Source organism: Balaenoptera ricei, chromosome 8 (assembly GCF_028023285.1).
Source record: "Balaenoptera ricei isolate mBalRic1 chromosome 8, mBalRic1.hap2, whole genome shotgun sequence".
NCBI lineage: Eukaryota > Metazoa > Chordata > Mammalia > Artiodactyla > Balaenopteridae > Balaenoptera > Balaenoptera ricei.
This window is the reverse complement of record NC_082646.1, coordinates 42192730-42336908: the sequence shown is the minus strand read 5'-3', so window position 1 is coordinate 42336908 and position 144179 is coordinate 42192730. Positions and strand designations below refer to the sequence as shown.

Sequence of the window (144179 nt, the reverse complement as noted above, 5' to 3'; positions counted from 1 at the left end):
ATAGCATTTCGGAAATGAGAGAATTTTAACCAAAGTTTGGTTAACAGCATTTTGTCCCTATTGATCAGTGAGGTCAAACAGTTCATCTAATCATTTTTGAGGCCAAGAATGGGAATTTGGAATGTCTATGTCTGGCCTTGTCATAGGGTAACAAGGGGGGTTCCCCTGAGCCTTATCTAAGTCATATAGGGAAGGGTAGGTCTTTGCAGTAAACCATTTGCCAGAACACAAAGGGTGAGGAGATTTCTTAACCTTCCCTGCTTTCCAGGATCATAGGGCTCAGGTCAAATTCAACATCATCACTTCCACTCGCATCCCTCCTGCTTCCAACATGGGGCTGCTGCCAGGGAAGCCAATCCCCCTTGTTTTGCCTCTGCAGCCCAGGCAAGATGGGGAGGAAGAGGGGAAAGGAAAGGAAAAATAAGAAGAAGAGAAAATGTTTATTGAGCACTTGTAGGTGTCAGGAGTGTCCTAAATGCTTTCTCCATGTTATCTCATAAATTCCTCTTTAGCCTGCTCTGGCTCTGTACCATCCCATTCCCCAACCCCTCACCTCTGGGCCATGAACTCAAGTTGCCCCTCACCACTTGGGATCTACTTGCTGTTCACTTGTTTCACTGTATTACTATTATTTATAAATAATTTCTAGACTGCAGGCTGAGTGACCCATACACTTTTGCCAGTTCCTGCACTTTCCATTTTTTATCTATAAAAACCAAGACTGGAGAAGTGAACATTGTGTTGGGTTTATAGAATCTCCGATTTTCTATTTCTCAGGTGGCCATAAACCATTTGGGAACAGGCTATGCAAAGTCTCAAGTCCATCTCAGAGGAGGGAAATTTCACAGAAATTGTACATATCCGGCCCTTGGCATGAAAGAATCTTCTGCAACTTTCTATCAAGACTACTTCTCTCCGATCAAATACAACTTCCTCCCATCCCATAGAAAACCCAAGAGGCCAGCAGGGAGATTTCTGATATTGTTACAGGGAAGAGCGAAATCAGACTCCATGTTAGATCTGTTTCTTTTGCTTTAACCTTTGCTTCCCGTTGCTTTTGTTCACTAAAAGGATACTGTCTATACACAATCGCCTGCCTCAGGGAACCCTTCCCCCCTGCCTGAATGTTAAACCAAAGTGCCTTTGTTCAGGGAAACATCCTGACCCTGCCCACCTGTGGATGGTTACAAGAAAGAAGAAATTAACACATCCCCTCCCCGAGGCTGGCCGTTCCAGGAGATATTTGTAAAACTTATGGGCTTTTTACTTTACTTCCTCCTCCCCCTCTCTGTTCTATCAGAGAAACTGGCATCCAACCCCTGATAAGATGGTTTTTTTAGAGATATTAGTCTTCCATCTTCTCGGTCTCCTGGCTTTCCAAATAAGTCCTATTCCTAGCCTCCACACACCTTGTCTCCTGATTTATTGGCCTGTCGTGCAGCGAGCAGAGCGAGCTTGGACACGGTAACAACATGTGGCTGCTTGAGGAGTTTCTTAGCTTCTTTCCACAGCTTTCTAGAAACTCCTTGATATTCAAATGACTTCTCTGCTTCTCCAACCATTCCCAACTTTCTGGCACTCACCGTAGTACAGGTGTTCTCCGCTATCTGAAAGTACAGCGTTCCTATGAAACATTTTGTAAGCCGAAATAGTGTAAAGCAAAGAAACAATTACCTGGGGATACATCTTGCTACCACATGCGCAAAATCAATGGAGATAAAGCGTGGATGTTCACAGACACAGTTCAAAGCTATGGCGGCTCGATGCTGAGAATGTGGTTCCTGGGAAAGGAGTTTGGCGGTGTTGCTTTTGCTCCTGGCATGTGTGCTGCCTCTATTAAGACTCCCTGAAAACAAATGTTGAATGCTATTTTCAATTTTTGCCTTTTTTTTTTTTTTTTTTTTTTTGTAGAAACGAAAATCCTCTGTTGACTGAAAAAGATGCATGATGCAAAAGTTGAGAATTATGTTTTCTTTGGTGGATTTTCTGAGGACTTGAGCCCAGAAGACAGCCTCTCAGATTGCTCTGAGGGACTGCTCTGAAGAGATAAGGGAGAAGCCAGGATATACAGGAGTTTTTGCAACAAAATCCAGGCAACTAGAACATCAAAAGATTACTGTTAATTGAAGAAAATCAGATATCTCAAGTTAATGAATTTAGCACTTTTCTATGTATGGGAAGATGCAAGAGTCTGGGCTCATTGAAATCATTTCTTTGACATGCACCTTAACTATCTCGGGCCAGTATCCTGCTTTTCTCCATCTGGAGGGGGTGCACAGTTGGGGGCTGCTGCAGTGGGCTGCTGGCTTGATGGCTGCAACATCCTCTGTTTACTTATATGGCAGGTGACATTTTTCATTCACATCTTGGATTTCTTTCGGTTAGTGAAAACAGGTTGTAGTGAAGCAGTGCTTAGTGAACTTGTGAAAAGCAGGGGGTTCCTCTATCTAAAGTTCCACCTATTCAACAAAGGAAACAATTTCCTATCAGGAGGGCCATAAAACACTGCAGATTAAGAGGAAATACAGAATGTAACAAAGGAAGGTAACTACATAAACAAAGTAGTTAAGAGCTGTTTGGCCTTGGGGAAAATGCGACTCACCAGATTTGCCAAATCACTCATTAGAATACAGGACACCAGTGGAGAGTAAGCATATTCTAATTTTTTGCTTTGTTTTTTTTTTTTGTTTTAGGGCAGTAAAAACCTACTGTGCTGGGAAATAGGCTTCTGTAAAGATAAACGCTCAGCCTCCAGAGAGTAGTACACATTAACAAAGGCATTATCATACCCATTTTGTGAATGAGGTTACAAGCCTGGGAGCTCAGTCAAGGTTGCAGAGCCCAGAAGTGATAAAGCCTGAATTCAAACCAGTCTGACCTCAAAGAGGATGCAAAGTGCCCATGGACCCCCCCAGCCCTTCTTCCCCTGAAGCTGTGCATTCCTGGAAGGCAGGACTATATGTAATGGTTATCTGTGCACCTCACACAGTGCTTTATGCCTTATCAGCCTTCAATAAGTATTTAGAATTCCAGACTTATAGGAACCTGGTATCAGTTAGCAAGGGGTTCAAATGCATAGAACAGAAAATCCAACTAACCGTGCTCAGATAAATAGGGGCTTGTTTTGCTCACATGACAATGTTTTGCTCTCAGGGAAGTAGGTGGCTGGCTTAGATTCAGCGGTTTAGGCCAGCACTTCTGAGATTCTCTTGGCCTTTTCAAAAGGGTGTTGGGTTAGCCTACATGTAGTATCAGCCACAGGCTTTAGAGGGCATGTGGTCCTAAACCTTCACTTTAGAGATAAGAGAGATTGAAGCCCAGAGAGGTTAAGTGACTTGCCCAAGATTTCACGGCTAAGTTACCAGGACAAGGTTTAAACCCAAACCCCCTAAACCATAGTCTTTTCTGCTCCTAAGACTTGATCCTCCTGGGATCTTTCTCTCTACCAGAACTAACTTGATAATTGATTTTGAATTGGTCTTTGATCACTCACCTCCTCTCCAGGTTGACAGACTGAGCTGTCAATGACTTACTCCCAAGTAGTGGTCATAATTGTAGAAATTACAGTTCCTGCATCATGCAGAGTGAGGAGAGATGGTTTGGAGGCCAGAGTTGGCAGTGTCTCCTCAGTCACATAAAAAATTGGTGACTCACTTGGGATATCCAACTACTGAACTTCTGGTCAACCTTCTAAACCCAACTGTGCTCTGATGAAGAATTTGTCTGTCTTTGTCCAGGAATTCCTGGGATTTCCTGAATGATAGGAATGCCTTTGTTATGCTAATGAGGTGATTCCCCAGTGGACCCCTTAGATAGCTTCAGGATGGGCTGATCACCAGAGAGTCCAGCTCCATGATTAGAGGCTTGGAACTTTAGGCCAGACTGACCTCCAGGGATGGGAGGGGCCTGGAGATTGCATGGCCAATGATGTAATCGATCCTGCCTATATAATGAAATGAAACTTCAATAAAAACTCTGAACACTGAAGCTCAGTGGATCTTCATAGCTGGTGAACACATCCATATGCCAGTAGGGTGGACGCCACAGGGAGAGGGCACAGAAGCCCTGCATCCCTCCCATACCTCACTCTAGGTGTATCTATAATAATAAAACTGTAATCTTAAGTAGAGTGCTTTCCTAAGTTCTGTGAGTCTTTCTAGTGATTTATCCCACCCGAGGGAGTTACGGGAACCCCTGAATTTGTAGCCAGGCAGTCAGAAGTACAGATGGCCTGGGGGCCCCTGGAACGTGTGGCTGACATCTCAAGTGAGAATAGCCTTGTGGAGGAGTTTGCCCTGAACCTGTGTGGTCTGTGCTAACTCTGGGTAGGTAGTGTAGGACCTGAATTGCAGTACACCCAGTTGGTGTTAGGCAAGTAGGAGTGGAAATGGAATACCAACTCAGATTTACCCCTTCTTGGATGCCTTTCCCTCTCTGGAGAAAATAACTCCTCCCCCTTCTGTGCTAGCTCAAAATACACTGTAGAGTGATATATTTATGTACTTTTAAATCTCCTCAACTAGAAAGAAAAAGATTCAACCTTATCAGTTTTACTTGTGTTTCCACAGTGCTTGGCAAATATAGGTGCTCAGTCCATATTTAACGAGCTCATGGATAAATAGGTGGATGTGTGACCCTTCTGTTCCGTGCTCCCATCTCTCTGCCCTTAGTTTCCACCTGATGCCTTCCTTCTGCTTCACTCTTTCTTGCACAGACCAGGGTAATTGCTCCACTCTACCATAGCAGCTCTTTTTTTTTTTTTTTTCTGCTGAAGAACAGAGGCTCCCTGCTACCCAGGAGTTTTAATTTGTGTGTGTCTCTCGGCTCTGTATCCTAATGAGAAATGACTGGTAGGACATGAGAGCTGAATAGCTGATGAGTTCACAGGTTCTAAGCATCTCTCAGGCACTGTTCCCTATTGTTGTATTTTCCCCCCAAAATGGAATGGCACTGTTTATAATGAGATCAGATACCCTAGGGAGCAAGTGCCACCACTGAAATACCTGTGGCATGATAAGAAATAATTAAGTATGTATATACTATTCACACAGAGCCACCCTCACTCCATCCTTGCTGCTCTACGGCTCCCTTGCTATCTTTGACAAGGCACACGCCTCTCTGTGAAGCATGAAGTCTCCTCAATCCATATCTGAGAAGGCAGGGCATCTAAGCCCTGTTCAGATGTTTCTACTTTCAACCCCTCCAAGGTTTGGGGAGAGGAGCATGAGTTGGGAGGACACTTCCTCCTCCTCCTTTTACACCTTCTTCTCCTCCTTCCTCTTTTTCTCCTCCTCTTCCTCCTCCTTCTTTTTCTTCTCCTCCTTCTTTTTCTCCTTCTCCTTCTCCTTCTTCTTCTTCTCCCTCTCCCTCTTCTTCCTCGTTTCTCACTCTCTCTCCCTTTCATCTTCCCAGCACCCCAGGGGCTTTCTCCTTCCTTTTCCCGTGTGGAAGGAGCTCCCTTTTACATCATATTTTCCTTCTCCCTTGCTTGGTGGTCTTCTTCTAGGTGGTATTTACAACCCTTTTCTCTGAGGCAGTATGTCTCATGGCCTAATTCTAATGTCTTAAGGTTTGTTGGGGGTGCAGAAACACAGCAGTATTTGTAAAATATTACCTGTGCTACATAGACATCTGACCCACACTTATTCCCAATTACCCTGTGCTAGGCACTCAAGAGAAGTCTAACTTCCTTCCACAGGCAGCAACCAAGTTAACGGGAGAGACAGACAAGCACAGAAGCAATTGTGATTTAAAAAAAGGGCTGGAGGAAGACCAGGGCTCTGTGCTTTCACAGAAGAGGGGATCTTAACCTAGACTAGGCAGTCAGGATGTGGGGATGTGGTCCTCAGCTGATACTTGAAAGACAGAGTGGAGTTAAAAAAGAATTTCTTGGTAAATAAAGGGTGGATGGACTCCCAGGCAGGAGGATCTGGCTGTGCAAAGGTCCAGAACACATAGGAAGTTCAAGTTAGTAGCTCAGCCCAGCAGGAGTTGAGGCGGAAAGAGAGGACAGGTGAGGCTACATGGGTAGGTAGACTTTTGCAGGCAATGGGGGCCTTTAAGGAGTTTCAATCTGGAGATGACAGGCTCAGCTGAGTCACCTTAACCCATGGCACGAAGAATTAATTGAAGGGGACCCGACCAGCACGTGCAGACTTGTTCGGAGACCACTGGGTTAACCAGGATGAGGCAAACAAGGTGCAAAGGTTGCAAAACTTAAGAAGGTACTCACTCTCAGGGCTGTGCAAGGGCCTCCTTAAACTTTGTGACCTCAGCACGTCACTTGGCTTACCCTAGTCCAAGCTCTGGTGGCAAATATGGGCTCATGCATTAATAACTGATCATTTACGTGGTCACTGAGACATTTGCTTTTGTAAAAGGAACCCTACAGCTAGACGAGTATTTACTAAAAATGAAATTCTAATGTGCCCAGCTCACGATAGCACACGTAAACATGCCCAGGAGTGTGACAAAAAGAGCTCGTTCTTTTCTCCTGTGGTGCACCAAGTGGGTGTGACTGCTCAGGAGGGGGTTCTTGGGAGACGGTCATAACAATGGAGGAGAAGGGGCTGTTCTTTCTTGTAATGTGGAAGCAAGTTTATCAGAAAGGACACGGTGGCTCCTCAGTGTAGGAGTAGCTTAGTTTTAAGAGCCAAAGTCATGCTGAGGAGGGCAGTGTCTAAGCCCCTTGGTGCCCACAGGGTGCTCCAAGGCAATGGCCTTCAAACTCGTTTAGTGTGATGCCCCCTAAATAAACCAATCACAAACCAAAACAAAAGCCTCAAGGATGGGAACACATCGGAATGAAGAATGGAAAGAATAAATCCGTGCAATGTAGTTGTAAAATTAAGTGAGAGAGTGAGTGGGAGGTCCTGGTAGCATATGGTACCAGCCACAGTCTTTGCTCCACCGCTGTCAATTCATTGCACCCTTCCTCTCTGAGCTCTGTAGGGCACCTTACAGATAATAATGGCAGCTGCCATTTATTGAACAATTACAACAGGGCAAGCACTTTACATGCATTGTTTCATCCTTTTAAATGGCCCATTTTACAGGTCATACAGTTGAGGTTCAGAGAAGTTAATTTAGTTGCCCAAGAGCACACATGGCTGATATGGATTCAAGCCCTGGTTTGTCAAACCCCAGCAGAGCCACGACATTAACCAGCACACCCTCCTGCCCCTCTTGGCTTCAGAGTCACAGGATGAGACAAATACCCAGCAGAGGACTCTTCACTGAGCCCTACTTCCCAGACAAGTACCTCTGAGGAGAGAGATGTCTCGGCCTTCTTGAGGAAACAATTCCATGTCTTAAAGCCTCACCCTGGGACTGCCCCAAGAACTTCTCTCTTCCATCAAAACCTAGTTGCTTCTTGCTGTAATTTCAACTCATGGACTCTTATTTAGTTTATTCAAAAAGACTTAGAAGGGCTTCCCTGGTGGCGCAGTGGTTGAGAGTCTGCCTGCTGATGCGAGGGACGCGGGTTCGAGCCCTGGTCTGGGAAGATCCCACATGCCGCGGAGCAACTGGGCCCGTGAGCCACAATTACTGAGCCTGCGCGTCTGGAGCCTGTGCTCCGCAACGGGAGAGGCCGCGATGGTGAGAGGCTGGCGCACCGCGATGAAGAGTGGTCCCCGCTTGCCGCGGCTGGAGAGGGCCCTCGCACAGAGGCGAAGACCCAGCACAGTCATAAATAAATAAATAAACAAATACTTAAAAAAAAAAAAAAAGACTTAGAAGAAAATGAAATTACAGTGCTATTTCAAAATACTGATGTCGCCATCATTCATCAGAAACAGCTTCGCCTTTCCTTGACTCCTTGGCAGCAATGATTCATTCATTATTTTCAAGATCATGCTCCAGCTCATGAAAATAAAATTGCCGGGGGGAGCAAAATAAAAATTATTCATTGCCAAGGGACTGAGGCTCAAAACTATTTTTCCTTGAATAGAATTCGGGGGGGTGGGGGGACGAGATAAAAATCTAGCATGCTCTCCAAGCTATTGTTTTCCTCTCTTTGTACTTTCTTTTCTAACTGCTATACTTTTTTTTTCTCATGCTGAAGTTTGAGAGCAACCTTGCATCTTGCACATCCACAGATATGCCTATTTCTAGCAACATATGGTTCCAATGACAAATATTCACCAAACAACATATACTGAACTTTGATTATTTTCCTTCAAAAGAAGAAAAAACAAGCTGTTCAGGTCTCATTGACATAAGACAGCAATCCTTGACAGTTTCAAGGGCTACTCCCAAGACTTTGACAAAACCCTCAGAATGACCTTTATGAAAATGTTTATACTGGCACCTAACTGCCCTCCAAATTACAGTTTAGTCAAGTCATATGTTTCCTAGATACAACCTCACAATCTAAGTTAGTTAAGTTTTCATTTTTCACTGAAGTTTTAACTTCTACTTAACAAACAAATTGGACACTCACTGAAAGTGCCATAAAATCTCCTTTTATCTTTTTTTTTTTTCTGTATGGATTTGTCCTGTTCACATTAAAGACTTGAGTCCTGGGAATTCCCTGGAGGTCCAGTGGTTAGGGCTCCGTGCTTCCACTGCAGGGGGCACGGGTTCAATCCCTGGGTGGGGAACTAAGATCCCATAAGCTGCGTGGTGCAGCCAAAAAAAAAGAAAAAAGAAAAAAAAAAAAAGACTTGAGTCCTAAAGGGGGGAGGGATAAATTGAGAGATTGGGATTGACATATACACACTACTACATATAAAATAAATAACTAATAAGGACCTACTGTATAGCACAGAGAACTCTACTCAATGCTCTGTAATAACCTATATGGGAAAAGAATCTTAAAAAGAGTGGATATATGTATATATATAACTGATTCACTTTGCTGTACAGCAGAAAGTAACACAACATCGTAAATCAGCTATACTCCAATAAAAATTAAAAAAAAAAAAAAACAAGACTTGAGTCCTTCCTAACCTGTCCCTCTTTAAAGTAACCTGAATGTCTAATCTCTGGACCATCACAATTACTTTCTCTTAGATGTAAGTGTAGGAAGCTACTTCAGTCATTTTTCATGGTGAGTCACCAAGATAAATGGTATAAAGGTAATAGAACAAGGAAGGAAAATTTCAGCAAATTATTTATAATGATATTTGTTAGGGACTGAATTGTGTCCTCCTAAATTCATATCAACATATGAAGCCCTAAGCCCCAGTGTGACTATATTTGGAAACAGGGCATTTAAGGACATAATTAAGGTTAAGTGAGGTCACGAGGGCAGAGCCCTAAGGCAATAGGCCTGGTGTCCCTATAAGGGAGGACAAGATACCAGAGGTCTCTCTGGCTCTCCACTCCCACCTAGTCTGTACAGAAGAAGGGCCATGTGAGGACACAGTGGGAAGGTGCCATTTGCAAGCCAGGAAGAGGGGCCTCTCTAGAAACCAACCCTGATGGCACCTTCATCTTGGACTTGCAGCCTCCACAACTGTCAGAAAGTAAACTTCTGATGTTTAATCCACCCAGTCTGTGGTAGTTTATTGGATTTATTTTCTGTGGCAGCCCTAGCAAACTAATATGATACCCCCTAGATAGATTTAAAATGATTATTTAACCAACAAAAGTAGGAATCGGTAAGGGTCTGGGACAGAGTCCAAGAGAAGTAAAGAAGTGGTAGATTGCAAGTGAACTAATTACTCTTTTTTTTTTTTTTTAATATTCTTTATTTATTTGGCTGCGTCGGGTCTTAGTTGCGGCACGCGAGATCTTTGTTGCGGTGCGCGGGCTTCTCTCTAGTTGTGGTGTGTGGGCTCAGTAGTTGCAGCACACAGACTCTAGTTGTGGCGCGTGGGCTCTAGAGCACGTGGGCTCAGTAGCTATGGTGTGCAGGCTCAGTTGCTCCGTGGCATGTGGGATCTTAGTTCCCTGACCAGGGATCAAACCCGTGTCCCCTGCATTGGAAGGAGGACTCTTAACCACTGGACCACCAAGGAAGTCCCAATTACTCATGTTTTATAGCAAGGAATCAATAGATATTGGAGAGAATTGTTAATTCAAGAAAGGGGAATTTAAAATACATTATTCAAAGTTAAAAAGGTGAACCATTTAAGAATGCTTTAGGCTTCAAAATAGGAAATCTGACTGCTGTAGTTTGAAGCAATAGAGTTGTTTCTCCCCTCCAGCTCCATCACCCATAACAAGCAGTGCAGGTGTAAACAGCTGCTGGCATTGGCTCAGAAATACCCACTGTCAGGGCCAACATCACTGCAGTTCTCTCGGCCTTTTCTTCATGGTCACAAATTGGATGTTGCAGCTCTGGGCATTAATTCCTCATTCTAGGCAGGAATAAAAAGTAAGGGAGAAGGTATAGCACCAGAAGACTAGCTTATATTTTTGGCCATAGCAGTCATAACCTGGTCACTCCTAGCTGCAAGGGATAAGGGGAAATGGTATTCTGTTAACCTTACCTACACGTCTGTTACTGAGATGGTTCAATGTACCTGCTTCTAAGGTGTGAGACAATGTATAAAGGTAGTTGGTCCAGAGACTTTTGTTCCTATTTTTATATTTTCCATGTCCAGTAATTTTTAAAACTGTAAACATAATATTGAAAAACTTTGAAGGATGAAAAAAATTCATGCCTCATACTTGTAAGTTACTACACATCATGGACTTCTGGGGTCCTTAGTGAGTTGTTGAAACCACAGATTTAACTCACTGACTGCCAAGAATCTATTTGATGTGGGGCTTCCTCGGGTAGCTCCAAATTCATTTAGCAGCCCCAAGAGTCTCATAGATAGATATTTAAGGCCCAAGTCAGCTACCTCATTGGGCTATCTACTCCAGGTCTTCAAGATGCTACCAGGTAATTCTTGGCAAGACCCACAGCTGCACAGAATAGTGATCAAAAGCATGACCACTGCAGCTAGAAACACCTGGGTCTAACAGCCAGTAAAAACTTCTTACCAACTGTGTGGACAAATCACTTCAGCCTCACTTTTCTGAGTCTCTGTTTCCTCATTTATAAAAGAGGGCTAGTAACACTTCGCTGTATAGTGTTTGCAGTGAGAATGCACTACCGTATTTCTAGCACTTAAAGTGCCTATATCAATAAATACTTGAATAATTTCTGAATGTTTTCATTTGTCTATAAAATTGCAATTTCCCTCAGAATTCTCATTTGAAATGTGCACATCATTTTCTGTTTATGGTGACTCTTAAGTAAGCTTTTAACTTGAAGTTGACTAAATTGCACACCATCCCTCAAGTAGTTAATGCATAATAGAAGCTGAGTTTTTAAAAATACGTTAAAAGACATCCTTATGCGAAGTGAATTATTGGGCTTTTGTTGAAAATGTGTGACCGGGTTTATGTAAGATGTTCCATGCCTACTACCAACACATAGGAATGTTGCTTAAAACTAAGAAATGAAAAAAATCTAAATTCCATAAATAAGGAGTAAATGAACAGATAAACTGGTAAGTAGGAGTTGATTTAGAACTGCCCACAGGGACATCAAGATTGAATGTACATTTTACGGGGACTTCCCTGGTGGTCCGGTGGTAAAGAATCTGCCTTTCAATGCAGGGGACGCTGGTTCGATCCCTGGTTGGGGAACTAAGATCCCACATGTCTCGGGGCAACTAAGCCTGCGTCACAACTAGAGAGAAGCCCGCGCACCACAACTACTGAGCCCGTGTGCCTCAATGAGAGAGCCCGCGTGCCCAAACTACAGAGCCCACGCACCCTGGAGTCTGCGCTCCACGGTCTGCAACTACAGAGAGAAAACCCACATGCCGCAACTAGAGAGAAGTCTGCATGCCGCAACAAAGAGCCTGCACGCCATAAGGAAAGATCCCGCATGCCGCAACTAAGACCCGACGCAACCAAAAAATAAATAAAAGTAAAAGAAAAAGATTGAATATACATTTTAAATGCTGAGGTTGTATTGCCTTTGTGAATATGAAGGCCGCATTCATGGAGCAGGGGAGGGGGTGGCTCAGGGCTGGAACTTTCTGCCTAAAGCTGCAAGCCTATAAGTGGCTGCTATCAGGTTGAATGGTAGAAGTGGAAATAGAATACTGATTGGCCAGGGGAAGTGTGCTATAGAAGTTTCCCACTTATGGACCATGGGTGGAAAATAGAGTTACAAGAAATTAGAAATCTAACCCAGCTCTATACCTGGATATGGGGCCACATTCATACTGCTCTTGGGGTATGGAAAGCCTAGGCTGAGAAACAACCTTAGAAACTCATTCAGACTGGCTATGGCAGTAATAGCTTGCTTAGATTAATCTTTCTTAGCAACAACTAAAAATCTGGGAAAATATTTTGAAACATCTATATGAAAGCATTGGAAAGGGACAAAAAGCATGTACAAACTGGACAAGGGTCCACTCTTAAAATACAACAATTACAAATGATGTGATTTGGAAACTTGAGGCGTTTTGTCTGCAGAAATTCCCCAATATGCAGGAAGCTTGGGGTGGCAGAAAGCCAGAGCCTTACTCCTTGAGATAGCACAAGACAAAGCTCAGAGCTTGTGGAGTGGCTGGAAAGCTAGGGGGAGAAACTGTGGAGAAGAAGCTGCAGAAGGCGTGAGCCACAAAATCTTAATATAAACTGAGCCCAAATTCTTGGCAGACCACTAAACTGTACATGTGTTAGGGAGGCCCCAGAGAACTCAGCTGATAAGCAGTGGGTGGGAGTTGGGGGGATTGAGAAAAGATTTCAGCTGCTGCCCACCACAGGGTATATCAAGTTAACTGCCTGCTAGACCAAAATAAGAAAAATAATATCCTTCAGAAAAACATAAAATCAGAGTCTTTTCAACATAGCATCGTGGTATCCAGTGTGCAATCAATCTAAAATCAATAGGAATGCAAAGAAACAGAAAAATGTAACCCATATGCTAGAGAAAAATCAGGCAATAGAAACCAGTTCTGAGATGACCTAGATGTTCCAATTAGCAGACAAGGAACTTTGAAGCCACCATTATTATAATTACTCAATTATTTTATAAGAAAATATACTCAAAATGAATAAACATATTGATAATCTCAGCAAACAAATAGAAATTATAAAAAAACAATCAAAAGGAGAAGGATGGGATATATGTACTGGTGGTATAAAAAGTTCAGGCAATTGCTCTTGAAGATAAAAATTATTAAAATGGGACTAAATTGTTTAAAACAACTTCTGCTCTACAAAAGATAATGTCAAGAGAATAAGAAGACAAGCCACAGACTGGGAGAAAATATTTGAAAAAAACATCTGATAAAGGACTGTTAAAACTCTTAAAACTCAACAATGAGAAAACAAAAAACCCGATTAAAAAATGGGCCAAAGACCTCAACAGACACCTTACTGAAGAAGATATGCAGATGGAAAATAAGCATATGAAAAGATGCTCCAAATCATTTGTCATCAGGGAAATGCAAATCCAAGCAACAATGAGAGTCACCACTACACACCTATTTGGATGGCCAAAATCAGGAAGTGACAATTTTAAAACTGGAAAAGACAACATCTGAAATCCATGCTCACCAGTTCTATTCACTATTGTACAGGAAAATCTAGTTAGTACAATAAGACAAGGAAAAGATATAAAAGTTATATATATTAGAAAGAAGTAAAACTGTCTTTTTTTGCAGATGACATGATCATGTACATAGACAATTCTAAAGCATCTAATATATATATATATATTCACATATACACACACACACATATATAAATATCTACTAGAATGAATTACTGATTTAGCATGGTTGCAGGATGAGACTTCAGTTTTAAAAAAATTGTTTTCTATAGCCTGGATCTGCAAGAGGGAACAAGAAGTTCTAAAGTGATGACCTAACAAATACCCTTAGGGCCTGGGAGAGGTAAGGAAATTTAATAAAACAAAAATTTAGGTGAGAAAAAGCGCATCAGCAAAACTTTGTATAATAAGGGAGAGAAGAGATTTCAGCTCGCCCCAGAAAGAAAACCAAGCCTCTGGCTGATAAAATTACTTTGAGTGTGTAAGATCTAAACACGCATATAGCATTTTTGAGGCTCAGCGCTAGACAGAGCTTTCTTTGAAGTGACTATGTCTGGGTTGAGTACCTGTGCTCTGTCAAGGCTAGAAGCCTCTGATTCCTAGAATCTCTGATTCTTATGTTACATAAGAAGTTGTTAAAGTTGGACTCTTCTGGTTTTAGTTTCACCGAGGAACCAATTCTATGGCTATCAGATGGATGCCAAAGTGAATGTGAGACAGAGCTCAAACCATACCTCCTCTTCTTGAATCCCTCAGCTAAATCAAGGATATAGAAATGACTTGGATTCGAAGAGGGGGAGAAATTTCCAGAAAAACATTATTTGAAGAGAGCTGTTGCCTATTAGTTCCCCTCCACCCCCCACCCCTGCTTCAGATGGGAAGTGTGAGATTTTACTTTCTTCATCTCAAGCCTAATGAAGGAGCTTCCCTGAGAGCCTGATATGTGTCCTCTGGAGTCTGGGGATACTGTGGACACGTGTCTGACTTGGGTCCAGGCAATCACGGAAAGCAGGATAAGGAATGACTTTACCTCATTGCTTTGGTAGTGTAGCCAACAGAAGGCTGCCATGCTAGAATAGCCTGCATTGCTCTAATGTATAGAAAAAGGATGTCCAAGTGTTTTTCTGTGAACAAACATGAATCACATGGGAGAAAGACAGTGGAGCTGGAGCTATGAGGAAGGGCATGAACAACAGCATGTGAACCAGAGGCTGAGGGCAGAGTGTTCCAGGGAATCAAATGCATCTCCTTTGTTTTGAGGATTGTGGTTGATGGGTGGGGCCCTTGGAAGGTCTCTGCAGAGACCTTGAGAGCACCTACAAGAAAAAGTTGGCTCTAACCATCTGCCCATACCAGAGAGGATGAAGTCACCCCATCAAGGTAGGACTCTTATCTCTCCTCACTACTATACATGCACACTTTTACTTACACAGTTAAGTAAAAGGATAGCAGATGGTGGCAGCCAGGTTTCTCACTGTTGGAGTGGGAGTTTACAACGCAAGGGATATACACAAGGAGAGGCCAATGATCCATCTGGCAATGGACTAAAGTTGGAGATATCAGTATGAACTCATGTCTACCTTAATACAGGTATAGATAGTTACATATACAAATATTTATAGATATGCGTACATATACAAGGTTAGTATACATGTGTTTATTTCCTCACTCTTCTAACTGAGAGGTCCTGGAAGGTCTAAAGACACTCCAGTAACAATGGGCACCCCTAGCACCCAGAGCTTGGTTTCTAATACCATTCTCCAAAAAAATGAACCAGAATACTTGGAGAATTAGCTGATTCTAAGCCTGGGGCAGGAAATAAACAAGATGATCCTAGTATATCTTATAGTAACAGAAAGTAAGGAAGTACTTTAAAAAAGACCCACATTGATGGGGGTATATCAAGTGGATACAGGAGCCAACTGAAAGAGTTTCCAATGGCCAAAACTGGAACAATTTGGGAAGCAACATAAATAAGGTAGTAATAGATTGCAACCAACCTGAAGTATACAATAAATATCCATGAGTCCATGATGTTAACAAATGAGTGAATAAATAAATAAATGGGAAAGGAGAGACAGATCTCCTGCAAAGCAGAATTCCAAATAATTTATGCAGCTACTTCATCTTCAAGGAGGTAGAGCATAACTCCTCTCCTTAAGTGTGGTCTGTACATGGTGACTTCCTTCCAAAGAGTAAAGTATAAAAAGGGGTGGTGGAGGGGGGGGACATGAGAAACAGTACCTCAGCCTGGTGATCAAGTTTAATGCCAATAGTGATACAATTCATGTTCTTAATATGTACCTCTGATATGATATGATGAAAATAGCACCTTACCTCCTTCCCCAAACCCCAGTCTAATCATGAGAAAAACATCACACAAATCTCAGTTGAGGAACATTCTTCAAAAGACCTGACCAGTACTCCTCAAAGTCAAAAACAAGGAAATCATCATCAAAAAACAAGGAAAGTCTATGAAACTGTCACAGTCTAGAGGAGACTAAGAAGACATGATGACTATAATGTGCTATCCTGAGTGGGATCCTGTAACAGACAAGGCACATTAGGTAAAAATTAAGGAAATTTGAATAAAGTATGAACTTTAGTCAATAACAATGTATCAATATTAGTTCATTACTTGTGATACATCTACCATACTAATATAGGATGTTTCTAATAGGGGAAACCAGGTGTGGAGTAGAAGAGGATTCTCTGTACTCTTTTCACAATTTTTCTGTAAATCTAAAACTATTTTAAAAGATAAAAGCTTATTTTTAAAAGGCATAGAGACTTTCCAAACTTTCATCTAAAGATAGGGGATTATTATATCAATGAATGCATTTTAAAATTATGATGGAATCAAAAAATAAAGTTTGATTAAACCACAACGAAGCAATTCATCTGAAATTCAGGGGCCCCCAACAGAGGCAAATGCTAACCCATTCCTCAGGATAATGCATACACCTGGCATTTCCACAGTACTTCTCCAGAAAACAACTTCTGCTAAATATGGGCTCCTAGGCAAAAATCACACAACACAACACATGTCAAGCCTCTTCAAGACCCAGCCCTACTACCTCCTATTTGACTATAGATCCCAGGGGGCCATAAGGGGCCACTGACATCATCAAACCCAGAGGAAATATTTCATGCCAAACAAATTGCATGATTTAAATAATTGAAATCTACAAATTATTGTAGATTTCCTAAGGAAATCCACCCTCATAAAAGAGAGTTAGCAGGTACAACAAACAGGAAGATTTGCAGCCAAGGAACTACAGATATTAGCTCAATCTCTGACAGACTTTGCCATAAGAATCACTAACCTGTTCAAAAAGATAAAGGGAAGACTAGTGTCCACAATACTAAGAGAAGACATTAAGAGAAAAGTGCAGATATATCTCAAAAAGGAGTATGTAGTCACACTAGGAATAAGAGTCGTTTAAATTTTTAAAAATACAATAAATACTTGACTAGATTCAGCTAAAGAGAAATGGTGAATTAAAAGATCTCTGGAAAGCATATAGGATGGAAAACAGAGATAAGGAGATGAAAAGTATGAAAGGCAAACTAAGAATCAAAGAGGATCTAATAAGAAGTTCTAATGAATGGCAAGCAAGAGTTACAGGGTGAGAAAAAGAGAAAATGGGGATAGATAATATTTAATATGATATTGCCAGGTAATTTTTCAGAACTGAAAAAAAGACATAAATCCTTATGGTGAAAGATTAGACAGTTCTAAATAGAATAAATAAAAACAAATATACATCCAGATACTTAGTAGCAAAAGTTCAAAAAACATCAAAGATAAAAATCTTTAAAGCTACCCACAAAGAAAAGACATTCTAACAGAAAACTCCTTATCACTAACAATATATGTCAGAAACAGTAGAATAATATCCTCAAAGTGTTGAGGGAAAATATGTCAACCTGCTATTCTTTATACAGCTGAACTATCATTTCAGAATGATAATAAAGTAATTTTTAGACTTTCAAAGACCAAGAGAGATTACTTCCTATGGATCTTTGTTACATGAGCTACATCAGGCTGGTTCATTTTGACATCCACTCCAACTGCTTTCTTATACTACAGAGCCTGGAATGCTTTTTTAAGAATTACATATGCCATAACGTTTGCAATTAGCAATCTTCATGTGACCCAGGTTCTGGAAAGCAGATACACAGATACCTGAAAGGCAGAAGTGAACTATGTGAAGGTCAAAGAGCTCTTCCAGTGATTTAAACTAGCTAGAGTGGGTTATGTTTTCTGTAACAAAGAACATTGATTAATAAAAAATTTGTAAACAAGGTCCTACTATATATCACAGGGAACTATATTCAATATCCTGTGATAAACCATAATGGAAAAGAATATGAAAAAGAAAAAAAATATATATGTATGACTTAGTCACTTTGCTGTACAGCAGAAATTAACATAACACTGTAAATCAACTATACTTCAATAAATTTTTTTAAATGCTTGAATCAAAAAAAAATTTGTTCCAGAAATGGTGGCAGGCTACAGACTTTCAAGGGAATGGGAATCCAGAATTCATTATCTCGTTTCATAGGTTTGAAGGCAATGAGGATTGGTTTAGCATCACAGGAAGAGGCTCAGGTGTTCCAGAGCATGCTTTGGATGAGCAGTCACTTAAATCAGCAATCCCCAACCTTTTTGGCACCAGGGACCAGTTTCGTGGAAGACAATTTTTCCACGGACCAGGGCGGGTAGGGGCGGGGAGGGATGGTTTCGGGATGATTCAAGGGCATTACATTTATTGTGCACTTTATTTCTATTATTATTACATTGTAATATATAATGAAATAATTATACAGCTCACCATAATGCTGACAGGAGGCAGAATGTGAGCAATGGGGAGCAGCTGTAAATACAGATGAAGCTTCCCTCGTTCACCTGCCGCTCACCTCCTGCTGTGTGGCCCGGTTCCTAACAGGCCACAGACCGGTGGTCCATGGCCCGGGGATTGGGGACCACTGACTTAAGTGATCCACCATAGTCACTTGGAATGAATTGCCTATGGAAGGCAAAGCTTTGGTGGCCACGGTGATTGACCATTTTAGTGGACATAAGAAATAGACAAGTTGTGAGATGGGATGGCTGCTTCTAACTCAGCTATAATAGTTTTAAAAAGAAAATGACGGGCTGAAGATTTTACATCAGAGAATGAGGGCTAGTCCATGCTTGCCCTAAAAGAATTTCCTATATCTCAAAACTGCAGAGCTCGTGTAGCTAATTCAGTGGTTAATCAGACATAGGTTGAACATAAGTTGAATTCAATATAGGTTGAATTCACAGCCTCATTTGTTCTCTAACGTGAAAGTTAAGGCATTTACGGGGGAAAGGCAGCACCCGAAATTGGAATAGGAATGTTTGTGGGGGATTAAGATGACTCCAATAACCCCAAACTTCACTGAGCCTCTCTTGCATGAAGAAGCAGTTCCTCCTCTCCATCTGATGAGGCTGGTCCCCCCTGCTTACAGACCGGTACTAACCTCATCAGAGGATTCCTTGAAATGAAATGTCAAGCCTCTTCAAGACCCAGCCCTACTACCTCCTATTTGCCTGTAGATCCTAGGGGGCCATAAGGGGCCACTGACATCATCAAACCCAGAGGAAATATTTCATGCCAAACAAATTGCATGATTTAAATAATTGAAATCTACAAATACATAGGTAACATATGTGAGAGTGATTATCAGAGTGCTAGAAGAGGGAGGGAGGAATAAAAATGTAGATTAGGCTGAGTTTATCAACATGGGAACACACACCAGAGATTCTAGAGTCAGTGGATTAAGCTTGGGCTACTGAGAATGGCTTTTTGTTTTTCATGTGCAACTTACATTCTTTTTTTTTAAATTGTGGTTAAAATACATATAACATAGTATTTACCACCTTAACTATTTTTAAGTATACAGTTAGGTCGTGTTAAATACATTTATATTGTTGTACAACCAACCTCCAGAACTTTTTTCCATCTTGCAAAACTGAAACTCTGTACCTGTTAAACAACTCCACATTCTCTCCTCTTCCCAGCCTCTGGTTACCTCCTTTGCCCTTTCTGTCTCTATGAATTTGACTACTCTGTATAGCTTATAGAAGTGAAATCATACATGATTTGTCTTTTTGTTACTGGCTTATTTCACAGAGCATAATGTCCTCAAGTTTCATCCATGTTGTAGCATGTGGCAGAATTTCCTTCCTTTTTAAGGCTGAATAATATTTCTTTTTGTGTATATACCACATTTTGTTTACTATTCATCAATTGATGGACACTTGGGTTGCTTCTACCTTTTGGCTCTTGTGAAAAATGCTGCTATGAACATGGATGTACAAATATCTCTTTGAAACCCTGCTTTCAATTCCTTTGGGTGTAAAACGAGAAGTGGAAATGCTGGATCATATGGCATTCTATTTTTAATTTTTTGAGGAATTGCCATACTGTTTTCCACAAAACTGTTCCATTTTACATTCCCACCAACCATGTCCAATGGTTACAATATCCCCACATTCTCACCAACACTGTTTTTCATTTTGTTTTGTTTGATAGTAGCCATCCTAATGGGTGTGCAGTGGTATCTCATTGTGATTTTGATTTGCATTTTCCTCATGATAAATGATGTTGAAAATCTTTTCATATGCTTTTTGGCCATTTGTATATCTTCTTTGGAGTAATGTCTGTTCAAGTCCTTTGCCCATTTTTAAATTGGATTTTGTTGTTATTGTTGTGGTTGAGTTGTGGAAGTTCTTTGTATATTCTGGATATTAATGCCTTATCAAATATATGATTTGCAAGTATTTTTCCATTCTAAAGGTTGCATTTTTACTCTGTTGTTTCCTTTGATACACAGAAATTTTTAATTTTGATATAGTCTAATTTATCTATTTTGTCATCTGTGCTTTTGGTGCCAAATCCAAGAAATCATTGCCAAATCCAATGTTGTGAAGATTTTTTTCCCCTATGTTTTCTTCTAAGAGTTTTATAGCTTTAGCTCTTTAGGTAATTGATCCATTTTGCATTGATTTTTGCATATTGTATGAGGAAAGGGTCCAACTTCTTTCTTTTGCATATGGATATCCAGTTTTCTAAACACCATAAGTTGAAAAGATTCCTTTCCTTCTTCGGTCTTGGCACCCTGGTCGAAAATCGCTTGACCATATATGTGAGGGTTTATTCTATTCCACTGATCTATATGACTATCTTTATGCCAGTATCACAGTTTTTTTGATTTCTGTAACTTTATAATAAGTTTTAAAATCAGGAAGTGTGAGAGCTCCAAAACTGTTCTTATTTTTCAAGATAATTTTAGCTATTTGGAGTCTGGAGAATGGTTTTAATTGTTTGCTAGGTTTCTATTGTCTCTGGGCTCCATAGTGTTCTATGCCGAAAGAATTTGAGATATTATAAAGCATAAGTTAGAAAGGGTAAAGCAAAGACTGTGAGAGATGGTAATATTGAAGTGGATTTGGCAGGTGTGACCCATGCATTCACCCCTAAATATGTCCTCTGAGAGGGCCCAGACCTATCCTTGACATAGAGAAACACAACAGCCAGGGAAATGCAGGCATATGTAAAAGTGCTAGAGTGGATTTCTTCCATGCATCAGAAATGAATATGAGGATGTTAATTCTGAAATGGGCTTCCTGATTCCAGTGAGGTTCATGGGATTGGATTCTGGGGTGGCAGAAGCCACGTAGTAGCACCCACTCTTAGTGGCACAGAAAGTATGGTTACTATAACAATCAGCAGGGTCAGCTCATTAATCAATTATCTGGCCCTTCTCCAAAGGGGCTTATGCAATGGCCAGTGTACACATTTGGAGATAACTGGACACTGGCTTTTGGGTCATACCAATTCTTAGACATGAAAAAAGACATTGTGGTTCATAGATGAGAGTGGGGACTTGCGGAGGTCAGTGATAAATGGAATTGTGGCTTATGTCCCACTCATACCGGGTCCATGAGTTTATTCTGTGGCTAAATCCTGAGTTCCTAACAAACAGTCAGAGTACTTAGCAACTGGCAGAATCAACACACGAGGACAGTTACAGCGGTGTCAGTGGAAGCACCTGAAGCTCCTCCTCCCAGTGAAAATATAAGCTCAAAGCAGTATCACCTCCCTGGGGGAATCACACAGGTTGGTGTCAATATTAAATACTTGACAGGTGCAGAAGTAGTGATTCTTTTGTTTTTTTTAAAGAGACTTATTCTTTTTTAAACATTTTTTAAATTTTTGCCTGCTTTGGGTCTTCATTGCTGCACGTGGGCTTTCTCTAGTTGCGGCAAACAGGGGTTACTCTCCATTGCATTGCTCGGGCTTCTCATTGCAGTGGCTTCTCTTGTTGTGGAGCACGGGCTCTAGGTGCGTGGGCTTCAGTAGTTGGGGCATGTGGGCTCAGTAGTTGTGGCACATGGGCTTAGTTGCTCCGCGGCATGTGGGATCTTCCCGGACCAGGGCTCGAACCCCTGTCCCCTGCACTGGCCGGCAGATTCTTAACCAGTGTGCCACCAGGGAAATCCCAAAAGTAGTGATTCTTATTACAGTCTTTAGACTCACCTCTTTGGCCTCTACCTAAGGTAGGTAACCTTGGGTTGCATGCATAGAATCAGAAAAGCATCCAATTTCTCAGCAGAAGTGCAAGAAGGTAGGCGAGCAATGCTGGTTGGCAGAATAATGGCCTCCCAAGGACGGCCGTCTCCTAATCCCAGAACCTGTGAACATATTCAGGCAAAGGAGAATGAAGGTTGCAGATGGAATTGGGGCTGCTAATCAGCTGACTTTAAGATGGGACAGTATCCTGTATTACTCAGGTGGACCAGTGTAATCACAAGGGTCCTGAAAGTGGAGGGGAGACACAGAAGAAGAGATGGAGAAACGAAGCTAAAGAAGGTCAGAGAGATGCCATGTTGCTGCCTTTGAAGCTGGAGGAAAGGGGCCATGAGCCGAGGAATATGGGTGGCTTCTGGAAGCTGGAAAAGGTAAGGAAACGGATCAGACCCAGAGCCTACAGAAAGGAATGCAGCCTTCCTGACGCCTTAATTTTGGCCCCATGAGACCTGTGTCAGACTTCTGACCTTCCTACGGAAGTGTAAGATAACACGTTTGTGCTGTTTAACCCACTAAGGCGGTCATAATTTGTCATGGCAGCAACAGAAAACTAATAAAAATGCCTTCAAAATTCCGAGAGAAAGTGATTTTCAATCTATTACCCTATATTCAGTCAGATGCCGTTCTAATTACATGTGAATTAAAAACATCTCGGGACATACAAAGGTCTCAAAAGAAATTTTTCTTTTCTTGGGCAATGCCTGGAAGATGTGCTCTTCCAAAGTAAGGAGTAAACGAAGAAAGAGGAAGAAACGGATCTAGGAAACTGGAAGATCTAACCGCTAGGGAGAGGAGAAGGGGAGTCCTGGGAAAGCAGGTCCTCTGCTGACATAGAGATATGTAAACATAGAGATCAGCTAGCCAAGGAGAAGCAGCTCAGATGGCCCAGGAGGTGTGGGAGAGGGGTACTGGCAGACCAGGATGTGTGTGGTCACCTCACAAAGGGGTTTTAACTATTTTGAAATATTGGGACAGAATTAGTGATTGTGATATAGAAAACAAAAGCAAAGAAATAGTGGCAAGTTTTAAATCCAAAAACAAAAGATTGTTTTTAAAAAGGAAATATAATTGTCATATCCTACTTGTCTCAGCTGTGAACTCTATTTGCATTTTCTAATAATACAAATATAGATGTAACTAGATTGGAAGGATTCAGGGAAGAAAAGTAAAGGCTTGGACCTCTAGGTTCCATTTCTGTTGGCTTACTGCTTGTTTGTGTATAGACTGCAGAAGCACAGAATTGGATGAATTATAATCCTTGGCTTATGGCACACTCTTAATGTTGGTCCATCTGCTTTTAGCTATTTGGTTAGTTATGTGATTCATGATTTTTAATCAAGTTGTAAGAACCCACTGCTCAAAACGAAAGCTAGAACCTTGACAGTTATTTACAGCCAAGTGGTTCTGTAACAGGGAAAAGCCAAATCAGACGACATGTTGGATCTGTTTCTTTTGCTTTAACCTTTGCTTCCCGTTGCTTTTGTTCACTAAAAGGATACTGTCTATACACAATGGCCTGCCCCAGGGAACGCTGCCCCTCTGCTTGAATGTCAAACCAAAGTGCCTTTGTTCAGGGAAACATCCTGGCCCTGCCCACCTGTGAATGGCTGCAAGAAAGAAGAAATTAACACATCCCCTCCCCCGAGGCTGGCCATTCCAGGGGATATTTGCAAAAAGTATGGCCTTTTTTACTTTACTTCCTCATCTCCTCCCCCTCTCTGTGCTATAAAAGAAGCTGGCATCCAAATCCCGATAAGATGGTTATTTTGAGACTTTAGTCCCGCCATCTTCTCGGTCTGCCAGCTTTCCAAATAAAGTCGTATTCCTTGCCTCAGCACTTTGTCTCCCGATTCATTGGTGTCTGTCGTAGGGCGAGCAGAGCGAGCTTGGACGCGGTAACAGTTCCCATCGCCCTACGTGCCAACCCCTACCCCTTCTCCACCTGAGGTAATCAACATCCTGAACCCTGTGTTCATGATTCCTTTGCCTTCCTCATATTGACGCTGAGCAACTTAAATTCATGACCAGTCTGAAGACAGGGTCCCTGCTAGGTTAAAAATAGGAAGCAAGGAGGAACTGTTAACATCAAGCACTTTGTCACCACGAAGCAGCAAATAGCTTATTCTCAGCAAGAGAGGCTCTAAAACCTGAACCCCAGGGCTTTCTCACATTAACTATCACTGGCTATTCTTTTCCCCAAATGCCTCCAGCATTGCATGCATTGTATTTGTTCTTTGCCTAACCACGCCTTGAAAAGAGAGAGAATGGCAGGGGCGAGGCGCCGGGGTGAGGGTGTGGGGAGGGTACACAGAGATGCCAAAGCAAGATGCTGACGACCTGATCCCACAGCACTGGGAGCATCTTCTACCGTCTTCGGGCAACACTCTAGGACAAGCATGCTTCCCCAGTGGATGCTGCAAGACCCCCAGTCTTTCCTGGCCCCAGGCACTCTGGCATAGCTTCCATCACCCTAGGGGCCCTGGAGGCACATCCCAACCAGCTTGGAGCAGTGAGGGTTTAGCCAAGTTCTGCCTGTGCTGTCTGGGGACCCTGAGGCCCTGGGCAGCTGTGAGACAGCTGTTAACCTTGGCACCCTGACATAGTTGGTCAAGCAGGGCACTGGCCACTCAGGCATCGCTAACAGCTTGTTGGGAAGACGCTTCTAGCCAGAGGTGAGCCCACAAGGCAGCATGAGATTCTACTTGTTCTAGAAGCATGGGTTCACTGACCATGGAGCTGCAAGGGGTCCTGGAACCCATGGAGTCAAGCATTTCCCTAAGCATGTAACTCAAGCACTGGTTTGGGGACAGTTAACAGGTTTTACCCCCAAAAGTGCCCCATAATCAAGGAAATTCATAGAACATCAGATTAAAAACAAATTAAGGTTCTTTCCTACAAGGCTTCTCAGAACGTAATCTCAAGATTAGGCTTTGGGATCTCTACCTGAGCCTCAGTTTCTTCATCTGCAGTGTAGAAATAATAACGCCCACCTTGGAGAAATACTGAGGGAGAATGAGCTCACGGGCTCAGAGACATTTAGCGCAGTGTCTCACATAGGAGGTGTCAGCAAATCCTAGTTCGCCTCTTTTCTCCATCGCCTTTCATTTTCTTTCAAATGTTCCCCTAGGCACAGTAAATTCCCTACTGTGTAATTATTTAACATTGATTTCCTGGGCTCTGGATGGCATCAGGGTAATTATGTATGCAGTGGAGGTGTTACCGAAGCAGGTCTGTCTGCCCACCACTCAAAAATCAATATGAGAGAGAGAGAGAGAGAGGGAGAGAGCCAACTGTTGGTAGAAAGGAAAGTTGCTTTTAATCAGAATGCTGGCAATCTGGGGGAGATAGTAGACTCAATGTCCCCAGAAACCACCTCCAAAGAGTCTGCTTGGCCATGAAAGATTTAAAGGGAAAAAGGGAAGTAACCTCAGTTAATCATTGAGATTAGGGGTCAGAGTCGTGGACATTCCCCACTGTGTGCAGGCTTGTCGACTCCTTGTGATCTTCCTCTAGATGTTCTCTTGTTCACGAGGTTACTGAAGGGGAAGCTAGGGAAGACATCACCTATCACATACGGTTGTCAAGACAATGAAATGAGATAATGCATGTGAAGTGCATCACGTGCAGGTACACGTGAAACACTCCATATTCTAGTCAGTCGTAGACACAGGAATGACAGCCACTGTACATCAAATAGACAAAATAAACTAATATCGTAAATTAAAAAAAAAAAAAAAAGAGATCTGGTCATCTGTTAATTACTTGTTCTTCACTTCTACTTCTTTGATCTACAAAAAGAACCAACACGTTAGGCAAGGTACCGTGTGATCCAAAGATGTGAAAGCTGTGCTTGGGCCAGAGATGAGTAGAGCATGCGGATGCCTGGCTTAAGAGTTAGTTACAATATAGCTTTGCTAAAGTGACAAGAAAAGGGGCTTCCTGTTGAGGGCGGTTTCCTGCAAAGAGCCGCTTATAGAGGCTCCTACCCAGCTTAGCTGGTCGGACAAGGGGAGCCCAGGTCCAGGGGGGGGGCAGAAACCCTGTGAACAGGAACGTGGTACCCACTGCACCCTGCGCGTGGGAGCGGCAGCTTCGCCTCCTCCTGAATCACCAAGGAACAGATGGAGTCCCGGCTTAAATCACTCAGCACAGATTCATTTCACAGATTTCACAAAAGAGGGAACTCGGTAGCCAGCTCAGTGGAAGAAGGCACTAACCGGAGGTTTTCAACTGGCTATTTACCCGCTCAGTGTTTGTGTTTGCTCAGCTGTAAAATGTAGAGGTGAGGGCCGAGGCTCTCCACGCTCTCTTCATCTAATCTTTGTGGATCCCCATTTTAAAGGTCATCAACTGTGGCCTAATCACAAGTCCAGGAAGCACAGGCCACACACCCACTATGTATTTTATTGAGACTGGAGCAGTTTACAGTAAAGTCCTCATGACAGCACAGTGGAAAGGTTCAAGTTTTACACATGTCACATTCACAAACACAAATCACTTCTGCTCTGAGGCACACAGGGAACGTGGGGTGGGGGGAGACAGGGAGCTGACAGGAGACCCAGACTTAATGAGCCATCAGTGGGGAGGGTCTTCCACCAGAGAAGAGCCTTCTCTGTGACTTGGCAGAATTTCTAGATGCCCTCAGAGAGGAAGGAACAAAGTGAAGCCTTCCCCATGATTTCAGAGCAGGACAAATTTTCTATAACCCTGTCGCCTGTTCTCTTTCTGGTTCAAAGAATTTCCATGGCAGCATTAAGAGACAATACACACAGGCCTGGGAGCCACTTGGTCTGAAAAAAATCCACCTGGGGATCCCTATGGGCTTAAAAGGCTCTCTCTGTTCCATGAAAGTCACTTTTCTATCCACTGTTCAGAATATTATTTTTTAAACTTTACGTCTTGAAAATTTTCAAACATCCTCGTAAATAGAGAGATTAGGAACCCCCATGGTTCCTTACAGAGAAGCGGATGATATGACCAAGTTCAGGTTCAATTAACAGCCAAGAGATCTAAGTGAACCTTGGACAAACCCCTTCTCCCTGAGCCTCAGTTTCCCTCTTAGTTCCATGGCCATGCTTTGTTTCAGGATCTCTCTGGTGCTAGAAAGAAACCTCAAACCACTGTGAGAGCGGCAATTGTTTAGGGCTGGTGAATGAAGCTCTCTTCTGCCTGATGCGTCTCTCTTCTGGATGACACAGTGAGTCACTCAGGGCCAGATGGAAGGTGATGAAAACACTCATTGTCTCTGGAATGAGATTTCTCTGGCAAGTTGAGTCACTAAGGACCATCGCGATGCCGTAGGGTTTGATAAGTGACACGTGAGCCGCCAGAGTGATGTTGACAGTGAGTCGTCTTGTGGGAATTGGCATGAAGAAGCCTTATTATTCAGATGACACGGAGGAGAAATGGCTTGACTAGACAGCTTGGGAGGATGAGGTGTCTAAGCATGGCTATTTCCAGCATGTTGGAAAGCCTGCTCCTTCATCTCCTGCAAAAGCAGGGCAGTATTTCACCACCTCTTGTTCTGTGTGCTTGCAGGAGAGGAGAAATTATGCCTCCTGGATGAGTTTTATTCCCGGTTCATCACAATGGCCGCCATCCGAGGAGAGGTCCTTCAGCCAGGCCCTTGCCACCACTGGCTGCAGGACGAAGGCAGTCTGTCCGCTCTGGGACAGTGTTCCCCTTGGGCTCCTCTCCCACCTCATCTTCGAACTCTTCTGATGGACACTATTCCCGGGAGAGGGGTTCAGGAGTTCTCGACTATGCCCAGTTTCTTGCTTACTTCTAAATGGAAAAGTGTAATTCAGCATGAAATGAAAATCATAGGCACACACACACACACACACACACACACACACACACACACACGGAAAGAAGCTGCAAAGAAAGCCACAGTATTTTGACAGGAATTATCAGAAGTTGGTGGGAGAAGGGGGTGATTTTTATTTTCTTCTTTGTGCTTTTCTGAATGTTCCAAAGTTTCAATAATAGTTTTTCTTTGTTTTAAGGAAACTCAGTAATTCCTCTTTCTTTTAAGGAACCCAGTCGGTCTTTTCTTGTCACGTGGTGGGCCGCCACAGAACCGGGACTCAGCCTGCTCCAGCGACTTCAGAGAGAGAGGCATACACACCTCCACGCCGGCTCTGGCTCGCTGACCTTTCACCGGCCGATGGACCTTTCTCAAGCAGAGCTGGGTATCTGGGTCAGCCACTCCGCACGTCTGACTCAAGGGTCCTTCATGGGTGCTCAGTGGTGGGAGGGCCGTAAGGCAGCTGCCGACAGGTGTAGGCAGTTGACTGACTCAGTCCCCACGGGGGCTGAAGCTGTCCTGGGTCCCCTGGCTGCTCAGGGAACCAGCATGTCTCAGACAGGAATTCACAAACACGTGTCGAGCTGGGAGTTGTCTTTTTGTTTTCCCATCTGACGGGTCGAGGAGCCTAGGCACTCAAACGTCCTTGGGCTTCTTCAGGAAGTGCTTCCAGCATGTGAAGGGGTGTGAGGACAGGCTGTTTTCCAGGCTTTGTCCTCAGGCCCTTTCCCAGCCTCATCTGGAGACAGAGCCCCGCCCCCCCCCGCCCCTTCCTGCCCTTCTCCTCTAGGTCACTCTGCCACCATAGGCTCCACGGACGACAGGTCTGTCTTCCCAGACTGGAGCTGGGAGGAGGGCAGGAGGCTGTTGGCTAGTGGAGCCCTGAGGCCGCTGCTTTTCTCTGTCCAAGCCACCCTGAAGGAGGGGACCGGGGAGGGTGGCCGCTCCTCCTGAGGCTTGGGCGACCTTTGGCACATGCGCAGTAACGCCTTCAGCTCGACCCTGAAGTTCTCGTTGAGCCAGCAGTAGATGAAGGGGTTGTAACAGGTGCTGCTCATGGCGATCCAGTGGAAGGCAAAGTAGAGGGCATTGCTGGTGTGGATGACCTTGCTGGACAGGAGGAGGACGTAGCAGTTGAGGGGGAACCAGCAGAGGGCGAAGAGGACCACCACCAGCATCAGCATCTTGATGGTTTTCTTCTTCTTGCGCCGCAGGGCCAGGTATTGCTCCGTGGTCACATCCCCGATGGTGTTGCACAGCCACAGCTTCTTGGCCACGCGGGCGTAGGCCACGGAGATGATGAGGAGGGGGAGAATGTAAAGCAGGATGAACGTGGCCAAGTCCAGGTACTTCCAGAAGAGGTCGGCTGGCTCAGGGAAGTCTGGCAGGCACAGGGAGCGGGCAGTGTCCTCACTGGGGGCAGGGGAGAGAGAGACAGAGAGGGAGAGGGATAGATAGAGAAGGAGGGTGTGAAATTAACGTGGAAAAGCCCCATCCCAGGAACCACTGGCCTCTCCCTCCACTGGGCTCCTGGTACATCCGTCTGTTACAGCACATGTGATGAGCAGCCTAATTATCTGATTACATTTTCAGGTCTCCCACTAGGCTGGGCGTTCGATATAGGTAAGAAATACACCTAGGGCTTCCCTGGTGGCGCAGTGGTTGAGAGTCTGCCTGCCAATGCAGGGGACACGGGTTCGAGCCCTGGTCTGGGAAGATCCCACATGCCGTGGAGCAACTAAGCCCATGAGCCACAACTACTGAGCCTGCGTGTCTGGAGCCTGTGCTCTGCCACGCGAGAGGCCACGATAGTGAGAGGCCCGTGCACCGCGATGAAGAGTGGCTCCCGCTCGCCGCAACTGGAGAAAGCCCTCGCACAGAAACGAAGACCCAACACAGCCAAAAAAAATTAATTAATTAATTAATTAATTAATTAAAAAAAAAAAAAAGAAATACACCTAAGTGTCCATCAACAAATGAATGGATAAAGAAGATGTGGTACATATATACAATGGAATATTACTTAGCCATAAAAAAAATGAAATAATGCCATTTGCAGCACAGATGGACCTAGAGATTATCATACTAAGTGAAGAAAGCCAGGCAGAGAAAGACAAATATCATATGATATTGCTTACACGTAGAATCTAAAAAAAATGATGCAAACGAACTTATATACAAAATAGAAATAGACCCGCAGACATAGAAAACATACTTATGGTTACCAAAGGGGAAAGGTCGGGGGGAGGGATAAACTGGGAGTTTGGGATAACATATACACACTACAATATATAAAATAGATAACCAACAGGAATCTGAAAAAGAATTTATATATATATATATATATACACACACACACACTCATATATATATATAACTGAATCACTTCGCTGTACACCTGAAACTAACACAACATTGTAAATCAACTGTACTTCAATTTTTAAAAAAGAGAAATACACCTAGATCACTCTGTGTCCCCTTTACTTTGTATTATTCCTAGCCCAGAATACACACCCAATAAATATTTGTTCAATGAATGAATGCAACACTGGTGTTCCTAGTCTTAGAATTAACTCATCCTGGGAGCATGATGAATTCAGGAAATCTTGGAATTTCCCATTGTACTACCTACTCCCATTCCAGAGGGGATCCAAGGAATGGGGCAAAGAAATGGGTCTTGAGAATGTGAGTGGCAATGCCTGAACTCATACACCTTCAGCTACTCAGACAAAAAGTACTTATTTTCTATGGAATGTAGCCAGTCCTCTTCAAATTTTTTAGGGACGTCTGTGTATGTTGGAGAACCCAGAGCTGGTGGGTTAAGAATATGCAGATTATGATCTGCTGAATGAGGTGGCAGGGAGCTCCCTCAGGAGCTCAGGAGCTCAAAACCCAGGGGCCATTTTGACTGAAGGCGCAGTTTCAATACACTCACACAAAGGAAGTCACAAGACTATTACTTACATCCCAGAATGGGGGCACTATGAGCCAGGAGAAGGGCAGTCCTCCCTCCCAGGTCACAGGTGAGCAGGAGAGAGAGAGAGAGAGCAGGGTAGCAAGCACCTGTTACTTATAAGGTGGTTGGGGCAGAGGTCACTAATTTTTCACAAGTGGTCATTTTAAAAGATGCCCCGGGAAAAGCAAGGCAGGAACTTGTGGCTGGAATCCTAAGCTCGTGTCTTTATCTAAATGTCCAGACTCTGGGTGCGAGCAGGGTTTTCGTACTGTAAAATCTCTGAGCAGCAACTCAAAATTGCTACTTTTTTTTTTCCATCATACCATGTAGCTTGTTGATCTTGTTATACGTGCAGGTGGCCATCACTAGTGAAAGAAAGAAAACTCTCTTCGCTTTTGTTAGCAGAAAAAAGAAATAGCCTTCCATATATGAAGGCAGTTGGGGAGTCTGACTGCTGGGAAGGGGTGGGTATGTGATTCATTCAATAGCTTAGAATTCGGGGACAGACACTTTATAACTTAGTTGAAATTGGCCTTCAGAGCTTGTTCTCTGGACCCCGCTTATGTCACAGGAGTGTATGTAAATGTATGTCTCAGGTGAGGCAGCACATGGTAAGACCTGCCAGCAGTGCACCCCCTAGATCCCCTTTACTGGTCTGGAGAACCAGGCCCCCAGCTCCGGTCTACCCGACCAGACACAGCTGTCAGCCGTGATCTTCTAGGGGCCTAGGACTACCCTAAGGCCACTGAAGATACTTCCCACAGATCCATTATGAGCCAGAAGTGGCCAGGTATCTCCATTTTCCCCAGGAAGGCCTGGAATATGAAAGCCCAGCTCCCTTGGCTCAAAGCGGGCAAACTCTGTGTTACCAGTGTGCTCCAGAGCTCCCTCAGCAAACCACACCTTCCCTTGGTCTCTCCTCATTTGCTGTCCAGCTTCTCCACTGCCTTACCCATTACCCCGGGAGCACTTTCTTAAAAATCACAGGCACATGTACCTTCTTTTATCTCAGGATCTGTTTCTATGGAACTTCAGCTGAAACAACAATGAACTGATGAAGATCACTCTAAGTTCATTCATTCATTCAGAAACTATGTACAGAGAGCTCGTGATGTGAAGACGGTAATATAGATGCTAGGGACGCCAAGATGGCAAAATCAGAAATGGGGCCAGCTCTCCCCAACCTCACAGTCTAACAGGGGAGATCACCTTTAACTAACTAGCAGCACACACGAGTGCTTAAATTTCAAGACACTGAGTGCTTTCCATTCTGTGAGAGCACAGGACAAAGCATATGATAAATGGGAGGTGATGGGGAGGGGGGTAGAGCATCCTGCCTGAGACACTTAGAGATATACATGTTTGTTTGCAGGTTGTGCGAGGGAATTTAAACACCACCGTTTTAAACAGGGCCTGGGTGATTCTGAATCTCAGTCTGGGTTAGTACCTGTCCCCAGTGGCAGAAGCCGATTGCTATTGCCTTGACCTTACAGACAAAGGAACAGAGACTAAAGAGAAAGCTAAAAGTGCTACGAAGAAAAGACGAGAAAAAGCAGAAAAAGTGCAGAGGATACGCACGGGCCTGGAAGCAACAGGATGGGAAGGAGACAGAGAGAACGGCTCAGTGCAGCAGGTACTGGTAACTCTGAGATTCAGAGGGGGCTCAGATTTCCCTCTGTCAAGGTTCTCCGGATCCCCAGGCTGCTCCCCACTAGTTCTTCTCACCTGTACTTGAAGGTAAATAATTTCTGGCAGATAGCGTGTGGAAGTGAAAAGAACGTCGCCATGGTCCAGATGACTGCGATGTAGATGACACCTTTTGTGATTGAGATCCGGGGTTTTAACGGATGCATGATGACCTGGAAGACAAGCAAACTGGGCATCACTGGCTGAAGACAGTTTGAAGCAACTAAGAAATCCAGACGACGCAGCTCACTTGTCACAATGAGGCAGGTAGGTCCTACATAGAGTCAAGCACCCCTTAACTCATGATCGAGCCCCTGAGCTGCATCACCCCACCGTCCAGCCCATGGGGGTACAGAGAGGGTGTCATCTGGACTCAGAGACTCCAGGCAGTTCAAATGCCCCTTGCAGGACTTCCCTGGTGGCGCAGTGGTTAAGAATCCGCCTGCCAATGCAGGGGACACGGGTTCGAGCTCTGGTCCGGGAAGATCCCACGTGCCGCGGAGCAACGAAACCCGTGCGCCACAACTACTGAGCCTGTGCTCTAGAGCCCACAAGCCACAACTACTGAGCCCGAGAGCCACAACTACTGAAGCCTGCACACCTAGAGCCCGTGCTCCGCAACAAGAGAAGCCACCGCAATGAGAAGCCCGCGCACCGCAATGAAGAGAAGCCCCTGCTTGCCGCAACTAGAGAAAGCCCGCACACAGCAACAAAGACCCAATGCAGCCAAGAATTAATTAATTAATTAATTTTAAAAAATGCCTCTTGCAGGTCATGGGTGGCAGAAGCCGGGTGCAGTGAGAGGATGGGGGAGCGGTGAAGGGGGAGGTCTGTTCCCACGACACCCACAGCGAGGCTGGCACAGGAGCAGCCGTGGCACCTCGGGATCTCATCTCATCTGCCCATGATTCCATATCCTTTAAGTTACAAAGGGCTCCGAGGGGTCTGAGGGCGACACACGTCGGGAGGAGACTCTCACTACTTATCATGGGAAGCTGCACTGACCTTTATTTGGGGGTTCACCACATCGTCTCTGAAAGCCATTTCTAAAATTGCAGAGGGGCCCAGCTTTCCCAAGACCCAAATTAAACCATTGTTAGAGGCTTTGGGCTGAAAAGCATCTTGGAATTGATTGCTACTGTATGCCAATCAATTCTCCTAAAAGGTTTAAATAAACACTTGGGAATTTAACAGCATCCTCATTTTAAGATTAGAATCATTATTCCTTTTTTTTTTAAATTGAAGTATAGTTGATGTATAATGTATAAATTGCAGGTGTACAATATAGTGATTCACAATTTTTAAAGGTTATACTCCATTTATAGTTATTTTAAAATATTGGCTATATTCCCCATGTTGGACAACATATTCTTGTAGCTTATTTTATACCTATAGTTTGTACCTCTTAATCTCCTACCCCTATATGGCCCCTTCCCCATTCCCTCCCCACTGGTAACCACTAGTTTGTTCTCCATATCTGTGGGTCTCCTTCTTTTTTGTTATATTCACTAGTTTGTTGTATTTTTTTAGATTCCACATATAATTGGTAGCACACAGTATTTGTCTTTCTCCGGCTGATTTATTTCATTTAGTATAATGCCTTCCAAATCCATCCATGGCAAAATTTCATTCCTTTTTATGGCTGAGTAGTATTCCATTATACATAGATACCACATCTTCTTTATCTATTCATCTGTTGATGAACACTTAGGTTGCAAGATTAGAATCATTATTTCTTGAAAAAGCCATTTGGGGATAGGTGAGTCGGGTCAGAAAGAGAGGTCATAAAGAGCTGCCGTTGTCTCAGGATGCCATCCCAGGACACACTGGACATTCTGCTGTGTCCTCCCAAGTCTTCTCCCAATTTTTTAATGTTTTATGGGAGGAATGGGCTAGGCTTTAGAAGCTGCCCAGCACATCTCCATTCTGGACTTTGCCATCCTTGCCCCTCACATGCCATCATGGTTCAGGTTGATAAAAGGAGTGGAAGCCTCAGTCAGAGGCCCTGGACACTTGAAGAACCTGTAGACTCTGGGACGGGATCCCATGTGTGGGTATATGTCACAGCAATGTGGCCAATGTGGGTAAGACTTGCCCCCCTGCTCCTCGGACCTGCCTTTGGCCCAAGGGTCAGCCCTCAGTTAGCTGTGTTAAATGCGGTGGGTATAGTCCAAGTAAAGGTGATCCAGAGTCCCTCTTGTTGAATTAGGGGAGAAGGTTAAGAAAAGGCAGGAAATATTTGTATGCAACCTTTTCACACTTTGCACCAAAACATCTGTAACATAAATGCCAAAATGACGGCATTTCAGGGTTAAAGAGATCTCAAAGTTTGCCAAGTCCAATTCCCCATTAGAGGCATGAATGTCCTCTAAAACAGCCCTATCAAGTGCTCATCCAAGCCTTGCTTAAATATGGCTGGTGACATGAAACTCACCTCCCCAGGTAGCTTTGTCCACCTTCAGACACTTCTATTAGAAAACTCTTCCTCATATTGAGCTGCATCTTTGAGTCTGTATCTTAGAAGCTTCCTATCCCTTGGTCATTGTTGTACCTCTTGGAGCTACTTAGAATAAATTCTCTCTTTGTCCTGGTGGCCCTTACGATACCAGCCTTGTAGGTGCCCTTGCGTCTTCTCAGAGCAGACTAGTGATCTTCTAGAGATCCGAGCATGAGCCTGGAGCCGGACAGACCTCAGTCCTATTCCTACCTTCATCAATCACCAGGCATGTGATCTTGGGCAAGCTATGCATGCCCTTTCCTGAGCCTGCACACCTTGACTCAGCAGAGACCCAGTGTACAACAATGGTTCACTGAGTCAGCATGAGCGAGGCGCCTGTGTGAAGCCGCCCTCCTCCAGGATGGGCACCCTCAGGTCCTCTCCAGCTCCCTTCACCATATCGACCCATGTGAATCTGACGGAGCAGGACAGCAAGCTGGGCCTCCCTACCCCACCCGACACCTGCGCCTGCCACCTGCCCGCCCCCCTCCAGCTTGTTTACCTCTTCCACAACCTGGGTCCAGAAATATCCATCTCATCTCCCAGCCAGCAGCCTTGCCTCGGACCTGCATTTGCCGCTCTCTTTTCATCTGTGATTTTCCAGATCTGCTTTTCAACCCCCCAAAACAAACTCATTCAGCTCTGACACACAAAATGCCAGCAGTGAGTCTTCACTGGAGCAACACACGTGGAATAATGTTTTGCAGCCCCTAGCACAAAGGGGGCTATATGCCTATTTTAGCCCCAATTTTAGGGGCTATATGCCTAATTTAATGCTCATAGTGGTCAATAAGAAGACAAATATGCTCATTGAAAAATGGGCTAAAACCCTGCCTTCAGCCCCCTGGAAAGCAAAGCCGGGGAGGGAAGGACAGGACATCGTGGGGGTGGGTGCCCTCACCTGGTGGCGGTCCACGGCGATGGCTGTCAGCGTCAGGGCTGAGACGTGCAGGGAACAGTACTGGGCGAAGCGGCTGACGTGGCACATGCCTTTCCCGAACACCCACGTGCTGTTCACAAAGCGGACCTGGAGACGAGCCCACAAACATCAGGAGACAGACAGGCCTTGACACTGACACCCGCTCCCTGTGGTCTCTGAGGAGCATCCCACAGGAGCCTTCTCCCCCTCCTCCTTCTTCCTCTGCACTGCAGGACTGTGGGTCACACATGCTTTTCTCCAGCATGACTCATTCTCTCTCATTCAGTTCAACAAACCCTGACCCTGCTGTTATGGCTGGGCCCTGTTCAGTGCCAGGACAGCGTGGGAAGGACATGGGCTCTGGAGTTAGATTTCCCACCTCTAATCTTTTCTAGCTGTGTGACCTTGGGCAAGGTAGGTAACCTCTCTGAACCTCAGTTTACTCATTTACAAAAAAAAAAAAAAAGGCTTAAAAATCTCTACCTTGTATCTTATTGTAGGGATCAACTTTAAAAAAAAAAAAAATGGCTACAGGGACTTCCCTGGTGGCGCAGTGGTTAAGAATCCACCTGCCAATGCAGGGGACACGGGTTCGAGCCCTGGTCCGGGAAGATCCCACATGCCGCGGAGCAACTAAGCCCGTGTGCCACAACTACTGAGCCTGCGCTCTAGAGCCGGTGCTGTGCAACAAAGAGAAGCCACCGCAATGAGAAGCCTGCGCACGGCAACAAAGAGTAGCCCCCGCTCGCCGCAACTAGAGAAAGCCCGCACACAGCAACGAAGACCCAACGCAGCCAAAAAAAAAAAAAAAACACTACTTAATAAAAAATAAGTAAGTAAATAAAACATTAAAAAATAAAATAATTTTTAAAAGGCTACAAAGTGTGGAACACGTCTGGCAGATTGCTAGAAAGATATGATTAGAAATAAATAGTAGCCATTTTTTATGGTAATAGTAAAATTCATTTTTGGCTCATATGAGTTCAGACTCATGGAGGAGACGCATCTGAAGAGTCACAACACAGCACGTGGGCTGTGCTCTGGAACCCTAGCTAAGCAGGCCTGCGACACGTCATCTGGGAAGGAGTCCCAGGGGCCTGCAGAGGTGGGAGCAGGGACCAGGGTCTGGGCAGGGAGAGAAGACAAGCTCCCAGGGCATGTGGGGTCCAGGGAGCAAGCCTAGGCTTCACCCCACATCCTCCATGGCTATTTGCTCACTCACTCAGCTCCTGAGCTCTTGTGAGTAATGCCCCACGCCCGAGAGAGATCAGGCCTTGATTCTGATCAAGGAGCTTCCAATGTGGGCAGAGGAGGACTCAGGTATCTCAGATGCAAGACAGAAAGTAGTCAGTGCCCTACAGAAGGCCCAGACAAAGGGCCACCAGGTGGGGTGGGAGTGTGCTGAGGCAGAGAGAACGAGAGAAGACACCAAAAGAAATAGAGCAGGTCAGCTCGAGAGGAAGAATATTGCATAGTGATTTATAGCAGAGTATTTGCCAGTGATAGCTGCCACCTTGGGCAAGGCACTTAGGCCCAATGAGCCTCACTTTCCTCATCTGTAAAATGGGGCTAACCCTTGTTCACATGATTGTTATGAAACTCAAACACATGTAAAGCAGATAACACAGGTAAAGCAGATAACACAGGTAAAGCAGGTACGACAGTGCCTAGTACATAGCAAGTACTTAACACTATTAACTGCCATTATTGTAACATACTAGACATTTGAGATGAACGTTAAAGAATAGGTAGGATTTGCCCATGGGGAGATAAGAACAAAGGGCTTGGCACTAGGTCAGAAATCCCAGGACCTGTTTGGGGAACAAGGGTTGGAACTGTTTGGCTGGAGTGTGTGGATGAGAGTCATGAGGGACAAGTCTGGTCTGATCATGAACCTGGGACAGCAGACCATGGACACTACTCTCTTTGGAAATAGGCAGGGAGGAGCAGCCCAATAACATTACAGAGCAGGAAATCCTTAGCCACTCCTACTTCTCACCTCCCACAATCAATGAATCACCAAAGCCAACCAGTGCTACCTCGAAGGGTTTTCAAATCCATTCCCTCTTCTTCAGTCGCAAGGCCCTGGCCCGAGTGGAATCCCCCATCATCTCACACCTGGTCCATAATGGCCTCCAGGCAGCTTTCCTTGTCCTCTAGTCTGTCCCCCTGTAATTCAGCCTTCACGTTGCTGACAGCATTTTCTTAATCAGAAATCAGATGCCTGCTTAGAATCATCATGCCTTTCAAGAGACAGCCAGATGCCTGACGAGCACCCAGGCCCGCTCGCAGCCCTGCCCCGGCCTTTCCTTCTGGCCACCTCTGCTTCCCCCTGCCCTGCTGGCTCCTCCGCTGGCCTTCTTGCCTCCGCTGCTCCAGCTACAGTGAACCGCTCAGCGTTCCCTCAACACACCGTGAACTTGGACACCCTTGCCTTTGTTCTCCCGGGTCCCTCTGTCTGCGATGAACGTTCATCTAGGCCTGGGAAATGCCTACTTATCCTGGCCCCTTCGAAATGCCACGTGCCCTGAAAAGTCTCCTTTGACCCTCTCGTGGGACTCTGGCAGGTCAAAGTAAACGATCGCCTTCTCCAGGCTCCACCACATTCTGTGTACGGCTCTGCTATGGGAGTTGTGAATAACTGTTCGCTTTTCTCTCAATGACCAGAGCTGGACTTCATGCCGATGTAGAGTATAAAGTGGACAGAAAGGGAGACCAGGGAGGAAGGATATTGTCAGCAACCAGCCCAAGGGCAGGACATCTTACCCGTTCAAGGAGCCTGGCTGAGGGCTTAGAAGACCCGCCCCTGGTTGCAAAAGCCTTGGAAGCTCTGACAGGAATTTGGATTGGGGTAGTTGCATGGATCCGGTTGAAGGCCAAGCTGCTTTGGATCAACCGGGAGCGGGGACTGGGTTCTCAGGACCCTGACATCCCCTCTCCTGCAGGAGATCCTCCGGGTAGGGGCTGTCAGCTCTCAGCTGCAGCCTGGCCTCCCTCCCCACCTGCCCTGTGTCTGCCACAGATCCAGCCATGCCTCCTGCTCTGGGCAGCAGCAGAGGGCCATGCCCTGGGGCCTCCCAGTTCCCATCCTGGGTGGCCGAGTCCAACCCCAGCACTGCAGATTGTCAAGTCAGAAGCCAAGGGGAATCCAGGAGGAGCCAGAGATGCATTGTCCTGTGCTTTAAGGCAGCAGGGCGGGGGGGGGGGGTGGTTATCTGGAAGTCCCTTTGTCCTTGGCTAGTGCCCAGAACATCCTGAGTGACCAGGAATCTGTTAAATGTAGGCAGGAAGGAGAGCAGGAGAAGTCCATGGTTTGGATTAGTGGTCCAAGGGTGCCCTGCCCCCTAGGTCCCAGTTGAGTGGCTTAGTGGACAGACCTCTGGCTGCACTTGAGTCAGGGGAAGTAATTCTCATCCTGGCTCTGCCAGTTACTAGCCAAGTGACCTTGGACAAGGCATTGAACCTCTCTGTGCCTTAGTTTCCTTATCTGCAAAATATAAGTGAAGTTCTCATAAGTGAGGACGAGAGAAAATGTAGTTTTTAAACATAAGGGTTGGAAGGACGTTCACACAGGTGGATAGGCTTGTGGGAGTTCACCCTCTTCTTTTTGCTTGTCTGTTATGTCTGGTAAAGTGTGTGTGTGTGTGTGTGTGTGTGTGTGTGTGTGTGTAAGAAAGAGAAAGAGATAGAAAGAGATATGAACAGATATGGTTTGGTAATAACTCAAGTATCAACAAGATTATTCCAGAAATTGGAAAAATGTAACTCATGCTGCAGAAATACAAGGTGTATAACTGTCATGATGATTACTTGGTCATAGCCCTCCCAGTCTCAATCATCCATGAGCACCACAGTCCCAAGTCACGGAGGGAGAGAAGTGACACCACTAAGGCCCAGCAGTCAGGGCTCGGTGGAGGCTGTGGGAGCGAGAAGGGGGGCTCACCCACCACCCTTGTGTGAATGCCCCCAGGCTGCCCCAGCTCTGAGGCCCAAGCCCACCTCACCCTCATCTCTTTCACAACACAGTCTTCACACACAGACTTCGCTGTCAAACCACAGAAGGCAAATGCAATTTAAATAAGTGGTTTAGGAAAATTCACTCATGGTTCCATTAACAACTAGCAACTGTTTGATATTTCAGCTGGGTGCAAAGCAGCACCCCATGCTGGGGGCATTTAATGGGCTGTACTGGGGGGGGGGGAGGGGGGGAGTTGACCTAACGATCTATGCTGGAATTTCAAGGGGCTTTGATTTACTGCTCCATCATCAAGCAGGTTCATGCTCAGTGACATTGAACAGGAAATGGTCATTTGTTCACAGCTGGCTGCAGACACTCGAATCATTGACCCCAATGCCATCAGCTTCAGAAGCGCTGGCTTAGAAGATGATGAGAGAGAGACAGAGACAGAGAAAGACAGAGTCGCAGAGAGGAAAAGAAGATGAAGACACCGAGAGATAGAGAAGAGAGACAGACCCCCGAGAGACAGACAGGCAGAAAGACAAACAAAGAATGACAGAGACAGACGCACTAAGAGCCAGACCAACAGAGGAGAGTGAGAAATGAGAAATGAGAGATGGGAGGGCAAGAGAGAGGGGACCAAGAAAGATGAAGACAGGAGGCCAGGCACAAGAGGGGGACCGGCAGGGAAATGAGGAGAGAAATCGGGTGGAGAGAGGGAGAAGGACGCAGAGAGAGACAGAAACGGGAACAAGAGAGACATCGAGACAGCAAGAGAGAGGACGACAGAGAGAGGAGAGAGCGGAGCGCCAGCCCAGCCCTCGCGGTCTCACCAAAGTGAAGGGGGTGTTGAGGAGAGTGATCATTATGTCGGCGACGGCCAGGTTGACGATGAAGAGGCTGGTGGCCGAGTGCATCCGCTGGTTCTTGAAGATGACATGACAGACCAGGACGTTGCCAAAGAGCGAGAAGATGATGATGAAGGAGTAAGCCATGATGAGCAGGGCTTTCACCGTGGGGTTCTGGGACTCGGCCCCGTAGCGCCTCCGGCCCACGAAGTTCTGCCAGTCGGAGAAGGTATAGTTGTTCCAGGAGAAGAAGTGCGAGGCGTTGGGCCCCACCACGGCCGCCTCCGGGCTCTGCTCGTCCGCGGCTCGCGCCACTGCGAGGAGGCAGAGCAACACGCACCGAGGGATCATCTTTGCAGGAGCCTCCGCGCCCGGGACGGGACGGGACGGGGCGGGGCGGGCGGGACGTCCCGCCAGGCCGCGCACGTGCGCTCGGGCGCGCGGAGAGGAGCGCGCGGGGCTGTGTGCGCAGGGACTCCCGGCCTCGCAGCGCCCGGCCGGCGCCCACTCCCCGCCGGCCTCCCGCCCGCGATCGGCGCGCTCCGGGTCGCCGGCCGCACTTTTGTGTCTCCGCTGCGCCCCCCGGCTGCGGGCGAGCGAGTGCCTCTGCCTATCGGGCGGCGCGGCGTCTCTCCGGGCGACCGTGACGCGCTCCGGCTCGGCGGGCTTCCCCACCCCCGGCCCCAGCCCGCTCACGCTCTAGAAATAAAACTCCAGCCAGGCGTCAGGGCTGTTTCCCTAAAAACACTCATCCGCCTGCTTTCTGCTTAAGCCTCGCCATCGGAAAGGGAGCGGGCGGAAGGCGCCCCGGGGCGGTTGGGGTTTCGGGGGGCGCGCGGCAGGGACTGGGGCCGCCCCCTCCAGGCAACCCCTTGTTCCGCGCGGGGCTACTCTGGTCCAGTCTGAGCGTCAGGCTTGGCAGGTTTCAGGTTGAGGTGGGTCACTGGGGCCTGGCAGTTCTGGCACAAGGTGAACAACGCAATCGATGTAGGCTTTCTCCAAGCGCCTTCAATGATCAGACTTCAGATGTCCTGGGAGGCTGGCCAGGTTTTGTTTCCTTCCCTTCACTAAGACTCAATGTGTGTGTGTGTTGCGGGGGCGGGGGGGGGGGCGGTGCGGCGGGTTGGAGGGGGTGGCTTAGTTTTTCAAGGAAACACTTCAAAGCAGTTCTCCTGACGTCATCCAAGAATCAAAGGAGATCAATAGCTCTGTGCCCACTTCCTGGGTAACTGAGTTTTCTGCCCTGGGAGTTTTTGAAGCTATATCTGTAAGGGGTGTTACCCATGTTGTTTTCTGTTCCCCACCTACTCCTCCAGGAAATCTTGATATCTTGCTGACCTGTTCTTTCACTCCCCCCTGTGAAGTCTCTCCCAGTCACCCCTGGTCCACCATCCACCTCACCCGATCCCATTGAATCAGAGTCAAATTCCAGTTTTATCACATCCTAGCTGTGAAATCCTGAGCAAGTTATTTAACTTTTCTGGCCCTGGTGGAAAGTTTTCCTTTTCCTGTACGTGAGGTTTTCAGAGACCCGGGTAGGGTCTCTATGCACTCAAGAGTCTCTATGAATCAAGCCCAGGTACCTTCTGAGGTGTCCACTTGGTTCAGGAGAAATCCTGCACCTTGTCCCACCTAAACCCTGGAGAACAGACCCCCCACACACACCAAAGTCCTCTTTTCTCACTGGGCCTTGAGGGGAAGCCTAGCCACCTTTCACTTTGGAAATTTTCCAGGAAAGTTAGACATCAGCTTCTGTACCCCGTTGAGCTCCAGGGACACAGGTCAATAAGCAATTAGAAAATGGTTTGATAAGTGTCACCATACTAAAGTACAAGGTGCACTTATCTAGGTGAGAAGGAATCAGGGAAGTCTTCCCAGAGAAAGTGACACTTCAGCTCAGTCCTAAGGGACCAGCAAGAGACATTAGGTCACAGAGGAGGAGGCAGAGGGAGGAAGATGGAGAATTCCATAAGGAGGGAATCATGGCGCGTGCAAAGATACCGAGATGAATGTGAGTATAGCTCATTCGACAACTACAGGAGTGGAAAGAGCTAGAGCGTGTTACGCAAAGAGCTATCAACTGAAGAAAAACGTACACCCTAGAAGTTGCCAGTTATGTTTTATTCAGGGACCACACTGAAGATTATAGCCCAGGAGATAGCCTCTCAGATTGCTCTGAGGAACTGTTCCAGAGAGGTAAGGGAGGATCCAGGATATAGAGGAGTTTTTGTTAAAATAAAAACAAACACCAAAAGATGACTGATAATCAAAAAAAACACACAGCTCAAGTTAACGAATTTAGTGTTTTTCTATGTATGGGAAGATGCAAGAGTCTGGGCTCATTGAAATCATTCCTTTGACATACATCTTAACTAGCTAGGGCCAGTGTCCTCTTTTTCTCCATCCTGAATTCTCCTCAGGGCGCACTCTGGTTGGTTTGCAGTGGCAGATGGCTTGATGGCGGGCAACAGTCTTTGTTTGCTGAAATGGCAGGCAACACATGTTTTTTTTGTTCAAAGAGCTGAGTGGAGAGAGAGGGCTAGAGAGGTAGACAGGAGCCCAGACAAGAAGTGTCCCATACGTTTTGAAATCCTCATCAAGATCTGAATGATTTCCAGAGAGCAACAGGAATTCACAGAAGGGCTACAAGTAGAGACTGAGAAGATCAGATCTGCATTTTAGAAAGAACAGTCTAGCAACGGGAGAATAGAGGTGCTGGGGCTTGAGGCAGGAGGTTTGAAGGCCGTTCAAGTGATCCAGGAGCAGAGGGGAGACTTGGATCCAGGTGTCGACAACGGGAGGAGCAGGGTTGACAGAGATTGGAGGGAGGAAGCCAGGATGATTGCCAAGTTCTCGGTGTGTTCGAAGTCAAACACTAAAAAACACCAAAGATCCTCCTTGGACCTCAGCCCCTCCCAGAGCTTTTAGCCTACCTTTCTCCATTATCAGAAGTTCAAAGACGTCCCCTCTTGTCTCCAGTTCATCACCTTACATTCCTTCGTTAAACAACTGTGTCTGGGAGGAGAAGGTGATGAGCAGATGTCCTTCGATTCTACTGATGGACCTGGTGGGTCTCACAGAATCATGTGGTTGGAATAGGGGATGATGGGACTGATCCTAGGAGAAGGGACAGGGGTGCCAGGCACATGAAATAATAGATATTTAGCTACAGGAAAGAAACCAAGATACTGCCTGTGAACATGTAACTCAAGACATTGGGATGCTCCATCAAGATGACTTGGTAGCATCTCAGGGAGGCAAGGCTCGAATGTGATGGTGATTTAGAAAACGGAACCCTTGTTAGTTGAATTAATCCCAGTGTTGAGAAAGAATGTATGGGCAGAAGAGGGCTACTCAGCACCAAGCACAGAGAAAGAAACCCAGGGTAAGCAGTGTCCTTCCGAGCTCTGTCATCTGAGTACCCTGCTTGGTGCTCTGGACAGCACACTAATCTGGAGCACCTCATGCCTTCACGTTGATTTCCTGCTCACCATGCCCACCTTGTAGGTGTGAGGGCATTTGTGCCAGGGGCTTGAAACCCTCTCTCTGAAAGACGAGGTGACATATTTTAGTTCTCACCTTTCCACAGAAGTAAATCCTGAGCCAAAGTTGCCAGTGCAAGGGATTATTGGGGAAGTGAAAGCAAACATGAGTAGGGAAAGAGGAAAAGTGAGACAAGGAAGGGAAGGTGGCTGACAAAGAATGTACTGTCAGACCAGCTACTACTGTGGGCGACTGAGCTTAATCCTGCTGGGAAAGCCAGTATAAAGCATACACGTCAGCTGTCCAAGCCAGGTGAGGGAGCTGGGGTATCTACATACCACCTCCTGTCAATCACTGGTTGAAGGCTGCTCCTAGGGAGGTGGTAATTCTCCTACACTTCCTGCTTGCCAAGTAGGTAGCTGAAGGGGGCTCCAGAGGCCAGAGAAGGCCCTCAGATTGCAGGTGGAAGTTGGACTGGTGTGCCCTGAAGGGGTCGGGGGTACTCACAATATACAAGGGTAGGTATAGATTCTAGAATCACTTCTTCTTCCTCTTCTCCAGGCATTCGGCTCTCTGCTCAGCCAGGCCTGGGCCTCCTGAGTTTCCAGCCAAGCAGCACCATCCTCGACTTACCCTGAACTGCTGGAACAGCCTAGTGCTTAATGAAAGAACATCTCTCACCCCTCACCCCCTCACATTAAGACTAATTTATTAAGAGAAGTTCCTTCCTCAGAGGCTTTATCAGTTCTGTAGCATTACTACTGCAGTAACTAAAGAGATTTGGGAAGACACAGAGCTTCCGGAATGAAGCAGCTCCTTCTTTTGTGCCTTCTGAATAGAACCAAAGACACTGTGTATAGTCAGTATGTGCTGTTGGGGAGAAAAAATTTTCTTCTACCCAGTTAGGTTCTTTTGGCTGGCCTGGTAACTAAATTAACAAAAGACAGATTAACAAAAGAAAAACAAATTTAATTACATACGTATGGGGTCCCAACAGACAGTGAGAGGCTCCCTGAAAGTCAGGCAGTTGAGTCTGAGATGCCATATTCTGAACTAAGAAGAAGGCAGTAGGGGTCTGGGGCTTCAAAGGGAAGGAAGACAATTCACAGGAAAATGGGAAGAGCCAATGTCTGGTAAACAAATGTTTGCCATACCATGCAGAGACAGTGGAACAGAGAGGATTTTGAACAGATAGGTCCTGCTGGATTCCCCCAGCTTTCCACGTGTAGCCCACACTCTCTGTAGTTATCTCTGGTGATAGTTCTCTTCCTGGACCAGACCCTCTGTCTAAATTCGTTTAGGCAGTTAAGGGGGAGGTAAAACAACAGTAACAACAACAGCTCTTCCTGAATCTTTTGGGCCTTAATTGACTTCAGCTCAAACTAGTCCATAAGCCAAAGTGGCATATTTCAGGGATGCTCATTCTGAACCCCTTCAGTGCCAAATAGTAATTATATTTCTGTCCCTAATAATAGTCATACATGTTAAAGAAACCAGAGAGCAGAGTTTAGTGTTTAACTCTTTCAAACGGACTTGAAACAAAAAATAAAAATAGCAAATCATCTCACGACTATTTTTAATAAAAACTAGACAAAGAATTATAGAATAACAATATCACACAGAGGTCTTAGAAAGGTGTTTCTGAGAGTCTCACCACACCAAGATTGCTGGCACCACAAGCAATTGCTCACTGAACACCAATATTGTTTCCTGAAAAGCCCTACTTGATTTAAAAAGTCGCCACTCCCACAGTCCTTCTCTGGTGACAATCACAGTGGCAGAGGGAAAGAAAGGGCACATAGCACCATTGCCAGTACATGACAGTCACACAGAGTTTGTTTTAATGGCAAAAGTTGGATGTCATCTTTCTTGAGCTACAAATGAACCAAGTAGAACTAAAATATAAGCTATGGCTGAAGATAGTCTCAAATGGAATAAAAACATAAAGCATGTGGGCAGGTCATTAGTTTCCAGGAATTGGTTGGCTGGAATTCGTTTCCAAGTTCCAGGACACTGGAGCCATGGGGTAAAATGGTATATTTAGGATAAGTAAAAGGAAGTACACACAAGCAACTTACAGTTTGTGGTCCAATTTTTTTGTAAGTTGCTTGAACTCTGCACTTTTACATAGGAATCTTTATAAATGGTAGCATGGGTATTGGACCAACTCATAACAGCCCATTTAACCCATGATGTAGATAAATAGTAGCATTTGTTGTAACCACCACAGGACTGCTCGTTAGTGTTGGTGATCTAGGGTGCCATCCTTCACTATCTGCTCCTCTTGAATTAAATGTCCCTCTGGGTGATCTCAGCCGTCTCTACTGGTTGAACCATCATCACTCACCAATCACTCCAAATTGTACCTCTACTTACTACCTCTTTGAACGCTCCAGATCAACATTATATATTCAACTTTTGGTTGGACATTTCCACCTGGAATACTTAAAATTCAACCAGCTACAAACTAAACTCACCATATCCCACTCTTCCCTCATTTTCTTATATTAGCCCCTTTTCTTGTTCACCCGTTTGCTAGGGTTAGAATCTTGGGGTCTTGTCACAGCGCAGCAATTTTATGGTGCTATCTATTTGAAGATGCTCTTATTTCTCTGTCTAGAGTCATCCCCTCTCCCACCCCCCAGGCCAGAAAGGCTCCTCTTCCTTCTTCAAGACCCAGCACAATTGCTGTCTCTCCTGTGAAGATTCACAGACTCCCTTGGCGGCCACGATCCTAGAACAAGCAGAGTCAATGCCCCCAAATCTTCTCATTTAAAACTGCTCCCAGGGGAGGGGGAAGGGTAAGCTGGGACGAAGTCAGAGAGTGGCATGGACATATATACACTACCAAATGTAAAATAGATAGCTGGTGGGAAGCAGCAGCATAGCACAGGGAGATCAGCTCAGTGCTTTGTGCCCACCTAGAGGGGTGGGATCGGGAGGGTGGGAGGGAGACACAAGATGGAGGAGATATGGGGATATATGTATATGTATAGCTGATTCACTTTGTTATAAAGCAGAAACTAACACACCATTGTAAAGCAATTATACTCCAATAAAGATGTTAAAAAAAATTTTTTTAATGATTTCAGTGACACACAAAAAATAAACTAGCAAAAATCTGATTGAAAAAAATAAATAAATAAATAAAACTGCTCCCATACCATGTGATCTGTCCTCTGACGTTACCTTTCCCTTGTGGTAGTCAGTTTGCAATTTATCTGTCTTTCCAAATAAACTGTCAGCTCTTCCAGGCTAAGGTTGATCTTGTTCATATCTTCTTACCTCCTAGAGCCTAGCCCAGTACCCAGACAGGGGAAATGGGCGGGACTGTGACAGAGGCTTTGAACATGGAATTAGACAACCCAGGATGCAAATCTTAATTTTTCTGAATACTCCTTTTTCTATCTAGTAAGGTCCAGGGACATATCTACATTTTAATCATTTAAAATTATACAAACTGCATCCTCTAAACTCAATGTAAAATCTACCTTCTGAGAAAATAACTGTATTTTCTGATTCTATTGCTGGTTAACCACTTAAAATGATTTCTTCAGTAAATCTCTGAGGAGCCAAAGAGAAGAAAATATAGTTCTTCTATGGGTAGAGCCATGGAACTAACGTTACAAGGAGATTTTCTGTAATCCTACAGGTTGAGTCATATTTCTTAGCCCCAGCTCTAATTCTATGCTCTTAATTGCTCTTGAGCTATTTTTTCCTCCTTCTCTTTTATTTCTGCTGTGTGCTTTGTTTCAAATCAGATCCTCAGAAAGTGAAAGAGGATAATTAAGCATGACATTTAAGCCATTTGATTAATATTGCATTTTATAGAGGGAGGAATGATGATTAGTGTTTTTTTTTAATAGCAATACCAAATAAAAATTTTGTTAATGCTATTTCTAGAAAGCATCACCAGATCTGCAACTCATTTTCGCAGGATATAAGCAATAGCTTTCACTGATCTGACACTCTTTTGAAAAATGCTTCCGTAAGACTTTTTTTTTTTTTTTTTTTGAATTACCAATTGAAGCCATTGGTTTTGAGTGCCAGAATAAAAAAAGCCACCTTTTCTCATATTAATTTTACCCTGACTTCTATTTTATAAAGTTCATGCTATAATAAAGGCCAATTACAGTAAAAAATTCAGCTTGCAGGCAAGGGAACCAAGGAAGGTTGTGGTGTTTGAAATATGATGATCATACTTCTCTGAGGAAGAAAATACTATTTGCAGTGGAGCAAACATGTAAGATTGGAATGTAAAGGTCAAATCCTGGCCTACCAGTCAGACTATTTTAAAAAATCACATTAGGAATATCATAAAAGCCTGAAATTAAGGGCAGAGTAATAATATCTAATCTAAATTGTGTGAGGAAAAAGACCATACCATTTATACTATACCAAAAGTTTAATTGCTAAGTGAAAGATCTTAGCAGCAAGTGACTTCTGGGTCTGACGGTTCATCCTGAGCTTACCTCTACCTCAGCCTTTTCTATACGATGTAACTGTCTCCACCAGCTTCTCCTATTAGACTGAACTTCCTTCAGTGCGGGCACTCTGCTCTTTTCATATTTTAAACCAAACCTAGCATAGTGCCTGGCACAGAGCAGGCTCTTTCTAAATACCTAATGAATGTATATATGAAAACATCAATAGAATGTTTTTAAAGACAAAAAATTCCAAAACACTTATAGAACTAAAGCAGAGCTGTTAATTTGACCGTCACTCCTTGACAATGGAAATATCTCTCATAAACACAACTGCCTGTGTCCTGCAGAAACATAGGGTATAAATGACAAAACCAGCTGATTTATTTCCTCTCCAACAACCTCCTTTACACATAACCAAAAACTACCACCCAGGTCACATGGGCTCAGATGGCTAATCAGACCAATGACCCATCTCCAACAGTGACAAGAGTAAGGGACCTGTTAGAGGTAAAGATTGACTGTTTTCTTCAGTACATTACTTTTTTCTTTTTTCTGAGTATAAATGGTATTCGTAAAATAATACAAAAGAACATAAATAAGAAAATAAAAATCACCATAATCCTGCTATTAACATTTTGGTGTGTTTCCTTTACATTTTTTACATAGTTGAAATGAAATTTTATCAGTTTTGTGTCCTGATTACATCATTCTGAGAGCATTTTCCATGTCACTAAATTTTTCTCAAAAACATCCCTTTTAACGGCTGTATATTTTGTCTCATGGCATATTTTTCACTGTAATAAATAACGCTTGATGGAATCATCTTTTATTATAAATATCTTAAGGCTTTTTATATAGAAATATGATATAATAAACTTAAATGTAACCATCACCCAGCTTCAATCTATTTCTCCTCTCCTGGTCCAGTTTATTTTGGAGCAAATTCCAGACATTATAGCATTATGTCATTTAATTTGATATATTAAATAATATATAATTGTATATATACTCTCTCTATATTTACATATATTATTATAAATTATAATAATATGTATTGTTAGAGTATATTATATAGAGTATATTATATATATATATATACTCATTTTTTATTATCAAATATTCAAGCTGTTGTACAAGCATACCTCATTTTATTGCATTTCGCTTATTGCACTTTGCAGATACTGTGTTTTTTACAAATTAAAGGTTTGTAGCAACGCTGTGTCAAGCAAGTCTATCGGCGCCGTTTTTCCAGTAGCAATTGCTCACTTTCTGTCTCTGTGTTACATTTTGGTAACTCTCAACAACAACATTCCAAACTTTTTCATTGTTATTACACTTGTTATGGTGATCTGTGATCAGTGATCTTTGATGTTACTATTGCCATTGTTTTGGGGTGCTACAAACCATGCCCACATAAGATGGCAAACTTTATTGATAAACATGCATGTTCTGACTGCTCCACCAACCAGCTGTTCCCCATCTCTCTCCCTCTCCTCAGGCCTCCTTATTCCCTGAGATACAACAATACTGAAATTAGGCCAATTAATAACCCTACAGTGGCCTCTAAGTGTTCAAGTGCAGGGAAGAGTCACACGTCTTTCTTTAAATTAAAAGCTAGAAATAATTAAGCTTAGTGAGGGAGACATGTTGAAAGCCGAGACAGGCTGAAAGCTAGGCCTCCTGCACCAAACTGTTAGCTAAGTGGTGACTGCAAAGGAAAAGTTCTTGAAGGAAATTAAAAGTGCTATTCCAGTGAACACACAGATGATAAGAGAAACAGCCTATTGCTGATATGGAGAACGTTTTCGTGGTCTGGATAGAAGATCAAACCAGCTCCCACATTCTCTTACGCCAAAGCCTAATCCAGAGCAAGGCCTAACTCTTTTCAGTTCTCTGAAGGCTGAGAGAGGTGAGGAAGCTGTAGAAGAAAAGTTTGATAGCAGAGGTTGGTTCATGAGGTTTAAGGAAAGAAGTCATCTCCATAATATAAAAGTACAGGGTGAAGCAGCAAGTGCTGATGTAGAAGCTGCAGCAAGTTATCCAGAAGATCTAGCTAAGATAATTACTGAAGGCGGCTCCACTAAATAGCAGATTTTCAATGTAGATGAAACAGCCTAATATTGGAAAAAGATGCCATCTAGGGCTTTCATAGCTAGAGAGGAAAAGTCAATGCTTGGCTTCAAAGCTTCAAAGGACAGGCTGACTCTCTGTTAGGTGCTAATGTAGCTGGTGACTTGAAGGTGAAGCCAGTGCTCATTTACCATTCCAAAAATCCTAGAGCCCTTAAGAATTATGCTAAATCTACTCTGCCTGTGCTCTAGAAATGGAAGAACAAGGCCTGGCTGACAGCACATTTGTTTACAACATGGTTTACTGAATGTTTTAAGCCCACTGTTGAGACCTACTGCTTAGAAAAAACGATTACTGCTCATTGACAATGCACCTGGCCACCCAAGAGCTCTGATGAAGATGTACAAAGAGATTAGTGTTGTTTTCATGTTGCTAACACAACATCCATTCTGCAGCCCATGGATCAAGGAGTAATTTTGACTTTCAAGTCTTATTACTTAAGAAACACATTTTGTAAAACTACAGCTGCCATAGATAGTGATTCCTCTGATGGATCTGGGCAAAGTCAATTGAAAACCTTCTGGAAAGGATACACCATCCTAGATGCCATTGAGAACATTCATGATGCATGGGAAGAAGCCAAAATATCAACATTAACAGGAGTTTGGAAGAAGTTGGTTCCAACCTTCATGGATGACTTTGAAGGATTCAGGACTTCGGTGGCAGATGTAACCACAGATGTGTTGGAAAGAGCAAGACAACTAGAAGTGAAGCCTGAAGATGTGACTGAACTGCTGCAATCTCATGATACAACTTTAACAGAAGCAATGGATAGTTGCTTCCTATGGGTGAGCAAAGAAAGTGCTTTGAGATGGAATCTACTTCCGGTGAAGATGCTGGAAAGATTGTTGAAATGACAACAAAGGATTTAGAATATTAAATCAGCTTAGCTGATAAAGCAGCATCAGGGTTTGAGAGGATTGACTCTAATTTTGAAAGAAGTTCTATGTGGGCTAAATGCTATCAAACAGTATTGCATGCTAAAGAGAAATTGTTCCTGAAAGGAAGAGTCAATTGATGGGGCAAAATTCATTGTCGTCTTATTTTAAGAAATTACCACAGTCACCCCACCCTTCTGCAACCACCACCTGATCAGTCAGCAGCCTTCAACATCGAGGCAAGACCCTCCACCAGAAAAAAGATTAATGACTTGCTGAAGGCGCAGATGATGGTTAGCATTTTTTAACAATAAAGTATTTTAAAACGAAGGAATGTACTCTTTTTCAGACATAATGCTATTGCACACTTAATAGACCATAGTATAGTGTAAACATAACTTTTACATGGACTGGGAAAACAAAAAATTCATGTGACTCACTTTATTATGATATTGGTTTTATTGCAGTGGTCTGGAGCTGAATCTGCAATATTTCTGAGGTATGTCTGTACATAAATCTTTGATCACATTTCTGAGTCTCTCCTTGGGGTAGAATGCAAAAAATGGAATTCCAGGTAAAGATGAAAACTCTTTAAGGCTTATGATAATTTTGCCAGATTGCTTTGCAGAAAAGATATATCCATTCATACTCCCACGAGCAACATGAGAACACCACTTCCCTGTACCCTAACCAACACCCAGTCATTGAATTGATTTTTTGAAATGCATTCTGAAAGAATCCTCTTCATCCAGAAGCTAATGGTGAGATCTTTGGAGTCAGTCAAGGTTGAGATTCAATCCTCAGCCTGTGTAGCCATGTGACATGTGAGCCAGTCTCTGAACATCTGTTTCTTCATTCAGTCGGTAACAATAACTACCACACAGAGTTTTGTGGTGATTAGATGTAATGTTTATAAAGTGCTTAGCACAGTCTTGGCAAACAGAGTTCAATAAATGGTATATGTATTTTAGACTAAATGTCCCATGAGGTCATGTCTATTGTGGGTTGTTGTTATTTGGGTTTTCTTTGCTTTTTGTTTTTGTTTTTTGTTTTTTGCCTTTGCTCAGTGTCGAATGAGTGAGGGCTCCAGAGTAGGAAGGGTGGGGAGTGCAGCCCTGATGGGTCTCTTATCAGGCTCTCTGATGGCAGGAGACAGACGACCTTGATCTTGCGGAGCCCTCATGCTCTCCACCTCACTCTGGCCCTGATCAAGCCTGCAGTTGTTCACCCACTGATTCTGGAGGCTGTTCATCAGCAGATTCAGAGCAACAAGTTCCTCATTGTACGAATGACAGAATTTCTGTGGAGAAGGGAAGATTGCCAGAAGTTTTACCAAGAACGTGGAGGGCATTTTTTCTCTCAGCAGTTGGTGGAGTTCATGGCCAGTGGGCCAATCTGAGCCTAAATCCTCCCCCACAAGGATGGCATCCAGATCTGGAGGACCCAGAGGGATCGGACCCACCAGAGTGTTTCGAGCATGCCACGTGGCCCCAGATTCAATTCGTGGGAGTTTTGGCCTCACCAACACCTGTAACACAACCCATGGCTCAGACTGTGGTTTCAGCCAGTAGAGAGATTGCAGCCTTTTCCCCTGACTTCAGTGAACAGTGCTGGTATGAGGAAGAGGAGCCCTAGCTGCGCTACAGTCCAGAGGAGGCCTGTCTGTCTGTGAAGACTGGTGGCATTACCCAGCCTTTTCTCGCAGACTTCTGGTCCAGAGCATTCTCCTAGGACCAGGGAGGCCTGGGGCTCATTGCACCATCTCTGCTGGCCACTACCACCTGCGTAAGGGCCTAGCTCCTCGCTGCCGTCTCTTCTAGAATCTAACTCTCTATCTGCCTCTTCTCTGGAATGTTCATGGGTGGTTCAGAGGAATAATGGCTCCTCCTTTTTCTGAGAACTATTCATCCGTTTTCAAGGAGGAGCTTTCCTAATTGACTTGCCTGAAAAACGCAGTGGCTCTGTATTAGCAATATTTGGTCTATTTTCCTTAATGAAAGTCAGTGTTCTACTGAATCCTCAAGGCTGGGAGAACTACTCTAGGTGTTATCTCTCTATCCTTAACTGGAGTAATTAAACCTGTTCTGAAGCCAAAAAAAAAAAAAAAAAAATCGCATGAATGAAAAGCTTCTATTTCAATAGTTAAAAATGATATGTCCCTTAAGTTAATTTAATTACTAATAAAGTCCTGGGCTTAGTAGCTATTTGCATTTCCAGTCTGTCATTTTAAAATTCATGTCCTCTGGCCATTCAACAAGGGAATTTGTAGGTTTTTACCAAGTGTTTAAAATATGACCCACACTTTATGTCCAAAAAGTTCACGTCTAAGAATTTATCTTAAAGAAACAAAGCAGCTATATTCACAAATACATATACATTTACTATATTAATTATATATATATATTTTTTTTCTTTGTGCTGTTTAGTACTTTTTAGATTTCCTATAGTTTTTTTTAATAATCAGAGAAAAAATAATAAATATGATTTGGAGAAAAAACCCCCAAAATAGAAAAACTTCCTGTGGGAAATTACTATTAAACAAGTTTTTAGTTGATGGACACATTAAACCTAACTGAATCAATCCTGAGAATCCCAGCGGTCACCCATTCTCTGTCTATCTGTCTATCATCTATTATAGATTTTATCTGGACCAATTGGAAACCATTTACTTTTCAATATTCATAAGAACTTGGTCAGTGTGTCACCCATATTTACTGCCCATTGTTTAATATGAATCCCTGTAACCACCTGAAATGTCTCTCTCCAAGGGAGAGCTCTCCTCTGGGTGTTCACCCCGCCTGGGCCAGTCACCAACTTGAGATCTAGCTCACATTCTACTTTGGACTTTGCCCTTCTTTTCTGTATAGTCTCTGTTCAAAGATGCATTAGGATTTGAGACTAATGTTTTAAGCTGTAAGTCAGGACATGCCTCAGTTCATGGGAGGCAGTGTGGTCATGTGGAAAGAATGAGATTTGGATTCAGATAGAATTAGATTTAAATCTCAGCCCTACATTTATTAGCTGTGTGATCTTAAGCTATTTAAAAAAGGGTAATAATGCCTACTCTGTGGTGTTATGAGAATTAAATAATGACAATGTGTATATACACCTGGGCCTGGCATGGAAGAGCAACTCAATAAACAGTTCTCTCCCTCATTTTCCTCCTTTCCTCATTCCCTTCATAGCACCTGCTGCATCTGATGAGGAGAAGGGACCCCTGCAGAATATAAGGAGATGCGTATTAGGAAGTGGAAATGAAGATGGAAGGAAACTAGTGGGTGGAGAGGCAGAGGGGGTTGGGTAGTGAAGATCAGAACTGGAAGAAAGCCCAGATTGACTGTTTTGTAAATGTAGGAAGCGTTTCAGGAGAGGAGGGAAAAACAGCACATGCTTTAAACAAGTTGGAGGAAAAGAAGGTGGGTGAGGTAGGGGCATAAGAAACAGTATTACCCTCTCTTGACTGGGCTATGCCACCAATGGGCAAAGGAACATTAGGCCAGGTAAATGAGGTTGATAACATTTCAGGTAGGAAACAGGAAGATACCAGCAAGAACAGGATATTTTCCTAATCTCACCCAGCAAACTTTAGCTTTGGCAACCAAAATTGGTTTCTTTGACTATCAAAGGAAATATCTAGTCAAGACTGGGAATAAGATCAAGGTTTAAATTAAATCAACTGCAATTGACAACAGTTAAGAATTATAACCAACTATATAGCACAGGGAACTATATTCAATATCCTGAGATAAACCATAATGGAAAAAAATATTAAAAAAGAATGTAGAGACTTCCCTAGTGGCACAGTGGTTAAGAATCTGCCTGCCAATGCTGGGGACATGGGTTTGAGCCCTGGTCCAAGAAGATCCCACATGCTGTGGAGCAACTAAGCCCGTGTGCCACAACTACTGAGCCTGTGCTCTAGAGCCCGCGAGCCACAACTACTGAGCCCGCATGCCACAACTACTGAAGCCCGCGTGCCTAGAGCCCGTTCTCCGCAACAAGAGAAGCCACCACAATGAGAAGCCCACGCACCGCAACAAAGAGTAGCCCCCCCCTTGCTGCAACTAGAGAAAGCCCGCGCACAGCAACAAAGACCCAACACAGCCAAAAATAAATAAATAAATAAATTTACATTAAAAAAAAAGAATATATATATATACACACTCATACATAGCTGAATCACTTTGCTGTACAGCAGAAATTAACACAACATTGTAAATCAACTATACTTCAATAAAAAAAAATTATAACCAAACTGAAACCACACAGGTATTTTTGTTAAGACCTTATATTAGCTCACAAGCAGTATATATAATTACAAAATTTACTTGAAAATTTGTAGAGCCAGGAATTACCAAAAAACCTTGGGGGAAAAAAACAAAGATGGAAGACTTGTTCTTATTATAAAACTCATTATAAAACTATAGCAATTAATTCCAAATAGAGCAATGGAACAGAATAAAGATTTCAGAAATAGATCTGTATATATATGGTCTGTTAATTAATGACTAAGATAGCTCTGCAGAGCAGGGGTAAAGGACTGTCATTTCAACAAACGGTGCTGAGGCCAGTGCATCTCCATGTGGAATAGAATGAAACATAATTCCTATCTCAGACCACACATAAAAATCAACTCCCAGCTGGACTGTAGAGTTAAATGTGAGAGGCAAATCAGATAAGCTTCTGGGACATAACACAGAAGAATCTCTTTATGATCTTAGGATAGAGAATGGTTTTCTCAAACAGGACACAGAAACACTAATCATTGATAAATTGACCTTTGTTGAAATTAAGAACTTCTGTTCAACAACACATCATTTACAGAACAAAAAGGTAAGCCACTGGAGAAGATTTTGCAATACATATACTCAACAAAGGAATTGTATAAAATATATCTCCCAGAAATTAGTAAGAAAAAGGCAGACAACCCATTCAAAAATGGGCAAAATATCTGAATACATATATCCCAAAAGATGACATCAAAATTTGCACAAAAAATATGAAATGTTCCTTAACATCATTAGTCATCAGAGAAATGAAAATAAAACCACAAGAAGATACTATTACATATCCATCAGTATGACTAAAATTAAAAAGACTGAAAATACCAAATATTTTGCAAGGATATGGACTGGTGAGAGTGGAAACTGCTATAAGCAATGAAAAAGTACAGTCATGCTGCAACATGAATGATCTCAGACATCACACAGTGAGAAAGAAGTCATACACAATAAGGTACACATCGTATAATTCCACTTGAATGAAGTTATTATTTGGTAAATTTATAAAATTTGCCTGGAGAAGAATTTTCCGAGCTATTTTTAGTTACAGTTTTTTAACTTTGGTAACATTCCACCAAAGTGTATAGAAAAAACTTTACATTCCCTGTCTGCACATTGCCAGTTTTTTTTGATATATTAACATGGAGGTGGAGGCCAATGCACTTAGATAAGAGAAAAAATTAAAGGCATAAGAATTGAAACAAGAAGCAAAAATATCTTTATCGGTGGGTCACATAAAATTACACCTGGAAAATCCTAGCGCATCAAAGATAAAACAAATTTAAACGATTGAATTCAGCAAGTTAGCAGGATATAAAATTATCATGCAAAAATGAATAGCTTTCATATATAAAAATAACCAGTTATAAGATATAATGGAAAGGCTTCCCTGGTGGCAAAGTGGTTAAGAATCCTCCTGCCAATGCAGGGGACACCGTTTCGAGCCCTGTTCGGGGAGGATCCCACATGCTGTGGAGCAACTAAGCCCGTGCACCACAACTACTGAACCTGCACTCTAGAGTCCACAAGCCACAACTACTGAGCCCGCATGCCACAACTACTGAAACCCGCATGCCTAGAGCCCATGCTCCGCAACAAGAAGCCACCGCAACGAAGAGTAGCCCCTGCTCGCTGCAACTAGAGAAAGCCCACACACAGCAATGAAGACTCAATGCAGCCGAAAATAAATAAAATAAATAAAATTTTTGAAGAAAGATATAATGGAAGAGAAAAACTATAATCACAATAGCAGCGCAAAAGACAAAATACTTAAGATTAAATTTTAGAAGTGTTCAAAACCTCTATGAAGAACATTTAGAACATTTCTGAAACACATAAAATAGACTTGACGTCCATACAAGATGTCAGTTCTTCCTAATTTATAAATTTAATGCAATTCCTCCAAAAAAAAAACCAAAAAAATTTTTTGTTGCTGAAGCTACAAAATTGATACTTAAGTTCATTTGGAAAAACAAACATAAAAGAATAGCTAAGAAAACATTGAAAATGAAAAGCTATGAGGGGTGATTAGCCCTATCAGACATTATACCATACTACACAGCCTTCATATTTAAACCTTGTGCTATCAGTGCATGAAGAGACAGACCAATGGAATGGAATAGAAAGTCCAGAAATAGACCACACTACATATGAAAATCTAGCACATTGCTGGGGCAAAGAGGCCACTTTAATAAATGATGCACAGACAACTGGATAGTCATTTGTAAAAGATAAAATTAAATCCATTTCTCACAACTTTACAAAGAGTAAACTCTAAATGGATCAGAGATCTAAATGTGAAAGAAATGAAACTATAAGAGCACAAAAGGAAAGAAAACAAATTTTGCAATACATTATAGACAAAGGGCCAATATCCTTAATATAAAAGTTTTTAAAAAATTAATTTGGGGGGGAAGGGACTAAAAATCCTAGAAAAATGGACAAAATACACGAACAAGCAATGTACCAAAAATGGCCCTTACATATACATTTACAAGTTCAACTTCATTCATAACAGAAATGAAAACTAAAACTACATGGAGATAATCATCCACTAGATTGGCAAAAAATCAAAAGCTTGACAATTAATTCTGATGGTGAGGAGAAACAGGCAGTCTTACACATTTTTGGCAGAAATACAAAATGATGCAAACTCTCTGGAGGGAATTTGGCAGTATTTAGCAAAACTACATATGCATTCACCCTTTTACCCAGCAATCCCACCTTCTAGGAATTGACTCTGAAGATAAACTTCCAAAAATATGAAAATACTAATAAGGTTAATATTGCAGCATTATTTATATATTGTAAATATTGGAACTACTTAAATACCCATATGTAGGAGAATGATAGAATAAACCATGGTATTTAAATTCAATGGAGTATTGTGTAGCTATGAAAAACAGAAAAGACCTTTATAAAATTGTAGGGAATAATTTCTAGGATATATTGTTCGGAGTGAGAATATATATAGCATACAAATTTTTGTATAAGAAAAATGGGGAAATTAAAAATACACATATCCACTTTTAGCAAAAATGAAGAAAGGATAAACAAGAATGAAACTGTTTACCTACAATGGATAGAGCAGAAAGAGGAGAAAGGCATGGGGCAACAGGGAAGGGAGTAAGATTTGAGGACACATGAGTATACACTGAAGAAAATAATAAGGGGTAAAGGAGCATTACCCCTTGCAACCTACTCTCAAAAGATTGAAAAAAAGTATATGTAAGTGTGCATGTTCATGCTTGTATATGAATATATATGTGTGGAACATACACACATAGAGAATAACTTTTTAAATGACGAAATGTTAAAAATTGGTGAATCTGCATAAAAGGTAAAAAGTACTCTAGTATTCTTACACATTTTCCATAAATTTGATATTATTTCAAAATTAAAAGTTTAAAAAACATGACCTGGTTTTAAAGCACTACTAAAAAGCTCAGAAATCAAGACGGATGATCAACCATTGGGTGTTTTCAGATATGTCTATGGATGGATAGATGTCATTTCACAAGTCCTATTTGCAGACTATTAAGACCAATAGACAAAAAAACCCCACAAAAAACCAAAAAAACCAACAGACGTGCAATTGCACCTCTTATTCCATTAGGCAATGGCTTTTTGCCTCTAGCAGCATTTGCGCAAAGTCCAGATACACCCCGCAATCAGTTCAAATGCAATCATAGGTAGGCTGAAGTTAGTTTTATAAGCTTATAGTGGAGAAAATACTGATTTTTAAACAAAACGAACATGAAACTCTTGAAATTAAACAGGCACTGTGATCAAGGGTACTCAAGCACTAGTGTTGCGTAGCTGTACGTGAATCATCAGCACTGCCTAGTGGCTCTGACAGGCAGAAGAGAGTGTGGCCTGGGCCAACCAGCCTAATATCCATTGTGCTTCTTTCATTTAATCAACTATTATGTGCAATCACCACTCAAGAGCTCTTTGAATCTCACTTTACCACTTATGACGTCAAGGCACACAGATTAAATATTCTTTTATTTGACCCAAATTATTATTGAGTGACAACATTTAAATTACACATCGGAAGGCAGTACAATTACCTCTTAAAACAGGCAATGATGGTTTAATTAAAAGAGTTTGATAGGGCTTCCCTGGTGGCGCAGTGGTTGAGAATCCGCCTGCCAATGCAGGGGACATGGGTTCGAGCCCTGGTCTGGGAAGATCCCACATGCCGCGGAGCGACTAGGCCCGTGAGCCACAACTACTGAGCCTGCGCGTCTGGAGCTGGTGCTCCGCAACAAGAGAGGCTGCGACAGTGAGAGGCCTGCGCACCGCGATGAAGAGTGGCCCCCGCTCGCTGCAACTAGAGAAAGCCCTTGCACAGAAACGAAGACCCAACACAGCCAAAATAAATAAATAAATAAATAAATAGCGTTCCCTTAAAAAAAAAAAAAAAAAAAAAGAGTTTGATAAAGAAGATATGGAAAAATCAGGATGTCAAGAAAAGTACCAAGGTGAACATACACCTTGACACAGAGACTAAAATATTTGACTATACAATTTGGGGTTCTAGTTCAACAATTTTTGTTAGTAGTCATGCCGAAAGTAACTGGAGAAATATATACATAATTGTTGAGAGGTTGTGTCTGGGGAGAGGATTATAGGGAAATACACATTTTGATAAAATTTCAATGTCTGAATTTTGAAGAATGAATATGCATTGCCTTTACGATTTAAACAGCTAAAATCAGATCTAGTTATCAGTCATGGCAATAGCAAGCTACGTGAACTGACTTCTTAAGAGATTAAGCTAAATCACTAGTATTTTCAGACCTAGCTATTAAACATTAAGTTCAGACTATTAAAAGAAAATGAGAAAAGCAAATGATGAAATGTGGACATTTTTCATTCAAAACATGGAAGCTCTTTGGACTCAAAAAACCAAGTCTTCATTCTATAAAAACTTATAATAATCTTAATGGTAGTTAGCTTTAAAAAGCCACAAAATACTGTGAATTAAATGTATGAGAGATACAAAAGAGGACATCAGATTACATTGGGGGATGGTTATTTTTATTAAATTTAATTTATTTATTTATTTATTTATTTTTGGCCATGTTGAGTCTTTGTTGCTGCACGTGGGCTTTCTCTAGTTGTGTCAAGCGCGGGCTACTCTTCGCTGCGGTGCGAGGGCTTCTCACTGCAGTGGCTTCTCTTGTGGCAGAGCACAGGCTCTAGGCACTGCGGGCTTCAGTTGTGGCACGTGGGCTCAGTAGTTGTGGCGCACAGGCTTAGTTGCTCTGCAGTATGTGGGATCTTTCCGGACCAGGGATCGAACCCATGTCCCCTGCATGGGCAGGTGGATTCTTAACCACTGTGCCACCAGGGAAGTCCCGTTATTTTTAAATATAGTACATTTCATTGGAAAAATTTTACAGTGGGAGACTTTTTTATTCCATTTTTCTAATAAAGAGTTTTTCCTCTTTGTTTCTTAAAACATAAAATGTTTTCTTGACCCTTTACATGTAAAATTTATCAATTTTAAGGGCAATTTCCTGGCAATTTCACCAGGCTGAGCCAGGTGAAATATGTCAAGCAATTTACATATAAAATTAGAAAGCTAATTTTGGTTTTACTGCATAGTTTAGTATGCACAGGTTCCAAATTTACTTCAAAACTACACTGGCTTAATTTTAGATTTGGAAGCACCACCTTGTGGCAAAAGTAAGGACTTCTGAATTGCAGGAGTCAAGACAACTTTCCGGAAGAGAACACTGGTGGGCTTCTGAGGCATTGGTCAAGTTCTATTTCCTGACCTGTATAGAGAATGCCATGAGGCTCACTTTATCATTATCTGTTAAAGCACATGACTCTTCTGTTATTGCAGGTCATAATTTTAAAAGTTTAGGGAAAAAATGTCCAGTTTGTACCCAAATTGAAAGTCGTATGCCTAAATGCTTGAATTTTCTAAAAGTACCAGTTTTATTTCCTAGAATTGTAAATGCACCATTGTATTTTTGATACACAACAAAATGCCAGAAAGAGGGATATTCTTTGGTAAACGATGGAAGGATTTTTTTCCTCAAAATGTTTTCACTGAGGCCCTCTCTCAGCCTCCAGAGCAACTCTTGGGGCTTTGCAGTCATCTGGAAATCACCGCTACACACCTATCCCAACGTGTTTGAAAACTGCCCAAAAAACCCTAGACTTCACTGCATCAATACAGAATATCAAGGATATGTGGCATATTTAACTATGCAGCAATATTCATCAAAAAGGCTTTTCTTTCCTATTTACCGTATTTCCAGGAAGTGACACACGCTATTCACAAAATGACCTGAATTGGCTGAGAGTTTCACCCTCTCTCACTGCCATGGAATCACTTTTCCTAGGAGCTAACAGAATCACATTTAGTACCTCTTTCATACCGTAGAGCAGTTTGTAGGAAGGGAGAAAGCCTTACTCTTTTTTTCTCAGGAAGCTGTCAGGACGCATTAGTGACCATCTCCCTCACTATGACCCTCACCCCAGCAGGTGACGTCTCATTGGCAGGTGAGAAGAGTCATTGGCTGAGTCTTCCCAGACAGCCACCCAAACCAGCTTCCATCCCACCATGGAGAGCAACTCTTACTCATGATTTCATCTTTGCTTCATTCAAATACTGGGAATATTAAAGATGGGAGCAGATGTGCCTGAGAATATTTCACAGGACAAGGCCTTCTGCTGAGTTAATGCAACCTGCTAAAATAATCCTTATGCTCAAGTGAGGCACAGAAAACATTTTTAAAGAAACGAAGGTTACATCACAATTCTTGACTTAGACCCATTAAAAGGGCTATGATATAGAGGCAGCCACTAAGCAAATGCTGCCTTTTATAGTTTGACACATTCTAGGTATGAATATGCCAATAATCAGGAATATCACTCAGTCTAGCGTTTGTTTCTACATATAAAGAAATGCCAGGCTGTTGTACCACCAAGATCTATAACTTCCTTAAGGAGTCTTGAATATATAGCTGTACTGTAAGATGAAAAGAAGGAATACTCTCAGGGAGTCTTTAAACAGAGTCTTAAAAAGGAGAATGGGATTATGGAACTTAAATCTGAAGAGGTCAAATTCTTAGGTCCCCCGAATACAAATTAGAAAATGTAACAGGAGCTGCTTCTCTAAGATTTTGGAATTGCCCATGCTCAATGTTAAGATAAAATATTATTAATGAGAAACCTTGGCATTGATATTCCACAGAAGTTATATTTCAATATGTTTCTCTAATATAACCATAAGGTTCAAGTGACCACTCTATCTTAAAAAAAAAAAAAAAAAAAAAACTCTTCAATAGCTTCTAAGAAGATATGGTTAAATTATTTTAACCCTTTCCTCCTAGAAACAGGTGAGAGAGAGAGAGAGAGAGAGAGAGAACCATTAATAATAGAAAATAATGGAGAAAATTACTACCATTCAATGGGAACATAATCCTCTGGAATCTTTGCTACAACTGGAATAAAAAACTCAATAATTCTGACAGACTTTATTTTATGATACAAACTTATATCTAGTTATTCAAAGTATAGGGTATATGTAATCATTCAAAGTTTCTGGCTGATACTATCACAAGCATTAGAAAAAGAGCATATACTGAGTAACAGACAGTGAGCTTAGGTACTGTTTCATATAAATTGTTTTACCTGCAGGAAATCTAGGATGTCTAGAAGTTACAAAAATTATAAAAAGGGCTAGATTCTATAAGCTCTTTTCCTCAACTTTGGCTAAATATAATAACCTTAAAATACTGACAGTCTTTGATTATAAAGCAGAAACGTACAATGGTAGATTTATTTTAGTCCTTACTCAAGACTGTATTTAAGCAAAGCTCTCACTCGGTAAGACATATACTGATGTATGTCAGAAAAACAACATTCTAAGTTTTATGGAGCATTTACAGAACAGGTAGTGTTAACAACCAGATTAAAAAATAAGGAAAACCAATGCTATACTATATACCCTTGAGCTGGGAAGTTTCTCAAATAATGAAGTCATGTTCAGGAAATGATATTCAAAAACATAAATTTTTATACGTTAGTTTCTCTGTTAAGTAAGAATCATTCAAATTCTTCAGTTAACAGCAATACTCAAAAAATCTTCAAATCTTCAACCGGTAAACTTGTAGTTTACAACGTTTCGATTTTTCCTGAATCTTGAAAACTTCAAACTGCCATTAAATATATTATCTTCTGTTTCTTCTTAAAGAACTAATGTTCATAAAAGGATCATCATCATCATCCTGGAATGACATCCAAATGTCAAATTAGTGACTGTTCCATGCTTCACTGAAACAAGACAGAAGTTCTTATGGGCAAAACAATACCAGTAAGAGCCATTTTCTCCTTTCACATGGGGTAGACTTTCATTTTTCTATTTCCTTTATAAATATGAATAGTTTGTCAATTTTTTTCTCTTCCTTCCTTCCTTAGTAGCTATTTCATTGTTAAAACAATGAAAGTCCAGCTAAATTCTTAGCAAGCATTAAAAATAAAATTTATCCTGCTCTATATGTGTGTATATATATAAGCCCACAATATATATCATATATATTTCTCTCAACTATTCACCTTAATAAAAGCAAATAAGGCATGGGCAAGACAAAAAAAAAAAAAAACCAAAAAAAACTCTTCAAGTCATTTCTATTAGGTTTTTAAATAGGTTTTTTTTTTTTTTTTTCACTTACATTTTATAACTGGTATATCTGATGTTCTGGAAATTCAGAGCCAAAAAAATAATGAAGCCACATGACCTAATTCAGAAATAGCTGTAATTTTTATTTCCATTACCCATTTAATGCTAGAAATAGACAGCTACTCTCAGACTGGTACAAGAAGCAACCTAGGAAAGCAACCTTTCAAATATTTTTTTTTGGAAAAATAAGTAGAGGAACTATTTAGTTTCAAAGAGTTCCCATGCTGCTGGGACGTAGATTATATGCATAGTAAGAATAGGCAGGAATATCAGATGTTAACTAAGAATTTAATTAGAGAGAATGAAAACTTAACCTTCGATAAGCCCCAAATACATAATTTGATGAGGTTAACATAAAATCAATGATATACATTCTATAACTAACTATTCAAAAGAGAAAGCAAATCTGTAAAGTTTTGATTTATGTTTCTTTTAAGACATTAATAAAAAGGGATGATTATTTGGTGTTAGGCTCTGCTGGTGATATTAACATGTCCCAGTGTTCGCTAAATTAGCTATCTCTAGTGAGATATGGATGCCTTGAGAAACACAAATTCGCTCTCAATTATTGATTCATTTTCTGCTACCATAAAAGGCAGAACTCGTTAATAAATCAGAGATAAATCCAAACCATAGTAGAGAATTTGCTAATAGTTCTCCTTTGCAGCTAACATGAACTATATGAATTTCTGTAAGTAACATATAACCACATGTATATCTAGATGCTTTGGAATTAACAAACGGGTCAACAACTGCCCACTTCTCTCCTGGAGGCAACATGCTAGTATTTAATAGGCAGACTGAGCTCATGGGCCCATTTTTCTTTGCAGCCTGAGTTCTGGGGAGTCTTCTCTTCAAGCTGTTTCAAAACCACAGCTGGGACACAGGGAACATGACGGCAGCAGGTGAAACTCAAAATCAAAGGCGTGAGTCATGTGGTACAACAGGGATGAACCTGGAGGACACTAATGCTCAGTGAAATAAGTCAGGCTCAAAAAGACAAATGCTGTATAATTCCACTTATATGAAGTATCAGAGTAGTCAAAATCATAATGACACAAAGTAGAAGAGCCCCTTGCCAGGGGCTGAGGAGAGGGGAAAATGAGGAGATGTGGTTCAATGGGTATAGATTTTTCGTTTTGGAACATGAAAAGGTTCTGGAGATCGTTGTACAACAGTGTGAATATACTTAATATTAGTGAACAAACTGTACACTTAAAACTGGTTAAGATGGGGCTTCCCTGGTGGCGCAGTGGTTGAGAATCTGCCTGCCAATGCAGGGGACACGGGTTCGAGCCCTGGTCTGGGAAGATCCCACATGCCGTGGAGCAACTGGGCCCGTGAGCCACAATTACTGAGCCTGCGCGTCTGGAGCCTGTGCTCTGCAACAAGAGAGGCCGCGATAGTGAGTGGCCCGCGCATCGCGATGAAGAGTGGCCCCCGCTTGCCGCAACTAGAGAAAGCCCTCGCACAGAAACGAAGACCCAACACAGCCATAAATAAATAAATAAATAAATTAAAAAAAAAAAAAAAACCTGGTTAAGATGGTAAGTTTTATGTTGTGTGTTTCTACCACAACTGAAAAACACCATCATGTACCACCTTAAATATACGGGAAATGTGTAGAGCATATAGTGAACATTTAATAAACATTCTGTTGTAAAGTAACATCAAAGGCTTTCACGATATCATCACCACTATTTCTCCAAACATAAACACCAGAAGCTGAAAAAACTATTCTGAATCTACTGTTAACTGGGCAAGTTAAATAAGAGCTGAGTGAATATTATATGTTAAGGATCTGCAGGCCTTTCACATCTGAGGTATTTCCATCGATGAGCACTAAGCAGAGGCTACTCACTGACTCAATGTTAACTATGGTTCAAAGGAAGGTGATCAATGAAACTATTTTTAGAAATAATTTTCGGCAACTAGCATAGCAGTCCCTATTCAGATTTTATAAACATTTAAGAATTATTTAAGACTTAACGTATTACGCTATTACCTCATCTGATTCAAAATCAACCCCTTTAGTGTTGTGGCTCCGGGACATGTGTTTGCTCGATGATGAAGTGCTCAACCACCTGAGGCAAAATATGAGAAAAACAGAGAAAATGAACCAAAGAATTCATCACAAAGAAGTTTTTAGCTAAGTTTTTCATTTTAGTAGCAGCCATGAATAAAAATAACTAACACATTCCCTTCGAGCTACATTAGAGGCAGTAGGAGCTTAGTGGCAATGAAAAGGACTCTGATGTCAGGGTCTGAATTCCAGTTCTGCCATTTAGGGGCTACATGGCTTCAAGCAGCTTAGCCTCTCTGTGCCGCAATTTCCTCACCTGTAAAACGAGGATGATAAGAACTTTTTAAAGATTAAATGTGTTTATATACTTAAACACTTTGATCAGTGCCTGACACACATGAAGCACGCCACAGATGTTTGCTGACATCATAGTTCTTAGCATATATTAACACGTATCTACTACCATCCTCTACTCCTGAAAATTATGGCAATACTGAAATATTTTAAATCAAATCTCAGTTACGTTTCTGTAACAGGATAAAAGGATCTTAGGAAAGGCTCACCGCTTTCTAGGGTTGCCTCACTGTTAATATTATTTGTGTCCAGTCCGAATAACAAATATTTATTTAGTGCTTGACCCCTGCCAGGTACTATGATAGGCCCTGGGAAACATCAGTAAGCAAGATAATCAGGAATCTACTTTTATGAAGCTTAACTTGTAGTGATGGAACTCATATTCCTATGTATTTTTACTAACAAAAATTTTAAGTCATCTTAGGACAGGGGCCAGCAAACTTGGCTAGCAGACCAAATCCAGCCTACCTGTTCCTTACAGCCTGTGAGCTAAGAATGGTCTTCACATTTTGAAATGGGTATATTTAAATGGTTATATAAGCACCTACATAATATCCCCAGTTTTGCCTCTTGGCCCGCAAAGCCTAAAATATTTACTACCTGGCCCTTTAAGAAAAAAGTCTGCCGGCTCCTGTCTTAAATAAAAGCAGTGTTTGTGAACTCTTAGCCAACAGTTTGTTACCATGCTTTGGGATGTTACTATAGCAAACAAAATGTATCTAAAGGTCTTGTCTGGACAAATTGTTGAGAGTCAAGAGGTCTATGCATCAGAAGGAAACAGAAAAATCCACAGCCCCTTAGGCACAAAAGTAAAGGACAGGAGGATCTGCCGAGCAAACTTGAACAGCAACATAGCTTTGGAGGTAGAGGATCAAGGAATCTATCAACCAATCTACCTGGGAAGTCCCCAACTCTCTGTACTTGACCTAAGCAGGAACTGAGCATTGTTGACTTGTTTCCATCATCTGTGACAGGAAGAAGCAGATCAAAAGCATGAAGCCACAGTGCCAAGGCTAGCCACAGCAGGTGAGGCATTGTTGCTGTGAGAGCTGGGGAAAGAGGGGGGTTATAGGAAGAAGCACCCACTGAGGCCTGACTCCGCTTGCTGATGTCTCCCCAGACAAATAACCAGTGGTGTCCAGAAACAAGCCAGGCATTCTACACCAGATGCTGGCTCATTTGATCATAGCAGGAGCCCCTAATTCTGCACCAGAGGACCTCACACACCTACAGATCCAGTCTATGAGAGGTCCCCTATCCTTAGAAAGCAGTGGCAGGAAGGGAAGAATGGTTATACAGTTTTGACTCCTGGGTCAAATAAATGGGCTATTGTCCTGGATGTCAAAAAATGTTTAATTGGACTAGTTTTCTGTGGATGGCTCAAAAATAAGGCAGACAGGGTGTATTACATTGAGTGCCATGAGCTGTATGTCTTCTCCATTTTTGTACAGATATAACTTGGAGGCACAAGTCAGAATTCCTACCTAGAGATGTTCAGCCAATTATGTCAGTTGTAGCAGCATCACAAGCATAAGAGAACATGTTAAATTGGCCTTGGTACGTAAAAGTTGCCACCAAAATGTTGGCTCCCCCCACTGCAAGGTTTAATAGAATCCCCTCCATCTCTCCTCCTCTACCTGGCCTGATGGGGCCAGGTCTTCTCTTGCTCACTGCTTTAAGGTCGGCGTGGGGGGAAGGTTGCCACCAGCTCTATCAAATCTGGAAGGGTCCTTTTATCCCCAGTACAACCATGTAGAGTTTGGTGCAGTTCTTCCAGGGAAAAGTGGGTGGATTTCCACTGCCCATCCAGCAGAAAGGAGTTTTACAGTTGGAAGTTCTTTCCTTTTTAAAGTCAACTACCAGAATATTAGTGCTTTTACTGCTTACCATTCTTCCCATTATTCTTGTTCTATTTCCCTAGCCTGTTATTTCTTCAATAAGCCCTTCTAGAGGTGTTACTATGTGTTAAGTACTGTACTTAGCACTTCACAAATATTAACTCACTTTAAAGCCTCATAACACTTTGAGGTAAATATTATTATCTTCATCTTACAGATGAGGACACTGAGGCACAGAAGTCAAAAAAACTTGCACAAGGTCCACACTCAGTAAGTGGTAGAGCTTAAATACTTTAAATGATGAGTGAAATAACTATACAAACCATGCCATTACTAAACAATTCCTCAAAGACAGCATAACTTGTGTCACCCAGCTGCTGTCATCAGGAACACAAATCTGCCAAGGCTGATTTCAGATTTCTTGCCAAAATGTTCGTTTCTAAATCTCCTCTCGTCAATTAAGTGATTCTTATTACATGCACAGAGGTCTGAGAGCTTAATCTATTATGTGAAGAAGCAACAGCAGAGGATGGACCTAGAGATTATCGTACTAAGCGAAGTCAGTCAGAAAGAGAAAGACAAAGATCACATGATATCACTTACATGTGGAATCCAAAATACGACACAAATGAACTTATCTACAAAACAGAAACAGACTCACAGACATAGAGGACAGACTTGTAGCTGCCAAGGGGGAGGCAGGTGGGGGAGGGATGGAGTGGGAGTTTGGGGTTAGCAGATGCAAATTATTATATTGATACACAGGATGGATACACAACAAGGTCCTACTGCATAGCATAGGGAACCATATTCAGTATCCTGTGATAAACCATAATGGAAAAGAATATGAAAAAGAATATGTATATGTACAACTGATTCACTTTGCTGTACAGCAGAGATTAACACAACATTGTAAATCAACTATACTTCCAATAAAATTAAAAAAAAAAAAAAAAAAAAGCAGCAGCAGCAGCAACAGCAAAGATGAGTCCTGGAGCAGAATGCCTGGCTCTGTGACTGGCTGTGTGACCTTAGGTAAGTTACTTAGACTACCACGCCTCACTTTCTTCAAAGGTAAAAGGGGGAAAATAGAGTTATAAGTATATTTACCTCCTGGAGTGACCGTGAGCAGCAAATAAGCTAATTCATATGCAAAGGCTCAGAATGGTACCTGACACATAGGAAGTGCTAAAAGCTGAAACAGAATATTAACAAAATACAAAGCTATTTTCTGTTAATTGGAGAAGACACAGTACTCCAGCAAGAAAATCACTGGGTAACAAAGGCAAAAGGAAATGAATGACAAGTTATTCAAAGTTTCAGTGAAAATACTTGTAATAATGCTGCATTGACTCCACGAACTACCCCTTGGTCTATTTTTCACGTTTGTACGTACGTGACTAGCTGAAAATAAATCTGTTGGACTTCCAGGGCTTCCCTGGTGGCGCAATGGTTAAGATCTGCCTGCCAATGCAGGGGACATGGGTTTGAACCCTGGTCTGGGAAGATCCCACGTGCCACAGAGCAACTAAGCCCGTGTGCCGCAACTACTGAGCCTGCGAGCCACAACTATTGAAGCCTGCACGCCTAGAGCCCGTGCTCCGTAATAAGAAAAGCCACCGCAATGAGAAGCCCGCACACCGCAATGAAGAGTAGCTCCCGTTTGCCGCAACTAGACAAAGCCTGTGTGCAGGAATGAAGACCCAACACAGCCATACATACATACATACATACATACATACATAAATAAAAGTTTTTTAAAAATCAGACTTCCGTAGCATAGAGAAATGTATATGTTGAATTCTGGATAATTTTTAATTTTTTCAGATATTCCTTTTTGCAGGAAGTCACTGCACCGACCTTTGATCAGCTTTGGAAGTGGTAGGAAAAATGTCTTCTTCCATATCTGACTCATCTACCACAATTACCTAAGGGGGAGAAACAGAAGAGCAAATAGTCTTTGTGGGAATGGAAAATCTAAATAAAAATGCATTAACTAACGTCAAAAAATATATATTTTTACAAAAAGTTACAAAAAAGGAGGCAGATACCATGTAAGCAATAACCATGAAAACCAAAGCTCTGCCTAACCTCCCCACTAATGTCACTCTTCATTTATAAATGGTTTTTTTATACAACATGTGTGAGCTCACTTCTCTCCTGCTACCACGGCAGCCTGGGTACCTAAACATGCACTTAGATTGGTGAATGACTCACATCGGGTCATGTGCGGACAGTGCCCTGTGATTTTTTTGGGTTCTAATGAGGAACTAGGCCATCGGTGCTTCATCTCCAATTTTAAATGAGGTATAAGACTGTGTGGGAAGTACCGGATATCTGTTTTTCTGTTACATTTATCCCTGTTAAATACCACTTGCTGCTTTTAAGCCCCATGAAAGATACTTGTGATTCTTCATTCTATCATCCAAATTACTACCTATTCCTCTACATTTTGTGTTATCTTGACACTTAATACACACATTTGCCATGTCTTCATCCAACTGATAAAGCCAAAGAAAAAATAGTGAAAAAAGCAGCACTTGAGACCCCCCCTCCACCCAAGGCTGACATTGAACTATTAATCAAAAACCGTTAAATGAAGTTGTCTAAATAGCTATGAATCCAGCCAATATTTCTGCATTTTGTCCATGAAACTATCAGGAGATTTTCTTAAGTGCCTTGAAGGAATCAAATGCCTTCAGCATTCCCCTTATCTACCACTATGTCACCTCAATCAAAAAAATGAAAGAAAAAGTTACCATGACTTGTTCTTTCTGAACTCATGTTCTTGCATTATAAAAGAAAAATCTAGAAGGGAAGCTACCTTGTGGACATGATGATAATTTTGTTTTCAGATACGATCTTGAAGCGATAGCAGGCAATAGTTGAATAGGAATAATGAAATGGAGCTCAGGATAAAAGTTAGCACCAGTATACCCATATATAATTGTATAATAATGAGAGGAAAAAAAAAACAAACAGAGAAGTTTTCTGGAAGAGGAGGTGGTCAATTGTGTCACATACTCGAGATCAAGAAGGAGTGAAATTTGAGAAAATGCTGGTGGGGCAGTATGATATAGAGCAACGATTCTCAACTAGGTGTGATTTTTAACCCCCCCTCCCATCCCAGAAACATCTGGACATGTCTGGAGACATTTTGATTATCATAACTAGAGGGGACACCCCAGGCATCTAGTAGGTAGAGGCCAGGGATGGTGCCTGGGAAGTAAGACACATGTGTTTTGAAAGAGGGGGAACAGGAGAATCAAGCCCATTCTGGACTCTTCTTGGAATCCAAAGGAAGAGCAGAAGTTTCATGTTAAATCTAGAGCTGAACACAGAGGTCCATAGAGTCAGACCTTGTAGCTTGTCTTGAGTCTGCCTTCAGCCGTTAAGACACAAGCCAGAGTATTATGAGAGTATAAGTAACAAAAGGAAGCCAGCAATAAATAAGACCTCTCTACGCACTGAACACCCATCTTCAATCATAGTTTTCCACGCATGGACTCTTTTGGTTCAACGTTATTATCCTTAAAAATATTACTGGGTACAAACATTTATGGGTGTCCAATCATGCGATCCATTATTAAAGAAAGAAAAAGAGAAACCCTCCTCCCACACAAAAACCCTAGAAGCCCTCAGTCTAGATAATCAGTAAAGTTCTCTGCAGTTTTAACGTTCCACATTTTTTCTTCTTTTATTTACTTTGTAGACCAAAGAACTGACAATCATAATGTAGGAAACATAAATTGGTACACAATTACAAAACTTTTTTTCTTACCTCTGAATAATTCTTAGTAGCAACATTTTGGGAGGGCTGCTGTCTTGTAGCTTTAAAGGCTATAATGAAAAAGATGAAACATCCATTATGCTATTCTTAAAAAAGCTTAGAAAAATTTGCACACTTCTTTAGCTGAAGGTTTCCTAAGTCCTATCTGCAAAAATCCATGATGACTAATTATAAAACCACTTACTGTGCTTTAAAATCTGGAGATGGAATTATATGTCTAACTACCAGTCTCATATGATTTCCTGGTTTACTCAAATAAAGTAGTAATAAGCAGTGTTCATAAATACACCTACACTAAAAATATTTTATAGAAAAATACCTGAAGGATAAAATCTGACCACCTAATAATGGACTGAACTCCAAATACAGTGAAAGTAACCCTCCTCAGGTGTTGCTTCTCTTATGGTTAGCAATCTCTTTCCCTGTGGGAGCCACATGGTTCCAGTAAGCGCTTCCTTATTCTCCTCTACTTTGTTAGAAATATTCAGTACCTAAGAAATAGTCCAGAGGGAATGCTAGAAAACAGCCTACCTTTCATTCCATGATAACCTTCCTATGAATCCTTACATTTTCAGCTTTGTAAACTTGGTTAGAAACATGAAGTTTAGTTAATTTTTATTTTTCCCGAGACCAAAACTGTAATATTTTGATTCTATAGTAAGAAATGTATGTTTGGTCTTCATCCACATTTCTGGCAGAGAGCCCCTAAAACCCTAATTTCCTAAAGTAATGAGAGCCATCAAGGTGCTTTTTGCTATGTTAATGAGGTAACTTTGGGACCACAACTGAGGAGGGAGGCTGGTTACCAGGGGAACCAACCAGGAATAGAGGGTTCGAACTTTCAGTCCCATCCCCGATTTCTGGGGAGGGAAGAGGAGCTAGAGGTTGAATCAACCACCAACAGCCAATGCTTTAATCAATCATTCCTATGTAGTGGGGCCTCCATAAAAACCCAAAAGGAGGGGGTTCAGAGAGCTTCCAGGTGGTGAATCAAGATGCTTCCACGTGCCAACATGCCTAGATCCCAAACTCAATGAGGACAGAAGCTCCTTTGTTCTGGACTTTGCCCTATACATCTCTTCATCTGGCTATTGATTCATATCCTTTCATATCTTTTGTAATAAACTAGTAATCTAGTGAGTAAACTAGTTTCCTGAGTTCTGTGAGCCACTCTAGCAAGTTAATTGAATCCAAGGTAGGGAGTCATGGGGACCTCTGATTGATAGCCTATTAGTCAGAAGTACAGATAACAACCTGGACTTGTGACTGGCATCTGAAGTAGAGGGGGGCAGTCTTCTGGAACTGAGTCCTTCTCCTGTGGGGTCTGATGCTGTCTCTGGGTAGGTAGTGTCAGAATTGAGTTGACTTGCAGGACACCCAGCAGGTGTCTGAGGACTGCTTGGTGGTGTGGATAACCACCCCCCCCACCCCAGCCCCCTACACTGGAATTAAGTGCAGATTATTAAAAACCTAGAATAAAATTTAAACAGACAATTAGAGGTTTAATTTTCTCCTACGCCTTACCAGTTTCCTAATACAAAAAAAGGTTTCCCCCAAGATAACCCCCAAACTAAACAACAGAGCAAGAGGAGATAAAAAGACAGAGGACTTGAAGAAGTCAAATGCTCAAAGAATCCTACAAAGTCCAAAATTCTCCTAGTCAGAAAACTCAGGAATCTTTCCACCTAGCCTAAATTTATGATTTACTCATTTTTCCTATTCCAGGTTCTATCCCCAATCTTAGGATGTCTACCTGAGAGGAGAAAGGAAAGGCAGAAGCAGAGTTCTTACTCACCCTACTCAATCACTAGCCTCACATCCTACTCTACTCAAAAGGCTGGAGAGGGCAACGGAATGAAAAGGCCAGCAATCGTGACTCTTTCAAAAACTATTTCTGCTCAATCGTTTTTCACTAATTGACCCCTCAAACTCTTGGCTCCTGGAAGAAACAAGAGCCTTCCTTTCTTTTTATCCCCAATAAATATTTGTGTGATAAATTAACATTATCAGAAAATTAAGCACTCGGTTCTGTTAGGAAGGCAATACATACTGTATTGGGGGTTAAAAGCTCTGGTTTTAGAGTTAGAGCCATGTGGACTCACTAGCTGGGTGACTGTGGCCAAGTTCCTTGGCTTCTTCAAGTCTCGGTTTCCCCACCTATAAAACAGTGTTAATAATACTTCATGCTGAAAATTCTTGACAGGATAAAAAGAGGTAGTTAACGTAAATTGTTTTGGCAAGCGCCTAGATGTAGTAGGTGTTCAAACGATTTCGCTAGTAATAGTGGATGGAGTAGCCGCAGTGGTAACCACGGTAAAATAAATGCAAAGACAGAGGCTTCTTTTATTAACTTAGTCACTATCCTCTGCAAACAAACTTCAGTGGAAAAGTCTGGGCTGTTAACTTTCATTCACAACCGCTGCTGGCTATAAGTGTAGTATCTACCTTTCCCAATAAAACTCCAGTACTACTGTACAAATCTTTACACTCCATGGAGCTTGTTATAATAGGATTGAACCTTTATTTATCTCTTCATTCCTCCATTTATAATACGAACGTAGAAGCTATAGTTTAAGGTTGCTTTTGTCCCAAACTTATAGTAACTATAGTTAGTACTCCATGGTTATTTTGTCAGAGACCGTATTAAAAAGTCAGTTTCGTTTTTCAAAAAAAAGGCCAATGTTGGAGTTAAACTGCAAAACCATTGGACCAAATCAACTGCATAAAAGACATATTTAGACTGATTTATAGAAACATCCATTTTCATGAGTTAACTGTAAACACTGTCACTAATGCTAACAGCAGCAGTCAGTTATTGGATTCTTTCTAAGTGCTGTGCTCAGTAATGGTTATGCATAGTTCATTTAACACTTATAACTACTCTGGGAAGTTAGTACTCCTCCTCCAGTGGGAGGACACAGTGAATAGTCATACATTTATTTATTTGAAGTCTTAGAAGGAAAGAAAAAGAATAGCACACAGGTAATATCTGAAGGGATAACAGCAAAGGATTTCTAGAAATGATAAAAGGCACCAATTCACAGTTTCATGAAACCCAGTAAATCCTAAGCAGGATAAAAAAAGAATCACATATCTAGATTCATCATAGTGAAAGTGTAGAACACCAAAGACGGCCAGCCGGAGGAAAAACAGACTACTTTAAAAAAAGCAACAAGCTAAACTAATAGCTGATTTCTTAATGACAACAATGGAAACCTGAAGACTCAATCTGAGTGACTAATTCTGCCCACTGGTGTCAAGGAAAGTTTCACATAAAACAACAAAGCCATGATGATAAAAGGCAGTTTGGGCTAAGGGAAAGGCAGGTAATTTACAAAGTCTATGCCTCTGTGTTGCACGCTGACCAACTTTTGGTAGTTTAACATGGAAGTGTTCGTATTTTACTTACGATCCTTTTCTAACTCCCTCTGTTTTCTCTTTTTTTTATAATAGCTCTTTTATATATATATATATAAAAATAAAAACATTTCACAAAAGCCTACTATGTGCCAGGCTTTTGGCTTTTTTTTTTTTTTGGCTGTACTGCGTGGCCTCCAGGATCTTAGTTCCCCAGCCAGGGATTGAACCCAGGCCCTCGGTAGAGTCCTAACCACTGGACCACCAGCGAATTCCAAGCCTTTTTGCTTTTAATCTTCAGAGTAATCCAATATGGCAAGATTATTCCCAATGCACCTGTAAACAAACTAGGTGAGTGACTTGTCCAAAGTCACAAAGCTTTTTACACATTGAACTCATCCCAGATCGTTTACCATGCTGCCCTTTTTTAAAAAAAATTAATTAATTAATTAATTAATTTATGGCTGTGTTGGGTCTTCGTTTCTGTGCGAGGGCCCTCTCCAGCTGCGGCAAGCGGGGGCCACTCTTCATCGCGGTGCATGGGCCTTTCACTGTCGCGGCCTCTCTTGTTGCGGGGCACGGGCTCCAGACGCGCAGGCTCAGTAGTTGTGGCTCACAGGCCTATTCGCTCTGTGGCATGTGGCATCTTCCCAGACCAGGGCTCGAACCCGTGTCCCCTGCACTAGCAGGCAGACTCTCAACTGCTGCGCCACCAGGGAAGCCCAGTGCTGCCTTTTTTCACTTCCTTTTCCCTTCTCTTTTACCTTACACCTTCCAAGAATGTCACAGCATCTTTCTAAATGTCATTTTCTAAACGGGAACAGAGACAGTATACTTCTAAAGTCAAAAGATAAGGATCTCAGCTAGCACTACTCAAGTACTGAATAATCCTTGAATAAAAACATAGCAGCAGAACTTCTGATAAGAAGGTTCTTTAAGAATCATTTAATAGAGCTGATGGTTTTATCCTTTCTCCAATGTCATCTGTCATCCAGAAAATATTGAAAACTTGCTCTGATGGAGTCACAACTCACTTCCTTCTGAGGCAGCTTACACCGTCTTTATGTTGGTTGATAGATTATTCCGTATAATGCAAAGACTTCTCTACTGAGAGCCAGTAGCTCAATCTCTAATCTTCTCTTGCTCTGGAAACTAACAGTAGGGTGGTTACGTACTCACTCTGAAGGCCAGAGAATGTGGAATCAATTCAAGCTCTAGAATTTACTAGTTGTGAGACCTTGGATAAGTTGCCTATCTTTTCAAAGCCTCAGTTCCCTTTTCTGTAAAACAGAGAAATAATAAGTGCCTATCCCACTGAGCTGTTGAGAGGCCTGCAGTAATCGTCTCATAAGTATTAGCTATTATTAGTACTATTAGTGGTTTTATCAACCTAGGGCAAATTACTTAGCTCAATTCCCTCGTCTATAAAAGAGGGAGTAGGTGAAATTGTTCTTAAGCCTTCCAGGTCCACTTTATCACATAATAAACTTAAATCTGTGTGTGATTAGCTTTTCCCATCTATCCTCATTGGGTTGGTAGTTCTTAACCTGGAGCCCGTGGATAGGCTTCATGGGGGTCCCTGAGCCCTTTGAAATGGAGTACAATTGCATATGAGTACTTATTTAAAGGTAGGAGACATAGCTTCCAGAATCCATAACTTAAAATAGATTTAAAACCACTGTCTTCAGGACTATACAAATCAAATCTATTCGATCTTTGACATAACAGAACTTAATTTCTGTAAAGACTTGAATTTTTCCCAGGTTAGATATCCTAAGTTCCTTCTATCAAGTTTTTTATATTATATGGTTTCTCTTCTGAATGATCATATAAAGTTGACATCTTTCTTGAAATATGGTTCCAAAAGATGAGCACAGTATTCTTGGCATGATACATCCAATCAGTACGAGGGAGAACTTCCTTGCTGTAGAGAAGCATTACTTCTATTAATAGTGCTTAAGGCACCATTAGATTTGGACAGTTAGATCAACCTGCACAACCTTAGTGACCTAAGTCTTTCTAACTTGGTTCCCTGCTAATATCATATACTTCTCTGTGCAGCTGTCCTTTTGGACATAAATACAGTTTATATTTACCCTTGATAAATTTCATCTTGTGAGATTTAGTCCAACTCTCCAATCTGTCAAAAATTAATCTCAAATAATAAGATAATATAAATGAAATACATATGGATATACTCTGAATGGTAGGGAGAAAAAAATATCACCACCTATTTTAACATATATTTTCACAGATCTGACTTACAACTTCCTCTGATCTCATAAACTGTAATATTAAAAATAGTTCATTAAATTTTTATATTAAATTATTATTAAAATAGTTTATAAAAATAGGTTACCTTAGTTTGAGGCTAATTTTTAGACCACAGCACATACACAAAATCAATTCAAAGAATCCTAACTATAATTTCCCTTAAATGCAGCTCACATGACTCTATACTAACAGTAGAGATGGACAAAAGCAGCATGAGGAAAGAAAGTTTACAGTACATTAAGGAGCAGTTCCTTCTCTCTTAATCATTGTTGATACACGGACCAACTGCCATTTCCATGTCTTAGTGATCCCTCTATAAAAAGGAAATAATCAAATTTGTCTAAAGTAGGATATAAAAATTAATTTTTAGAGCCCACCCTCTTCAATAGCCTCCATGAATGGCAAAGGTCTTTTATTTTTATTTTTTTATTATTTTTAAAAAAATTTATTTATTATTTATTTATTATTTATTTTTGGCTGTGTTGGGTCTTCGTTTCTGTGCGAGGGCTTTCTGTAGTTGCGGCAAGCGGGGGCCACTCTTCATCGCGATGCGCGGGCCTCTCTTGTTGCGGAGCACAGGCTCCAGACGTGCAGGCTCAGTAGTTGTGGCTCACGGGCCTAGTTGTTCTGTGGCATATGGGATCTTCCCAGACCAGGGCTCGAACCCGTGTCCCCTGCATTGGCAGGCAGATTCTCAACCACTGCGCCACCAGGGAAGCCTGGCAAAGGTCTTTTAAATCAGCATAATTTATCCTGTGATTCAACACAAACCAGTAAGGTTTACTCATGGGGTTTCCTGAGTCTTCCTGTGTTGGAATTTATAAGTACCTGCTAGGTGATCTTTTGCAGTCTATACTCACCATCTATAATAGACATATTTCTAGATGTTGACATAGTGGCCTTTGAACTTCTGCCTCGAGTAGAAGTCTCCAGAGCAGCGCCTGCTGTTAGAATAATGAGTGGTCAGTATACAAGTCCATCAGTAGCTAAGGTTTTTTTTGTTTTTTTAAAAAAACACCACTAAATAGTTATGTCAAAACATAGTTTATGTGTAAAATGTCAAAGATATATATAAGAAACATCTAGAGTCTGATCAATCAATTTTCAGAGACTATTCTTAGGCCACACTTGGTTCATATTGTTCCAATTACAATATAAGGAAAAAATTTATAAATCTAAGGATAATGAAAACCTTATCGCTAGAAGATGGGGATTTCTCTCCTGGGAGATTTTTAACTAAAGTACTACCTATTTTAACAGCTTAAAATTCCGACAGATAAATATTTAATAAAAAAATAATTTAAAAATATTCCTAGGGATGGATTTCTATAATGCATCAGGAAGTCACTGGATGACTATCTTCTATTATTTGGACTATTCAATGACAATAGTATCACATTAGACACAATGATGGCAATTAATTTAATGACTGCTTTAAAAAATCAAATTGTGTAGGGGCAGTTTTCAAAAATAATAACTTTTATAATCTGGAGTTTTCTTCCTGCTGTTAGTGGGCATTAGCTAGACATTTTCCTTAAGTGTTTGCCTCACTATTACTTTGTACATGTGAGAGTAAACATGTCTATTAAATGTTCCCAATGTGTGAGAAGCACTATGAAATTCTTTATAAAAAAACGTGTTAAGAACTATTCAAACTATATGTGCATGTGGCCATTCAGAATTTATTAATATGAAATGTACATGTTGGAACTACATTACAGACTATTTTTATGCATTATAAAAATAAATTTTTAAAGGACTGTGTAACTCAATTCTGCCAAGATGAACACAATTCTGAATTTCCCACACAACTGCCAAGTGTGAATGTGTAAGAAAGACTACTCGGTGCTAACCTCTTCCTCTCTGAGATCCTCCTCTTGACACTGGATTCTGCCCTCTTCCTCCTCTCCGGCCTCTTCCTCGGCCTCTTCCTTTGCTGGCTGCTGCCGTGATGCTGTCATCAGAGTCATCAGCCATCTGTTCTGCCAAATCTATACTCATAAGGTCATCAGCACTAAAGGCGGAAGCAGCTTCCTCTGACTGAGATCTGAGGGCTCTGGCCCTACTCATGGCCTAAGAGGGATGACAAGAGGAAAATACACATCAGTAGACAATGCAGCAGCCTAAAAGTCATTAATCCAGTCACTCAGATGGACAATTCATATTGCCAAACTGTCTAAACTATTATTTTTCACTAATCATGCTAAAAAATGTAAAACAGGAGAAGCTCTCTCCCCCATCAATCAAATTCAGTGCCTACGATTTGTTAGATCAACTTACAATACTACTGATACCTGTAAAATGAGACCTTTTGAAAATGTGTATCAAGAACCATAAAATTTCACAGAATCAAAAGTTTCAGAACTGGGAGGAAAGTTGGCAATCGCCCCTAATGCAACACCACCATTTGTTAAGAGACTGTCATCATTTGAGCTACTTTGTACAATGGGCTGTTGATAAATAACAAGAAAAAAAACTCGAGGTCGGTGGGGAGCAGGAGGCTGCCGCAGGGGAGGTGCCGTGGGCAGCCGGGACACCTGGCTTGGCCGTAACCCCATCCGGGGCTGGGTGGGACCGCAAGGGCCCATGGCTGAGCCAGCTCCGTTACCTCTGACTTTCAAGGATGTGGCCATTTATTTCTCCGAGCAAGAATGGCAGAATCTAGAGGCATGGCAGAAGGAGCTTTACAAGCAAGTAATGAGAACCAATTATGAGATTCTTGTTTCTCTAGTGAAGAACCAATTAAAGTAACAATCTATAGAGAAAGAAAAATAATCTTGTGTCATGAACCCCGTGCCACCCAAAAAGAATGTTCCAAGCATCAAGATCACGTGGATGTGGACTTCCATGGTGGCGCAGTGGTTAAGATTCTGCCTGCCAATGCAGGGGACACGGGTTCGAGCCCTGGTCCAGGAAGATCCCACATGCTGCGGAGCAACTAAGCCCACGCACCACAACTACTGAAGCCCACGCACCACAACTACTGAAGCCCATGCACCTAGAGCCTGTTCTCCATAACAAGAGAAGCCACCACAATGAGAAGCCTGCGCACAACAGTGACGAGCAGCCCCTGCTCGATGCAACTAGAGAAAGCCCACGTGCAGCAATGAAGACCCAACAAAAGATCAAATGGATATGAAATGGTGTATTAGTGTGGGTTTGGTTTGCATTTCCTTCGTGGCTAATCATGTTGAGCATCTTTTCATTTGTGTATCTTTTTGCAGAAATGTCTATTCAAATTCTTTGCCCATTTTTGAAGTGGGCTATCTGTCTTTTTATTGTTGGCTTATAAGTGTTCTCTATTTGTTCTGAATATCGAACCCTTATCAGATATATGATTTGCAGATATTTTCTACATTTCTTGGGTTGTCTGTTCCCTTTTTGATGGCGTCCTTTGAAGCACAAAAGTTTTAAGTTTTGATGAATTCCAGTTTATTTTTTCTTTTGTTGCTTGAGCTTTTGGTGTCATATCTAAGAAGCCATTGCCTAATCCAGAGTCACAAAGATCCACTCCTATATTTTCTTCTAAGAGTTTTATGTTTTTAGTGCATATATTTAGGTCTTTGATCCTTTTTTTCCCCTTCTTTGATCCATTTTGAGCTAATTTTTTTATACTGTGTGATACAGGGATCCAGCCTCTTTCGCACATGGATATCCAGTTGTCCCTACACCATTTGTTGAAAAGACTGTTCTTTCCCCCATTGAATTATCTTGGCACCCTTCTGGAAAACCAATTAACCATAAATGTCAGAGTTTATTTCTGGATTCTTGATTCTGCTTCATGGATCTATTTGTCTAGCCTTATCCCAGTACCACACTGTTTTAATTACCATTACTTTAGGATCAGTTTGTCAATTTCTGCCAAAAAAAAAAAAAAAGAGAAAAAGGCAGATGGGGTTTGGGGATTACTGTCATCTAAACAGTACTAAGTCTTCCAATTCATGAACATGGGATATCATTTCATTTATTTAGTACTTTTTTTTTTAGGACTTTTAAAATTACTTTCAGTAACATTTTATGATTTTTATTGTGCAAGTCTTATGTTTCTTTTATTGGGTTTATTCCTAAGTATTTTACTCTTTTTGATGTTCTTGTAAATGGACTTGTTTTCTTAATTTTTTTTTGAAAAATAGTTTTATTTTAAAAGATGCTGAGAGTTCAACCCAGATGAAGACTGAGAATAGGTGTATGGATTTATTTTTTTTTAATTAATTTTTGTTGGAGTATAGTTGCTTTACAATGTAGTGTTAGTTTCTGCTGTACAGCAAAGTGAATCAGTTATACGTGTATATATATCCCCTCTTTTTTAGATTTCCTTCCCATTTAGGTCACCAAAGAGCATTGAGTAGAGCTCCCTGTGTTATACAGTAGGTTCTCATTAGTTATCTATTTTATATACAGTAGTGCATATATGTCAATCCTAATCTCCCAATTCATCTCACCCTCCCTTCCCCCCTTGGTATCCATACGTTTGTTCTCTACATCTGTGTCTCTATTTCTGCTTTGCAAATAAGTTCATCTGTACCATTTTTCTAGATTCCACATATAAGCGATATTATATGATATTTGTTTTAGGTGTATGGATTTAAACAAAAGATAGTGACTTCTTGTTTCATGAAATTAAAAAAAAAAGAAAAGAAAAAAGAAAAAAACTCACCAAAAATAGCTGCTATCTCTGGGTGATGACATTTTAGGGTGCTTTTTGTTTTCTTCATTATTCTTGAATATTACAAATTTGCTACAATGTACGTTTTCTAAAATATTACTTTTATAATCAGAAAAACATAAGCAATAATCTCTTACAAATATATAGTAAAAAGAATTAGGTAGAACAAAACAATTGAAAGCCTGGAAATAATAAAAACCTGAGGGCCAAGATTTTAACTTAATAAATTTTAATTTGATAAGAAACTGTCTAGAAAAGACAAGTTTGAGACTTAATGAAATATCCCAACTCTGAAATTAATATAGATTTTCTGATTAAAAACAGAGTAAGAGCAATGCTGCCCTGATCTCTTCCTTTAAACCTATCAAAATGTAACAAGGAGAACAAAAATTTTAAAAATATCTTTTTGAATAAAATTAGAAAATTGCTCCACCCACAAAACACAAAACCTAGGAGAAAGAGTTAATGGGTATAGTGAATATTTGGTCTGGCTAAGGGAGAAGGTTGAGAAGAGTTTCAGACAGTGCAGAGAGCTCCAAAATTGATCTACCCATGCCAAGAGGCCATGACAACAGTCTCTCTTGCTTGGAATGACTAGTTCTGGGTCTAAGAATAGGCATCTAGAGCTTTTCTAAGCTCTGTGTGATGCCATGAAATATGGAGAGACAGGGCTAGATGAGGAGATAAGCACAGAGCAGGCAGGGCAGAAGCAGGAGTGCAGCGGGTCGGGGGAGGTGGAGGTAACCCAGCTTCACGCTGATGAACTTGCTGAAGTGAAACAACAGCTAAGTCACTACGGGAACGGCTCAACATGGCATTACAACTCCAAAAGAACAAAACTTTAGGAAATACAACCAAAAAGATACAGAGAAAAAATAGTTGAAAAAGATTTCAATTCATCTTTCTTGTCCCAGATGAAGTACAGTCAATCCTCATAATTTTCAGACTCCGTATATGCAAATTCACCTACTTGCCAAAATTAATTTCTAACTCCTGATGCGTTTGTGGTCATTCATGGACACGTGCAGAGAGGTGAAAATTCTGAATCGCCTGACACACACCTTCCCAGATGAGGTCGAACGAGGCGACACTCAGCCTTCTTTAAACGAGTATCCTTTTCATAGTACGTTTAGTGCCGTGTTCACAATTTTGTGCTTCCAGCTGGGGATTTTACTTTTAAAACGGCCCCCAATGTAGTGCTGAAGCGCTGTCTAGGGTTCCTAAGTGCAAGAAGCTGTGATGTGCCTTATGGAGGAAACACACGCGTCATATACGCTTCATTAAGGCATGCGCTGAATGGGCCACAAGTCCAATGCTAATGAATCAATGATATATATTGAGTAAGGTCTTAAAACAGAAACACACATGGAAAAGGTTATGTATTAATCAGTTAACAAAAATGTTGTAACCAGTGGCTGGCAGGAACCTATTCCTGTATTTCCCCTAGGAGCAACAGTTCAGTGTTCACTCAGTGTTTACAGTGACTTTATAGAACACAACTACCATGAAAAACGAGAACTAGCTCTACATTAAAATATACATATACAGGGACTTCCCTGGTGGCACAGTGGTTAAGAATCCGCCTGCCAATGCAGGGGACACGGGTTCGAGCCCTGGTCCGGGAAGATCCCACGTGCCGCGGAGCAACTAAGCCCGTGCACCACAACTACTGAGCCTGCACTCTAGAGCCCATGAGCCACAACTACTGAGCCCACGTGCCACAACTACTGAAGCCTGTCCGCCTAGAGCCTGTGCTCCGCAACAAGAGAAGCCTCCGCAATGAGAAGCCCGCGCACCACAACGAAGAGTAGCCCCCGCTCGCCGCAACTAGAGAAAGCCTGTGCACAGCAACGAAGACCCAAGGCAGCCAAAAATAAATAAATAAATTTATAAAATAAAATAAAATAAAATATATGTATATTTAAAAGAAAAAAGGAGACCTGAATTACATAATAAGGTAGATCTAACTGATACATGTTGAACTCTGTACTCTGAAAATAAACAATATACTTCTTTTCAAAACCCCATGAAATGTTTTAACCGATATATAATGGGATGCTAAGAAAAACATCAATTCTAAATAGTAAAAAGAATTTTATCATACTTTCTAATCACAATGCAATAAAATTAGAAATTAATAAGACAAAAGCCTGGACTCCAAACTGCAAAACAAAACAAAATTGTAGAATACCTAGAAAATGATAATAAAAATACTGCATATCAGAACACGTGAAACAATTTAAAAATGAATTGTTAAATTAAAGCAAAGAAAGGAGAATGGAGGGGGAAAAGATCTAAGGAAAATTAAAAGAATTATGATAAAACACTCTGCTCAGTTCTAAGTACTTTGGAAAATAAATGACCTAAACTGAATCAAGAAAAGTTAGACAGTCTCAACAGACTAATTAACAACATTTTGAGAAAATTCTTAAAAGAACTACACTCCCGAAAAGGATCACAACCAGAAAGCTTCACAGGTAAATTCTACCAAATCTTCAAAGAACAGATGATTCCATGGCTATTTCAATAGGAACAGAGCATAAAGAAAGCAAGCTTCCGGCTGGTTTTTATAACGCCAGCATAACATGGTACTGAAAACTGATAAAGGACTGCATGCACAAAAGGAAAATTACAGTATCTTTCTTACTCATGAATATCAAAGCGAACAAAAGGAATCCCAGGGCACGTGGAAAGACCAGTACACCTATTATCAGGGGCTTCACAAAATGATACTAAGGTTGGGTCAATAATAGGATAGGAAATAATATAATTCGCCATATTAACAGAACACAGGAGGAAGAACCCTGCATGCTTATCTTCACAGATGCCAAAAAAGCTCTTAATTCATTACCCATTCTGGACTTAAACAAGCAAACAAAAAACTCTCAGGAACAAGTGGATACTTCTTTTACATAACAAAAACCCTAACTCTGTAACTACACAAATACACATACAGAGTGTGCACACACTTTCACCCGAGTGCTCTTATAAACCAATTACAGAAAGACCAATGCCCTAGCCAAAAGAAAAGAATATTCTATGCAAAGAACATGATCAGGTGTTTCATATAAATATAACTTACAAACATAAAAATTGCTCAGACTCACTAGTAATACAAGTAGTATGAGTTAAAAGCAACAGTAAGAAATAATTTCTCACCACTTAAGATTTGTAAAGATCAAAAGATGTAGTAATATGTCATGACCATAAGGATGCAGGGAAATAAGCACTCCCTAATACTATTGGTCGGGAGAGGAACTGGTGTAACATATTTGGAGTGATTTGGCAGAATCTAGCAAAATTTTAAACACATATGCCTTTTTATGATTATTACTTCTTTGAATGAATTATCACCATTGCCAAATTTCATACTTTGCCTTTGTCTAAATACTACATCTTCATTTTAGCACCTCAAACATTATACTCAGATAATACTTTATCTTTCTGTACAACAGACTGTGGACTTTACTGATATCTTTGAACTACATTACTTCTATGAATTTACCTCATGAGTGGAGGCATAGGGCCAATGGCAAGACAATGTTTCCATATACTTTTTGCGAGATTTAAAAATATACTACCCTAGTATTATTGCACTTTTTTGTAGTAATATATACGTAACATAAAAATTTACCATTTTAACCATTTTTATGTGTGTATTTCAGTGGCATTAAGTACATTCACACTGTTGTACAACCACTGCCATCATCCATTGCCACAACTTTTTCATAATCCCTAACTGAAACTCCATACCCATTAAATAACCCTTCATTCCCTAACCGCCCCCCACAAACCCCGATAATCACTCTTCTACTTTCTGTCTGTATGAATTTGACTACTCTAGGTATCTCATGTAAGTGGAATCATATAGTATTTGTTCTTTTATGTCCGACTTACTTCACTTAGTATAATGTTTTGAAGGTTTATCCATGATATAGTATGTACCATTCTATACTTCAATTTCATTCCTTGTAAGGCTAAAGAATATTCCAATGGATGTATCTATCACATCTTGTTTACCCATTCATCTTTTGATAGACTTTGGATCGTTACTACCTGTGGGCTATTGTAAATAATGTTATGAACATTGGTGTACAAATAGATGTTCGAGTCCCTGCTTTCAATTTTTTTTGGTAAATACACAGAAGTGGAATCACTAGATCATATGGCAATTCTATGTTTAATTTTCTGAGGGACCATTATACTGTTTTCCACAGTAGCTTTTATCTTCCCACCAGCAATGCACAAGGGTTCCAATTTCTCTATTTTCTTGTCAATACTTGTTACTTTCTAATTTTTGGATAATAGCCATCCAAAGGGGTGTGAATTGTATCTCATGGTTTTGATTAGAATCTCCTAGTGATTAGTGATGTTGAGCATCATTTCATGTGTTTTTTGGTTACTTGTATTTCTTCTTTAGAGAAATATCTATTCAAGCCCTTTGTTCATTTTTAAATTAGGTTGTTTTTTGTGTTGAATTTTAGGAGCCCTTTATATATTCTGGTTATTAATCCTTTATCAGATATATGATTTGCAAATATTTTCTCCCATGCTATTGGTTGCCTTTTCACTCTTCACTTGGTATTACAGTTTAAAAGAGGGTATCAACCCTGCCTCAAATTCAGATAGAACATAAGAAAGAAATCAGAGGCCCAGTCCAACTATGGACTGTGGATCAGACTAAGAAGAGTTTTTACATTTTTAAAGGATTGTAAAAAAAAAAAATACGTGACAGACACCATATATGGCTTGCAAAGCCTAAAATATTTACTATTTGGCCTTTTATTTAAATATGAACTTATAATTAAAGAAAATACTTGAGAGTGTTTCTATGTGAACAAAAAGACATTAAAGCATGTTTTTTCTCTACTGGAAGGACTAATGCTTTTGTTTGTCTGTTTAAATAATTTAAGTATGATACTGGGATTCATATTCTGAGCTAAATAATTCTGCAAAACTGTGAACCACAGCTTGGGAAAGTCTCAAACTCTATTAGTCAAGTTCAAAATAGAATGCTGAGAATGAAAAAATTTATAATACCCTATGGCATACTAAAAAATTACCTAAGAAGCCCTGATTACCTGTTATAGTCTTAAAATATAGCTGAAAATCTGAACTCCAAAGTTCTTTCTTCTGAAAAACTCCCATATGAAATTTCTCATACCCTCTCCTTACCATCCTTGAATAAAATATTCACTCTTACTCTTTAAAAGACTAATGAAAAACTGAGATTAGTGATTTCAAACACAAAGGGTCCATTATAAAGGAATATTTCTATAATCTGTGAAATTGAAAAAGTTAATCAAGGGACTTCCCTGGCGGTCCAGTGGTTAAGATTCTGTGCTCCCAATGCAGGGGGCACGGGTTCAATCCCTGGTCGGGGAACTAAGATCCCGCATGCCGCATAGTGCGGCCTAAAAAACAAAACAAAACAAAAAAGAAAAAGTTAATCAAGTTTAAGTCAAATAATCCAAGAACCAAGAATCATTTCTTTCTAGCATTCATTCTTACCATTTGGCAAACTTCCTTTTCTACTTTAAGGGCACTCTGTATAAGATGAATACAAATATAATAAATGTGGTAGGGGATCCCTAATCTATAGCTTTCTCCTCTTAGTTTCCAAAAATCACCTTGTAAAAAAATTTAAAAAGCAATTGATTCTATGCTTATTATAAAGTGATCTTCACGTGCTGCATGATTTTAGAAGTCTTAAATTTTTAGCCATTCATTGGCCATACCTTGTATTAATGTTATTATAATATAAAGCCCTGAAAGGACATAGTATGGTGGAAAAGTGCAGACTCGGAGGTAGAATAGGTTCAAAATCCAGCCCCACCATGTGACCTGAAGTCTGGTCTCAGGTTCCTCATTTGTAAAATAGAAACTGAGATTAGTATAAGTAATGCACATAGCAAAAATTTAATAAATACCATTTCCCTTTTCCCCTTGAAAACAGTAATGAATAAAGTCAAATAGGTAACCAGTTCTATTTTTTCTCAATACATTTATTTAGGAGAATGACTTTGATATTGGGAATGTTGAGTGTGAAATTTAGTGGATGGTGGTAGCTTTTAGTTCTGTAATCAATTACTGAAGGCTATTAATGAAAGACACGGTGTGGGAAAACACTGCAGTCAATACTGGTACTATTGCTGGTAATGTTAGCTTATGTTGCAAAATTTCCTATCTTACTGCATGGATAGTGTTAAGTGGTATAAGGGAAAGAGATCTGTGAAACCTATTACAACTAGACATTTAGAAGGTTATCCTAGCATATTCTTTTTAAAGACAGGTTATTAACTGAGTTACTATACTGTTCATATTTCTTCATATTCTAATGAAGTGGGACACAACTTGGAGGGGAGGAGTGTCCCAGAACATCAAACTTCTATAGTAAGACAGAGAAAAGAAAAAACCCACAACACCAACAGGGTCACTTTCCTATTCCCTAAAATTCCAGGTAAGTGGCATTACTGGATCAGTTAAAAAATCCTAAATAGCAAGTATGGAATGTCAGATGATGAAGTAAATCAGATTTAGACTTGGAAGTTTCATTAAAAGAAAAAAACCCCACAAAAACCTAGAGTCTATCTTATGACCGCTAAAGATGGTACAGAAGAATTATTTGATAATCGATTTTTCCTATCAGAGTCTAAAACTCCTTGACCTTAAAGGCTGTGGTATTACCTAGTAGTCAACTACTAAACAGGATTCCTTTGGAAGAATTCAGGGGGGAAAAGAGTAAATTGAGTCTCCCTCTCCTTAAGCAGGGTGCTTTTCCTTCTCTCCTTAGTGACTCAGGTCTTGACTTTTGCCTAAGGAGTGTGCTTAAAATAAGGCAAAAAATATTATTTAAAAAGGGGGGAGAGGGCTCCTATTTATCCCCTTTTTATTGTAGCAGAGAAGACAGTGGGACCTGTCAAAGTTAATCTGAGGGATATGTCACGTTTCAACTCTTTCCAATTCACCGCCTGTCAGCTACAGTTCTGAAATATTTAGGGAACGAAAATGGACAGTTGTATGAACTCAGTGAGGATGAAACTTCAGGTCATAACGTTTAAAATTTTCTTTCTACATATATCTATCTGTCTCACCTACCAAATTGAGAATCTCTGGTGGACACAGACTACACCTTTTTCATATTTATATTCCTAATAAAAAACAGAATGGCTACCCACAACAGGTACTATACAAAATGCTGAAGGAGAGCAATCAAGACAAAAGCCCAAAAGTAAATAATTGATAACATAATTTTTAAGTACTAGACAGCAATCATCAAACACTAAGGACAATTAGAAAACAGGAAAATATATTTCAATCATGAATTCACCAAGTATCAGAAAGAGGCCCGAAGTTTCAGTTAACGGTTGCTAACCTCAAGTCCCTAATCTCCAAAGTGACTGAAAAGACAGTGATGAGGGTGAACAGGCTAATTTCCACATTTTAGAAAGGCCAGTGGACACTGTGTATTTACCTATGATGACACTGCTGACCAAAACACTAAGTTTCTTTCTTTTTGCCCCGAACAATATCAGCTCAGTAGGGTAAGATTTTATACTGATAAGATGCTCTAATAGCAGTTGGGAATTATTTTCATTAAAAAGAGCACTTCGGGGGCTTCCCTGGTGGCGCAGTGGTTGAGAATCTGCCTGCCGATGCAGGGGACACGGGTTCGAGCCCTGGTCTGGGAAGATCCCACATGCCGCGGAGCAACTGGGCCCGTGAGCCACAACTACTGAGCCTGCGCGTCTGGAGCCTGTGCTCCGCAACAAGAGAGGCCACGACAGTGAGAGGCCCGCGCACCGTGATGAAGAGTGGCCCCCGCTTGCCGCAACTAGAGAAAGCCCTCGCACAGAAACGAAGACCCAACACAGCCATAAATAAAATAAATAAATTAAAAAAAAAAAAAAAAAAAAAAGATTTCTTCGGGCTACTATTCCTGCACCTCCCCTCCATGCCCGCACCCACCACATACACACATGCACAATTAAGTAAGTTTTCAACAAGAGCAAAAGGAAAAAAAGAGAATATCAGCAAGCAGAATACTCGTAGGCCGAATTGGAATAAGTCAAAGGCAGCGGTCCTCAGCCAACCCCTGCTCAGTCCTACCCACCCAACAGAGATCCTGTGGACTGACTACTCTGAATAAACCTACTAGTTATTCTGATTTAACAAGCTGACATATAATAAAGGAATTTTCAGAAAAATTACCTCTCGAACTTCATCATCTTCTTCATTCTTCTGTCTGCTTTCTCTGAAACGACGTACCTGGATTGTAACAGAATAAATCAGAAACATGTTACAAACGTGTCTGCTATGTAAATATGAAACTGATTAACTGATGTTTTCCATTACAACATAAAACTCGGAAATTCAAGTATAGTTTTGTTTCACAAAAGATTAAAGAAGTCATATTTCCCCAGTGACTTACATTAAAAATTCAGAAATGCACTCTAAGAAAAATTGGCCCTAAGCAAAATGATATTACCTGCTGACCAAATGTTCCAAGTCACTGAAAAACAGCCTGTAGGACTGCAGAGGAAAAAATTCTGATGTCCTATGGGTGTTATACTTCAGTAAAAGAGCTAAAAACAAAAACGTCTCTTTGAATAGGTTTGAATTATTACATTGCTCAAATCGTTCTTGGCCACCTGGCTGCAAGTCATCCAGGAGGCTCTCTGAAATGGTACCTGAGGTCGGTGGGCCCCTGAAGACCCATTTTGCTAACAGTCAACCACCAAATGTTTGCCGTCTGCCAACCCTGGCCCTGGTGCCATGAAGGATACAAAGCTTCCTTTTTTACTGGTTCCTGCTCACAAAAACTCTTATAATATAGTTATGTAGCTAGAAATAAACTCCATTTATTTAATAATTTACTCGGCAACATGTTTACTGAGCCAAGCTGCTATGTGCCAGGTGCTATTGTAGGAACTCAGAATACAATAATGAACAAAATGGTCAAGAGTTCTGCCCTCCATGGAGCTTACAATCAGTGTGTGCATGTGTGTGTGTTACAAAGTAAGACACAAAATAAAAAGTTATGTTGTATTTTAGAAAGTGTATAGGATCAAGTTAATTTACAGCTAGACTGAGAAAGCTCCATCCTTACCTCTGAGGAGCCTCTGGCTTTCCCAGGGCCAAATTATTTACTGATGGATTCCAACCTGCATGAGCAGTTAGAGAGCATGGTTTGATTATGTGACCAGAGAGGCATAAAAGACTCCCTGGAAACTTCTGCACAGATCTTGGTGTTCTGTCCCGGGTTTGCTGTGTGCATATAAGGACATGAGAAACAGACGCCTGGTGTCTCTCAGATCCCTAATGCCTGCCTATACTCCTTCTCTTGCTGTACTGTTATCGGTTGCCTTTAAATAAAAACTTTAAGTGAGTATGTTCAGTGGAGTCTTATGAGTCCTTTCAAATATGTGAACCTGTGAAATCTTTGCAAAAGGTGTTAAGTGCTCAGAGAAAAGTAATGCAGGAAGAGGGACAGAGAGTGCTGAGGAGAGGCTACAGGATGATCATCAAAGGCCTCACGGAGAAAGTAGCAAAGCAAGAAGGTAGCAAAGATTTTAAAAGGTAGGGAGTGAACCTTGCAAATAACTGGGGAAAATCATTCCAGTCAAAGGAGAGAATAGATGCAAAGGCACTGGGGCAGAAGCATGGTATGTTTAAGAAACAGCAAGGAGGTCGCTGGGCTGGAGCAGACATAAGGATGAAGAAGTAACAGGAACCACACTGAGTAAGGCCTCGGGAGCAACTGTAAGGACTTTTGTTTTTAGGCAGGAGTGACTTCATCTAAACTATGTTAGGATCACCAACAGCCCAGCTGAGCTGAGGACAGAACAGAGTGTGGAGGAAAAGCACAGGCAGAAACAGGGAGACCAGTTTGGAGGCCACAGGAGTAATCTAGGTGAGAAATGGCCAGACCTTGGACCACTGATAGAGATGAAGGTGGTGAGAAATAGTCACATTCTGTAATATATTCTGAAGGCAGAGTTAAAGGATTTCCAGACAGGATATAGGTGACAGAAAAAGAGGAGTCAAGGATAACTTCAAGGTTTATCGCTTGAGCAAATGAAAGAATAGTGCTTCCACTAGAACCCTACAGGTAGAGCAGGGGCTAAGGTTCAGCAATTCAGACTGGGAATGCTGGAAGTTGGAGAGGTCTATTAAACATCCAAGTGGAAGGTCTAGCAGGTTGCTGGCTACAAAAGTCTTGAGTTGAGAGGAGAGGTTTGGGCTAGACTTTTGAAAAGTCATCACCAGATGACAGTATTTAAAGCCAGGAAGCTGGGTGACAATACAAAAGGAATATGTAGATGAAGAAGGGGTCCAAGGACTGAGTTCTGGAGACTCCAACTTAAGAGGCTGGAGAGGTGAGAGGAATCAACAACAGAGACTGAGAATACACATACAATGAGCTGGGAAGAAAACCAGAAGAGTGTGGAGCCCTAAAAGCCAATGGAAAAAAGGTTTTAAGAAGAGGTCAAGTGAGATTTAAGATGGAGAACGGACAATGGATTTAGCACTGGAGGTCACTGGTGCTTTGACAAGAGTAAATTCACTGGAATGAGGGGGTCGAAACCCCTGAATAGATGGATTTAAGAGAAAAATGAAGGTGAAGAATCTGGGCAGCAAATACAGAAAACTCTGTGAAGCAATTCTGCTATAAGAGAGGAAAAAAGAAATAGAATAACAGCGAAAGGGAAATAGGATCTAGGCTCCAGAGTTTTGTTGAAAGAAATAGCAGCATGTTTGTTAAGATTCAGTAGAAGGGGAAAAATACAGGAATAATATTTTTTTTTAAAGACGGCATAGCAAGTAACAGTGCTCGAGGCGGCACGTGATATATCAAAAGCACTGAGTCATTCACAGAAGAGAAATGAGCGTCAGAGTAAAAATACCGAGCAGGCATTATGTGCCAGTGTACTGAGGGCTTACATGTATTCTTTTAATCCTCACAACAACCTTGAATGCGGTTCTATTATCCCCATTTCATAGATGAGGAAACTGAGGCACAGAGAGGTTAAATACTTCACTGACGGTTCCAGAGCGAGTAAGGTCATCTGGTCTATAGTCCATACTCTTAGCCACCATGCTACACACACACACACACTCTCTCAAAAGTCATGATGTCACTCCAGGTGTGGATGATCATTTTGGGGAGTGGAGGGTGGGAAGGAGGGTTTGTTTGTTTTATGTATTTACTTTTTTAGAGCAGCTTGGGTTCACAGCAAAATTAAAAGGAAGGCACAGAGATTTCCCATATAGCCCTGTCCCATACATGCACAGCCTCCCCTATTAATATCAACATCCCCCACCAGAACTGTACAGTTGTTATAACTGATGAACCGATACTGACACTACATACTCCATATCACCTAAACTCCTTAAGGTTCACTCTTGGTGGTGTACATTCTATGAGTCTGGACAAATGTATAATGACATGTATACATGTATAACCCACCATTACAGTTTGATACAGAGTAGTTTTACTGTTCTAAAAATCCTATGTGAATCCACCTTTTCATCCCCTTATCCCATTGGTGCCCAACCACTGACAACCACTGATTTCTGTACTATGTCCACAGTTTTACCTTTTCTAGAATGTTACATAGCAGGAATCATACATTAAGTTACTTTTTCAGATTGGCTTCTTTCAGTTGGTGATAGTCACTTAAGGTTCCTCCATGTCTTTTAATGGCTTGATAGGTCATTTCTTTTTAGCACAGAATAATATTCCCTTGTCTAGATGTTTCACAGTTTACTTATTCATTTACCTACTGAAGTACATCTGTGTTGCTTCCAAGCTTTGGCAATTATGAATAAAGCTGCTATAAATATCATGTGCAGGTTTGTGTTTAGACATAAGTTTTCAACTCCTTGGGTAGATACCAAGGAGCACGACTGCTGGAGAGTATGGGAAGAGTATGTTTACTTTTATAAGAAACTGACAAACTGCCTTTCAAAGTGACTGCACCACTTTGCATTCCCACTCGCAATCTAAGAGTTCCTGCTGCACCACGTTCTCACCAGCATGTGGTGTTGTCGGTGCTCTGGAATTTGGCCATTCTGACAGGTATGTAGTGGCATATCTCCTTGTTTTAATTTGCATTTCCCTAATGACATAAGATGTAGAGCATCTTTTCATATGCTTACTTGCCAACTGACTACCTTCCTTGGTCTGGTAAGGTCTTTTGCCCATTTTTTTAATTGGATTTTTAAATTTTCTTATTGTTGAATTTTAAGAGTTTTTGTATATTTTAGATAATAATCCCTCATCAAACGTGTCTTTTGCAACTATCTTCTCCCAGTCTGTGGCGTGTCTTCTCATTCTCTTCACGTTGTCTTTTGCAGAGCAAAAGTATTTAATTTCTATGTAGTCTAGCTTATCAGTTACTTCTTTCATGAATCGTGCTTTTGATGTTGAATCTAAAAAGTCATCACCATATACAAGGTCATCTAGGTTTTCTCCTATGTTATCTCCTAGGAGTCTTACAGTTTTGCATTTTACATTTAGGGGGTATGGTCATGTTATACTTACGGCACTTGACTGACAAATCCACCCATGCTAAAAATTTACGCACCTAACACATCCAGAGCCACAGAGTAAGTAGTTTAGAGTGTGGATTATCTGCCTTCCCTGTGAAAGCACCTGGCATTTAATATTACTGGTTGTACATTAGTTGACACCATAAGGCTTTAAAAGAATCATGTTAAATAACTAAAAGCACAAAAATAAAAGTAAAAGGGAATGAGTTTTAAAAATAACATTTTGTTCTTCTGCTTAGAGGGAATTTGGAAAATACAGAAAATGATCCCCTAAAATCCCACTACCTGAGCATAACCACTGATAATGTTTGGAATATCTTCTTCCATTCTTTGCATACACGCACCCACTCACATATAAAATAAAAATAACTGGGATCACATTGTGTATAGTTTTACCTCTTTGGAATTCTTTTCCCACTTAACACTGAAAATACTTTTCCATGTTCTTCAAAAGTGTAATTTTTAATAGCTGCATAGTATTCCATACTATGTATGTGCCAATATTTATTTTACCAAAACATTTCCAACTTTTCCCCACTGCAGATAACACTGACATAAATTACTCCCCATTCTAATCTCTATTTCATTATTGTCTTAGGAAAATCTCCCAGGGCTGAGTTAAAGGACAAACCTTAAGCTTCTTGACATGCTTAAGAAGGCAAAAATGCTTTTCAGTGCAGCTATTCAAACTCTGATACTCCTACCAGCAGAGTACTAAATATCTTTCTCAAATTGTTGCCACTTTGACAGATAAAAAATACATTTAATTTGAGCTTCTTTGATTATCCTAGGTTAAATACCAGTTTCATATGCCTATTAGCCATTTACATTTCTTTTGTGAACCACCTATTCAGGTCCTCTGTTCATTACTCTATTGAAATGTTTAATATTCTTAAGATTCATAAGAGCCCTTTAATGTAGTAAGAATATTAACCTTTTATTCTGCCCACATACGAATATTTTCTCCATGTCAATACCTTCTAATTTTGTTTTTTGACAATTTGACATGCAAACTTTAAAAAATTTTATGTAGTCAAATCTAAAGAGCTTTTCCTCTGCTTCTATGCACAGAGGGACTGCATTTCCTAGGTGAAATTCAAAATCTCAATCAAAACTTAATAAAAAATTGAGATAAGCAGACATTTTCACCCTATGAGGTTCATTTTAAAGCACTTTCATGATCTTCAAGAGAAGATACTAACTATGGATGGGGAACAAAACTAACATTCACTGGGTATCAATCATATTTGAGACTGTGTTCTAGACACTTATTAGACATTTTCTAATTTAATCCTCACTTTATGATCTCAATTTATAGATAAGAAAACTAAACAAATCAGTGAAGTTAATTAGTGATTTACCAGAAAGAAACTTAGAGCTACTCTTAAGGAGAGACTATCTAAATAATAGATTTTCCACCCCAAATTATTTACTCACCTCTTCATCGATTTTATCTTCTAGGGCATCAGTATGACGTTCTTTAAGAAATCGCTGTGTTTTTTCCAACTGATATTTCACTAATTCCTCTATGGCATCTTTTTCTTCCTTGTCCACAAATTCTTGTACTGCTTCACCCATTCCCCTTTCTGTTAGAAGTGAGAGCTGCACGTTCTGTAAGAGACATATAAATTACTGGTTGCAGCATCTTCCTTACAAAACAATTCTGTATAAGCAAGGAAAATTACAGAATAATTTTACCAGAGAAAAAGACAAAAAAGTTATCTAGTTATCGGAGGGAAAACACAGCAAAGTAAAATAAATCAATGGATGGTAACTAAGCCTATTGATAAATACTAAGGGGCAGAAAAAGCAAAGTAAAAACAAGAAACAGGAGTAGAGTACAGGACTTGTGAAAATGCAGAGGCCTGAGAGGCTGGGACATAGAGTCCAGAAATAGCAGCTGATGACTAAGAGAGCAGGTTAACCAGTGTGGTAGGCAGAAAAATGGCCCCTAAAGATGACCACATCCTAATCTCTGGGACCTGTGAATATGTTACATGGCAAAGGAGAATTAAGGTTACAGATGGAATTAAGGTTGCTAAGCAGCTGGCTACAAAACTGGGAGATTATCAGGGACTATCCAGGTGGGCCCAGTGTAATCACAAGCATCCTTGAAAATAGAAGAGGGAGACTGAAGAAGGGAGTCACAGAGAAGTATCCGGGGAAACGACGGCCAGACAGATCCAGTGTTGCTTGCTTTGAAGATGCAAGAAGGGGGCCCGGAGCCAAGAAACACGGGTACCTCCAGGAGCTGGAGAAGATGAGGAAATGGAATCTTCCCTACAGCTTCCAGAAAGGAACACAGCCTTGACAACACCTCAGTTTTTGTCCAGTGAGACCAGTGTCTGGTTTCTGACCTACAAAACTGTAAGGTAATAAACCTGTGTTGTTTTAACCACTAAGTTTGTGGACATTTATTCCAGCAGCTATAGGAAGCTAATACAACCAGAGGATCTCAAAGTGGCACATACCCACAAAAATAAGAATAGCTTCACCATCCAGTGGCTTATTAATAAAGTAACTCTGAAATTACATCCAGATGCAAGAAAATTAAATCCTGGATTCAGACTTAGGTAGTAGCGATAAAAAGAAAGAGGATAACAACACTGACAATAATAGACACAATAATAACAATATTAATGACTGACATTAAGCACTTATTTTTCTTGATACGTAATAACTATAAATGAATGTAACTGTCACCCTGCTTACTTCATGGAGACATTCTGAGGATTCATTTTATTTAAACTACCTATTACACATATCTTAAATTAAAATCTGTTATTATAAGATAGCCATTATCCAAACTGAGAACTGTAACTAAGAAATTACCTTCTCTGCGGTTTGAAAATACTGTTTCACAAGGTCTTCTACCCTTAGAGTAGTTCCTTCTGAGGGTTTTGTGATGAACTTCCCAAAGTTGATCTCTTCTCCTAGAAAAAAGAAGTCCATGAAAAAAAAAAAGTAGCAGTTTCTCTTTTAATGTTAACGTGCCCAAACTCACTGAAGGTTGCTGTCAGTGAAGGAGGTATGGCCAAACTTTATCAACTGTCAGTTTGCTCAACGCAGTAAATTTTGAGGCAAAAACATGTCATTTTTGCTAATATCTAGAGTCGTTTCCCCAAAGTCTGTTATTTCTTCTCCAAATCTCCAAGTAGTATGTCTCTTGGACCTGTTCTCACAGAGTGGTCCACAGATCTCTGGGAGCCCCCCATACTGGTTCAGGGGGCTTAAGGTCAAATGTAATTTCATAATAAGACTAAGACGTTATTTATCTCTTCCACTGTATTGACATTTGCACCAATGATACACAAGCAGTCGTGGGTAAAACTGCCGGTGCCTTGGGATGAGTCAAGGCAGTGTCTCTGAGTTCTACTGAGAGTCATCACTTCGTACTCACAGTTCAAAACAAGACAAAACAAAAAGCCAGTTTCACATAAGAATGTCCTTGATGAAACAGCAAAAATTATTAATTTAATTAAATCTTGGCCATTAAACACGTATCTTTTTAATATTCTGTGAGACAAATGGGAAGCAGGTTTCAAGCACATTTGCTGTATTCCTAGGCAGGATGGCTGTCTCAAAAAACAGCAGGTACAGAATAAAAAGAATACTGGGCAAGAAGTCAAAAAGCATAGGGTCCGGTAGGTGCTCTGCTCATAACCTTTGTCAGGGAAATGAATATTAACTGTCTAGCATGTGTGTGACCTGGTGTGGAAAACACAATGATAAAATGACAGGATGCCGCCCATAATAGCAATTGATCACAATACAAGATGGTAAGTGCTACAACAGAGGTAAGAACAGAAAATATGACACACAGAGAAGAAATAAATTAATTCGTCTCAAAGAAGGCTGAAAATAACATGCAGATAGCAAACGCAGTTATCATTTGACTCAAGACCTGCACTGCAACTAAGAAGTCTGCGTGCCGCAACTGAAGATCCTGCATGCTGCAACAAAGATCCTGTGTGCCATGGCTAGGACCTGGCACAGCCAAAAATAAAAACAAATAAATAAATAAATTAAAAAAAAAAAAAAGACTTGCAGAATGAATAAGAATTACTAAGCAAAAAAGGAAAAAGAAAAAGTATTTTAGGCAAAGGGAAAAGTTTATGCAATGGCTTAGGGGGTAAAGAGGCACAAAGTTCAGTGTGCCTCTTACAAAGTGGTGAGGACAAGTGAATAGAAATCTTTTTTGAATTTCAAGACAGGAGAATTAATATTACTTCATAAATATGATTACTATATTTTACTATGCCAGACACTATGTTAAGACCATTTACACACAGTATATCATCTAATCCTCACAACAATCCCGTGAGGCAGGCACAGTTATTATCCTGATTTTGTAGACAAGAAAACAAAACATCAGAGATTAAGTAATTTGCATGATGTCACACATGTAGTTAAAGTAGCAGAGTTGGCCAAAACAACAAACAATTTCATGCTTTCAATAAGATATACAAAAGGGTCATTGTTTCCATTCAGCAATTAATGTATAAACAAAAAAGGGATCATCAGAACAAAATTGACAATGGATGAAACTCAGGTAACCTAAGGTACTAGGTTCTATACTCCACATTCTCACAAATGCTACACCCAAAAAATTCAAGGAATTGATAAGGATGGACAATTAAAGTAAATCACCATCAGTAAGTAACTAGCTAAAATTCACAGCATAAAAATATCATTCTCTGATATGGATTTTTACCCCCCTAAAATAGTATTCTATGAGCTCCATTTAAATATCCAAATGACTGTTTCAGGCTGAATTAACAGCACACACCATTGTGATCACAATTTCACTATGAAAAACATAAGCCCATTAAATCGGGGTTAATAAAAATCAAGGTAGTGTACATGTAAACAAGGGCCATATTCTTCTATGAAAATTCTGACTCGATAGCTCTAAGGAGATGAGCCTCTATTTAAAAGGACCAATACTTCTTAAGAAGAAGCACTGTTTCAGTCAGATGACCTGTTTTTGATAAATGCTAAAATAAGGGCAATTAGTTTTTATGAACTTTAATTGGAAATTAATTATCTGATCATCAGAAACATCAAACTTAAGCCCTTAAGTACATATCTTTTTAATATTCTGGGACACCTCTTATTTCAAAAGACTGGAGTCTTCTTAAATCACTGTACACTGTAAAGTTGAAATATTTAGCCCTGCAAAATTTGAGAGTATGTTCTCTGAACATTAATAATGTATAGTAAATAACAGATATTTAAACACTTTATCTCTAAAGTGTGTTGTTCATCAGCAGCACGTTTTAAAAAAACTACGAAAGGCTTTATTTCTTTATTGATATCCACAAGTTTACAAATGATTGCGATCTAATTTTCAGAAGAGATTTAATTATTCCAACTATCAGTTTACTTGTCTGAGATATTAGAAAGAATCATAATAAAACATTTTCCATTATTATTTTATACTTTTACTAGAGATTGATTTATGTGAAGCCTATAAGAGCATTTTTTAATTTGTAAAGATAACTAGCTTACCCGTGTCTTCCTTTTGCTCTCTACGCCTGAAAAAATGGATAACATCTTTTGGATTAGCTACCCGGTCCACAAATTTCTGGCTAAAGCGAAGAACACTGAACGGTTCAAAGCCTCCACTATAGTCCACCTGGAAATACAGAATAAGCTATGAAGGCTAGGGAACAACAGATCACCAATTTCAGTATTCATGTTTATGTGTAATACTTTTAAGTTAATATGTTAATGTTCCACAATTCATTTTAAAGATCATGATGATGTTATACCATTTATTCTACTGAGAAAATAAAACTTCAAAGGTTTACGCTTATGCAGAACATTGTTTGATGGAATCAAGATACAGTAAGAATTCCCACAATGTCAGAAAATTACATCTCCCCTTGATAAAACTAGCAGTCTAGGTACCAGGAATAGCATCTGAAAAGGATGTGAAATTTCTAAACAAATTCTTTTAAACTTTTAAAACAGAAGGAGATTCTCTACCAAAACAAAATGCTGGCCCCAGATGCATTTGTTAATTGGTCTATCACGTAGGGATAAGCTTTTACACTAGACAAAAATAAATGCTGGGAAAATCCATGGAGGAAAAGAAGCTAGTCTGTGAGCTTTGAGAAATGATCACCTTCCTTCAAAACACAGTACAGTCATCCCTCGGTGTTCACGGGGGATTGGTTCCAGGATCCCTAAGAACACCAAAATCTGTGGATGCTCAAGTCCCTTATTATAAAATGGTGGAGTTCAATCAGCCCTCCATATCCGTGGATGTGGAAGTGCAGGTACAGAGGGCCGACTGTTTCTACTTATAAAAGAACTAATAATTGCTCTCAAGGCAGGCTCTTTCTAAAGAAGTCTATAGTGGTACCAAGCTCTTTACAAAGAAAAATACTACATCTCTTTCTAAGAGATATAATCGTTCTCCTAAACTAGCTGTTCTCGAAGTATGCTCTGGGAATCAGCATTTTACCACATCACCAGCCTTTCCAGATTACTCCTAACCTCCACCCCACTTACACTCTTCATCACACTTAGCACTAGCTAAGATTTTGTTCATGTATTCGCTATTTGTTTATTGTGTCTCTCCTCACACCTCCACCTCCTGTAACCCTTGTCTATTTTACCATCACTGTGGCCCTCCTCCCCGCCCACCAACATGCAGAAAGAAGGTACTCAACATACATTTGTTCACTGCATTAGTGAATCAGTGAGCGTCCTCTAGCCAACACAATGTACTTCTGGAATATTACTTACGTGAAAATATTTGTTCTTTTGTTTCCTTAATGAATTAATAATTTAGTGTGTTTAGAAAAAGGAATGCCAATTTTCAATTCAAGTCTGGTTGGTTCTAATGGTATCAGGCAGACATAGATGAGGAACATGGGACCTTCTGCCCTGATAAAGAGAACTATGTGGTTCCCCCAAAGCAACTATGTTTCTGTTACCCAGACCATCTCTACAGCTGCTGCCATGTTCTAAAACAGAAAATGCCAAATGCTCAAGCTATTGCGCCTCCCCAAAACTCTTCAGACATTTTTAACAACTGTACTCCAGCCTAGTTTTATTTGTAATCTTCTGCTCCTAAAAGTCGCAAAACTCATTCACTAAGCAAACTTTACTGAGTGTCCACAATGTGTAGGCACTCTGCTAAGGGCCAGGGGTACCACCGTAAGTAAAACAGCACCTTGGTTGTGAAGAAATTCACAAGCTGACTGGGAAGATAAACTATGTAAAGAAGTAATTGCGAGCAGAATGTGATGGTGCTGTAAGAAGTATCTACACTGTGCGGTGCAGCCAAAAAAAAAAAAACTTTAAAAAAATATTTAATAAAATATGATTACATATATACGTATATATAACATTTTATTACATCTTCTGATAGTGAGATGTAATAAAGCCATTCTCTTTCTTGGCAAACTCAAAAAAAAAAAAAAAGAAGTATGTACAAAGTAGACTGAGGACACAAAGGAAGAAGGAACGACTCTGAAGGGAAGTCAAGAAAGGCTTCTTTTGAAGAGGGGAGGCTTTAAGTGGGTGTTAAAGGGGATATTACAGAAGAAGGAGAGAAGTGCATTCCACGCAGCAGGATCAGCATGGGCAAACGTTCCAAAGAGTGAAATAAACTCCACTGGGCCTAGGAAAACAGCAACTTTTAGTCCAGTATAACTGGAGCTTAGGAGGCGCTGGCAGGAAATGAGGTAGAAGCAAAGAGGTGGGTTTAGACCAGGTCATATAAACCCTCTGAATGCCATGCAACAGTTTAGATTTGTTCCTGTTAGAGCTAGGAAATCATTAAGTTGTTTTCAGCAGGAAAGACATGCAAGATCGTATTTTCCAAAGATGATCTTGGCATTAGTGCGGAGAGGCTAGAGGTGGGGAGAGGGGGAAACTGGAGGCAGAGCCAGGCAGTTGGCTACAGGCCAGGTAAGAATCAGGCCTCAGCTACAGCAATGACAACGGAATAGAGAGAAGGGGCCAGATTACTAAATTCATTTAGATCTTGTAAATCTATGAAGTACAACCAAGGGACAAGAGATCCAGTGGCTCAAGGTCATATAGCTAGTGGCAGAGCCAGAAGCAAACCCAAGCAGTCTGGTTCTAGAATGTACTCTTTACCTTCACACTCTATGTCCCAGGGCTTCTCAAATTTTAATGTGCATCTAAATCTCTTGGGGATCTTCTTAAAATGTAATTCAGTGGGGTTAATGTGGAGCCTGAGATTCTGTATTTTTAAGAATTTTCCAGGTGATGCCAATGTTGCTGGTTTGAGGGCCGCACCCCTTAAGTACAAGGCTTTAGAAGGACTCTTGGACCTCAACAAGGAGGTCTAAGCTGGAGGTCAAAATTTGGGAGTCGTCATTCTATAGGTGACCATATGCCTAGACTGAACAGAGGGCTAACTGAAAGATAGGAAGGGACAAACATCATTCGTAGTAGAGAATGCCAAAGAGTGATTCAGTAAGATGACAAAAATCTACTGGATTTGACAATTGAAGGTCATCTTTTCCACCTGAGATGGTGGGGTCAGAGCCTTGATTATAGTGGATTGAGGAAGAGAATATTACATGAGCAATATAGACAATGTATTTTTTTGAAAGAAAATCAGAAAGGGCAGGAGCTAGGAGAAGGGAAAGGCAGAGGGGCAAAAAAAAAGTCTGTTGTTATTTGTTTGTTTGTATATATCATCATAGAAAAGATACGCAGGCTTATAGGCACAGGAAATACTTCAATTTCTTAAGACTTTTCTAATATTCTCAAATACTTATCAATTCTTTCTACATATTTATCAAGCACTTGTTATGTGTCAGGAACTGTTCTGGGATCTTTGGATACGTTAGTTAAGAAGATTCACAAAGTTCCGTGCTTCTACAGAGCTGATAGTTTTGTAACTGAGGACAAACAATAACCAAAATAAATAAATTGGGTGTCGTAGGTTAGGAGGATGTGCTGTGGGAAAAAAAGAAAAGAAAAAGTAGAGAAGGGAAGTGAAATCAGGAGTGTTGGAGAGAGGGTATGGGGGTTGCAATCTTAATTAGGTTGGGGCCCACTGAGGTGACCACTGAGGTGACATCTGAGCAGATCTGGAGGAGGTGAGAGCATGTCTGATGCATCTGAGGAATTACAAGAAGGTCAAGTGTCTGGAAGGGAGGGAGAGAAGGGAACAGTAAACGATGAAGTCAGAGAGCACAGCCAACGTATCAAATACAATGGACTATTTAGAAAATGAGAAAAATAAGAGAAAAAAAAAAAACCAAACCTATCAAAATGAAACTATGATTAAATCAAATCCTGGCTGCTTTATTATTTTTTCCACCAATGATGACGGCTCTTTTTACTATACGTACTCTCTTTGGTACTTTTCCAAAAAAAATCCATGTAAACTGTACAATACTCTCTTCTGAAAATCAATAAAGTTGAATTTATCTAAAGAGGACTTACTCGCAGTCGTATAAGAGGCTTCTCTGGCTGTCGAGAATTTCCCAGACGTTCCCGTTCTGCATTTTCAAGCATTTCTTCAATCTGAAAATAAAGATATTGTCATGTCTAGGGGGAAGAGGTACTACCGGCTGGCATCTAGTGGTTGAGGTCAGAGAGGACTTGTAAAAATCCTACCATGCACAGAACAAGCTCCCACAACAAAGTGTTACCCAGTAAAATGTCAATTGTGCCAAGATTGAGAGACCCTGGGCTCCCTGACTAGGCCAAGACAATCCATTCATTTTCCATCTCCCTGGCCTCAGAGATTGGGTTCAGGGACAAGTACATGACCTCAGTCCAGGGAAACTCAATGCTAGGGGTTTATCTGGAACTACTGGGAAAAAATGATTCTTTCAGCTGTAAGGACAATGTAAGTCTGTGGGCCACCACGTGAAAATGCCTTCCTTATAGCGAAGCTTAAGACAGAAAACATCAGACTGGGTGGCACAGGACCAGACACAGAAACAGAGAAAACTACAGTCTTAATTTGAGTTTCTGGATCTAGTCATTCTGAAACCAGTAAACTCTTGAACTTTCCAGTTATATGAGTTACATGTTGCCAGTAAGCTGTGACACTGGGCGAGTTACTTTATCTAAGGTTCAGCTCCTCTTTCTATAAAATGTGTATGGTAGACTCTACCTACCTATAGCATCGTTCAGTGGATTAAATGCAAAATGCTGTCAACAGTGTCCAGAATATATACACCGCCAATGAATATCAGTGATAATTATCATTATCATTATCATGATTTTTGTAAGAATAAAATGCAAAGCAGAAGAGCCTACACAGCGTAAGAACTGAATAAGTGTCAGTAATTAATGTTATTAAGCTGTCAAGTTCCATATTACTAAATGCATTCACCCAACTTCATAGTGGCTCTAGAATTTCCACAGTGGTTTAGGGATGGCAATCTGCATGGTGGGAGGTATGGGACTTATACTGAAGTGACAAGGTGCATAGCACACATTTTAAGATTTTATTTGGAGGGAGATTTCAGGATGAAAGGGATGTGTGATAGAGATTATTAGCGTAATGGAGATTATTAGAGAGGCTAAGGCTCTCCTCATCTACCATAACATCCTGCCATTCTCCAATCAAAGCCACTGCCTGCTTTCATTAATAAAATGAACAAATTATCGAATCAGGATAAAAAGAGAGAAAAGATAACATATGTTTTTGAGAAGGAGGAAAGGATCTGGGAGAGGGGCTTAATTAAACAAAGTTTCTTCTATTTATAACATTCCTCCCTCCGGAAGACGTTAGGTTTTTGATTTTTTTTTTTTTTTTGATGTGGACCATCCTTAAAGTCTTTATTGAATTTGCTACAATACTGCTTCTGTTCTATGTTTTTGGTTTTTTGGCCACCAGGTATGTGGGATCTCAGCTCCCTGACCAGGGATCGAACCCGCTCCCCCTGCCCTGGAAGGCAAAGTCTTAACCACTGGACTGCCAGGGAAGTCCCTATTAAAAAAAAAAAAAAAGAAAAAAATTTGATACAATTGAACTCATTTATAAAACAACAGTGGTTCCTTACAGGCTTCATGAGAATGTAACAAATACAATGACTTCCCTCTACTCTACTGAAGTATTTAATTCAAGGTAAACAACCTCTCAACTAAAGTAGATCTCACTGACCTTCATCTAGAAGAATTACCTTCTCCAAGCAGAAGCTTTGTATGACTTGGGTTACTTTAGGATTATCGGGGTTAAAAATGTCTGGATGATCAGCCAGAACAACATCTTCCATGAAAAACTGTCGCACTGTGTGGAGAGGAATTTTCTGCATGTTCATCTTCCTTCCTTTAATACGCAGCAAACCAACGTGTCTGAAATGAGGAGGGAAATGAAAGCATAGGCACATTGTAAACTTCCTCAGGAAAATGCGCACATCAAAACTATCATATTTCTAAATTTCTACAAAGTATTTATAAAATCACACCCTTAAAAAGTGTTTTTAGTAATTTAACCTTAATATTGTATCACAGGAAAAAACTTAAACATTCCTCTTCCCCAAAATAAAATCCATTCATACATCATTTTTCCTACAGTACTCTAACTTAAAATTTAATTAATAAAAATATTAGCCTTGAATTGGCCTAATAAGCAGCAAAATCATTAATACCATTGGGATCTTCTCCTGTTGAAAATAGCTTAAAGTCTGGGCAAACAGTAACACTGTATTGAATGATCAATCTTTATGAATAAATCTATCATATAAATAACAGCATCGTCAGTACCTTGAGCCTATGAGATGGTTAGACTATCATAGCACATTTTTTTAATTGATTTAAAAAGTATAATAATTACTCACTTCTTTACAGCTTCTCCTGGGGAAAGAGAAGTGACCACTGAGCTTCCAGGTTGTGATACGTAAAAGAGCTGTTGTTCATTTTTGGTTGGAGCTATTTTACACTCATGTTCATGGCCCCAGATAACAAGATCAATGAAGTCATCCAAAAACTGTTCTGGAATGAAGTTAGTACTTCCGTGTTTACTCCTATGCCAAGATTTTTAAAAATAAATATTATAAATGTCCAGAGATATAGAAAAACTTCATAATAAGTAAGTCTGTATAGATCTTTCTTTCTCCATTAACTAAAGATTTACTACATCCCTTCTATACGCCAGAAACGTTCAAGGGATTGGGGATGCAAAGACTATCTAATTCCTGCCCTCAAAGGGTTTACAAACTTGTAGGACACAGACAAGTAGAAGCCTCAAAAGAGAAAGCAGTCAATTCTACATACAGAGGCAGAGCACGAAAGGCTTTAGAGAGGAATAACTCCCCCTACGGGAAAGTCAGAAAAGCATGAGCTCTAAAAATAGTAAAAACCTATAAATTGGTCTGAGTGTATACCAGAGTACAGAAAATGGGAAGTGAGTTTAGTCTAAGCTTTGTAAAATAAAGTCAAAACTCTAAATATGTCCCATCATTTTTTTAACATGTTTCTTTTACTGACTATAAAAATAATGAGAATGTCAGTCTCACACAGAGATAAGAGTTTTCAATATTAAATAAAATATTGTATGACTATGTGATTTTCAAACTCTCATTTTATACCTAGATTAGCTGCTATTATTAAAAGATATGTGAAAACCCAAAGAGAGGAAGACAAAAAAAAAAGTTTTCCCTAATACTGATATATATCACTGAGAATTTAAGTAAAAGTGTTCAAATACTTCAACCAGCATTCACTTAAGGCAAACTGACATTCATTCATTGAACAAGTATTTACTGTGTGTCTACTATGTGTCAGGTTTCCCAGGTCTCTTCTAGAGACTGAAGACATAGCAGTGAACAAAGTCCTTGCTCTAGTGGGGGAAATTAGCAATAATACAATATGTTTACGTATATGCATACACACACACACACACACACATATACATATATATATATAATTTGTCAGGTAGTGACAGGTGCTATAAAGAAAAATAAAGGGAAAAATTACATGGAAAAGGAAGGCTACTATACAAAGGGTGGTCAGGGAAGGCATCTCTGACAGGAGACAAATGAGCAGAGAACTTAGAGGAGGGATCAGGAGTGCATGGGAAGAAAGTCCTAGGCAGAGGGATGAGCTGATGGCAGAGGTGCTGACGTGGGAATGTATTCAGTGAGTTCAAGAACAGCAAGGAGACCAGCGTGGCTAAGCAGAATGAATGCAAGGAAGAGCAGGAAGTGAAATCAGAGAAGCTCACGTATCTAGGAATATTTATGTAAAAAACATTTTTATGTAAAAAACGTTATGATCCTATCACAATTCCTGAAGAAATGCAGAATAACTCAAATACGACATGATGTAACTATGCTTTAATGGAGCACTGGAAAAGGGAAGATTATGCTGGTGGGCTGACTCTGATTTGTGACCTAGAAGCTGATCAAAACATCTTTGTGGAAATATTTTGCATGACAAAATCGCTCAGGAGAAAGAGAAAGAAACTGGTCCACATATAGAAACAAATGGAAAATAAAGTAAAATGTAAAAGGCTCCAGAATTCTCGCTTAATATGAGCAAACCTGTTTTTTATAAGACCCTGGAAACAGTAACAAAAGAAGTACCTAAGAATGCAGAGGATGACAAATGAACCTAACAGCATTACAAAAAAACTATTATAACCACAATGAAGGGGTAAGGGAAAAGGAACTGACTGAAGTAACTTTAGAAAGTGGTGTTTCTGACTAGATATAGTAAGGTTAAGGACTAAAATAACATACAAACACTGTACCCTAGCTGGCAAATTTGTTTCTCACAGGGCTATGGGTCAGCAATTTTGAAATTACTTTGTTATGTCAACCAGTATTGAAAAAAATAAGTAAACATACCGTAGAGAATACAATCGAGGTTTCTAACTGTTAGAGAAAGAAGTCACAAATAAGAAAAGACAAAAATGAATCCTGTAGGGCTGGATTAGAATCAGTATGAACTCGTGCTTGTTTGTTTTTTTTTAACACATGTATACATACAGACATGTATGCATGGATTAGTGAATATACATATATTTCTTTAACTCTAGTCATGAGGGCTAAGAGACCCACAACAGCAATAAGCACAATTAGTGGTCATATCTGGGTTTCTAAATACCGCTCTCCAATAAAAGCAATTAGGGCTCCTTGGAAAAGTGGTTGATTCCAGGGCTTGAGGAGAAAAATACAAGATGAGCCTGGAGCATCTTGTGGTACTAGAAGGTTAAGGACATGCTCAAAAAACAAAAAGGAAGAGGGTATGTTGAAAGGACATAGACGCCAATGTAAAAAAGCTCCCAACGGTCAGAGTTGAAACAACCTGAGCAACAAAAACTACAACATCAAAAAATTAAAGTATTGGATTATAACTCAAAGAATTAAATAAATATCCTTGAGTCCACAGTAACATAAATAAATGAAAGAATGAATAAGTAAATAAATGAGAAGGGACAAATTTTCCTAACAGAAGAATTTCAATTAATAATTATAAAAAGAAGGAGGGAAAAAAAAAAATCAGAAACAACACCACAGTATTAATTGCTGGAAACAAGATCCACCAATGGATGCTAAAATTTGTGGGCAAAAGTTTAAGTTGAAACAGGATGTTCACATAGTCTCAATGTATTTTTCCCAAAATATTTATTAATTACAAAGTAGAAAATGGGACCTTTACAGGGGAGAAACCTGGTCTACACCACCTTAATTGAATGATCAAGATTATTAACATCACCAGTAACCAGCCATACCAACATTATACTACCCATTCCCCTTACCAATGCTGCCATTCCAAACTTTCATTCTGGCTTGGAATCGCTGATAATTGTTCCTTCTGACTTATCCCTACCTTGGGAAAGTACAAAGTGTAGCAGAACTGGAAAGCCCTCAGCAAGAGAAGGAACAAACTCCCAGTTTGTTATATGGAGACCACACATATCAAAACCCTGGACTGCTCCTCCTTTAACTCACACTGTTTATTCAAGAATATACATATAAGGCAACATACGACTGCCCCCTAAAGCCTTTCTTTCACAGAGTACCAGTGATGGGTAAGTACAAGAGTATTTTGCTGTCAATAAGTATCTGTTCAATAAATAATAAATTATATAATCAGCCCCCAAATCCCTGTAGATTCTTCCTTAATAACTTCTCAGCTTTGTCCCTTACATTATCATTCTCACTACCATCACTGTTACCATTTCACACTTTTTTTACTATAATGATCACATAATAAATCTTGCTTCTTCAAATCTCTATTCCTTTCAATCAAACCTACACCCTGCCAACAGATTAAATTTCTTAAAACTACTAACAAAAGAAAGTTGATCTAGCTATATTTAATATTCTGGAAAAACACCTGTATATATGTACCAGGAAAAATCTATAAGAATGTTCCTAACAAAAAGGTTTAAAAAAGCAAAAATCTGGAAATAACACAAAACACTCACTAACAGGAGAGAAAGCTGAACTGTATACATCAGTGAAAACGAATTACACTTTTAAGCATCAAAATGGATGAATCTTAGTAACATAATGTTGAACAAAATAAGCCAACTGCAAAATATAAAGTATGGTGTTCCAGTTACACCAAAACTAAATAAAAAATACTCATAATGAATGTGTATGTGATTAAACAATAAAGAAAAGCTATGGACATATAAATAAAAATTGAAGATAGTGCTTCCTCTGGAGTTGGTGGAAAAAGATGTGGTCAGGGAAGGGCATGGGGTAGGGTACTGGTAATGTTCCACTTCTTTCTGAATTTAGGATTATTCATTTTATGGTTCTTCGTATACTTTATCCATATGCTAGAAATATTCTTTGTAAGTATGAATATATACTGAACACAATTTCAAGATGCAGTCACACAATGCATATCGAAGTCTTGCCTGATCCTGCACTGACAACTTTCAAAGCATAAGGAGCATCTTACTGAAATAGGTAAGCTTGGAAACAGAGATTTGGGGAACCTCAATACTTGACTCAAAAATTTTCAGAGACTACTTTTACCTGTTCTGATGAATCACAAATAAGTTAAACCAAGAGTTCCCATCTTCTTTTGGTCTCAACATTGTTACTTTTTTGTTGACGAACATTCGATAGAGCCTTTCATCTGGAATGGATCCTGAAATGGATGTTACATTATTTTAAAAGTGGTTTCTTACTCAGTTTTAAAAAACGAATATGTTTTGCTTCTAAATTATGTACTTCTCTGAGTACTTCATTCTCCTATTAGAGAGATATTTGAAATCTGATATCATTATTTACAAATGAACATGTTCCAGGTTCATGCCTGACAGCTGCTAAGCAGTTAGTTGCATTTGAAGAATGTTTTCCAGGTCAAGCATATATACTTTCAAGATCTGGAAAATGTGGAATAAAAATTTGAGTTTTCTATGCTCAAATTCTTATTAAAATTTCTAATAATATTGTTTTCCACTCTCCCTTTATTTATTCTAAGTATATATGTACTTTTGATTTAACATATACATTGTAAAATACACAGGAGGAGATATTAAAGGGGATGAGATTAAAAATGTATTTAAAAATAATAGTCTTATGTATACTATGCTTTTACATAAAAATACTGTGCTTTTTAATAATTTAATGACTTTTAAATAACTCTTCCTATTCCCCAAAGGATCATCTTAGTCTAGTGAAGGAGGCCAACAAAAACAATTAAACATGAAAATTGCAATTTTAAATATTATAAAAGGGAAAAAAGTCAGGATGCTAAGATGGGAATTATCACTGGGAGGACAAGGTTGCTACTTTACGGAGTGATTAGGGAAGGCCTGGGAAGAAAAGCCAACACCACATAAGTATAAGAGCTAGAAGAGGTCTAGCTCCTAAAGAGAATTCCTAGTGTGGCCAATGAAATAGATGGTGGCATGCAGAACATGTAACTGGAACAAAAAAGCCAAGACATAAAAAAATCCAGGGCATTAGAAGGTTGATCTACTTGGGTGTCGAAGCACTGAGAACACTGACAAAATTGGAAGGTAGGCAAGTAGGAAAATTGAGGGAATGGAGAAGGCAGTTTAGCCAGTTGGCAATTAGCTTCAAGGGTGTTTGCAGGCAGGAAAGGAGGTGTCAGTAGGAAGCAAGGAGAATAGTGACTTGCCCTCCACGCCTTCTGCCCTAAAGCCCATAAGAGGCCATGAGAGAACTACGTGGGACACGTAACCTCAGGGGCCAGTTTCACTGAGGGTTGGAGAGTACAGGCAGCATTCAGAGACTGATGAAATGAGGGAGTTTGCTAACTAAAAAGAGCTCTAGAGCATACAGAGCTGGGGTGAGAGGAGTGGGTGGAGGGTAGAGACAGAGTCCAGTTAAGGAAAACAGAACAGGATGAGATGAGAGTTTGGGAGAAAATGGATGACTGAAGCAGTTTGCTTCTGGCAGTGACTGAGGCATAATGGGATGTGTCCTTAGTCTGAAAGTAGGAGGATCAACCATTTTCTGCAGATATGATCCCTAACGTTACAGTGATTAAAATACCTGTTAGTAGTTTTTTAAAAAAGCATATTCCACTTCCTGCTCTATCACTTGCAAAATCAGACATAATACCTCCATCTCATTTTCCGTATCTCTAAAATATAGATAACCACGATGCTTTTCTACTTGTTGGCGAAATTATGTAAATTGGGCAAAGACAATAAGCTTCCTAGAGAAGCTTCCTAGAGAAAGTATTTAAATAAACCATCCATCATAATTATTCTTTAAAAAACATACACAAAGAGAAATGAAGTAAATAAGATTTTCTAAGGCTTCTATTATACTAAAGTCACTCAAAAAATAATAAAAACTAGGTAGAGGCTACAGCGTGAAATTTTTTCTCAATTTCTCTTGGGGTACTTTAAGGTTGGTTTAACATGAAGTATAATTTTTATAATACTCTATACACAACAAAATCAATAAAATTATTGCATCCATAAAACAAATCAAACCGAACTTAATCCAAGGAAGACACAAAAAATAGCCTTTGAATGTGCTCTAAAAATAGTCTTCCATTCATATGGAATAAAGCCTAGCAAACAAGTTTTTACCTACTGGACACTAAATAAATTGAAGATAGTGAAGCTGATAAAGCAAATTTTCTGAGCATTGTAGATGATAGCTCTAGATTAGCACTGTCTAATAAAAATATCATGTGAGCCACTAAAACAGGACAAATATGTAATTTTTAATTTTCTAGTAGCCATATTAAAACAAGTAAAAGAAACAGGTGAAATTAATTTTAAGATATTTTATTTAACCCAAAATACCAAAGGTATTTTACATTTTTTTCTAAGTCTTTGAACTCTGATGTGCATTTTATACTTATAGCATATCTCAATTCAGACTAGCCACATTTCAAGTGCCCAGTAGCTACATGATTATTGTATTGGACAGTGAAACTTTAGAACTTTCAAAGACTTCCAAGATATCAAAATGCAGTTTTTCTAATTACTCTATAAATGCTAATGTTCAGGATTTTTATCTGAGTCTAAAAGAAAGAAAAAATAAACAATAAATAGATACTAAAGGAAAAATATTTTTTCACCAAAACTGCTATTAAAAATAAGTATCAAGGACTATTGGTGCTTATAAAATACTAAAAAATTTCTACCAAAACCTTCTATCATTTTTTTAAGTCACCCACAAGGAATAATTAGATTTGCCTCACGTTTCCCCAAACAGCAGCAAAGTTAACTCCAGAATTTGATTTCTTAGCTGCTTAAACATTTAAACATTTATTGACATAAATAGTAAAATAAAACCATCTTACCTAAGCCATATAGAGCAATTTTTGTGCTTCCTTTTTGAAGCAAAACCGGACTAATGTCTATCTTCTCCACAGACATTGAACGTCCAAAGTGATTTACAAATCCAGCACAACTTAAAATATCCAGGGCGCAGAGTGCATCTGCCTATGCAAAATATTTTCAAATAATATAAATGTATATCTAAAGTAAGTAATCTGCATATCATATTATTACTTATTAAAAGTATATTTTATATAGTAGTTACAAAAACCTAGATTAGGATAATGTCTTCTCAAAACAAAATTACAATAGTAAAAGTATTCGCTATCTTTTTTCTATTACAAGTGACCCACTGTGACTGGAATCACATGCTAAATGCAAAGTTAACATTTCATCAAAACTTATGATGTCTTGTCCACTGAAAAATAAAAAACAGCCATGAAATCAGTGCCTTGTCATATTAAGCAGACCTCTTAAGAGGTGAGAAAAAAAAGACTAGCTAAGTAGTGATTTATAATACATTAATGACCAGATAAAACAAAAAGATATTTTGAGATTATTTTAGGACCCCTATTATTAAAGATCTTCCTCGACTTACAATGGGTTTAGGTCCCAATAAATCCATCGTAAACTGAAAATACCGTTAAGTCGAAAATGAAGTTAAAGCACCTAACCTACCGAAAATTATAGCTTAGCCTAGCTTACTTTAAACATGCGCAGAACACGTACATTAGCCTACAGTTGGGCAAAAGTATAAAGACTTTTACAATAAAGTATGGAGTATCTTGTGTAATTTACTGAATAATGTACTGTAAGTGAAAAACAGAACGGCTGTATGAGTACAGAATGGTTGTAAGTGTAGCAGCTGTTTACCCTCGTGACCGTGTGGCTGATCGGGCGCTGTGCCTCGCTGCCTTTGCCCAGCATCACATGAAAGTATCTTCCCACGTTATCGTTAGCCCAAAAAAGATATTCAAAATTCAAACTTCGAAGTGCAACTTCTACTGAATGTATATCCATTTCGCGCCACTGTAGAGTTGAAAAATCTAAGGTCGAACCCTCATAAACTAGAGACAGTCTGTACTTTCATATCAAACAGAAAATAAGATGATCTAATTTAGATTTTAAACTGTTCATGAAACCCTCATTTCCTACAGGTGAGATTTATGTGATAAGAGATACAAAAGCCCTTGGTAAACTGTAAAGCATTATATAAATGTTAGGTGTTTATTCTTCCTCCTGGTTACTGTTAACCTTGGCACTTATGAAATAAATGTGTATGTCACATGCCATTTATTATTCCAGATATTAAAAAATTATCTAAAAAGCAGTATAAAAGCTTATATGAATGATAAAAAGTCAATTTGAACTTCTGACTCAATTTGACTACAAATTGCTGGGAAGAAGTGAAAGAATGCTTTCCAAAGACAAACTAAACTGATCGTTTCTAAAATTTCAACTAAGAACCCAATAATTACCCCCGTAGGATCATCATGATTGCCATGAATACTAAACACAGGAATTGAAATGTTGAGATTGCCATCTTCGTAGTTCACCCATGGAAACCTTAAAAAAGAAAGAAAGAAAAGTTTCTATAAGAGACGAAATATGTTTCCCCCATTATCCTCCTCCAAAAAATTAATACAGTTATAGGCAAACTGGATGATATAAGCTGGCGAATGACCGCTAGTTTGGAGCTTTAAAAAAATAAAATCCAAGGCAGCAGTTCATTTCAATTCAAGTTTCAAAAGATCTCAAAGTACTACACTTTAAAAGAAAACCATACAAATATATGATGCTTATGAATTGTATGAAAGATTTGAATATCTGATTAATAGGAAATACGCTTTCAAAATTTTGAAAGCCTTTATAAAAGGTTTTTATTTGTAGAAGCGGGAGGGGAAGAAATACATCTACTCTGGAATCCAAAAGACCTAGATTAAAAATTCCAGCTCTATCACTTACTACTTGGATGACTTAAAGTTCCCACCCACTCCTGCCCCTAGTCACCAAGCTTCTCTTCTCAGAGGCAAATAACATTAGGAATTTCTAGTGTATCTGTGCAAAAATATCTCATACCTGTAAAGCAAATAAATACATCTTCCTTCTTAAACAAATGGTAGCACAATATAGATTTCTGCCCCCTGCCTTTATCACTTAACATACTTTATAAATCATTCCATATCAGTACATAAAGAGCTTCCTTGTGATTTTTTTAGCTGTACACTGCATGGATTATTATAATGTGTTTAAGTAGTTACCCATCAATGGACATTTAGACTATTTCCAGCCTTTTGTTTTACAAATATTGTTACAGTGAGTAATCTTGTACAAAGTTGCCCTTGTGAGTATAGGAAAATATCTAGAAGGAAACTGTCAGGTCAAAAGGAATGAGTGTATCTGTAAATTTGATAACTACTGCCAATTCCCCTCCACAGAGGTTGTATGATTTACTCATAGTACAACTGCAATCCATGAGACTAATTCCTCCTACTCCACCAACATAATGGGTGGGCCAAAAAGGTTCATTCGGTTTTTTCCCTAAGATGGCTCTAGTAGCGCTTAGTTGTCTTTAATTTCATTTGAAACAATTTTGTTAGATTGTATGTGACAGCTGTCATATCAGCGTGCATTTAAAAAAAAAGACATGAAAATTGGTAAAGGTTTGTGTAGCCATTTTAATACTGAAGATGGAAGAAAAAAAGCAACATTTTCGGCATATTATGCTTTATTATTTCAAGAAAGGTAAAAACGCAACCGAAATGCAAAACAAAAGATTTGTGCAGTGTGTGGAGAAGGTGCTGTGACTGATCGAATGTGTCAAAAGTGGTCTGCGATGTTTCGTGCTGGAGATTTCTCACTGGACGATGTTCCCTGGTCAGGTAGACCAGATGAAGTTGAGAGCGATTAAATAGAGACATTAACTGGGAACAATCAACGTTATACCACGTGGGAGATAGCCGACATACTCAAAATATCCAAAACAAGCAATGAAAATCATTTGCACCAGCTTGGTTATGTTCATCGCTTTGATGTTTGGGTTCCACGTAAGTTAAGCGAAAAAAACCTTCTTGACCGTATTTCCGCATGTGACTCTCTACTTAAATGTAATAAAAAGTTCCATTTTTAAAACAAATTGTGACGGGCAATGAAAAATGGATACTGTACAATAATGTGGAATGGAAGAGATCGTGGGGCAAGTGAAATGAACCACCACCAACCACGCCAAAGGCCGGTCTTCATCCAAAGGTGATGTTGTGTGTATGGTGGGATTGGAAGGGAGTCCTCTATTATGAGCTCCTTCTGGAAAACCAAACGATTAATTCCAACAAGTACTACTCCCAACTGGACCAACTGAAAGTGGCACTGGACGAAAAGCATCCAGATTTAGTCAACAGAAAACGCATAATCTTCCATCAGGATAACACAAGACCGCATGTTTCTTTGATGACCAGGCAAAAACCGTTACAGCTTGGCTGGAAGTTCTGAATCATCTGCCATATTCACCAGACATTGCACCTTCGGATTTCCATTTATTTAGGTCTTTACAGAATTCTCTTAATGGAAAAAATTTCAATTCTCTGGAAGACTGTAAAAGGCACCTGGAACAGTTCTTTGCTCAAAAAGATAAAAAGTTTTTGGAAGATGGAATTATGAAGTTGCCTGAAAAACGGCAGAAGGTAGTGGAACAAAAGGGTGAATACATTGTTCAATAAAGTTCTTGGTGAAAATGAAAAATGTGTCTTTTATTTTTACTTAAAAACCGAAGGCACTTTTTGGCCAACCCAATACATTATCAAGCTTTTTCAATCTATGCCAGTGGTTCTAAACCCTAGCTGCATGTTAGAATTTTCTAGGAATCTTTGAAGATCCACCAATGTCCAAGACACACTCAGAAAGATTAACTGACCTGGAGACAGGGCATCAGTATTTTTTAAGATTCTTAGGTAATGATAATGTGCACCCAGGACTGAGAATTACTGATCTATATCAATCTTATAGGAGAAAAATATATCAGTATACGTCATTTTGCATCTTTCATATTCTTTTAATATGTTTAAATGCTACTTTATTTCCTTTTCTATGAACTATGTCCATATTCTTTACCTATTTTTTATTAAGTCATGGATTTTTTTTTTAAATTGACTCGAAAGAACTACTTAACTATTAACTATTGGGAAAATTAGACCGTAATTTGCCATGAGTTGCAAATATTCTTCCTGGTTGAACCCAGACTTTTGACTTCGCTTTGGGCGGCTCTTGCCATGCAGAAATTTACTTTTACAAAGACAAACATATCAATCTTTTTTTTTATGGATTCTGGGTTTGTGTAATACTTAGAAAAGTCTTTTCCACATCCAGATCTTTTTTTAAAATGTCTAACAGTTTCTTCTAGTTCTTTTATTGGATAAGCTATATTTTTTGTGGAGATATGAGATACCACCTTTATCAAATACTAAATTCCCGCATGTATTGAGGCTATTTCTGGAATTTCTATACTCTTCCACTTATCTGCCTATCAATTCATGAGTCATACCACTTTTTAAACTTTTAAAATTATTGTAGCATTATAATATACTTTCTTTTTTCCAGCTTTATTCTGATATAATTGACATGTAACATTGTATAACTTTAAGGTATACAATGTGTTGACTTGATATACTCATATATTGCAAAATGATAACCACTATAGCTTACTTATCACTTTAAGCTTCACACACACCTAGCTTAACAGCTGCATCATGTCACATAATTGCCATTTCTTTTTCGTAATGAGAATATTTAAGATCTACTCTCTTGGAAACTTTCAAGTATAAAATACAATATTACTAACTATAACCACTATGCTGTACATTAGATCCTCAGAACTTATTCATTTTTAAACTGAAAATTATATATTTTTTTGATCAACATCTCCCCTTTTCCCCCAACTCCCTGCTCCTGGTAACCACCATTCTAGTCTCCATTTACATGAGTTCAGCTTTTTCAGATTTCATATACTGTATAAGTGATATCACACAGTATTTGTCTTTTTGTCTGACTTATTTTAATTAGCATAAAGCCCTCAAGGTCCATCCATGTTGTCTCAAACGAAAGGATGTCCTTTCTCATGGCTGAATATATATATCTGCACACACACACCCATATATCACATCTTTATCCCTTCTTCCACTGATGGACACTTATGTTGTTGCCATATCTTGGCCATTGTGAATAATGCTGCAATGAATGTGGGAGTGCAGATTATCTCTTTGAGATCCCATTTTCATTTCCTTTGGATATACACCCAGAGGTAGGATTGCTGGATCACATAATAATTCTATCTTTAATTTGGGGGGGAACCTGCACAGTGTTCTCCATAGTGGCTGCACAAATTTACATTCCCGCCAACAGTGCACAAGGGTTCCCTTTTCTCCACACCCTTTCCAACACTTGTTCTCTCTTATCTTTTTGATGATAGACATCCTGACAGGTGTTGAGTTGATATCTCATTGTGGTTTTGATATGCATTTCCCTGATGATTAGTGATGTTGAGCACCTTTTCATGTACCTGTTGGTTGTTCTATTTTTGTGAAAAATGTCATTGGAATTTTGATAGGAATAGAATTGAGCTAGTAACTACTTAGGAGTCTTCTTTTTTCAGTTTCCCTATCTTTTTTTTTTTTTTTTTTTTTGGTCTATGTTTTACATGAACTAGTAAACCAGAGGGAAAATTATCCAAAATATAGTACAAAGAGATAAAGTTATAGGGAATATTAAAAAGTGGGTAAAATATAAATAATTTTCAGAAAGAAAAAGAATAGGAAACAGAAAACATACTGGATAAGAATTTTCCAAAATTGCTGCAAAAAAAATTCTTAGTTTGAAATGCATGTAGCCCAAGCAGGATAAATAGAACTAAATCCACAACTAAATATGTCACAGTAAGACTGCAAAAAGACTCCTTTCTTTATGCCAGCTACTATTCTAAGCAATTTTCTTATTAACTCAACTACTCCTAACAACAATTCTGTAAGATTAGCACTATTCTTTTCCCATCTCACAATAATGAAACTAAGGTAGGGCAGATCCAGGATTTGACCTCAGACTGTCTTATATCAGAATCCATGCTTTTAAGCACTATGTTATACTGCTTTTCCAGCAACTAAAATGAGAGCAAGACTCCTCAAAAGCACCAAAAAATAAGAGTTTACTGACAGGCAGTGAAAAACTACTAAAAACTGTACTTCGGAAAGGAAACTGAATCTAGACAAAAGGAATGAAACATAAGAAACAGCAATAGTAAGTGAAGAAATAGGTAAACACATCTATGGGGTGGGTGAAGCAGTTTAAAAATAATAAAGTTTTAGATTTGAGTAGACGATGGGTAAAGGCTGATCAGAATTCTTAAAAACAAGAACATATGTTAAAAATTACAAGAATTTTTTAAAATCCTATTCTATACTCAGCCAAATTATCAATCCGAAGTTAAAAATAGCCATTTTCTTACATGAAAATATCTCCAAAAATTTACCTCCCAATATAAACTCATTTTTAAAATATATATACACAAATAGATAAGAAATAAATATAGCTATGTTTGTTTTCAGGGGTTACTTTATATATATATATATATTTTTTTTCTTTTTACATTTACATGTATACATGTGTGTATAATATGTGTATATATGTGTGTGTATGTGTATATATTTAAGCTCTGTGCTCTGAGAGAGCCTAGAAGCAGTGACAAGACAATAGCCATGTGCAAGCCTAGCATCCAGATTCTAGCTTCCAAATACCATTCCAAAATGAACCAAGACTCCTTGAAGAAATGGATGAGTCTAGGGCTAGGGAAAAGAAAATACAAAATTAACCTGGAGCATCTTACAGTACCAAAAAGGGGGGAAAAAAGATGACGGCATGCTGAAAGGACCCAAGAGGTGGTCTGAAAGAGTGCCCAATGGCTAAAGCTGGAACAATTTATTTGAGCAACAAAATAGATTATAATAGTATTAAATTACAATCCAAAGGAAAAAAAATGAGTTCATACTGATATAAACAATTGAATAAATTCCTACTGATACAGACAACTGAATAAATAAATAAACAAATGGGGGAGAAGGGACAAATCTTTACAGAACTATTCCAATTAATAAATGCAGAAAGAATGTGGGAAATATTTAGAAAATCACCATTAGGACACCGCAGTTACAACTGCTGTAGGCAAGAGCCACTGACAAATGCTAAAATTATTGGACAAACTTTAAAGAGAAACAGAATAGTTGCATAGCCTCCCCTAAAATATTTACTAATTACTGTAGTGGTTTTAACACGCCCATAAATTCTTTGATACTCTTTCCTCTCTCCAGGAAGTGAAACGTAACGCCCTCTCTTCGAGCGTGGGCTGGACTTAGCTACTCACTTCTTACAAACAGTATATGGAATGGGAAAAATAGTAACTTGACAGTGGAGAAACCTGCAAGACACCATCTTAACCAAGTGACCAAGGTTAACCTCACCAGTGCAGGCCATGTTGATAGCATGTATTCCTTACATACTGAGAAGGGCACTCCACCTATAAGGAATATTCTTTCCCCCAAACCAATAACCCTAGTCTAATCACGAGAAGAACCCAAGTTGAGAGACATTCTACAAAATATCTGACCAGTACACTTCAAAAGTGTCAGTGTCTGTCTGAAAAAGACTGGCATAGTCGAAAGGAGATTTTGAGACCATTTCAACTAAATGCAGTGTGGTATCCTGTACAATGTTTAAGAAAAAACAGAGTACCTTTATGACATGGGGTTCTAGGTGGATATTGTAAATAAGTCCCAAAAGCACAAATATTAAAGAAAAAAAATAACATGTTTGACTATGAACATCAAAATTAAATATTTCTGTCATCAAAAGGCCCTGTAAACAAAGTCAAAAGACAATCCACTGAGTGGGAAAAAATACATGCCTAACAAAGGCTTAATATCTAGAAATAACTCCTGCAAATTCAATAGGAAAAGACAAAAATGTCCCAATTTTTAAAATGGACAAAGGATATGAACAGAAGAGATACCAAATGTACAAAAAAAATTTGAGAAGTTACTCAGTCTATTAATTAGGGAAATAGAATTTAATACAACAATATACAGAAAATTCAAAGAACTACATTTACCAAGGAAATAGCTTATACTGAAGGTAAAATGGCTAATTGTTACCGTGTTCATGTGTCTTATACAGAAAATATTATATATTATACATACATGTAATATTAACTATCATAAGGAAACATTCATTTAAGCATTTAAATATACTTACTTACTAAAACCGAAGTTGACTGACTGATCGCTGATAATTTCAAACTGTACAGGACGATCCCCCATGCAATATTTTCTTAATAACTCGAGGCAGTTATGTACTGTTTTTCTTGAGGGTTTATTTTCATGAAAAAGATCACCCCCTAACAAAATGAAATCCACCTAATCAACAGAAAATAGTGTGAAAATTAGTATGTTTTACAGATAAAATTTTTAAAACAATAGCGCAAAGAGATAGAAAAAAAATCTTGTAAAAGATACTATTATGTGTGGAGATTTAAAGTTTCATATTTTGTTTAGTCAAAGGGCCTTTCAATCTGGTCATTAATCTGACTTCAGCTTAGGTTCCTAGGTCACCTTCAAAAAGGCCATCTTCAAATTACTACACCAAGTTTCTAACTCACACTACCCAAAGTGATCATACTTCTTTCTTTAAAGTTATCCAAATCAAACATAAACTTAGCACTTTAATAAAACCTATGGAAGGGATAGCAGATTCAGTCCAAATTATTCACTTGATTCATTCAACAATTATTTAGAGTCCTTACAGGCACTGGCAGCTAAGGAAATAGCAATCTACAAAATATAGGATGTCCCTGCCCTCATTAAACACAGACAACGTTCCATACCCTATACTGAGTGTGATGAATTAAATACGATCCCTATCCTAAATATGTTCAAAATCTAATGGGAGAGACAAACTGCTAAGCATCTAAACGTAAGTCAGACTCTGACATGCACTAGAACAGATATATAAACAAACCAGGAGTAGAGATGACATTACAATTAATTCCAACTGAGAGGAGGAAATTCACCTGAGGACAACGTCTGGGAAGAATGGGCTAACATGGTGGCATCTGAGTTGCACCATGAAGGATAAACGAGATTTCGAGGAAGAGCATTCAGGAACAACCAGAGAGAAGGGAAATCACACAGAAAGAAAGTCCAACACACTTTCAAAAGCGTACAATCGGGCTTCCCTGGTGGCGCAGTGGTTGAGAGTCTGCCTGCCAATGCAGGGGACACGGGTTCGAGCCCTGGTCTGGGAGGATCCCACATGCCGCGGAGCAACTAGGCCCGTGAGCCACAATTACTGAGCCTGCGCGTCTGGAGCCTGTGCTCCGCAACGAGAGGCCGCGATAGTGAGAGGCCCGCGCATCGCGATGAAGAGTGGCCCCCGCTTGCCACAACTAGAGAAAGCCCTCGCACAGAAATGAAGACCCAACACAACCATAAATAAATAAATTTAAAAAAAAAATCTTCCTGAAAATGTTCCTCTTAAAAAAAAAAAAAAACCAACAAAACAAAACAAAACAAAAAAAACCAAAATAACAAAACAAAAAACAAACAAAAAAAAAGCGTACAATCTACGTAAAGAAACTTGATTAAGTTCTTGATTATACAAAAGAACCCAGCAATACAGATCACCACGGGCTACAGTAGTGAGGGCAGCAGAATATGTCACCACAAAATGGACCACTTTGGCAATGTGGACTGTTTTGAGCTGAAGGCAATTAAGACCCAGCAGAGTCAGGAAAAGCTGTTTTACCTCGCTCTAAACTGCCTAAAAGAATTTGGATAGGGGGCATGTACCAGGAAGAGAGCTATTACCAGAGGTAATTTCTGATATCAGAAAGACATCGCATGGCATGGCAAACACCTGTTTACCAAACATCTGATCTTCTCATCTTCCTGTGCACTGTCTTCCTCCCCTTTAAAGCCCCAAACTCCTTTCCCCTTCTCCTTAGCTCAGGATGGCAGATAAGCCTCAACTACTTCACTGCTGAGGAGTCTCGTATTTCTGTGGGGCTCCCATACGTATGAAATTTGTTTTTACCCTGTTAATCTGTCTTACGTCACCTTAATTATTAGACCAGCCAGGGAACTTAGAAGGGAAGAAGGAAAAGATTTCTGCCCCAATCCCAACAAGAGTCAGAGAGACTTCAATAAAAATGTGGGATTTAAGCCAGGTCTTCAAAACTAAACATGGGGCTTCCCTGGTGGCGCAGTGGTTGAGAATCTGCCTGCCAATGCAGGGGACACGGGTTCGAGCCCTGGTCTGGGAAGATCCCACATGCCGCAGAGCAACTGGGCCCGTGAGCCACAACTACTGAGCCTGCGCGTCTGGAGCCTGTGCTCCGCAACAAGAGAGGCCGCGACAGTGAGAGGCCCGCGCACCGCGATGAAGAGTGGCCCCCGCTCGCCGCAACTAGAGAAAGCCCTCGCACAGAAACGAAGACCCAACACAGCCAAGAATAAACAATAAATAAATAATAATAAATAAAAAATTTTCAAAAAACTAAACATGATTTGAGTAAAGGGAGAAAATGATCATAATCCAAGGCATAGAAGAAACAAAACAAAAACAACAAAGCAAACAAACATTTTTACAGGGGAGGGGAAAGAGAAATAGTTGTTTAAATGATATAGTTTCACTTTTACCAGACGAAAAGAGTTCTGGAGATTGGTCACTCAACCATGCAAATGTGCTTAACACTACTCAACTGTACCCTTAAAAATGGTTAGGATGGGAAGTTTTATGGTATGCGTATTTTAACACAAGCAAAAAAAAATTTTTTTAAATATTTTTAAAAACTGGTTTGTGACTCCAGGGATCACTGAGAACACAACTTGCTTCTGTGGTATTCCTGCCCAAAGTGAATCTACTCATGAGGAAACGTCAGACATATCCAACTGAGGAATATTCTGCAAAAGTAACTACCCTGGACTCTTCAAAAATGTCAGGGTCATGAAAGACAAGGCAGACTGAGGAAACATCCCAGATTACAAGAGACTAAAGAGACGTGACAACTAAATGCAAAATGTAATCCTGGATTGGGATCTGCACACCACTGACCTGCCCCCAAACTGCTATGACAGACTTTGTCGGGACAACTGGCGGCATCTTAGAATTACATAATCGTACTGAATCAACATAATTCCCTGGTTTTGATAAGTGCACTGTGGTTACTTATGTAATTTACTCTCAAATGGTTCAGAAAAAGTGTGTGTGTGTGTGTTTATGAAGAGGATAAATCAAATGTGGTAAAGTGTAGGAAAATCTCGGTGAAGGGTAAGGAATTATTTGTACTATTCTTGCAATGTTTATGTAAGATTGATATTGTTTCAAAATTAAAAGTCAAAAAATAAAAATAAAAAAAGATTCCAAAGAACTGGAGAGTAGAAATAAGGCTGGTTAGATGGCACAGGCCCACAAAATAGAGGACTTAAAAATCGGGAAGAATTTAGATTTCAATAAGAAGAAATAATAAACACAAATGATGGGGGGAAGTAAACATGCATTTGGAAGTACCAGCATGGGGCTGTAGGTGGGAGGGGGCAGTTAAGATTAAAGGATGCAGGGAGGAGAAACAGGAGGAAATGGAAGGGAAGGAAAGGACAAGGTAAGGAAAAAAAAACAGCTCGTGCTCAGGGAAAGAAATACTTCAGCACCTAAGAGTTAGAAAAGAAAGAACAGAGGATTCTCTGGCAGGAAACAGACCTTCTTTGACTGCAAATTTCTCTGCCCTCAGGGTAAAAGGAGACAGTCCTAGACATTCTCCCATTCATGAACACATTTATAAGAGTGCCTACTGCTTGCCAGATCCTTTCTAGGTGCTAGGATACACATGAGCAAACAAAAAAGATTTTTCATTCTCATGGAGTTCACCTTTTAGTGGAGAAGATAATAAACACGTAAATAATTCAAAAAATTATTTCAGATGGTGCTATAAAAAAAAAATAAATGAGTAATGTGATTAAGAGTGTTTGGAGACATCAGGGAAGACCTCCCCAAAAAAGGTAAAACTTGAATTGAGAACTGAGAAGTCAAACCTGGCAAGATCAAGGTGCTCTGAGCAGGACGAGAACCAGACATGCAGAGGTACCAGAGTAGAACAAACATCTCTGTATGGATGAAACACAAACCAACCAGGCAGAGTGGAAGAAGATGAAGTCTCCTGGCAGGGGCCAGATCACACTGAACCTTGGAGTCTAATTTTTATTCTAGATTCAGTGGAAGGCCACTTAGAAGATTATAAGCAGCAGAGTGACATGATCCGACATGATTTTTGTAAGTTCACTTCGGCTGCTATGCTGAATACTGTAGGGGGAAAGAATGGAAGTAAAAAAACCTAAGGGGAGCTGCTGTAGTTCAGCAAAATATGACAAAAGTTTTGGACTAAGTTTACAGACATGAAGGTAGAAAACAGTAGAGAGGTTCCACTTGTGTACATTTGGGAATAAGAACCAAAGGACTTGCAGAAGAACTGAAGAGAATTCTGAGGAAAAGTCAAGGTTGAAGTTTGCAAGTCCCTAGAATTTATGTTTATTCCCCAGCTGTCTTTTGGGCTCGAGATGGACATTTCAACTGTCTGCTGGAATGTTTCCTTGAATGTCCTATTGGAATCTCCAACTCAAATGGTCTCAATCAGAATTCATCACCTTCCCACATAAAGAAGTATGTTATAAGGAAGTATGAAAATAAGGAAGAAATCTTTCTTATTTAAAACCTACTTCTATTATTGGTACCACCATCCACCCAAACGTAATACACTCCAGAGTCACCGTCATCCCCTTTTCCCTCATCCCCACCCCCTACGACTGACTAACCAATCAAAGTATCCAAATCCTCTCTTTGTATTATCTCCTGCATTCACTTCCTCTTTTCCATTCCATGGCACCACTTTTAAAAAGCCTCCAACTTATCTTGCCTTCATGCTGTACTCTGTTGCCAGAAGACTTTCTATTAAACTGGGTACAAACTCCTCAATCTGGTATTTGAAGCTCTTGATGCAGCTCAAACCACATTTCTCGTCTTTCAGCGTGCTTTCTAACACGCGACCTACCAGTGAGCCAAACAGCTGCTGTACCCCTAATGGACCAATCGTCTCACCTCTGTGCCCTTCCTACTGCTTCACGGGAGGTGTACACTCTCTTTGCTTTTCACTCATTAAAAGCCTACCATCCTTCTAAGCCCAAGTTAAATGCCACTTCATTCACCTCATCTTGCTATCCTCATCTAAATGTGATCTCTTCTACCTCCAAACTCCCAGGAAATGCTGTTTATAATCTTATGGTTCTTGCATCTGAGCATTTTTGACATTTATCATATCTCACATACTGATTTGCTTGCTGCACGTTCTTTGAAAGCAGAAACTATGACAGTCATCTTTAGATTTCAAATAGAAACTGCCACAGGATACTGCACTCAGTAAACACTGTAAATATTTGTAAATTTTTACAGACTATTTACAAAAGTAGCTCCTACTTGAATTCAGGGAATAAAGAACACAAAATCTCCTTTGGGCTTTCAGCACATGGGCCTATAAAACAAACCTCTATCTTTAAAAGGAAAAAGAGCAAGTTGAGTAAGGGAACTTGGTAGAAATTGCAAAAATGCAAACTAAACTCACATCATTTTCCTGGGCAAGTCTTAAAATTTCATCAAGTGTTACAAACGTATCATTTCCTCTGACTGCATCTTTTTCCATATATCCCAGATGAATATCTGTTGCAACTAAGATTTTAAATGTATTTTCATCATCGCTGTATTAGAAAAGAAGAAGCACGTCAATATAATTCATTAAAAGGATGTTCAAGCAAACTGAAACCTAAATCTATAAAATAATAGCAGTTATGACATAAAATCATTTTTCCAGCCCTAAACTAGGTCCCAAAATTTGAAGCATTCAACAGATCATTAACGTCACTGTTTTCTTACCACTAAGACAAAGCAGAACAAATGTACACACATTTTTAAAAGGTTCTGTAACTGCTTCAGAAATGTATAGCCTCATTACAGCCAGTTTCATAAACTGATATGTAACCTGGATTTGAAAGCTTGGTTGTTTTCCTGCTCTGTTCCACAGCAAAAATGCAAGAGGATTTGATCCCAGTATCTAAACTTATTATTTATCTACTTTGCACTTTCCCAAGAAAATTAGAATTAACTGGTTAATTTAAAAAGCCCTTCTCCTTACTTTATAAGTAGATTTTTATCCTAATAATCTAGTAACTTACATCCAGGGCCCTGAAGAGGCTTGCTCTCCATACAAAGTTAGTCTTTCATTAATGACTTTGGCCAAGTAACAAAACTAATTTACAATGCCATTTAAATTTGGTAGTATTCAAAAGTACTTTCATATGAAGCAGCAATATGATAGTTATTAATTCTCTCTTAAACTTAATATAACTTTTAATTGTCTTTAAAATATTTTGGTATCCCTGATCTCATCTCAACTCCCACATGTAAACAGGTTAAGTATTATTATCTCTGAAAAACTAGAAAGCTATACACAGAGAAATTAACTGATTTATCATGAAACAAAATGGTAGAAATGGAACTAAAACCCGGTATTAAAACTCAGGCTGTTTTCACAAAACCATACTAACTTCAAAAAAAATTTTATATGTATCTCCAAAATTCAAATCTTTATACATAAGAGAATTTTCCAGAAAAGATTTCTCTTCAGAAACTTCAAAATGATATGCACAGTTCTGATTGCTATATACATACAGGTAAGTCAGAATACTTTCAGATCACATTACTACCCAGACTTCCATAGCAATTTGTAAGGTATTTTCCCTTGAGGTCTCTTACTTAAATATGAGAATTAATCTGAGAGTCATTTTTTTAAAAAATTTATTTATTTTATTTATTTATTTTTGGCTGCATTGGGTCTTCGTTGCTGTGTGCCGGCTTTCTCTAGTTGCGGAGAGTGGGGTCTATTCTTCGTTGCGGTGCACGGGCTTCTCATTGCGGTGGCTTCTCTTGTTGCGGAGCACAGGATCTAGGCGCACGGGCTTCAGTAGTTGTGGCACGCGGGCTTAGTTGCTCGGTGGCATGTGGGATCTTCCCCAACCAGGGCTCAAACCCGTGACCCCTGCATTGGCAGGCGGATTCCTAACCACTGCGCCACCACCAGGGAAGCCCTCAGAGTCATTTGTAATCCAATTATACAAATGAAGAAATTGAGACAAAGTTTAGACGCTTGCTAATTTGTCCAAGGTTACACAATACTAATTAAGAAATTAAGGGGACTTCCCTGGTAGTCCAGTGGTTAAGACTCTGCTCTCCCAATGCAGGGGGCCCGGCTTCAATCCCTGGTTGGGGAACTAAGACCGCACATGCCGCAACTAAGCCCGCATACCGGAACTACTACACCCACGCGCTCTAGAGCCCGCAACTAGAGAAGCCCGTGCACTGCAAGGAAGACCGGGTGCGCTGCCACAAAGACCCAGTGCAGCCTAGATAGATTAGATAGATAGATAGATAGATAGATACATAAAAAGAAATTAAAAGAAGGGTGAAAGATTCCAAGTTTGAAGCTTTTTCCACTTAACTTTTTCTAGTCCTTTATTTTCATTTTAGTCAGATTCATTTCTAATTTATTCAGTACTAAAGCAATTTACTTCTTTAAAAATCTGCTTTAAAAGACTTGCATCAGGACCTCCCTGGTGGCTCAGTGGTTAAGAATCCACCTGCCAATGCAGGGGACACAGGTTTGATCCCTGATCCGGGAAGATCCCACATGCTGCGGAGCAACTAAGCCCGTGTGCCACAACTACTGAAGCCCGCGCGCCTAGAGCCCTGAGCTCTGCAACAAGAGAAGCCACCGCAATGAGAAGCCCGCATACCGCAACCCCGGTCGCCGCAAGTAGAGAAAGCCCACCGCAACAATGAAGACCCAACGCAGCCAAAAATAATTAATTAAGGAAAAAAAGACTTGCATTAGCTAGTAAGACTTAGTTCAAGTATATTTATAGCTTCAATAGTTTAAGACAAAACCTAAGAACATAAACTTATATAGCCATATGCCAACCTACTGCAAAACCCCAATCTATAGCTGCATATTATCTTTAGTTAATAAACACATAGTATGAATTGTTAACCATTCCAAATATTCTTTTTGATGACTAACACTTGTATTCAGAGGCAAGGTCTTTATTTACTCATAATTTATTAAATAAGTTTTCTTTTATGGTGATCATAGTTGATAGACTGTAGAAACCCAAAGCAACAAAGAAGACTTCGGAAGACAGGTGCTTACAGAGCATCTGCAGGACTCATTTCTATGATCAGTCCAGCTCCTCCAGGACCAGTTCTCTCTCCAAGTACCCCTGGGTCCTGTGCTCAAACACGTCAGAAAACTCACTCGATTCCAAATTCTAAAACAAAATTATATTATTCAAAACACATTTTTAAAAAGCAGACTGGCAATTTTGGAAGTGTCTCATTTTCAATTAAGCACTACTATACTTTTATTTTCAGAGCTTAAAAAAAAAACAAACATATCTCCAGTGACACTCTAGTTTCACCATTATGATTAAGCTCCTCTCCTGTTTCCCTTTCCATGCCCCATGGGAAGCTAATGTTTGTTAAATGAATGGGCAAAAAGGGTCACACCCAATAGTTCTGGTTTAGCACACCAACTCTGGATGTGCAGAAATGTTTAAGTTGCATGCATGGGCTACTCTGGAGCATGAGGCGACCCCGTATTTCCTGCTTGAACACAAAATTTTTTTTTAAAGGCATGGGCTTGTTTTGAAAAGACAGGGGGTCCACGTTTAAAGGTAGTGTAAATAAGCAGAAACACGTGGTTCAAGGAAAATGGCCAGGATCTTTGGGGAGGCGTGGCTGCCACCGCGGAACGACCCCTCCCACGTCCGGATTCCTGGTTCGGTGTGGATTCTAAGCCTCAGCAGCCCCGCACCACCGGACCCTCAGAAACCAGAACGCGGAAACCTCCCAGGCTCCTCCCGAGCTTACTCGGCCCAGAGTCAATCCTCTCTGGGCTTCCGCCCGAGATCCTGCAGATACAGAAAGCGACTCCTAAACTACCCCACATCTGGACTCTCCAAAGCCCCACCCTGGGACCCGAGGCTGTCTTTTACCCGGAAAGAAGGACGGAGATTCCTGAGAAGAAAAGCAACAGCACCGCCTGAGAAGCCGCTCGACCGTAAACCTGAATTAAGCGGGAGAGGAAAAAGCACCTCCTTCTCTCGCGATACCTCATTAATGACGTAGGCGCTTCAACTCCTCTCATTGGCTGCCGACTGCCGTAAGGTAGCAGGAAAAGTTGCAGCGAGGACCCGCCCCCATACAGGAGCCAATCCTGAGTAGCCCGGGGGACGAACCCCGGAAGCGAGCTTCCCGGCGGCGATTTTCCACTCTCTAAGGTGGGTAGGTCTTTCTCGTCCGGGGCCACGCTTCCTGGTCGCCTGGCGCCACCTAAGAACTCCTGGGCCCAAAGGGGCGGGTCCCCTGTCGACCCCTGCCGAGCCCTGCGAATCGGGCCGCGTGGTGGGTCCTAAGTAGGGCTGGAGCGGCTTTTTCGCTCGTAGAAGTTCGGAAGGCCGCAGACGCGACTCCCGGGCCTGTGAAGTGACCAGCCGGTACTGGAGGGCCGGGACTGGTGGTCTTCTCCCTCACCTCCACTCCCCAGAGACTGAGCATTCGGACTCCAGTTTACAATCCTTTCCCTGCGTCCCCTTATTGTCTGCCTGGATCCCGGGTTCAGCACATCTGCATTGCTTTGTGCTGACAGCAGTAAAATAGAGTGCATTAAAAAACAATGTGAAACTTTTGAATTAGAAAATTTGGGCTTTTAGTTCCATTGAAAGTTGTTTTAATCTATCTGAACCTCAGCGCCTTCACCTGTAAAATGGGGTTTACGGCCCCACCTGTCACTGAGTTGTTAAGAGTTGACATAGTTTAGATCTCTTATGGAATGTGGTCTTTAAAAAACATACCCTAGTTATTGGTAGAGTATCATCAAGTAGGTATCTTGATCGGCTTTTTAAGTCCTGAATCAGGGAGATGCACCTGGGGTTGACTTTTTAAATTAAATCCATTAAGAAATTTTTATATGTAATTTATTTTACCTGGAACAGTAAATTTAAATTATAAAAAGAGACTTTTTATGAAAAGGAAAGGGGGGTTATAAGATCTCTGCTATAATGTTACTGTGGTTGATACAAATGACAAATGAACTATACAGTATTTACTGGTATTTATTTAATAAAGTGTTTAATGAGTAGATTTGTGATCACTTTTGTATTGCAAGGTTCAGAGAATAGTTTGAGAAAAGTGAAAATATTAGAACATAAAGCCTTTCTGATAGGGCCTCTCGATTGACTCTGTAAAGTTGGACAGTCTTTGGAAATCCTTTAGTACAATCCTTTCATTGTGCAACAAAGTAACAGGTCCAGAGAAGGTACTGGTCATGAGTGATAAATTTAAACTTGACTTTAATGTTCTTGGCAGTAGTAATAAAATCTAATGATGCATTAGGATTGTATCAATTAAAACTTGTGAAAATTAGGTAGAAAGAAATCAGTATCTTAGGGGTACACGACTAACTCTCAGATTTCTCAGAATCCATTCCAAGCAAGATCAAGTGATAGGGCTTTAATTCTGTTTAATTCTACAAATATTTCTTAATGTTTGCTGTATATAAGTGGGACATAAATGTAAGTTAAATATAGTCCCTATCTTTAAGCTTACAATCTTTTAAGAGACTAAAACAAGAACAAAATTAGTGGTGAAATAAAACAGTATGTAGCACACAAAAAAGTAGAAACTAGAGACAGATCTAATTTGGAGGCTCAAGAAAGACTTAATGAAGGAGGCGACATCTGAGAAGAGTCATGAAAGACTGATAAGATTTCAACAAATATAGTTGGGAAGCTGAGAAATATTTTTTAAATATCTGTTATTCTCATTTTGTTTAATTGGTTAAAGTTTAATATGCTGCATAACTCTTTAAGCTGATATTGGTTTATAAATTATTATGGCAGCCTAGCAGAATAAATATCATTTCCTTCAGGAAGCCTTCTCTACTCCCTGAGGACTGGGTTAATTATGACCTTCCTGTATATTCATCATATCTAGATATGGTCTTATCATAGTACTTAAACACTGTCTTTGCGAATCTCCCTGACGAGACAGGAAGCTTCTTGAGGTCAAGACGTGGATCTTGTTCACTATTGAATCCCAGTACCCAGAGACTGGCACATACCAGGCGTTCTATTCATCTTTGTTGAATGAAGGAGTAAATGACAGCCAAAGTTCTGTTTCAAAACAAGAAGCCAACTCAGAACTATAGTTGTCTGTCAATGAATAGGGCTACTTTTTAAAGCAGTGAATTTTCCTAAGCCTGAAATTGTTAAAGTAGAAATAGGTTGATTATTACAGATGTCATGATAAAGATATCTGCATTGGTGAGAGATTGGGACACATGTCCTTTGGGGGCTCTTCCATCTCTAAGAATCTCTGAGTCTTGGAAGTAGTTTTTTTAGGAACTAAAAATTTTTGCTCCTGCTTTATAGCTTCTGTGTGTCTAGTCTATAAAAATCGTGAATGTGCTTATCTTTATTAGTTATAATTTCAAAGCTTCAAGCATTCATCACTGTTAGCATAATACAATATAGTATGTGAATCAATAGATTCAAAATAAATAGTTATAACCACTGACTTAGTAGAAAAAACAATATTAAAAATAAAGATAACTGAAATCTGTCAGTTCCAATATTTAATGAATGTGAAGGGTATTAATAAACACCAAAAAAGTTTAGGCAGGGTTTATTTGTGTATATTTGCAAGACTTATCTATGCTATTGATAAAGCCTCAATAACCAATTTGCTCCTAATTTTTGTGTTTGTGTTTCAGATCTTGATGAATAAAATAAAGCAGACATAATTCATCTCTGGAAAGATTATTTATACTCTGGCATTTGAAATGCTTTGTATTTAGAATAGTAGTAAAAATGGAAAAAGAGAAAGTAAATGATGATGGAAAACCAGACCCAGAGAACTCCTTGGACTTTTCTGAACACTTTAACCAACTTGAATTATTAGAAACACATGGACACCTTATTCCCACTGGCACCCAAAGTCTCTGGGTAGGGAATTCTGATGAAGATGAAGAGCAAGATGAAAAAACTGAAGAGTGGTATCAATTGCAAGAAAAAAAAATGGAAAAAGATCCAAGCAAATTGCTTCTTTGGGCTGCTGAAAAAAATCGGGTAAAAAAAAAAAAAAAAAAAAAAAGAACAGTTACAGAGGAAACCTTAATTTAGTAGGAAAAGTATTAGATTGGAAGCCAGAAGACCTGTCCTGAATCTCGCTTTGGTCTGTAACTTTGGGCAAATCCTACTGTTTCTGCACCTCTATTTTCTTATCTGTAAAAATGGCCACCATAACACCTGCCTCTTTCATACAAGGTTTTATGCAGAGGCAATGTAGGTGAAAACACATAGTAAGCTACAAAGTGTCATATGGGTATTTTGGGGCGCTTTAAGAATAATTAACTATAAAGAGAGCAAGCAATCATCTATATTTTTAAATCATTCATATTAAGTCATTAGGATCATCCTAAAGACAAGTATCATTTAGTAAAGAGAGGATGGGAATTAACATTTATTAAATACCAACTATACCATGTGCCTTACTACATTATTGATTTAATCCTCATATATCCCTATAAGATATGTCATATTCTTCCCCTTTTACAGATGAAGAAGTTGAGATTCAGGAACATTAATTTGCCCAGGATTGTCCAAGTAGGATGACCCTGCTTAACAGCCAAAGTCTGTTCTTCCCACTTAGCCACTTGTATCTTGTTTTACTAAGTTCCCCCATGTCTGTATTAATAAACTTATAACTTAAATGGTCTTACATTTTTGGATAACTTTTTAAGCCAAGAGCAGACTGCATCCCACCAGAGGTCCTCAGACCAAACTGAAAATCACTTCCTGAAAACATGTATCTGAGGTTGTTTTAGTTAGAAGGAATTGAGCTCCTTAATCTCGACTTCCTTTTTACCATTGTATTTTACTGTTAAAAGAAGTTGTTTTTTTTTTTAATTGGAGTGTAGTTGATTTACAACGTTGTGTTGGTTTCAGATGTACAGCAAAGTGATTCAGTTATACATATACATATATTCATTCTTTTTTAGATTCTTTTCTCATTTAGGTTATCACAGAATATTGAGTAGAGTTCCCTGTGCTATACAGTAGGTATTTTTTAAAGTTTTATACAGTATGTATATTGGTGTGATAATCCTACTACAGAAAGATCAGTCTGTTCCATTACTATGTTTTCTTCGCAGATGAAATATAAAATATTAATACAGTTCTAGCCTGTATTATTCATCTAGGACTATAGCTTTTATACAATAAGCCTTCATTGGACCAGGAATAAATGTATGGTTTGGTATTCAGAGAATCATTTTCTTAGAATCAACAGTTTATGGTTAACACTGACTTGTTCATTGTTAAATCAGTTCCCCCCACAAAAAAAAATGTTACTTTTTTATTTTACAGTCATCTGCTAACAAGGAAGTTTTTATTTAACTTAATTAAATCTAACACCACTAGACGGTTTAATTTTCTTTGCTTATTGTTTCATTTCGAGTTGGGTTTGTAAAAGATCTGTCTTCTTCTCAGCTGACCACAGTGCGAAGACTGCTTTCAGAAAAGGCCACCCACGTGAACACTCGAGATGAAGATGGGTACACCCCGCTCCATCGAGCAGCCTACAGCGGGCACTTAGACGTGGTCCGGGAGCTGATTGCACACAGGGCAGATGTTCGTGCGGTGACTGTGGATGGCTGGACACCCCTGCACAGTGCCTGTAAGTGGAATAACACCAGAGTGGCTTCTTTCTTACTGCAGCATGATGCAGATATCAACGCCCAAACAAAAGGCCTCTTGACCCCCTTACATCTTGCTGCTGGGAACAGAGACAGCAAAGATACCCTCGAACTCCTCCTGATGAACCGCTACATCAAAGCAGGTCTGAAGAACAACCTGGAGGAAACTGCATTTGACATCGCCAGGAGGACAAGCATCTATCACTACCTCTTTGAAATTGTGGAAGCCTGCACAAATTCTTCACCTCAGTCTTAATGGTTCTAATAATTTTCTTAAGTTTCTAAGTCCCAGTGCCTCCTTTAGTGTGAGATGTGAAATGTCCCCATCATACAAAGTTGACATCAAAAGTCTTACGACAGTAATTCAGTGGTACTCACGATAATATCCTTCCAAGTGAATTGCCTGACCTTGATGTCAAAATGTATTTGAAAGTTGATTGGATATATCTTTAATGATTTCCGTGGTGTTTGTGATTTTTATCAAATCATTTTAACTTAACCTATACTGAAAAACTTGTCACAAGTTGTACAGAAAACTAATGATATTTTTGGTGCTGATCAAAGAGAAATGTATTTTTAAATATTCCCCCATCCTAGATCTTTGTGCAGTATTTAGTATATTAATGTGTATTTTTATAAGGTCGGGTAACTCAGAATTTCGTTTAAAAGTCTTAATATACTGGTGCAGTTCAGCTGTCTTCTCTGCATCACCATAGCCATTTGCTTTCATTGTAAACCGTAAGAATGAACATATTAGTGTCTTGAATCTTTGTAAATTAAAAAAAAAATCAAGACACCTAGATCTTTGTTTTCTAGAACCTAGGCCATTTTCAGGAAATAGCTAGGTGTTTAATCCACGAATTTTATATACTGCCCCCTCCTGCAATCCACACAATCCTGTGGACCATCCTACCTCACCCTGGTCAACCTGCATATTCCTTATGCTGCTGGTGAGTCAGCACGACCCTTCAGACATGCGCACAACTATACCTTGGTTCAGATCGTAACGTATCTGCTCTCCAGCTAGTTTTACCTCCCTGGTCCTGCTGAGCTGGGCACTGCTCATCTAGTCTCTCAAGTTCACAGGAAGTGTTCTTTTCCAGGGTCCTCATTTTATACAAGCCACACAAAGACAAAGTGACAGGGAAAAGGAATTCTAAGAATGAGGGGATGATGATTATATTGGGGTGAGAACACAAAGTGGCTCAGGCCTTTTTTAAAAGCCACATTGTGGATAGTGACAAAAGCATAAATATAAATATTCCAAAAATAAAAGTTTTGAACAACCAGAAAAAAACATGAATTCTTTTTTTACCTGTGTATCTTCCTTGGATCCATAACATATTTATTCATCCAGCATACATTTATTTATCAGGTACTCTCTGCATCTCGCCAGTAGCAGTTTCCTGTTGACTACATAACCCCTCTGTGACTAAAACAAAGGGGTTTTCTCTTAACTTCTTCACACCAGAACTAACACACTGGGCAAAGGGAACTAAACCAATGGCCGTTTTCTTCGGTTATATTTTTTAAATGTCCACCAAGGTTTGTCTGCTTTGACTTAGCCCATGTGACCCAGTCACCTTAGACTAAGTAATAATGTTATTTAATCAGATATGTGTGGCAATTTTTAGGTTAGAACAAAATTGGATCATCTCAGAAAAGTTAAAGATAACATATGAACTGAATCTTTGTGACAAACAGTATCTTAAGACTTAGGAGTGCTTCAATTATTTTGTGATCTCTGGCTAGGAGATGCCTGTGTTTCAGAGTATCAATATCTTCGATATCAGGGTTTTGGCAGAAAGTGAGAGGTTGCTTTCTGTTTAATCTGCCCTAATTTAGTGATACCAAATGACAAGGTACAGCTGGTAGACAGTGACAGTAGAATAAGACCCCAACTACCCCCTTAGACTGCTAAACGAGGCTGCCTAGTTATCTGAAAGTCACAGATCCCATGGCTTCTTTCTTACTTGGGAATGAGTTGCATCCGTGATTTTATGTAAGTTTTCCCTTTGAGTATGGCTCCAAAGGAGCTGCTTTGTTTCTAAGAAGCTGAGATGTGACTTCTCCCTTTTTTTCAGGCTTCAACACTCAGCCAGTGCTAGGGAGCAAATTCTCCATATTAGAGAAATCCCTTCCATCCCTGAGGGCAGAATTTGTATTGTTTGCTTCCTTTATACTTTCCTTAGTGTTTTTTTAAATTTCATTTTTTAATTATTTTTTTCTTTTTTAATTGAAGTGTAGTTGACATACAATTTTATATGTTTCAGGTGTATAACAAAGCGATTTGATACTCTTCTTAGTATTTAGTAGACTCCTCTGTCCACAGAAGACATGCACTAATCATGCTTTTGACTACTCAGTGGACCCTTGAACAACACTGGTTTGAACTGCGTGGGTACACTTAAAGGCAGTAGTACACAACCCATGCAGTTGGTTCCGCAAATGCAGAACCGCAGATATGGGGGCCGATGATAAAGTTTGGTTTTTGATTGCGTGGAGGGTCAGCACCCCTAACCTTTGTTTTTAAGGGTCAACGGTATTACCTGTGCTTTCCAGTTTTCTTTAAGAAGGCTGAATAGCTACGTGTGCAAACAAAATTTTCTCTAGTCTTGAGTTTATCCAAAGACTTTTTAAAAAAATAAAATCCATGTTTTTCATAACTAAAGTTTAATTGTGATTAACTTATATGCTTGAGGAAGAGGTGACTTTTTTGTCATTGTTCAAGGGACGCATCATAATCCATAGGCCCACAGTGAAGTTAGCTGGCTTTGCTTTTATAAATCTTAAATATGCTTCTCCAGGGAGCTTTCTGGCTCACAACCTAACACATTGATGGGACTTCTTAGCGTTTTTATACTATAGATGTAACAGCATCCATTTATTTCTGTTCATTGGCATCTATTATTACATCCACCACTATGCTAGAAAATCATGACCAAAAAAGGGCCAGAGAAGTAACACTTGCTCTGAGACTTATGTCCCAAACCAAAATGAAACCTCTGTATCAATTCTCCGTTCCTGATGAACACATATGCCATCTTCACCCTACCTAAAATGGCTCTAGGAATTTATGAGCTGCTTTGGCTCTGAGAGGTACCAGCCATGATGGCATCATTGATGGCTTTACTGTAATTAGTTACCATGGGATACTCTAGTCCCTCCGTAGGATGACCAGATGACCACTCAACTTGTGCAATATGAAGGGCATTCTCTAAAGGGAATTTAAAATCTATGTTTGCTAAGTTCCAAAGGCAGTAAACTAAGAAAGATTGAATTAGCCTATTAATGTTCTAAATTCCTGAAGATTTCCCTTTGAAATCCTACAATTTCACTTCTGGGAACCTAAGTGGAAATTATCTAAATCAGTGCTATCACGTAGAAACATAATGTGAGCTACGTATGTAATGTTAAGTTTTTTTCTAGTAGCCACATTAAAATGAAAACAGATGAAATTAATTTTAATAATACATATTATTTAATACATCCAAAATATTCCAACATGACATAAATATTTTAAAAATTGAGAGATGTTACCTTTTTTTGTAGTAAGTCTTCAAAATCATGTGTATTTTACAGCACATCTCAATTCAGACTAGCCCCATTTGACTAGTGGCTACTCTGTTGAACAGTGCAGGTCTAGAGGCCTGAAATACTCCCTGGAGACAAACCAGAATGGTTAAGAGGAGGAGCAGGGAACTTTGAGGCAGATAAATCTGGGTGCAAATCATGATTGCCACCTATGTGTGCCTTTTGGTAAATAACTTCAGTTTTCTCACGTGTAAGATGGAGATAGTATCTATCTTTTTACAATTTTGTAAGGAATAAATGAGATGTAATGTGGATAGGCTACCTATCCACATTACATCTCAGGTACTCAAAGAATTCAGGCACTCAAAAAACGCTATTGAGTGGCTCCTTTCTCCAGCATTTCAAGCAGAAATGCCCTTCCTATTTTAGGTATTTGGATCCTTGAAGATCCCAAAGCTCTCCCTTTATATTCCTATAGTCCTCTCTCATGACTTTTTAGTAAAATATGCAGCAGGGAGCTTCTTTCAAGAATCCAAACACTTCCACTCCTAGAAAAAATGCCTACCCCATCTTCAAAGGCCTTGTGAGGTGTCAAAGGTCTCCAACAGAAGAAAAGTTCAAGGAATAAGCAAAATAAAGCAAAAGAATTTCAGCAGATAATTACAAGGACTTGAAGGAAATGAGATTCTGACAGAAAATGTATTTCCATTGTGAACCCAGGGCCTTGAAACTCAATGTTTTGCTGCTCATTCTGTGTGCAGCTTCTTGGTACTTACCAAATGAGTGGCTCTTTAAATTCATGCCTAATTTTTTTCCCTTTTCAGGATGGGTTTTGTAATGCTGAGCAAATGGAACAAAAATATAAAAACACTCATATTTGCTTTATCACTATAATTATTCAATTGAAACTCAGGAACATCTAATAGTGGTCACCATGAATTTAATGACATGGCCCCATCTGCCAGTGGATCTCAGAGTTGCAGAAATTTGTAGGCCTGAAAATGTGCTTAATGAAAGAAATAGCTTATAAAATCTAAAAGCAAACTACTACCTAATTTGTTTTGTCCCTTCCCTTTCTATTATAATATATTCAACATTTCATCTCTGCTAGACAGTACTTGAAAATTAGGAAAACATCATTGGAGAATTAATGTGAGTTCATAAGATGCACTGTCTCCTGTGTAGTCATTGGAGTTCCTTTTCCAGACACAGCTGCTTAAACAAGGCAATTTTTAGCAATTAAAAAAAAAAAAAAAAGGTGAGCCTGCCATTATTAAAAAATCAGGTGTCTATAAGGTTTTTCTAAACCCAAATATAATAACTCATGAAGAAAATATATCCCAATTAAAGGAACCAAATCTAGGAGCAAGAAATAGCTCTGCTGTAAAAATATTAAGATTTAATATACGAATCAGATCCTTCATGACACGTACTAGAAAAAGCACTCGAGTTCAGATTTGCTTCCACGTGCTTTTATGTATTTCTTATTTGAAGATATGCAAAGCTTTCAAGAAGAATCAAAAGGAAGAAAAGGGTATTAGGATCCTTTCATCCATTCTTTTGATTTCAGTCTGCACCCTTGGACAATGAAGTGGTTCTGGAGTCCATCTAGAAAAGTAATTGTGTGTCACGATTCCTCACTCTATTGACATTGGGGCCAGATAATTCTGTGTTTTGGGGGGCATCCTGTGTATTATCCGGTGTTTAGCAGCATTCTTGGCTCTACTCACTAGATGACAGCAGCACCTCCCCCTCCCTCTCCCCCTCCCCCCTTCCCAGTTGTGACCATCGAAAATGTCTCCAGACATTGCCAAGTGTTTCCTGCTGTATGTCATCAGAAGTCTCTAAGGCAGGAGGTTTCAGAATTTGGCTAGTCACAGAGCTGTTTTATTAGCATACAGGTAAATTTTATTCATATTGTGTGTTTTCCTTAGATTTTGTTTAGGCATTCCAAATATTCATCAGCGTACATTCAAAAATTAGATAATCGTTGATTCTATTTGAAATGTTTAGTATTTTGTTAATGAGATCTTTCAAACACTTTCAAAAATTGGGCTAAAACATACAATTAGAAAAAGAGAACTCTTTCATACTGAGTTTCATGTGTCAGAAAAACTCACTCCTGTTCCCAGATTTGGCCTCTAGGAAATTTATCCCTTAACTGAGATGAGAAATTCTAGAGAAATTAGAGAAATTCTAACTTCTGGGTATTAAGGGAGATCATAAACAAAGCCTGATTTTTAATAGGTTGCACCATTATAAATGTAAAATTTTTATTGCATTCTTGGGTAAAATGCAATGAAATTGATGCACAATCTTTTCCCATCTAAAAGAAATTGTGTTAAGAGAAGCCAACCTCCTCTGTAGAGAAGAGGGAAATGGGGAGGGAGCTGGCAGCTTCCAAGTGTCAATAACTGTGGAAATAGAAGACAATCTCTTAATATCATTACCAATCTAGAACTCTTTTAGTTTGTTATTAAATATAAAAATCATGCAGTATAATTTATTTTGGCAATTGTTGGAGGAGGTCATCGAGAGGATGTGGACCCGGGCAATGAAAGCTCTTCACCCCCTCTCTTGTCCTTGGAATGTATGTTCTTCCTACTGTTCCCACCATGGGAGCCCTTTCAAGGACGTGACCTTGAGAGAGCAATGTGTTGTTGAGACCATCTGGACTGAATACATGACTGAACCCAGTTAAGGCCTCTATGTAAAATTTTAAGATTCTGGCAGGCAGGTATGGAGATCTATTCATCTTGCAACCTCCGTAGACAAGCTTCCTATATAAGTTCCCTTGCTTATTAAACCTGCCACCTATTGAGCTGGAGCTGTCTGCCTCTTTCTTTGGTCTCTCCTCATCCTCCATGCGTGGGGGCCAATCTTAGATTTCGCCCAGGAAACTCGTGAGATCGCGAACCAACAGAGATGACTTTCACTTTAAAAATGAATCCCAAGGTAAAATATATCAAAGTCATAATGTAAAAAAAAAAAAAAAAAATCCTGTATCTGTTTATCAGCCTTCCCCAGTCATTTTTTATGTAATGCACATATGGAATAGTCTCATCTGATCTTCTTTATGAAAGTTTTTACATATCCAAAATGTGCTACCCTGAACCACTGTGATAATAGCTAACACCTGTTTATTGGGTGCCAGCTGTGCTGTAGATGCTCACATACATTATCTCATGTGAGCTTCACAGTAACCCTATGATATAAGATGTCATTGTATAAACAGGAAAGTGGGCTTATGGAGGTTAATTGTCATGCAGTCAGTGAGAGTGGGAGATAACTTTCAAACCTGTCTTTGTGATTCCACCACCTTTGATCCGATATCTATTTGTAAAGTTGATTAAAGAAGACATTGCTTGGTGCACATTTAGTTTATTTTCTTTGAACTGTTTCCAGAAAGCTTTGTTCAAATGTTATAGATTTTCACCTATGAATGTTAATATCTAGGTAACACCAGTTAGGCTATCAAATAATCATAACAACAAAAATTCCATTTTCTTTAATATTATTTTTATGTAGTGTATTTATTGTAGTCTTTGAGGACACAGAAATCACTGTTATTAGGAGGAAGTTGCATTTTGTGGCATGAAAACATAAATAGGCAAAAATTCCATTAGTTGAAAATCATAAGAGCCAAAGCTTGATAGGTGGCAGGTATATGTGCTGTGGAAACAAGCAAACAGCCAAAGCAATTAAAAAAAAAAGTTGGGGGATTTATACAACCTAATTTCAAAATTATGAAAAGCAGGGACTTCCCTGGCAGTCCAGTGGTTAAGACTCTGAGCTTCCACTGCAGGGGGCACCCGTTTGATCCCTGGTTGGGGAACTAAGATCCCTCATGGCCTGCAGCACGGCCAAAAAAAAAAAAAGTTATGAAAGAGCAGTATCAAGACAGTATGGTATTGGTGGATAGAAATATAGAACAATAGAACAGAGTCTAGAAATAGATCCAGATATACACTAGTCACTTGATTTTTGACAAAGATTCTGAGGAATGCAATGGGAAGTTCTCTTAAAGAATTAGTGCTGGAAAAACTGAATAGCCATTTGGGCAAAAAATTAACTAATTTATATACCTCAGAGCAGTGGTTGCCTGGTGAGAGACAGAAGTTTGATTGCAAAGGGTCAGGAAGAGTCTCTTGAAAGTGGTGGAAATGTTCTGTATCTTGATTGTGGTGGTGGTTTTGCAGGTATATAAAGCTGTCCAAAGTCGTTGAATTCTATACTTTAAATGGAATGCAGGTTTTTTAAATTAATTTTTGGGGGGGCTGCATTGGGTCTTCATTGCTGCAAGCAGGGACTACTCTTTGTTGTGGCGCGTGGGCTTCTCACTGCGGTGGCTTCTCTTGCTGCAGAGCACTGGCTCTAGGGGCGCGGGCTTCAGTAGTTGTGGCACACGGGCTCAGTAGTTGTGGCTCACAGGCTCTAGA

The 144179-nt window shown here is 40.1% G+C and overlaps 3 protein-coding genes and 1 pseudogene across 5 annotated transcripts; 2 read left to right on the top strand and 2 right to left on the bottom strand.

Moving 5' to 3' along the window:
• Nucleotides 1-28740: 28740 nt before the first annotated feature.
• GPR83 (G protein-coupled receptor 83) lies at nucleotides 28741-41164 on the bottom strand. Its single transcript, XM_059929895.1, has 4 exons — nucleotides 40799-41164; nucleotides 35990-36115; nucleotides 32631-32764; nucleotides 28741-29362 (listed from the first exon to the last, which is right to left on the bottom strand). Exons 1-4 carry the CDS (start codon nucleotides 41162-41164, stop codon nucleotides 28741-28743), a joined length of 1248 nt encoding a protein of 415 aa, XP_059785878.1.
• Nucleotides 41165-51482: 10318 nt separating this feature from the next.
• On the top strand, nucleotides 51483-53462 carry LOC132370141 (nucleoside diphosphate kinase 6-like; annotated as a pseudogene).
• A 10042-nt stretch (nucleotides 53463-63504) lies between these two features.
• On the bottom strand, nucleotides 63505-131544 carry MRE11 (MRE11 homolog, double strand break repair nuclease). 2 transcript variants are annotated; one of them, XM_059930572.1, is made up of 20 exons: nucleotides 131447-131544; nucleotides 130603-130720; nucleotides 127966-128098; nucleotides 122553-122713; nucleotides 115742-115829; nucleotides 114287-114428; nucleotides 111526-111640; nucleotides 107368-107553; nucleotides 106711-106882; nucleotides 105017-105097; nucleotides 101087-101213; nucleotides 98408-98508; nucleotides 97013-97186; nucleotides 91232-91288; nucleotides 80208-80427; nucleotides 79215-79298; nucleotides 72715-72773; nucleotides 70794-70861; nucleotides 66724-66802; nucleotides 63505-64266 (listed from the first exon to the last, which is right to left on the bottom strand). In XM_059930572.1, the coding sequence occupies exons 2-20, from the start codon at nucleotides 130620-130622 to the stop codon at nucleotides 64210-64212; spliced, it is 2124 nt and encodes a 707-aa protein (XP_059786555.1). In that variant the 5' UTR covers nucleotides 130623-130720; nucleotides 131447-131544; the 3' UTR covers nucleotides 63505-64209. The 2 variants fall into 2 exon arrangements, with proteins under 2 accessions (XP_059786555.1, XP_059786556.1); XM_059930573.1 differs by lacking the exons at nucleotides 63505-64266; nucleotides 66724-66802; nucleotides 70794-70861; nucleotides 72715-72773 and adding an exon at nucleotides 78835-79107.
• Nucleotides 131545-131669: 125 nt separating this feature from the next.
• ANKRD49 (ankyrin repeat domain 49) lies at nucleotides 131670-137503 on the top strand. Of its 2 annotated transcripts, none has more exons than XM_059929395.1 (3): nucleotides 131670-131731; nucleotides 134224-134578; nucleotides 136001-137503. In XM_059929395.1, the coding sequence occupies exons 2-3, from the start codon at nucleotides 134321-134323 to the stop codon at nucleotides 136460-136462; spliced, it is 720 nt and encodes a 239-aa protein (XP_059785378.1). In that variant the 5' UTR covers nucleotides 131670-131731; nucleotides 134224-134320; the 3' UTR covers nucleotides 136463-137503. The 2 variants fall into 2 exon arrangements, with proteins under 2 accessions (XP_059785378.1, XP_059785379.1); XM_059929396.1 differs by lacking the exon at nucleotides 131670-131731 and adding an exon at nucleotides 131767-131855.
• Nucleotides 137504-144179: the final 6676 nt, after the last annotated feature.

Coding starts and splice junctions, on each gene's coding strand:
- GPR83 (XM_059929895.1), bottom strand. CDS start 41,164: ATGATCCCTCGGTGCGTGTTGCTCTGCCTCCTCGCAGTGGCGCGAGCC. Junction 32,765..35,989: donor TCGCCGTGGACCGCCACCAG/GTGAGGGCACCC, acceptor CTTGTCTTCCAG/GTCATCATGCATCCGTTAAA. Junction 29,363..32,630: donor TTATTTACCTTCAAGTACAG/GTGAGAAGAACT, acceptor CCCTGCCCCCAG/TGAGGACACTGCCCGCTCCC.
- MRE11 (XM_059930572.1), bottom strand. CDS start 130,622: ATGAGTCCTGCAGATGCTCT. Junction 98,509..101,086: donor AGAGCAAAAGGAAGACACGG/GTAAGCTAGTTA, acceptor TCTTTTTTCTAG/GAGAAGAGATCAACTTTGGG. Junction 91,289..97,012: donor AAGATAAAATCGATGAAGAG/GTGAGTAAATAA, acceptor GTTACAATCCAG/GTACGTCGTTTCAGAGAAAG.
- ANKRD49 (XM_059929395.1), top strand. CDS start 134,321: ATGGAAAAAGAGAAAGTAAATGATGATGGAAAACCAGACCCAGAGAAC. Junction 134,579..136,000: donor GGGCTGCTGAAAAAAATCGG/GTAAAAAAAAAA, acceptor TCTTCTTCTCAG/CTGACCACAGTGCGAAGACT.